At 40.4% G+C, this 132,739-nt stretch overlaps 1 protein-coding gene across 2 annotated transcripts; it reads left to right on the top strand.

Moving 5' to 3' along the window:
• The first annotated feature begins 44,587 nt into the window (after positions 1–44,587).
• SNX10 (sorting nexin 10) lies at positions 44,588–110,480 on the top strand. Of its 2 annotated transcripts, none has more exons than XM_081285423.1 (7): positions 44,588–44,765; positions 82,181–82,224; positions 96,348–96,434; positions 99,843–99,943; positions 100,302–100,400; positions 107,995–108,207; positions 108,663–110,480. In XM_081285423.1, exons 2-7 carry the CDS (start codon positions 82,201–82,203, stop codon positions 108,742–108,744), a joined length of 606 nt encoding a protein of 201 aa, XP_081141549.1. In that variant the 5' UTR covers positions 44,588–44,765; positions 82,181–82,200; the 3' UTR covers positions 108,745–110,480. The 2 variants fall into 2 exon arrangements, with proteins under 2 accessions (XP_081141549.1, XP_081141550.1); XM_081285424.1 differs by lacking the exon at positions 44,588–44,765 and adding an exon at positions 65,670–65,730.
• Positions 110,481–132,739: the final 22,259 nt, after the last annotated feature.

Raw genomic sequence — 132,739 nt, 5'->3', positions numbered from 1 at the left:
ATTGACTCCAAGATTAACTTGTGGTAAAAAGGTCACACAATTTTGACATTGTTTTATTATTTGTCTAGCTTGTTCCTTAGTTATTTTAAAACGCTGTTGTAAAGTATTAGCATTGACATGGAACCTTTTATGAAAATTTATAGCTTCTTCTAGTGTAGAGAAAATATGTATGTCATGTGTAGTTTTATCTGCTAAATCATTGCCCAAACTAAGGGCTCCAGGCAATCCTGTATGTGCCCTGATATGTCCTATAAAGAATGGATCTTTTCTGTCCCAGATTAGACTTTGTATAGTGGAAAACAAAGAGAAAACAGTAGAAGAAGGGGAAATCCTAACAGCATCTTCAAGGGAATTAATAGCATTAACTATATACTGACTATCAGAAAATAAATTAAATACAGAATCTTTAAACATCACAAAAGCTTGTAATACTGCATTAAGCTCTACCTTTTGAGCTGATTGTTTGGGTACTAAAAATGTAAAAGTTTGATCAGGTGTAACTATTGCTGCTGTACCATTATTTGACCATCAGTGAATATATTTGGAGCATTCATGATAGGTGTTTTTCTTGTCATTTTTGGAAAAATTAAAGGATGCAATGACCAAAAAGACAATAAAGGATTAGATGATAAGTGGTTATCAAATGAAACATTAGATTTGCACATGATTATTGCCCAAGAATTTAACTCATTAGCTAATTCATCAATTTGATTCATAGTATATGGAGTAATAATTTTATTGGGAGAAATTCCAAATACTCCCTTTGCTGTTTTTATTCCTTTGAGTATTAATTGTCCTACAGCCTCAGGATACCTAGTAAGAATAGTGTTAGGAGAATAAGATAAATGTATCCATAATAATGGACCTTCTTGCCAAAATACTCCTGTAGGAATATTTTTTGTTGGTAGTACAATAAATAATAAAGGCAAACTTATATCAATTCTATCCAAATGCATATTTTCCATATATGTTTCAATGATTTTTAATGCCTTTCTTGCTTCAGGCGTTAACATTCGGGGTGAATTTGGATCTGATGGACCTTTTAGGATATCAAATAAAGGTCCTAATTCTCCTGTTGGAATACCTAGATAAGGCCTTACCCAGTTTATGTCTCCTAATAACTTTTGAAAGTCATTAAGTGATTTGAGTTGATCTACTCGTATTTGAATTTTTGGTGGACGGACCATGGTTGAGGATAATAGAACTCCTAAATAATTAATTGGAAAATTTAATTGTACTTTATCTATTGCTATCTCTAGATTATAATTTTTTAATAAATTTGTAAGTGTGGCATAACATTCTAGCAATGTGTTTTTAGCTTTGTGTGCTAATAATACATCATCCATATAGTGAAATATTTGTAGTTCAGGATTTTGATTTCTAAGTGGCTGGATTACTTTGTTAACATAAATTTGACACATAGTTGGGCTGTTAGCCATCCCTTGAGGGAGTACTTTCCATTCATATCTCTGATCAGGACCTTCATGATTTAGTGCAGGGATAGTAAATGCAAAACGTGGACTATCCTCAGGATGAATTGGAATTGAAAAAAAACAATCTTTAATATCTATAACTAAAACATACCAAGTTTTTGGCAAAGCAGACAATTGAGGAATCCCCGACTGAGCAGGTCCCATAATGACCATTTCATTATTAATGGCTCTTAGGTCTTGCAATAATCTCCATTTACCAGATTTCTTTTTGATGACAAAAATGGGAGTATTATGGGGAGATACAGAAGGTTGTATATGTCCTTCCGCTAATTGTTGTTTGACCAGATCATGGGCTACTTGTATCTTTTCTTTAGTCAAGGGCCACTGAGGAACCCATACTGGTCTTTCTGATTTCCATGTAATTTTTATTGTCTCAGTGGCCCTTTGTGAAAATCCAACCCATGTCTGTCTGTTCCTTGATCTATTTGTATATCTATTGTATCTATTATATTTCTATCTTTTTCCTTTCCTAAAATCTTGTCTAGCCATAATAGTGGGTGCATTTTGATTGATGTTATTTGTTAATGTCAAACCTAATTGATCTAAGACATCTCGTCCCCATAAATTTACAGGAAGATGATCCAATACATATGGCTGTATAGTTCCTTCACATCCTTCAGGATCCTTCCAATCTAATACCATTGCACTTCTATGGGGATTAGTCGCCACTCCTAGGCCTCGAAGCGTTTGAGTGGCTTGTTGTAATGGTCAATGTTTTGGCCATTCTTGACGAGAGATGATGCTAAGGTCTGCACCTGTATCCAGTAGCCCATTAAATTCATGTCCTTGAATATTTAGTTTTAGCATGGGGCGAGAATCTAAATTTAAAGAAAGCATAGCCCAATCTACACCTGTGGAGACTAATCCCTTGGAACCTCTTTCTACAGCATGACTGGAAAATTTATCATGTAGGCTTGGTATTATTAGTAACTATGCTATTCTATCTCCTGGTGAAATTATTGATATTCCCTTTGGAGAACTGGCTATAATTTTTATTTCACCTTCATAATCGGGATCAATTACCCCAGGACTTATCAAAAGTCCTTTTAGAGTAGAAGAGCTGCGTCCCAATAATAAGCCTACTGTTCCTTTGGGAAGAGGTCCTTTTACCCCTGTGGGAATGATTTGAACTCCCATCTCTGGAGTTAGTACTGATCTGGCGGAGGTGCAGATGTCCAACCCTGCACTCCCTCTGGTTTGTCTGATGAGGGATCTGATGGACAATGTGTCCTGGTCACTACCCTGATTGGGTTGCTGGGTTCCTCCAGTGCTCCGTATATTTGTGGTTTGGGGCCCCGGAGCATTGGGGCCCCCTGTCCATTTTTTGGCAATGGAGCCCGATGCCTTTGTCCACGATATTGTAGATAAACACCTTCTCCTTGTTCGTTTTTTGATAATGGAGTACCCTCTATGGTGGTTTGAGAATGGCATTCATTAGCCCAATGTAATGGAGTACCCTCTATGGTGGTTTGAGAACGGCATTCATTAGCCCAATATCTCCCTCTACAGCATCGTGGGCAAATACCCGGTATTCTACTCCTTTGATACCTAGTTTTGTTAAACCCTCCTCCTATGGGGCAATTTCTTTTAAAATGTCCTGTTTGTTGACAATTGTAGCATGTTCTTGGCCTGGTATATAAAGCCTGTTTTACTGCAGCTGCCACAATTTGCCCTTGTTCATTAATGTCTCTACATAATTTAATACATGTGTTTAAATCTTCCTGTTTCCATGGTCTAATGATATCTCTGCACCAACGATTCGCTTGGTCATAAGCCAGTTGTTTTATTAGTGGCATTGCTTGTTCTGTATTCCCAAAAATTCTGGTAGCTGTTTGAATAAGCCTATCTACAAATTCAGCATAAGGTTCATTAGCTCCTTGTATTACCTTAGATAATTGAACTTGTAAACCTCCATGTCCTTGTAAAGTCTTCCATGCCCTAATCGCCTCTGCAGCAATTTGTAAGTATACTCCAGGATCATATGCAATTTGTTGCTGCCGATCCTCATAAGGTCCCTTTCCTAACAACATATCTAGATTTCTCTGAGAATAACCAGCTGCTGCATTTCGCCTAGCCGTCTCCTTGCAAAATTCCTCATTGGCAACCTTCCATAACAGGTATTGACCTCCATTTAGCACAGCTTTACACATTTTAGCCCAATCTGCTGGTGTCATGTTCAAGTTGTTAATGGATTCGACCAAGCTTACAGTGAAGGGTGCTTGAGGACCATAGGTTGTTACAGCCTCTTTTAGCTCCTTCACTGTTTTGAAATTTAAACCCTGGTAAATTCGCTGTCCTCCTACCTCAAATACAGGGCATATTAATACTTGAGATCCTGTCTCAGGATCCCAACTATCAACTGCGGGGGTTGGGAGCCTCCTAGCATATGGAGGTGGTGCTGTTGATTGGACACTTATGCCCTCTGGTGATAGAATGCTGTTAGTAGCAGTCTCCTGTAGAGGTGGTGCTGTTGGTTGGACACTTACTCTCTCTGATAGAAAGGTGTTATTAGCAGTCTCCTGTTGTAACTTTTCCCCTGATGGCTTTTTCTGCTCTAAACTTCCTTCCTCTGTCTCACTAGCTCGAAAGACCTTCTCTTTTACTTGAATCTTTTCCTCTTTCTGACTAATTTGAGAGACCTTCTCTTTTACTTGAATCAATATGTCTTCTCCTTCCTCTACCTTTGTCTGAATTGAAGGCTTGGACTAAGCAAACCAGATACAAACGTCCACAATGGCAATGTGCCAACTGGCAGAGTCCCTGGGTTGTTCTTTTCTATTCTTTTTAAATCCTCACCATGATGGTCCCACTGTGATATATTTAACAACTCCTCCTTAAAAAGCCCTGGGCTACATTTTTGTATTGTATCAACGTATGCCCTGACTGCTCTTGATTTTACTGGGATGCCTCCTTCCTCTAACAATTTACTTAACAGTCTTTCGGTTTGTTTTTTACTAATTTCTGATCCCGTATTTCTACTATAATACAACCCAACAAGATAACACCAAACAAAACCGAGACAGAATGAAATAAAATTGGAACAAAAATTCATTATAGCAGCCTTTCTATCCTCCTGAAATGTGCATCCGTCCTTTCTCCCTATCTGTTCCTCAGACGCAAATAGTTTTTCCTCAGATGTGAGCGGTTTTTCTTCCGTCTCACTCATCTCCAGGGACAGGCAACTTAAAACAAAAATGAAGCAAAACAAAAGAGGAAACAGAATGGCTACCCATCCTCTCACCCTGCCCTCAGGGGCGAGCAGTTTACTTACCCTCAGTCGCTCCCCGTGCGAGCCACCAAATGCCGCAGTCTGGCTGGGCACAATTCAGGAGCCACTTGTCAAAAGAAACTAACTTTATTTTTAGAACTACAAACGCCAAACAAAACATCTCCTCAGGAAAAAACCCTCAGAGCCCAACTGCCACCACCGGCTTCCCACAAGCCTCTCACCCCCACACAAACCTCACCACCTTGGCTGGGTCGCGTGGGCGGAGCCAAAGAAGTCCCCTAATGAGCAGCTCCGTCTGAAGGGCAGGGAAACAGCCCAATGAACATCACCACAGAGGAGCCAATCAGCTAGATGTTGCTGGGGCCGCTGTGAACCAATCATCAGCCGGCAGCTAGAAGCTTGCTGGCAGCTGGAAGTTTGTTGGGGCCCCTTCGGCTGTGGCTCTCAACACTCTACCAGCTGAGCTACACCTCCAGCCCTGACAGTTATCATTTTAAGGGAAAATGTTTCACTTTTCTGCCCACGGGCATTTCTGAGAAAGGCTCACCACTCTCTCAAACCAACCCAACCCTTAACCACCCAGCTCTGTTTCTTGAGCCTCCTCCATAAAAGTCCCAGAACTCAAGCCTGTTTTGCCTCTCTCTCCTATACAGAGATGTCCTTCATGTGTCAGCTCCGACAAATAAACTCTCATGTGTATCTCTGCCTGGTCTCCTTTCATTTCTTGCTTACCCATCTCTGGTCTCTCTCTCCTTGCTTTCCCTTCATCCACCATGTTTGGTTACAGGAAAAGATGACTGTCAAGAACCCAAGAAATGGGCTGGGACCAGCTGCTGAATCTGCTGACATCTTGACTTCCCAGCCTTTGCAATTGTAAGAAATAAATTTTTGTTTATAAACTATCCAGTTTATGGAATTTTATTATAACAGCCCACACCATCATGTCTTTCACAGAGAGAACACTTTTTGTTGTTGTTGTTGTTTTGTTTGTTTGTTTTTTGGTACCAGGGATTGAACTCAGTGTCCCTCAATCACTGAGCCACATCCCCAGCCCTATTTTTGTATTTTATTTAGAGACGGGGTCTCACTGAGTTGCTTAGTGCATCACCCTTGCTGAGGCTGGCTTTGAACTCAGGATTCTTCTGTCTCAAGCTTCCTGAGCTGCTGGGATTACAGGTGTGCACCACAGTGCCTAGCCTCACAGAGAGAACTCTTAAAAAATTGGATGAAATAAGTTTCGTTAATCTGACAACCATAAGCAAGGGTGTTAAAAACGAGAGAAAAATCAAGCGAGTGAATAATCTTTCAAAGAGAAATGATACCTTATTAGATGACTCCTATATTTCTCCCTTGATTAATGAAGTATTAACATCCATGTAAGTCTTCAAAAGATTCACATCATACCCTGAAACTATGTTTGATTTAGGATTTCTGCAGAGACAAAGAAGAAAGGAGACACTTAAGTACTTTCTCTCAGCTGTCTTCAGGGGGTGGGTGACTCAGTCAGTAATTGTCATTGAACTCTTATAAAACTATTATATGATGGTTGGGACAGGCCCAAAATGGCTATAGTTAGGCTTCCTCAAGGAGGCTTCCAGCAGGGCTATGTTATATTTTTAGTTTGTAATCAAGGCCATGAATTGGCTATGTCATGGACAGTGTGTAGCCAAGGTCAGAAAACACTCTGATTCAGCATATGTACTCAAGGTCGTAAACATTTTCTTGGGAGCATGCACCCACTTCTGTAACCTGTTGGCCTTGTGCCTTCTTTGTTTGGCCTGTGTATAAAGAGGCCTATGGAAAAGGCTCAGGGGCTGCGTGGAGCTGACTGGAGCCAAACAGAACTGACTAGGGCAAAATGGAACCGACTGGGAGCTAAAGCTAAAGCTGGCTGAGGGCTAAAGACTGGAGGCTGGACTGGGGATGTGGCTCAAGCGGTAGTGCGCTCACCTGCCATGCTTGCAGCCCAGGTTCGATCCTCAGCATCACATACAAACAAAGATATTGTGTCTGCCAAAAACTAAAAAACATAAATATTAAAATTTCTAAAAAAAATTTAAAAAAAAAAAGACTGGAGACTGTTGCCACCTCTGAATGATGCCGAAAGCTGGATCCTTGTCCCTAATGCCAATCCAATAACAATGACACGGGAAAAAGATTTATTGCTTTTCTAGCAAAGGAGAAACACAGGGGACTTCTCTTCCAAAGGCTGTGATTCTACTTCTGCCCATTAGCAGGAAGGGGGTGGGGCGCGTTAAAGAGGTGATTCGGAGAAAATGTAATTAGGAAGAAGGGATCTGGAAGGAGAAGACTAGAGAGGAGATCAGGGATAAGGATAGGGAAAAGAAGATCAGGGAGGAGAAAGTCAGGAAGAAGAAGTTTGGGAAAAAGAAAAAACTATGTAAGTTTCAATGCCACAAGGGACATAGTCAAAACATCAAGTGAACCCCTGTTACATGAATAAAGCACATCTACTATCCCAACTGTCTTTTGTATCTTCTTCCACCTGCTGGGACCCAAAATCTGTTTTCTGAGTCTGAGCCCCACACAATAATGATATATAAAAATGAAGTTCAAATGACACATGTCTAGCAAAATGCTCAATTTATAAGCACTGGACCTGGAATCGAAACTTAGACAATCCAGCTCCCCAGCCCATTTTTTAAATTTAATCACACTACCTGAAATTATTTTCATTGTTAAGAGGTAGAAATTTCTGGACATAAAGAGACAGGGGCCAAAGAGTTTTGTATTAGTCTTTATCATAGGCGATGCTGAAAAACCAGCCTCTACCTCAGAGCAAAGCCTGTCCAAGGAAGGGACATCACCTTTGTCCTTGGAAAGACCCACAGAGCACTCTTAGGCACATTCCCACCCTGCTAAGTTGGTTATCTACAAATAACAGGAGAGATCTGCTGCCCCAGGTGTCCCTGACTTAGTCAGGCTAGGTGGAGATCCATAGCAACCCCCTAGCAGCCACCAATCAGCATGAGACAGGGAAATACCTGGGATGCCAGATGACCCTCCCAGTAGTTTATGGTGGTTGATAACATATTGGGAAACAATGTAGTTCAGCATGAACACCCCTCTTGGCTTAAACCAATCAGTTCAAATGAATACCCCTTTTATACTGACCAATCACCCCTACCCAACTTGTTCCTGCCAGTGAATGTGCTAATCATGTTTTAGAGTTGTTATTTGATTTTCCCACGGTGTGTGATGATTTGCTAAGAGATGCTATGATGTATGTGGGGGTCCCTGCCTTTGCCAAAGAATGTATAAAACTGCTGCAAACCCTGGGCTCGGGGCCTCTCAGCGTCACCAGTTGCTGTGTGTGTGCGGAGGACCGTGCTATCTCGAAATAAACACCTCTTTGCTGTTTACATGGATCTTGGTCTCTGGTGGTCTTTTGGGGGTCCCGAATTCAAGCATAACAATGCTAAGCAGATTTTCTTTCTCTGATCCTTGAGCTGGTGTGGTTTCCTGAATGGTAGAGGTGGACCCAAGTGGTTTGTCCACAGCTTCCCACTACAACCATTTCTTACATGTCCTTCCTGGGCTATGTAGGAATGGCACTTTAGATCCTCTCTAATTCAAGGTGGTTGTGTTTTGTACCAGGGATTGAACCTAGTGGTACTTACGCACTGAGCCACTTACCCAGACTGTTTTCATATTTTATTTAGAGACAGGATCTCACTGAGTTGCTTTAGGACCTCACTAAGTGTCTAATGCCTGGATTAAATAACACCTTCCATCTGACACCACCCTACTCCCTACAGTCCCTACACTGACTGATTCCATCCTTTTGGATCACAAAAGGATTAATCCATTTGATGGACTATTAATTTGAGTGGATTATGGGTAGAAACTAGGCAGGTGGGTCATGGCTGGAGAAAGTGGGTGATAAGTTTCCTCCTCCAAGTTGTTCTGCTTAGGTATTTTGGTCATAGCGATGAAAAACTAGCACAGTCAATAACTGCCTATTAAGCAGGAAAGGAGTGAGACCTGGTAAAGGACAGGTGGTCAGCATAGCTGGTAAATGATGGGTGGGAGAGATGAGGGCTAATTGGCTAATTATCAAAGAAAAGGAAATAGGTTGCTAACATAGCCAGCCAACACCAGGAGTTGCTAATGATCACCCCCTGGGCTGCTTTTTCCTGCCTTCAGGTTTGTAGGCAGGTTTGGGGGAGAGGACACCTGGGATCTATAACAAGGCAAGACACACCCACTCACCCCTCCCCCATCCCTAGGGTCCCCTTCTCTCCCAAGAAGTCTATCTCTCTCTCTTAAATAAAACTTGTTTTCTATGCTTGCCTCAGTGTTTCTTGGGTGTTTAACCTTCAATACCTCAGGAACAAGGACCCAATCCTGATTTCCAAGGTATCAGGAGTACAAAGAATAGAGGACATGTCAGAATTAGACAGGCAGATGGGCAAGGGAATGGAAGAATTGAAATGTTAATTCCTTCTGAGCGCTTTCTCCACCCTTATCCAGATCACCTGCCCAACCTGTTGGAGCAGCTCCAACCTGTTGCTAAAGTAATCTGTTTCAGGGATTGTCCATCCCTACAGGGGGTTGTTAATTATGCCCCCTTCCACCCCAGATCACTCCAACTTGGCCCCTCTAGCCCATCTGCTTCTCACCTTTTGGCCATCCCAATGAACATCTCCTGGGCCTAGTTACTAGGCATGAAGGAGAGAAATAAGGGGAAGATAACAGAATAAAGGAAGCCTAAGACCTATAAAAAAAGGCAGAACACCTTTGCTTTTGGGGATACCAGAATACCCGCTATGGCCCCCTTCTCCTTTCTGAAGATATTACCCTGGTGTGCTTCTCTAATGTTATACTTCAAAATGTGAGGGAGTAGAACTCATCACCGATAACTGGAGGTATCACTTATCTCTTTCACTGGAAACTTATAGTCTCTCCATTGTAAATTAACAAGTAGACATGGTCACCGTCAACATAAGTCTGTCTGCTTAACTCTGAGCTACGGACAAAAGCAAATTTCTAGAGCCACAAATCTGGTCATGAAACTCCAGAACGCCGAGATCACTTCAGATGAGGACTTACACTGCTTGGTGACAGATTTTAAATCTATCTTTGACTGTGGGTATGTGAGGATCCAATATGTAGAAACTTGTAGATCATTGAAAGGACTTTGGCTTTTACTCTATACTGGGAAACTATGGAAGGATTTCCATCAGAAGAATGTCTTTAAGGGGAAAAAATGCAGTCAAAATATCCTTCTCTTGTTGGTCTCTCCGCAGACAGATTTTATGAAAATGTGGCTAGTTGTTGGAACATTTCTAAACCCCCTAGTTAGTTGTTTCTTTCAAATCATAAATAAATTCATCAAGATTTTATACTCAGGCTGGTGCATGCCTGTAATCCCAGTGATTTGGGAGGCTGAGTCAGGAGGATTGTGAGTTCAAAGCCAACCTCAGCAACTTAAAAAGACCTTAAGAAATTTAGTGAGGGGCTGGGGATGTGGCTCAAGCGGTAGTGCGCTCGCCTGGCATGCGTGCGGCCCGGGTTCGATCCTCAGCACCACATACCAACAAAGATGTTGTGTCCGCCGAGAACTAAAAAATAAATATTAAAAATTCTCTCTCTCTCTCTCTCTCTCTCTCTCTCTCTCTCTCTTTAAAAAAAAAAAAAAAAAAAAAGAAAAGAAATTTAGTGAGACCCTGTCTCAAAATAAAAAGGGCTGGAGATGTGGCTGAGTGGTTAAGAATCCCTGGGTCTAATCTCTGGTACCAACAACAATAACAAAAGGACAGATTTTATATTCAGGATCATGTTTCAGATTTGGGGCTTATATAGTATGGGGGCACAACTGTGGCTGGATCTGCTCCATATAGGTAAAAGGAGGAGACATGATCTTACAGGTAATGTTACTCCTCTATTATTAGAACTAGCAAGGATCTGGTCTTGAGTTACCAGTTGGACCACTTAGATTTGGGGGATGATGATTTCTTTAGGTATTATTCAACTCTGCCTTTTTCTACTTGATTCCCCTTGTCCTGCACTCCAGGCTGTGGAGTGTGAGTGTGATATCACTACTAACACCTTCCTGTGGAAGGTGAGACCTGCAAATATTATGTGACTATCATTGATGCATTGATTTAATCAAAGACATGATTACAACATGTCAGGCTGACTGTGTTGTCCTGATTGTTCCTATTTAAATTTAAACTTGGCACTAAATTTAAAGCTGGTATCTCCAAAAATCATCAGACTGTGAGCATGCCTTCTAGCTCATACACTGGATGTGAAACAAATCAATGTAGGTGTTCACGAAATGGATTCCACTGAGCTGCCCTATAGCCAGAAGAGATACAAAGAAATCATTGAGGGGGGTGGTTGTGGTTCAGTGGTAAAGCGCTTGCCTAGCATGTGTGAGGTTCTAGAGTTCGATCCTCAGCACCACATAAAAATAAAAAAATAAAATAAAGGTATTGTTCCATCTTCAACTAAAAAATTTTGAAAAAATAAAGAAAAAGAAAAAAGAAAGCATTGAGGAAGTCAGCAACTATATTTTAAAAATGGGCTACAACCCATCACAGTAGCATTTTACCCATTTCTGGTTGGAGTGGTGATAACATGCTGAGCCAAGTGCTGACATGCCTTGGGACAAGGGATGGCAAATTTCCCATAAAGACCGCAATGCCTTGGGGTTGGGATTGTGGCTCAGTGGTAGCAGCATGCTCGCCTAGTGCAGGCGGGACCCAGGTTTGATCCTCAGCACCACATAAAAATAAAGGCATTGTGTTGTGTCCATCTACACCTAAAAAAAAATTTAAAAATAATTTAAAAAATTTTAAAAAGACGGCAATGCCTGCTGGATACAGTGGTGCATGCCTGTAATCCCAGCAGCTAGAGACTGAGGCAGGAGGTTTGGAGGTTCAAGATCAGCCTCAGCAACCTAGTGAGGCCCTAAGCAACTTGCAACTCATGTCTCTAAATAAAATACAAAAAAAAAAAAAAAAAAAAAAAAAAAAAAAGGCTAGGGATATGGTTCAGTGGTTAAGCACTTTAGTTCAATTCCTACCCCCCCAAACCCCTGGTAATGCCAATGGAACCACACTCCTGGGAACTCTGAATTGCATTCTCTCACCAACTCTTACCTATGCCCCTCTAGGATGTTTACAAAAGTGGTGGTATTGGCACTGACTCTGTGGGGATAGACTGGTGTTCTCAAACCCGGCATGGTGGTCCATCTTTGCTACAGTCAACATCGTAACTGAAGTAAAGTCTGTTGAAATGTACCATGAAACTGAGTGAAACTCTTCCTGGGCACAATGTGAGCTTCAATGTCAAGGACGTGTCTGTCAAAGATATTAGTTGTGAAAACATTGTTGGTGACAGCAAGAATGACCCCCAGGCATGTGGTGCCAGCCTGTAATCCAAGTAGTTTGCAGGCTGAGACAGGAGAATTGCAAGTTCAAAGCCAGCTTCAGCAATTTAACTAGGCCCTAAGCAAAATTTAGTGAGACCCTATTTCAAAATAAAAGGTAAAAAAAAAAAAAGTGTGTGTGTGTGGGGGGGGTGCTGCAATGAAGTTCAGTGGGTAAGCACCTCTGGCTTCAATCCTCAGTACCAAAAAAATTAAAGTTTACATCACCAGTAATTGGATAAATTGTCATGTGATTCCTCATGTGTGGCATGAGGAGAATATGGGAATACTTTTTTTGCCAACAGTGCAGAGTTTGCTTCTAATTACAAGGAACCACCAGGCAAGCCCAAATTTAGACAATCTACAAAATACCTAGACTGTTCTCTCTCTTTTTTTTTTTAGTTGTAGTTGCACACAATATCTTTTTTTTTTTTTTAAAGAGAGAGTGAGAGAGGAGAGAGAGAGAGAGAGAGAGAGAGAGAATTTTTAATATTTATTTTTTAGTTCTCGGCGGACACAACATCTTTGTTGGTATGTGGTGCTGAGGATCGAACCCGGGCCGCACGCATGCCAGGCGAGCGCGCTACCGCTTGAGCCACATCCCCAGCCCCTTCTATAACTATTGAGAATATATGATCTCTAAACCAGGCGTGGTGGCTCATGCCACCAGTGACTCAGGAGGCTGAGGCAGAGTTCAAAACCAGCTTCAACAACTTAGCAAGGCACTTAGCAACTCAGTGAGACCCTGTCTCTAAACAAAATACAAATAGGGCTGGGAATATGATTCATAATTCAGTGGTTAAGTGCCCCCCTGGGTTCAACCCCTAGTGCTGAGAGAGAGAGAGAGAGTGTGTGTCGGGAACTAGAAGGAAAACCAAATAAATAGTATATACAAAAACCTGTATTAAACATCATTCTTATTAAAATATTAGAAACTCTTCCTCCCTCCTTTCCTTCCTCCCTCCCTCCTTCCCTCCCTCCCTCCCTCCCTCCCTTCCTTCCTTCCTTCCTTCCTTCCTTCCTTCCTTCTTTCTTTCTACCAGGGATTGAACCCTGGGGCACTTTACCACTGAACCACATCCCTAGCTCTTTTTTATGTTTTTATTTAGAAGCAGAGTCTCCCTGTTCCTTAGGGCCTTGCTTAATTGCTGCGGCTGGCTTTGAACTCTTGATCTTCCTGCCTCAGCCTGTGAGAGCGCTGGGATTTCAGCATCATAACACCTGGCTTAGAAACTTTTTCTTAAAACCAGGAACGATAAAAGGATGCTCAGTGTTTTCATTTCTGAATGAAAGTTACTTTCTGTTTGTTGGCAAGTTACTTATCTGTTTCTAAATTGCACTAGAGATTTAAGCAGTGTAGTAAGATAAAGGAGGGAGGGAGGAAGGGAGGAGAGGAGGGAAAGAGGGTAGAGAGGCAAGCAGGCATCAGGAGTGGAAATGAAAAATGAAACTGGCTTTACTCAGAGATGATGTCAATGTTTACATAGGAACTCCAAGTCCTTCAAACAAATTATTATAATGAATAAATTTAGGGAGATGACTGAATATAAAGTCAATATACAAAAATCAATTATATTCATGTACTCCAGACTTTAAGAAAATACAGTTTCCAAACTGATATAATTAACAATAGCAAAACAGAATCTAGTAATAAAACTAATAAAAGAGGTGCAAGGAATTAAAGAAGACCTAAATAAATGCAACGAAAGTCATGAGCAATGTTCCTGGATAGAAAGATATTATCCAAAAAATGTGGCTTAAGAACTTAAGTTCTGAAACCAGATAACCTGTGGCTATGCCATTTAGTAGCCATGTGATCCATGGCAAGTTACTTATCTGTTTCCATATCTGTAAAAGGGAGGTAATAATAGCACTTGCCTCATAGGGTTGTTAGGAATATTACATGATATGATGCATACAGAGCATTTAGAACAGCGCCTGCTACATAGGACAGTGATCTTGTGCTATGTGATGATTTTGGGATTGGAAGTTATGCATAATAGTTAGTCAGCTTTCCGTTACTATAACAAATATCTAAGATAAATCAACTTCAAAAGAGGAAAGTTATATTTTGGCTTATTGTTTTGGAGGGTTCAGTCTATGACCAATTAGCCTCCTGCTTATGAGCCACTGATGGGACATAATAGCCAGAGCACATGACAACACAAAGTCCTTCACTTCCTGGCCAAGAGGTAAGAGGGAGATACTGGGGTCCAGCTAGCCCCTTCCAGGGCATGTTCCCAATGACCTGAAGCCCTCTAGCTAGGCTCCGCCTCTTGAAGTTTCTCTTATCTCCCTTTAAACAGATGGGCCTTTACCAGACATTTAAGATTGAAACACTAGCACAGAGCAAGAAAATCAAAGCTTGGAGCCCCAACCAACACTGCATTAACCACTCCTCAATTTTTTTTTTTTCCGGTGGTGTGGGGATTGAACCCAGGGCCTATGTGCATTTGAGGCAAGCACTCTACCAACTGAGCTATATCCCCAGCTCCCCTCCTTAGTTTTCATGTGCATGAAATATACTTCTATCTAGTTTAAGTCACTCTTGTTTGGGTTTCTTCTGTCCCTTCTCATTAAATTTGATCCTAACCAACATACTAACTAACCCAATAACCACGAGTAACCCCCTGTTGCTTACCCATCCTCCACCAGAGCCAGCTTTCCCAGCCTCTCTAACAGCACAGGTGCCCCCAAGACCCAGATTGGTCAATAAATAAGAGGAGTCTGAACAAAAGTTTTTCTCCAATCAAAAGTAAAGGCAGGGACTGGAGTAATGGCTCAGTGGTAGAGCGCTTGCGTGGCATGTGTGAGGCCCTGGGTCCAATCATCAGCACCACAGATAAATAAATAAATAAAAGATCCATTTACAACTAAAAAAAAAAAAAAAAAACTAAAGGCAGGGCTGAGGATATAACTCTCTGTTTGTAGAGTGTTTGCCTTGCATGCACAAGGCCCTGGTGTAGAGGGTCACAGCTGAGTCGGGATGATGCATGGCATTTTGCAAGAAGGGAGTGGTTGAGAGGTGAAGCCAGCAAGCCATTGAGATGATAATGGTTAAGTTAAACTGTGTATTCAGTTGTATATAGACCTTTGCTGTCCGGCAATAGGGCGGCTCTTGCTGCCTGGGAGCCTGGTGTAGGGTTGAGAGAATTCCCTGGGAGTGTGTGTGGAGTGCTGGTGGAGTTCAGGCAATAAAGTTTCCTGTTTGAACATACAAGTGCTTTGTGGCGGCTCGGTTATTTGTGCCCAGCCAGACTGCGGCACCCTGGGTTCTAATCCCCAGCACCACACACACACACACACACACACACACACACACACACACGCACACACGTAAAGGCAGCAAGAAGGACAAGCCTGCTTTGTTGCTGGCTCCCCTAGGAGTGGACTCTGAAAGCAGGATTTGAAGCATCAATCATTTATTGGGGAGATATTCTTAGGAAACACTGGTAAAGGAGGGGAGAAGTGATGTAAGCCAAGGCAAAAATTCAGTGCAAGATGGAATTACCAAGCAAATTTCCAGTGTGGATAACTTTGGTATAATTCAACTAGGGAACAATTTAGAACATGGCTTTAAAATGAAGCAGGATTTATTTCCCCATTCTCATTAGTTATTGCCCAGCAGTCTGCTCCTGGGGGCATTTTTGGTGAGAGCTCTCAGGCAAGGAGTCAATAGGTGCTGCTGGCCAGAAGTTGGGCCAGTATCCATGAAAATGGTGCAGGCCACGGGTGTTACTGGTATGCTGGCTATGGCTGCTACACCAACCTGCTTCCCCAGTTGAGATGGCGGTGGGAGGATGTGTTGCCAGCAACCCTCTGGCAGTCAGGATAGGAAAGCAGAGAGGACTCAGAGACGGCAACCCACTCCAGTATCAAAGAGCCTAGGAAGCCTAAGGCAGAGAGAGTCCTACCTCCGGACTTCTTGCTGTGAAAAAAAAAGGAACTTCCTCTTAATTGAACCACTGTCTGCTTGGTCAAATGCTTTCTCCCCAGGAAGACTTCCTTTCTCTCTCTGTATCTTTTGGGTACATCTAGTTTAGTTTTTTATTTGTTTGTTTGTTTTGTTTTTTGGTGCTGGGGATCAAACCCAGAGCCTTGTGCATGCAACTGAGCTATAGCAACTAAGCTATATCCCCAGCCCTTCAATAAGTTTAGAGTTTGGGAACAAAAGATAGGATGGGCTGGGTTGAGCTCAGTGGTTGAGTGCTTGCCTTGCATGCGAGAGGCACCACATGAAAAAATAAATAAGTAAAACAAAGCTAGAAAGCTCAATAGATATTTTTGACTTTTGTTTGAAGGGGAGTTGTGCAGAGAGACACTGAGGGAGAGAAGAAGGGATATAAGATAATATCTTTAAAATATTACCCTGCCATAGTGGTTCATGACTGTTAGAGCTTAGAGTGGGAACCTGGACCTGCATTGTAAATTTTTTTTTTTTTTTTTTGTACAGAGGATTGAACTCAGAGGTGCTTAGCTACTGAGCCATATCCCAGGCCCTTTCTTAAATATTTTATATAAGACAGCTCTCCCTGAATTGCTTTAGGGCCTCCTTAAGTTACTGAGGCTGGCTTTGAACTCGCGATTCTCCTGCCTCACTCAGTTTCCTGAGCTGGGATTACGGTGCCCAGCCATATGCATAAATTAAACATGTCCCCAACTCTTGCTTTGCTGCATCCTCTTGCCCCTTGAGATCTCTCTACCTCTGATGTAGGGAATTGAGAACTGACTAGAACATCAAGAATTCAAAACAATTCTGAAAAAGTCAAAACTCTAAGGACACATTTTTTTTCTTCCTATACTATAAAGGATGGATTAAAACTGCTGAGTAGAAAAACCTGATATTGGAAGGAGGAAAGATACATGGGGAGAAATAACTGAGCCCTTCTCCGTTTCTTCTTTCACCTGCTTTAACCCCAGTGTTTCCTCATCAGGATGAACTCTGTGTTTACCCTGACTTGTGCTTATTGTATATACCTCCTCTTTCAGCAGTTGCTCCTTGACTGACTGAGAGAAATTAACCTTGGCCTTGACAGGAGCCAGCCACTTGGGTCTCGTGGTTCTGTCTGGAGCACTCCAGTCACGTGGAGAATGCATTTGGCTGAGAGCAGAACTCTGGAAGACTCATAACTTCCTTCTCCCCTCCCAAACACAGTCTCCATTGTTGTAGCTTGAACTTTGTTTCTTCTTCCTGTTTTTGAAGCGTATCACTTTTCTAGGATCTACAGGGAAGGGAAAAGGATGATGTGTCTGACTTTTAGCTAGATTTGCTCAGGTTATCCTCCCTCCCTGAAGACAGTGTCATTCTGCCCCTCTTAAGAGCATTCATGGAGACAGTCAAGGTGACCAGGAAGGGCTGAGAAGCTATGAGATAGAAGGGAAGGATCCCTGGATGGAAGTATGTGGGTCCCCTGAGAAGGGCCATCAAAACTTTGGGCTGGGGATGTGGCTCAAACGGTAGCGTGCTAGCCTGGCATGCGCGGGGCGCTGGGTTCGATCCTCAGCACCACATAAAAATAAAGATGTTGTGTCCACCGAAAACTAAAAAATAAATATTAAAAAATAAATATTAAAAATTCTATCCCTCTCCTCTCTCTCTCTCTCTCTCTTAAAAAACAACAACAACAACAACTACTACTACTTTGTTTTGCTTGCTTTGTAGAAAAAAATTACACTCTTTCAGCAACAGTGTACCAGCTTAAAAAATCTTTGCATGAGTATTTATATAAGCTCCAGCCCTTGGAGACCGCAAGGCTAGTTTGTCCTGGCTACAAACTGCCCTTCTTTCTCAGGACTGCCTGAAAGGGCTGCCTTGTACACTTTATTTTCTGGCAGGCCCTAGGATAGGGGAGGCTGATAGGCTTGGGGGTACTCTTAGGGACTGGACCTTTATAAATGGCCTCTGGGCTTTACCAAAGCTTCCTTTCCTCCCGTAAGGCAGGGCCCTGTAAGCTGAAACAATAGGTGGTATGATAACAGCTAGGACAGATTGTTGTGTGATAGGACTCTGGTGCTTTAGCTCCATATAAAAATCCCAGGATCTTTGTTTAACCATAGTGGAGGTAGCTCCAGGAATAAATGAGATTGAATTTCCCTCCTGCAAGTCAAAAGAAATGAAGAACAAGAGAAAGTTGGCTGATTTTTTTTAAAAGTTAAAACATTTTTACACACTTGAGTTTATAGAGTGACAGGAACATGAATTACTTAAATAAAGAAACCAAAGCACAGAGAGGTTAAACAGCAAATTCAACGCCACAAGATAATAAGCAGCAGAGCAGAAAATTGAATGAACTTTTGCTTCTACAACCCAGGCTTTTCCCATTTTAACTTGCTATCTCTCCACACTATGAGGATAATACTCTTCTTCTTCTTCTTCTTCTTTTTTTTTTTTTTTTTTTGGAAATTTCTGCCAAGTAAACTACTTATAGTCAATCAAGAATGCTGATTTTGCTTTCTAAATGTTTGTTAAAAAACATGCCATGTTCTTTACTTTCAAAGCCAATAATCTGAGTACAAAGTCCCTATAATCACTTTTATAGCTTCATCTCTTTGTAGGTTCATCTCTGGCCATCCTAATAAGGCTGGCTTTCAGTCACAAGGCCCCTGCACATGCTCTTCCAAACACCTGAACACTCTCCCAGATACCATGTCAAGTCCCATTTTGCCATTGTAACCTTTCTGGATTCCTCCAGACAGGGTCAGCTCTCTGGGTTTTTATAAAACTAAAGTTATGAATAACTCTTTTCCTTCATAACTTTTTTTTTAATTAGAAACTATTTTTTAAAAGATAGAGTGAGAGAGAGAGAGAGAGAGAGAGAGAGAGAGAGAATTTTTTTTTTTATTTTTAAGAGAGACTGAGAGAGGAGAGAGAGAGAGAGAGAGAATTTTTAATATTTATTTTCAGTTCTCGGCGGACACAACATCTTTGTTGGTATGTGGTGCTGAGGATCGAACCCGGGCCGCACGCATGCCAGGCGAGCGCGCTACCGCTTGAGCCACATCCCCAGCCCGAGAATTTTTTAATATTTATTTTTTAGTTATCGGCGGACACAACATCTTTGTTTGTATGTGGTGCTGAGGATCAAACCCGGGCCACACGCATGGCAGGCGAGCGCGCTACCGCTTGAGCCACATCCCCAGCCCTCCTTCATAACTTTTAACATAGATTATACTTTATTATTAATTTTGTTGTTATTAGATTAATGTGCACCTTTTCTGATAACTTGCTAGCTCCATGAGGAAAGGGACAATGTCTGGGGAAAAAAAGTAGCTTGTGAATTGACAAAGACTAGATGGGCAACAAGCATAAAAGCATAAACAAACTTCAAGATAAATATAAACCAAAGCCAGGGGGAAAGAGAGGTTATGATCACCTTTGATGGTCTTTCTTGCACAGAAGGAATGATGGAGGGATAAAAACAGATATCAATGGTGTTTTTAAAACAAGTAGATGATGTTTTGTACCAGAAAACTAATATAATGCTGAAGTACATTAATTTCTATATAGGAAGAAATTTTCCAGGACAGACTGTGGCTGGCTTCATTTGATCTTCACTAATTTCCAGGAAGAATGACTCACAAACTGTGACACTGAAGAAAGAACCAAAGGAACTACTGGAACAGGACAGACTGTGATTGCTTTGTCTCCTTGCTGCTTTGAACACTTAAATGTTACTTGTATGCATTACAAAAGAATGGAATGTTTTATAATATTTTATAGTTAATTGCATTTTCTCTCAACTGTAAACTTAAAACAGTCTCTCTGGATAGTGCAGTTGTAAAACATTGCAGAACCAAGATATAACCTCTTTGGGCTTGCCCACGGTGTACTAGAAAAGCAACCTTCTGTTTAGGTGACTTGTGGGAATGCTTGAGGCATTCTTGTTTGGTTTCATCTCATAAAATTTGTGATTTTCTTTGCAAGATTACCTTTGCTTTAGAGAATAGATATTACAGGGAAAATCCTTGTATCCTATCTCCCGGACCCCTGCCCTGCCGCAGCACACACTTTTGTTACTTAGTGTGGAATTTATTTGCATAGAGGTAAGGTTGCCTGTAGGATCAGCCAATTGCGATTACTTGGCAGGGGTCCCTCCATTGTCTCTTCCTCCCTCTCATCTTAAACCTAATGACTATTTATGTTATCTATCTATCTATCTATTTATTTATTTTATTTGTTCTAATTAGTCCTAATGACTTTTTCTTTTTGGTGGCACTAGGGAATCAGACGCAGGGCTTTGCTCAAGCTACCACTGAGCTATATCCCTAGCTCCTCAACTCTTTTTTGAGAGCCTGCAGCCTGTGGCTGTCCGGAAACAGCATCCTGAACAGCACAGTTCCTGCCCCTGGCAGCTCACAGTCTGTTGGGGAAGTGGGGCATCAGCCTTATGGTGTTGCTGGTGTTGCTGGAACTTCTGGGATCTGTTCAGACTTGCTTTTCAAAAAGTTTTTTTCTTTGCTTTTTGGTGTCATGATGCCTACTTCTAACATTTCCTGTCCCCTTTTGCTTTCTGGGCTGCAAGATAGTTGACAATTGCCGTAAAATAAAAGGAAAACTGATCTGTGAATTCCGAGGGTCTCCCTATCTGTGAAGTATTGGGCTTTAGTAGCGGGACTTGCAACTCCTTTGAATAATCATGGATAAGAACTTTGTTGCACATGATTGGGTTGCCACAATCCTCCAGGTGAACAAGGGTAGTATTTCATCTCATCTAGAAAATGTGTAACAATTTATTTCCCCAAAATGCCAAGCAAATGGGTAAGGTAACATACAACTGATACCGCTGTTTACCGGTGATGAGTCCTTGCTTCCCCAGTGCTGAAGTATAACCCCAGGGAAGCACGCTGAGGCAAGTTAGAGTGGAAAGTAGAAGTTTCATTAAGGACAGGAGAAAAGACTTCTCCAGGAGGAAGAAGGGGACCCAAGAGGTGGAATCCGTGGAATGGGGGAGGTCTTCCCTCTTTTATAGCTAAGGTCTTCTTTCAGCAGCTCTCCCGCATTTCTTTTATTTTCTTTTTTAAAGTTTTATTTATTTATTTATTTATTTTAGAGAGAGAGAATTTTTAATATTTATTTCTTGGTTTTCGGTGGACACAACATCTTTGTTGGTATGTGGTGCTGAGGACCAAACCCGGGCCCTACGCATGCCAGGCGAGCCCCCTACTGCTAGAGCCACATCCCTAGCCCAGCTTTCCCGCATTTCTGTAGATGTTCCTGTGCTTTGTTCTGTTATCTTTTTTTTTTTTTTAATATTTATTTATTTTTTTTTTAGTTCTCAGCGGACACAACATCTTTGTTGGTATGTGGTGCTGAGGATCGAACCCAGGCCGCACGCATGCCAGGCGAGCGCGCTACCGCTTGAGCCACATCCTCAGCCCCTGTTCTGTTATCTTGAAGTGATACAACGTAGGTGGGGAGACCCAAAAGGTGAGGGGCAGATGGGCTGGAGGAGTAATCTGGGCCGGAAGGGCCTGGGGCCGATTCTGTTTAGCACCTGCCTGTTTGCTGGGAGCTGCTTCATTAACATTTCTTTAGAATGGTCTCTGGGCGTTGAGAACATTAACATTTCAATTTCTCCAACTGCTGCTCTGCTTTCCTGGGCTCCATTCTCAACATGGACTTCATTTTACTCGATATTAGACCCGATTTACCTAACTACACCAACTACCTATCTTTAAATCTGGCTTCACAACAACATGCCTGATGCTTGACTTTTCCACCAATCCAGTAGAGAAAGTTTTAGAGTCGGATTTATTTTCACAAAGAAAATGAAAAGGGGCTGCAGGTGTACCTCAATGGTAGTGCACTTGCCTAGCTGCCAAAAACAAACAAACAAAACAAAAGAAGGAGGAGGAGGAGAGAAATGATCATATTTTTTTTCCAAAAAATAAGATTGTGGTTACACATGTATATGTACTCTAGATGACTCATTTGAGAAAACAAAAAAAGAAACCATAATTTACATACCTGTGTAACCTGCCTTTTTTCACCAGATGTTCTATCATGCACTTCCATGTCACACATTTTCTATTATTTTTGTCAACTTTATTCTGTTCTTTTTCTTTGATCATTGTTTGGATTAGTTAATGCTCCTTTGCATTCCCTGTTTCTCTTTATTCATATTTCCTGTGTTTTCTAATGAGCTCACCTGTGAGCACCCCAACTTTGTCCTGTGGAGGAGAGCTAAGAGAATGTTCCTTCAGGCCTCTCTGTTGCCATGGAGATGGGGCTGCTGCTGGGAGAAGGCTTATGGAGTAGTGCTAGTGCCACCCTGGGAACAGAGAAGAAAACATGGCTCCTGGATTATAAGTAGAGCAGAAATACCCTGAAGCTGTCAAGCTGTCTGAGTTCCTGAAATGCTCCCCAGAGCCACCCTGAACGGAGGAAAGGCTGTACCAGTTCTTTCCTGCATGGTGATAGGGCAGTGGCTGGATCCCATTGGGCCATCTGTGTCTTATACTGCAGAGCAATGTGGGAGAACCTGTGGCCAAGGTCAGGCCCAAAGCTCATATAAGAGGAAAGAGATGAAGTTCCCCTCTCAGTTTGCCTCTGCCAGATCAATGAATGTGGGCTTCCTTGACGGAAATTCATGGATAGCAGGCATCATCAAGTGACTGTTGGAGGAAGAAGAATATGGAGATTTCAGGTGGTAATTGAAGATGTCATGTTTATAGGTACTCAAGAGGACCTCTTTGGGCTTCCAAAGATACCTGGGGAGGGACCTAGGGGAGAGGGAAGCTGAGGTTCCTTTCTCAAGAAGGGACTATTCAAAGTATCATGATTGAAGCATTACTATGAATGTACCTTATATATAATATGATGATTTGTACATTATGAAATTTATATATAATTAATATGTATATTAATGAATTTATATAGGTGTGCTACAGATGTAACCCCAGATATATATATATGTATATGTATATATATGATGACTGTGGACCCCCAGTTCATTTTTGAACTGTTTGCTCTGTTTCAAGGACATTTCTGTTACCATCATGCTTCAAATTTTGTCTGTCCTTCCAAATGCTTATAAGTGGGTGAGCTTCGAAGATTTTCCACGGCTCTCTGAACTCTGGGTGTGGCCTCAGTCCCACTGGTTGGCACTTGAGAAATCATTGCCTTGGTCAGCTGGGCCTGGAATTTTAGATGTAGCAAAATCATGCTGCTCTTAAGTGATAAAATGGCTGAAGGCTGCTGTAATAAAATCTAAGACTCTGGGTCAGAATCCGGGTTCTACATCAAAGGCAATCAGAAAGGTAGGGGCCTCTAGAGAAAAGAGAATATTGGTGATGCAATAAATGTCATTCTGTTACCGCTGTTGGCCGGTGACGAGTCCTTGCTTCCGCGATGTTGAAGAATAACACCAGAAAAGCACACGCCGAGGCAAGGTCAGAGTAGAGATTAGAAGTTTATTAAAGGACAGCAGAAAAGACTTCTCCCGGAGGAAGAAGGGGACCCAAGAGGTGGAATCCGTGGAAGTGTGATTGTTTCCCCTTTATATAGTTCTTTCAGTGATGGAATGTAGGTGGGAAGGCCCGAAGGGTGGGATACTGGTGGGCCAAAGAAGTAGTCTGAGCAGGAGGGACTTCATTAACACTTCTTTGGGATGGACTTTGGCCTAGGGCCTTTTCAGGACTTCATTAACATTCCATGAGTTGTCCTGCATTTCCTGGAATCATTCTCAGCATGGCCTCCATTTTAGATTTCACTCGGTATTAGACCTGATTTATCTAACTACACTGACTACATAACTTTAAATTTGGCTTCAATTCTGCTAGGCACCCATTCGACAACTTAGTTCACTTTCCAAGGCTCTGCAAGAGTTCTAGAAGCACCTGGAAAAATTTGCATTCTGGAGAAGTGTTCTTTCCACCCACTGGTGCATGTACTGTGTAGTTTGCTTCAGCATAAGACCTCAGAATCCCCACATGGAGTGAGTGAGGTTGGGACTGAAGGTGAAGGAAGAGCTTATTTAAGCCATCCTCATTTTTGACACCTTTGTGGGATTGTGTTCCTTATAGGATTTACCACAGGCCACAGGCATTCCCTCAGGAGGCAGCTAGGTATTATTATTTCTACAGATAAGAAAACAGACTTAGAGAATAAAACATCCACTTCATACCCTTTATCACTGACGCCATGGTCTCTCTATTCTAGGTAGAGAAGCGATGATCCCACCCTTGTTCTCTGAGCCATTTTCATGAAAGGAACACCCTCTGCCCCTACCTTGTCCTTCCTTTAGTTTCTGCTCTCCTTCTATAGGCACCATTATGGGTTAAATCGTGTTTCCCAAAAAAGACATGTTTAAGTTCTAATCCCCAGTATCTTAGAATGTGATCTATTATTTGGTAATAGATTATCAAATCTTTTATTTGGCGGGCTGGGGATGTGGCTCAAGCGGTAGCGCACTCGCCTGGCATGTGTGTGGCCTGGATTCGATCCTCAGCACCACATACCAACAAAGATGTTGTGTCCGCCGAGAACTAAAAATAAATATTAAAAATTCTCTCTCTCTCTCTCTCTCTCTCTCTCTCCTCTCTCACTCTCTCTTTAAAAAAAAAAATCTTTTATTTGGTAATAGAGTCTTTTTTTTTTTTTTTTTTTTTTTTTTGGTGCTGGGGATTGAACCCAGGGCCTTGGGCATGCAAGGCATGCACTCTATCAGCTGAGCTATGTCCTGAGCCTTACTAATAGTAGTAATAGAGTCTTTAGAAAAGTAATCAAATGGAAATTAAATCATTAGAGAGGGCCATAATTCAATATAACCAGAATCCTTATAAAAAGGGGAATTATGAAACAGAGACAGGCACACACAGAGAGATGATGTGATGTCATAGGCATGTTATATACATGTCATACATATGCTATTCATATGTCATATGCATATTATTTGTATATTATAGGCATCATTTGCACGTTACTTGCAGATTATACACATGTAGTTATTTGTGCATCACACACATGTCACTTGCATGTTATATGCATGTTTCTGCATGCCATACGCATTTCATATATTGCATTCATGCAGCACATATGTCATTTGTATGCTACACACATGTGCACACCACATGCATGTCATAAAGATGCTATCCATGTGTCTTGTGTATGCCATTGTATGTTATGTGCATGATACTTGCATGTTACATGCTGTTTACATACATGTCATGTGAATATTAACATAAATTTAATATTAAAATATATGCAACACATTGATATAAATTAATTATGTAAAAATTTAAAACAAATGACATTTTTTTTTATTGTTGGTCGTTCAAAACATTACATAGTTCTTAATATATCATATTTCACAATTTGATTCAAGTGGGTTATGAACTCCCATTTTTACCCCGTATACAAATTGCTGTATCACATCAGTTACATTTCCATTGATTTACATATTGCCATTCTAGTGTCTGATGTATTCTGCTGTCTATCCTATTCTCTACTATCCCCCCTCCCCTTCCCTCCCCTCCCCTCCCCTCTTCTCTCTCTACCCCCTCTACTGTAAATCATTTCTTCCACTTGTATTATTCTTCTCTTACCCCTCATTTCCTCTTATATGTAATTTTGTATAACCCTGAGGATCACCTTCCATTTCCATGCAATTTCCCTTCTCTCTCCCTTTCCCTCCCACCTCTCATCCCTGTTTAATGTTAATCTTCTTCTCAAGCTCTTTGTCCCTACCCTGTCCTTGGTTACTCCCCTTATATCAAAGAAGTCATTTGGCATTTGTTTTTTAAGGATTGGCTAGCTTCACTTAGCATAATCTGCTCTAATGCCATCCATTTCCCTCCAAATTCTATGATTTTGTCATTTCTTAATGCAGAGTAATACTCCTTTGTGTATAAATGCCACATTTTTTTTTATCCATTCATCTATTGAAGGGCATCTAGGTTGGTTCCACAATCTTGCTATCGTGAATTGTGCTGCTATGAACATCGATGTAGCAGTGTCCCTGTAGCATGCTCTTATTAGGTCTTTAGGGAATAGACTGAGAAGGGGAATAGCTGGGTCAAATGGTGGTTCCATTCCCAGCTTTCCAAGAAATCTCCATACTGCTTTCCAAATTGGCTACACCAATTTGCAGTCCCACCAACAATGAACAAGTGTACCCTTTTCCCGCATCCTCTCCAGCACTTGTTGTTGTTGGACTTCATAATGGCTGCCAATCTTACTGGAGTGAGATGGTATCTTAGGGTGGTTTTGATTTGCATTTCTCTGACTGCTAGAGATGGTGAGCATTTTTTCATGTACTTATTGATTGATTGTATGACCTCCTCTGAGAAGTGTCTGTTCAGGTCCTTGGCCCATTTGTTGATTGGGTTATTTATTATCTTATTGTCTAATTTTTTGAGTTAGGGTTATAAATTATTGTCTAATTTTTTGAGTTAGGATATAAATTAATTACGTAAAAATTTAAAACAAATGACATTTGCTAAGGGTACATGTTAAGGGTACATGGAAGAAATAGAATGGGCACCCCTCCCAAATTTTGTTGGGATACTGAGACAATGATGCCAAATCCCACCTACCCCCTCCCCCAAAGGACATAAAAAGTTTTATTATACATAATAAGACATTCTGGGGAGAATAGCCAGTCTGAAAACAGCTTGAGAGAATAGGAAAAAAAGGCTGGCCTGGGTGTATTATGTATTTGGAGGGAGGGTCAGGTCAGGGTTCCATGTGTGTTGGAATCCTCTATCTGCCAAAGATGGTGAGAACTATTTTTTTTTTTAAATCAACTTCCCCAGATGTGAGACTGAAGGGGAAAAGAGAAGTGTGAGACTTAAAAGCTGTCAGCAATCAAACATAAAAAAAGCAAAAGGAGTTAGACTGCATGTGACCTGTTATTACAGTTTGCAATCCTGTTAACATAATTATTTTGATGCCAGCTAGTCACAGCTGATGCTGTTTTGACATAAAATGCTTTTGTGCAGACAAAATAGCGTGCCATTAACCTTGAGTTTTCTTTTTTTAAAAAAGGACTGAGTCATACATAGTAAAGATATTCTCCCTCTATTTACCTCATTCCCAAGTCTTGCTCTACCCAATGTGTTTTCCTTTTTTTAAAAAATTTATCTTTTAGTTGTAGTTGGACACAATACCTTTATTTTATTTATTTATTTTTATGTAGTGCTAAGGATCGAACCCAGGGCCTCGAACGTGCTAGGCAAGCGCTCCAGCTCTGAGCCACAATGAGCCCCATGTGTATTTCCTTTTGATTAGCTCCAAAAGAAAAAAGAAAAAAAAAAAAAATACTCCTGCCACTGCTCCTCATAATGATAATAATGACGCTGCATGACCTGCATTAGATTCTTAATTGTATTATGGATCAGGAGGCCAGGTGACTTAGCAGCAGTTCAGGAAACTATGTACAAGGTATGCTCAATGAGAAAGAATGCTTTGCTCTGCAGGAATCAGTGCATCTGGTTTGGAATGCAGAAAATCTGCTCACAAAGGCCTCATTCCTCTTTGCTAGATTTAGCCAAATAAAATCTGTTGTTGGCTCAAGAATGCTTCAGAGGGAAGTAAAGTCAGGACACATTGGTCTGGGGGAAAAGTCTGCCTGTGGTGATTGAAGACACCCATGGATGTCACATTGCTCAAGTTCCTGCAATCCATACTTACGTAACTGTTAACAAGAGAAATTCTTGAAGCTCCATGTACATTTTCCATTGATGCCTATCAGGAAACTTGAGAGGCAGTACAAGAAACTAGCAAAACTCTGAAGTGATGAAAGCATTATCTTAGAAAGGGGAGACCAGGACCACTTTGATTCCAGCAGAACCACAGATTTGACCTCAGTAGTTCACCCTATAGGGTTGTGCCTGTTTTGTATTTCATATACGCTTTTGTGTTAGGTTTCCTTCACTAAATATTGTCCTTAAGAGAGTCTTCAACATTATCATTTTTTTATGCTATTACAATTTGTACCATTTATTTATTTATTTTTATGTGTTGCTGGTTGAACCCAGTGCCTCACACATGCTAGGCAAGCGCTCTACCACTGAGCTACAACTGCAGCCTCATTCATATTATTGTGCATAACAAGAGGTGTAAGTTCACTCTGAGTGTTGAATAAATATATCACAATTGATTTCTCTCTCATTGATGGTCATTGGAGTTATTGATAGTTTGGGGATATTTTGAATAGCGTTGCTTTGGACATTTATATGCATGATATTTATAACCTTATGTGTGTTGGGCATATATCCATTTAATAGGTCATGGAGTATGGGTATGTTCGACTTTAACAGATGATACCAAATGACTTTTCAAAGTGGATTTCGAGAATTTCAGTTGCTTCACATCCTCAGCAAGATTTATATGTTTATACATTTATTGTTCGTTTGAATATCATCTTCTGGGAAATTTGAGATATAGCCCATTTTGCTCTTGGCTTTTTTTAAAAAAAAAATAATTGATTTTAAGGAGTTGTTTGTATAGTCTCTATATAAGTTTTTTTTTTTTTTTTTTTTTGTCAGTCTTATATATTGCAAATGTCTTCTCCCACTTTGGTTATTTTTTTTTCTTTATTTTTAAATTTTATTTATTTTTTTTATTTATTTTTTTTTTTTTAAAGAGAGAGAGTGAGGGAGAGAGAGAGAGAATTTTAATATTTATTTTTTAGTTCTCGGCGGATACAACATCTTTGTTGGTATGTGGTGCTGAGGATCGAACCCGGGCCACACGCATGCCAGGCGAGCGCGCTACCGCTTGAGCCACATCCCCAGCCCCTAAATTTTATTTATTAATTTATTTTTGTGATGCTGGGGATTGAACTCAGTGTCACTCCACCACTGAGACATAACCCCAGCCCTGTTTTGTTTAGGGATGAGGTCTCACTGAGTTGCTTAGTTCCTTGCTGTTGCTGAGGCTGGCTTTGAACTTGCAATCCTCCTGTCTCAGCCTCCCAAACCGCTGGGATTACAGGTTTGTGCCACCATGCCCAGCTCTTTTTTTTTTTTTTTTTTTTTAATAAATCCAGTAATTGAAAAGCACGATTTAAAAAAAAAAAAAAAAATATATATATATATATATATATATATATATATATATATATATATATATATATATATATATATATATCTTTGGTTGTTGCTGGATCTTTATTTTATTCATTTATTTATATGGGGCACTGAGGATTGAACCCAGTGCCTCACACATATGAGGTGCTCTACCACTGAGTCACAACCCCAGACTCCCCCCCCCCCCACCTTAATGGTTCTTTCCTTTTTTTTAAAGAGGATTTGGGAGGTGGTGGTAGGAACCGAGGCAGCAAGAGTTGAGGGATAATTTAGCAAAGACTTAGGGATGGGATGTGCTCAGGAAGGTAGGAGCGGGAAAAGAAGTATACAGTGAGCTAGGAAGTTAGGGGCTGAGTCTGTGAGGACAAGAAAGTACACCTCAGACTTTGAATAAGGCTGATGTAATCACAGTCGCCAAGAAGAAAGGATGACACGAACTTTGGTAGTAGGTCTTCAATGAGAGGAGATAAGAGGGAGGCTGTTTGGGATGAGCAGACCTTGGGGAACTGAGTAGGGGTTTGAGGGGTATGAGGATGAGAAAGCCGAGCCACAAAAGGATAAACCTGAAGGGTGGGTATGGGAGAGTTTTGCTCAAGTGCTAGCCTTGATTGCCAGAGCGGTGAGGATGAGTTAAGGAATGTGGCCCAGATCGGATCTCCAACTGTGTTAAAGGGGTCCCCAGTGAGGCTGCATTTACGCAAGTCTGGTGATAAGGCGATGAGGATAAGAGCTAGGTCGGGTCACTGGTGGGATCCTGGCCCGCAGTGGCAGCGCAGGCGGAAGGATAGGGTGGGCGCTGGGCGTGGGCTGGGACGGACTGTGGGCTGCGAAGCCGGAGGACTGCCTCGAGGTGGCGATCGCGAAGGGGACTGGAGGTTTACAGGTCTTTCGCGTCGCCGCCCTGGGCCCCTGAGCTTCGCTCCTCCCACCTGACCCCTAATCCCAAGGGAGCCCTAAGTCTGTGGTTGTGAGCTCCCCGCCACCGCAACCACTCGGTCGCGGAGCCGACGCCTCTTAATTGTGTCCTGATGAACAGAAGTTCTTAATTTTAATGTCTGCAATTCCTCACATTTTTCTTGACGATTAATGCTTTTTATACTTAAAAAAAAACAAAAAAAAAAAACAAAAAAAAAACCTCTATGCATCTCAAAGTCCTGCAAGTTTTCATCCAGAAGCTACTAGTTTTATCTGTCACATTTAGGTCTATGGTATATCTTGAAATATTTATGTGTGGTATTCTGTACACCCCTCCCCCACATATCCATAATTGTGCCCCTAACATTTGCAGGTCCCGGGCCAAGTGTAAAATAGAGACACTCATCAAATGTCTAAATGTTTACAAGTTATAAATCAAGCTGACTAACTGTTAAATGAATTATAATCTATTCTATCACCTTGACAGATCCACCTTCATAGTGTCAAAATTGAAAAATATGTTCATACTCATGTTTTTTAAGTGATTGACATGTGGTAAAATATCAAAGATGACTCAATTTAATATTATTGGGCATGTCTGGGTGTTCTGCTGATGGACTGGTGATGCTTATATGAATGACATATAAAACATGCTTTCATAATCCATAAATTACTACATGTTTATTTCATAAGTTTTAATTTTAGCTACATTATTGATTTTATTGTTATCATCATTAAGATTGTCATGTAATTTGTTTTCTATTGATAGTAAAGGTCTAAAAATAAGATGTAGTTATAAGTCAAAATGAACAAAATTTGACTATTTTTAATCAAAATTCAATGTTTCCCAAATTATTCTTCTAAAACATCCAATATCAATGATTATAATTGAAGATCAAAAATTATATAAATGCATATCAACTGTTAGAATTAAAAAGCAAAATAACATATGTATATACAATATATATACATTTTTTTAATGGTGCTGGGAATTGAATGAATCCAGGTCATCATGCATAGTAGGCAAGCACTCTACCACTGAGTTACATTCCTAGTTTGTTTTAATTTTCTCTTTTGAGTCAGGTTCTCACTAAGTTGCCCAAGGCTGGCCTTGAATTTGTGATCTTCCTGCCTCAGCCTCCTGAGTAGCTGGGATTAGACAGGTATGTTATTATGGTGGGTTGAAACTTCATTATATTTAACAAACATAGAATTTAAAAAAATTATTTGCCTACACTGGTCATTTTGATGTGATTAAAAATAATATTTCAAACAAAGAAAATTCTTCACAATTTTAATATGTAAAAAATCAGAATCATTCAGGTATGGTGGTGCATGCCTATAATCCCAGCAGCTTGGGAGGCCGAGGCAGGAGGATAGTGAGTTCAAAATTAGCTTCAGCAAAAGTGAGGCACTAAGCAACTCAGTGAGACCCTTTCTAAATAAAATGCAAAATAGGGCTGGGGATGTGGTTCAGTGTTTGAATGCCCCTGAGTTCAATCCTTGATACCCCCCCAAAAAAATCAGTATCACATTTTACTCATGTTATGTCCAAACCCACATATATAGAAACCTAACAGTAATTTGAATTGTTTAATATTGCAAAGATATGCTAGGCTGTGATGAGCAATCACTATTGCAAATAAAAAGAGCAAGAAAATTAATCCCTCCCTGGCACTACCTGTATTGAGTAAAAAAAAAAAAAAAAAATTATGCAAGAATTAACTGCATTCCTGCTATCTGAAAGGAAGGATGTGAAAGGCAACCAATTTGTCTAGTATCCAAGGGTCACTACTGCTAAAATCCTCCCTGAACTTGGAAGCAGTGTCTCTGATGTTGACAATGACATAACTCACAAACCCCAATTTATTGGAACTTAGCCACTTTTGTACACTGAAGTGTGTTACATACAAAATTATAACACATTGAAAACTTACTGGTTTTTATCCATGTGGCCAAGTTAACTTATTTTGTGCAGACTCAGAATTAAACCAGATTTGTGGCATTGTGAAAAAACTCAATCATTAGAGGAAATGTCCTTGATGGTGACAGGATAACTGTGCAGGTGGTGCCATGAACAATCCTAGGGGGCACTAGTCACAAGGTAGTAAATTTTGATGTTTTTAAATGACAGTGTTGCAGCAGACAGCAGTAAATTGTCTGGAAGAAAGAGAGCCTTGAGGGCTGGGGTTGTGGCTCAGTGGAGCACTTGCCTAGCATGTGTGAGGCACTGGGTTCGAGTATCAGTACTGCATTTTATTCATTTTATAAGTGAATAAAATAAAGATCCATCAACAACTGAACATATATAAAAATAATTTTAAAAAGAAGCATTAAGTTGTGGCTGGAGTTGTGGCTCAGTGGCAGAGCGCTTGCCTAGCATGCTCAAGGCCCTGGGTTCAATCCCCATCACCACATAAAAAATAAGTAAAATAAAGGCATTGTGTCCAACTACAACTAAAAAATAAATATTAAAAAAAAAAAAAAAAAAGAAGCATTAAGTTAAAAAAAAAAAAAAGAGATGGAGCTGGGGTTGTGCCTCAGCGGTTGAGTGCTCATCTCACACGCGTGGGATCCTGGGTTTGATCCTCAGCACCATGTAAAAAATAATTGAGTGAAATAAAGATATTGTGTCCAAATATAAAAAAAAATAAAATAAAAAGAGAGAGAGAGAGAGTCTTGAAAAACTTGGGCTAATAGCACGGCTGGGTCATCCTTCCCAGAGAACCTCTGGATAATCTGAAGTTGTCCTTCTAGACCATATACTCACATGCTGGAATATATGTATTTATGTTAAAAGGACAAGTTTTATAATTTATTTTATATAAATAGTGCACACTATATTACTTGCAATCTTGCCTTTCTCACTTAATATGTCTCAAGATTTCTCAATGTCAAATGCATATAGACAAATTTGTGTGTGTGTGTGTGTGTGTGTGTGTGTGTGTGAGTGAGTGTGTGTGATGTATAGTATGCTACACTATGGATGTACTACAGATTAAACATTTCTGCATTGGTGAACATTGAACGTGCTTCCAGTTTTTTTGCTTATACAAGCAATGCTACAATGTCCGTCCTTGTATGTACCTTCGCAGGCTCATGTGTGAGGGTTTCTGTAGGAGGGATACTGAGAAATGGTATTGCTGGGCCACAGGCTATGCATGATTTTAGTTTTGGTAGAACACTGCCAAGCTGCTCTCCAAAATTATTTCTTCAATTTACATTCTTATGAGCAGAACAAGAAAATACCCCCTATACACACATAATACTCTGAGCTTTTTTTGACTAAGTTGACTGTCGAAACATATAATACTGGTACTTCTTTTTTTTTTTTTTTTTTTTTTTTTTTTAAGAGAGAGTGAGGGGGAGAGAGAGAGAGAGAGAGAGAGAGAGAGAGAATTTTAATATTTATTTTTTAGTTCTCGGCGGACACAACATCTTTGTTGGTATGTGGTGCTGAGGATCGAACCCGGGCCGCACGCATGCCAGGCGAGCGCGCTACCGCTTGAGCCACATCCCCAGCCCCACTGGTACTTCTTTTGTAAGTTGTCTGTTCAGATTGAGGGAGTTAAGAATATGTGACGGGGCTGGGGATGTGGCTCAAGCGGTAGTGCGCTCCCCTGGCATGCGTGCGGCGCTGGGTTCGAGCCTCAGCACCACATACAAATAAAGATGTTGTGTCTGCCGAAAACTAAAAAATAAATATTAAAAAAAAAAGAATATGTGACCACTGGTATTGGCACCAAAACAGACTGGTAGACCAATGGTACAGAATAGAGGACACAGAGACTAGCCCACAAAATAGACAAAGGTGCCCAAAACATACTTTGGAGAAAAGATAGCCTCTTCAACAAATGGTGCTGGGAAAACTGGAAATCCAAATGCAACAAAATGAAATTAAACCCCTATCTCTCACCGTGCACAAAACTTAACTCAAAGTGGATCAAGGACCTAGAAATTAAACCAGAGACCCTGCGTCTAATAGAAGAAAAAGTAGGCCCTAGTATTCATCATGTGGGATTAGGCCCCATCTTCCTTAATAAGACTCTTATAGCGCAAGAATTAGAATCAAGAATCAGTAAATGGGATGGGTTCAAACTAAAAAGTTTCTTCTTAGTAAAAGAAACAATCAGTGAGGTGAATAGAGAGCCTACATCTTGGGAGCAAATTTTTATCCCTCACACATCAGATAGAGCACTAATCTCTAGGTTATATAAAGAACTCAAAAAGCTAAACACGGGCTGGAATTGTGGCTCAGCGGTAGCGCGCTTGTCTAGCACTGGCAGGACCCGGGTTGGATCCTCAGCACCACATAAAAATAAAGGCATTGTGTTGTGTCCATCTACACCTAAAAAGTAAATATTAAAAAAAAAATAACCCAATCAATAAATGGACCAAGGACCTGAACAGACACTTCTCAGAAGAAGATATACAATCACTCAACAAATATATGAAAAAATGTTCATCATCTCTAGCAATTAGAGAAATGAAAATCAAAACTACTCTAAGATTTCATCTCACTCCTATAAGAATGGCAGCTATTATTTTTTTTTTCTTTTTTTAAGAGAGAGTGAGAGAGGGGAGAGAGAGAGAGAGAGAGAGAGAGAATTTTTAATATTTATTTTTTAGTTCTCGGCGGACACAACATCTTTGTTGGTATGTGGTGCTGAGGATCGAACCCGGGCCGCACGCATGCGAGGCGAGCGCGCTACCGCTTGAGCCACATCCCCAGCCCAAGAATGGCAGCTATTATGAAGACAAATAACAATAAGTGTTGGCGAGGATGTGGGGAAAAAGGTATGCTCATACATTATGGTGGGACTGCAACTTGGTACAGCTAACAGGGAAAGCAGTATGGAGATTCCTTGGAAAACTGGGAACATAACCACCATTTGACCCAGCTATCCCTCTTCTCGGTCTATACCCAAAGGACTTAAAAACAGCATACCACAAGGACACAGCCACATCAATGTTTATAGCAGCACAATTCACAATAGCTGAACTGTGGAGCCAACCTAGATGTCCTTCAATGGATGAATGGATTTTTTTTTAAAAGTGGCATATATACACAATAGAATATTACTCAGCAATAAAAGAGAAGTGGTAGCTCGCTCACCTGCCATGCGTGCAACCCGAGTTCGATCCTCAGCACCACATACAAACAAAGATGTTGTGTCCGCCAAAAACTAAAAAATAAATATTAAAATTCTCTCTTTCTCTCTCTCTCTCTCTCTCTCTCTAAAAAAAAAAAAAAAAGAGAGAGAGAGAGAGAGAATAAAGTCATGGCATTTGCAGGTAAATGGATATAGTTGGAGAAGATAATGCTAAGTGAAGTTAGCCAATCCTCAAAAAACAAATGCCGGATGTTTTCCCTGAAATAAGGAGTCTGATTTATAGTGGGGTAGGGAGAGGGAGCATGGGAGGAATAGAGGAACTCTAGATAGGGCAGAGGGGAAGGGAGGGGGCGGGGTGGGGTGTTTAAAAATGGTGGTGGAATGTGATGAACATCATTATCCAAAGTACATATATGAAGACACGAATTGGTGTGAATACTTTATTACAATCATAGATATGAAAAAAAGTGTTCTATATATGTAATATGAATTGTAATGCATTCTGCTGTCATATAAAATCAATAAAAAATTGATATGACTCCTATGGAAAGGAATTTACCAATTAAAAAAAAAAAACACGTAAACACTTTTGATTAAAAAAAAAAGAATATGCAACCACCGAATAAGTTGCTCTGGCATACTGATGATTTTTTTTTTAATATTTATTTCGCAGTTTTCGGCGGACACAACATCTTTGTTTGTATGTGGTGCTGAGGATCCAACCCAGGCCTCACACATGCCAGGCGAGCATGCTACCACTTGAGCCACATCCCCAGCCCCATACTGATGATTTTGAATGAAAGCACAAAACAAAACAAAACAAAAACAAAAAACAGCAACTACAAGATTACTCTGAATATCCTTTAGTTTTTTTAAAGTAGAAGATGAAAATCACACATGAAAGATGCAGCATTATTATCATCAAAGATGAGAAGTCAAGACCAAGAAAGTTTGATATGGATCTTTTTAAAATAATTCTTATTTTTTAGGCCTCCTCAGAGCTTACTATACTTTGTCTAATTCAGTACATAAGTGATTGACCATATTGCTTTGGGTCTTCATTTCCTTATGGGGACTCTCATGTCATGTAAAACTTGTATTAAATAAATTTGTATGCCTTTTTCCTGTTAATAAGTTTTTCCACCCTTGCAGCATCTTTGGTACTTGTCTCTCTGTTTATCTATTTTCAAATGCACTTTATAACACCTGCATAGTTCAAAAGGACATAAAAGTTATCTTCCTCCCACTCTTGCCTCCATCTACTTCTCATCAAAGTTTATCCTTTCAGAGTCATTTCAGACATAAACAGGGGCGAGTTATTTTTTAAAGAAGGCCTGTGTGGGCTGGGGCTCTAACTCAGTTGGTAGAGTGGTTGCCTTGCACAAGGCCCTGGTTCAATTCCGAGCACCAAACAGCGAAGCCTGTGTGTCTCCATTAAGAGAAAATCGTTTAAATGCATAAAGTATATCCTCTTCTGCACAAGTTTCTATGATATGAACTTTGGATATTATGTAACCATTTATTCAGAAAAGATGTGCATTAAAAATTATAACATCTAGGTAATATTTATTAAGCCCTTTCTTACTCTGGACTAAACATTTGTATACATTATTCACTAATAGCAATCAATTGGGTATGTACTATTTCACAGTTAAGAAAACTTAGGCTGGACAGGTAAAATGACTTGTCCAAGATTATCTGGCTGTATCCACATGTTTAGCATCCTCAGATTCAATCAAGGATTGGAACATTTTGAAAAAAAAATGAATTTTACTGAACACCTACAGACTTTTTTAAAGTTATTATTCTCAAAACAATGAAATGTAACAATTATTTACACAGTATTTATATTTTATTAAGTAATGTAGACAATCTAGAGATTATTGAAAGTATATGGGAGGAGTTGTATAGATTATATGTAAATACTACACTGTTTTTATATAAGGAACCTGAGCGTTCTTGAATTGCGCATCCTCCACAAGGGTCCTGGAATGAATCCTCATAGATTTGGAAGGAAGGACTATAGAAGCTTTGGGATTGTAGAAGGAAGTTTTTAGGTGCTGGAGTCTGAGCCTTCACCACTGCACTCTACTGCCTCCAAATGGTCATTGACTGTAATGCACCCATGATGCAGAACTACCTTTGTCTATCTGCTCTGTCCTGGGGTTGGCTTCTTCACTGGTCTGTTGTTGGTTGACTGTTAGTGCTAGTTATCCTACACTGCAATTTACATCAAAGACTTAGAAATCAGATGACTTGGGACTGAATTTATGTTCAAGATATGCTCAGTAATACCAAACTTTGTTTTTTGTCAGTTTTAACTAACCAGTTTGTTCTTTTGGGTTCATAATAATAACATAAAGTTCATCATTTAAACCAATGTTTTTAAAAATGCAGTTTTTGATAATGCAAAGCTTTTTTGTTCCCCTCCTCCTTCTCTTCTTTGTCTCCCTTTTCCTTATTAAGGCTTTAAAAAAATTATTTATTTATTTTTAAGGCTTTTTTGATAGGCCAGAATGGACAGGACATCACTCTAGTATCATGACATGGTGCATCCTGTGGGATTCTAGGCAAGGTACTCACCTCTTTCTTTGGATGTGTGCTCTTATTGTCTATTCAAAGACAAGTGAACATATAACATCCTGAATGATGATAATTCCCATTATAGGCATGATGGCACTTATTGTAAGGATTGGTCTTTTTACCTGAATTTTCTACTTGTAATAGGGATGAGGTGTGGTGGTGTATACCTGTAACCCCAGTGACTTAGGAGGCTGAGGCAGGAGAATTGTAAGTTTCAGAACAGCCTCAGCAACTTAGCAAGATTATCTCAAAATAAAAAAAAATTAAAAGGATTGGTGATGTAATTCAGTGGTAAAGTGCCTCTGGGTTCAATCTCCAGTGCAATAAATAAATAAACACAAGTAAATAAAAAGAAAGAACATTAGGATGTATTATATATTTTCAGTGCTTCATCTTTGAAACACAAATTTCAATATTTTCTGAATACAGTCATCCCTTCATATTCACAGTTTCCACATCTGTGAGTTCAACCAATCATAAATCAAAACTATTTAAGAAAATTGCTTCTGTATGGAACATGTACAGACTTTCCCCCCTTGCCATTATTCCCTAAATGATACAGTATGACAACTATTTATATAGAATTTACATTGTATTTGATATTATAATAATCTAGAGATGATATAGTGTTTATGGGAAGATATATGAAGGCTATATGCAAATACTACGCCATTTTATATAAGGTGCTTAAGCATTGCAGAATTTTGGTATTCTTGGAGGTCCTGGATACAATTGCCAACAGAGACTGAGGGAGGATTGTTGTTTGGATTGGAGGACATCTTAAACTGTTTACAAACTGTTATCTTTTGCAAGTACTTCTCTGAATAGATAAGCATGTTCTCAATAGTGAATGAAGAGAAAAACAAAAAACAAAAAACCTTGCGGGCTGGAGATGTGGCTCAAGTGGTAGCGCACTCTCCTGGCATGCATGCAGCCCAGGTTCGATCCTCAGCACCACATACAAACAAAGATGTTGTGTCCACCGAAAATTAAAAAATAAATATTAAAAAAAACATTGCATGTTGACACTGATAGAAGTTTGAAATCAAACCCTTGATTCAAATGTTGGTGTTTCATAAGATACCTTCTCATGTCTTTTGATGTCTTTATATGAGCAAATGTTACAAAATTGAATTCATCAAACAAATGTATAATAATGAAATACAGTCTTTCCTGTTTTATAAGTAGGGCTCTTTTGAAGAAAGGTTCTGTTGCTAATGATGTTTAAAAATGGCTAACATTGGTCACTATGGAGAAGTTATGGTAGGATTCTGGGAGTGTGGAACATGTTGGGAGGAGAATAGAAAGCAGAGGGTGAGTCTCATCATAATCCAGCCAAGATCAAGGTATGGATCTTGGAGCTTGGAGTTTTGTGCATAGAAAATATTATTTTGTTGCTATTTTTACAATATTAGATTTTTTGAGGTTATAAGTTTAATAGCATCAGGTTCATCTTCATCCTTATTTAATGTTAGTTTGTTATTGCTGTGACCAAAATACTTGACAAGGATAGCTTAGAGGAGGAAAGGTTTATTTTGTGTTCACGGTTCCAGAGGTTTAGTCTTTGTTCAGCTGACTCCATTGATGTGAGACTGAGGTAAGGGGATGCATCATGGCTGGGAAGTAGAGAGGGGAATAATAGAGAAGGGGGTGGGGGAAGGGAAGGGATCGCAGGGCAGATGCACCCTTTTGGGGAAAGACTCAGTGACCCACCTTCTCCAGCCACACCCCACCTGCCTACAGTTATCACTCCTCAGTCCATTCAAACAAGGATGACCTAGGTTACAGCTCTCATAATCCAGTCATTTCATCTCTGAACATTTCTGCATTAATACAGGAGCTTTTTGGGAACACCTCATGTCCAAACCATAACAGAGTGCCAGGGTAAGAGAGTAATGCAAAGCCAGTGCCAAAGTTAGCAGATTTTGGATGTTAACTAGGAGAATAGTAGCCCACTAACAAACATAAGGAAGAGGAGAACTGGGCAGATGGATGGGCAGTCTAGGCCCCTTTATCTTACAAATAGGTAAGCTGTCTCAAAATTTTTTTTCTAGTCTCATTTTTTGGGGAAGAATACATAGAAGAAATGTTTTGAAAAAAACATTAATGTCCAACAGTGGCTATTTTTATTTACATTAATCTGGAATGTCTTTATGTTTTTGAAAACAGATGAATCTGTTGCAAGATCAGAAATCAAAATCCAAATTGTCATTTGTTTACATTTTCCTTCACATTCCTTTATTAGTTGTTTGATGAATAATAAAAATCATCTTTTGTACATTATAAATAGCTCCTATGACAGTATTTTTTTAAGAAGGCAAGACCATTATGCACATTAAAAGCTCCAGTGTTTTTAAAAGCTGGGTGTGGTGGCACATGCCTATGATCCCAGATGCTTGGTGGCTGGGACAGAATGATCATAAGTTTGAGACCACCCTGGGTAACATAGCAAGACCCTGTCTCCAAAAAAAAAAAAAAAATAGCACGGTTTTTAATATGTCTTAATATTTGTGTAGTATCAGCTAATTATAATTTCTGAACACTGAGTCCAGGCAAATTCCATTTTGTCTGCCTTGTGGATTTTGCAATTTTTTCAAGAGATGGAAGAAGGATCCGGTGAGAGGCGGGAGTGAAGACAGCTTTTTTTCATGTGTCTCAATGCACTTAGGTCAGAGACAGGAGAGATTGGATCAAGTTATGATAACAGCTAAAATTTACAGAGTGCTTACTTTGTGCCCAGCACAGTTCTAAGAGCATTTCCTGTGGTGTTTCATTTAACCTTCAAAAGCACAATATGAAGCCGGTGCTGGTGTTATCATCCCCCCTTTTTCAGAAAGGAAATGAGGCCCAGAAAGTTTAAGTTATTTTTCCATGATCCCCAAGCAGGCAGTAGTGTTACCGCTGTTGACCGGTGACGAGTCCTTGCTTCCCAGATGTTGAAGAATAACACCAAAGAAGCACGCCGAGGCAAGGTCAGAGTAGAAATTAGAAGTTTATTAAAGGACAGCAGAAAAGACTTCTCCGGGAGGAAGAAGGGGACCCAAGAGGTGGAATCCGTGGAAGTGCGGTTGTTTCCCCTTCTTATAGTTTTGGGGATGGAATGTAGGTTGGAAGGCCTGAGGGGTGGGACACTTCTTTGTGATGGGCTATCTTTAAGTTTGCTGGGGGCTGTTCATTAACACTTCTTTGAGGTGGACTTTGGCCTAGGGCCTTTTCAGGACTTCATTAACATTTCATGAGTTGTCCTGTGTTTTCCCTGAGTCATTCCCAGCATGGCCTCCATTTTAGATTTCACTTGGTATTAGACCCGATTTACCTAACTACACTGACTACCTAACTTTAAATCTGGCTTCAGTAGTAAAGCCATGATTTGAATCCAGATATCCTAACACTAGAAGTCACTCAAGGCAGGATTTAGGTGGGAACAGAGCTTCATGAAGGCTTATCAGTGTTGTAGCTACCACAAATACAACAGGGAAGTGAGGGCTTTCTCTAGAGCTCCCACTACAGTCAGTCCTAGGTACAAAGATACTACCTTTCCCCCAGTATAAGGCACTCACATCGAAAAAGACGGAAATGGTAGCAATTGTTAATGTAAAAACTTTTTGGTGCATCCAAAAATAGTTCTTGTGGACAGAAAATATTATATGATTCTATTTTTACAATGTTATATTTATTGAAATTGCAAGTTTCATAGCATAATTCCTCCTTAGGTTTTTTTTTTTATTTTTAATTTTTTTTAGTTGTAGATGGACACAATACTTATTTATTTATTTATTTATTTTTATATGGTGCTGTGGATCAAACCCAGTGCCTCACACTTTCTAGGGAAGTGCTCTAACACTGAGCCACAACTCAGCCCCTCTTCCTTAGTTTTCTAAGGCTGGATAATTAATCTTATTCTACTTAGAACTCCAACAAAAATTTTTTTGGGGGTGTACCAGGAATTGAACTCAGAGGCACTCGACCACTGAGCCACATCCTCTTTTATTTATTTATATCTAAATAAAACACATACCCTATTTTGTGTTTTATTTAGAGACAGGGTTTCACTGAATTGCTTAGAGCCTCGCTTTTGCTGAGGCTGGCTTTGAACCCATGATCCTCCTGCCTCAGCTCCCAAGCCACTGGGATTACAGGCATGTGCCACTGCACCAGGCAATTCCACCAAATTTTAACAATTTATGTTAGTCAGCTTTTCATTGCTGTGACCAAAATGCCTGCTAAGGACAACTTAGAGGAGGAAAAGTTTATTTTGGCTCAGGTTCAGTCCATGGTTCATTGATCTAGGCTCAAGATGAGACAGAACTTCATGGCAGAAGGGGCACAATCTGGTGCGGGAATTGCTCCTTCATGACAAACAGGAAAGACAGAGAAAGGAGAAGGGGCTGTAGAGAAAATGAACCCCTTCAGGGCACAACTCTAGTGACCCACCTTCTCAGCCAGGCCACACCTGCTTACAGTTATTACCCAGTCAGTCCTTTCAAACAAGAATGAATTGATTAGATTGCAGTTCTCATAATCTAATTGTTTAACCACTGAACATTCCTGCATTAACATAGGAGCTTTGCAGGGACATCTCACGACCAAACCAAAACACAAGTTAAGAAGGGGTTTGATTCCATTAACAAACTTAATCACCTCTAAACATTTTTACCTTCATTTAAAAACTTTCATTTATGAATTTAATGTATTGGTTTTCCTTGTTGGGCTCTTTAGTTGATTTATAAGTAACTCAATTGATAAATTACATTTATAAATGTTGCAAATTTTAATTTATGTTGAGTGCTTTCATACTGTTTGCTAATAGTAATATTTTACCTTAGAATCAAGTTACACATCTTAAACAAACTACAAGACAAATGGTTATTCCAATAGGGTAAATTCTCTTAAACATTATATGTACATAGAATTTAAATGTGCCTAGATTTCTTAGAAGAAAATATTAATATCATAGACTTGAATCTCATAAATATTATATACTCAATTCTTTTCAGGGTTAAAATGTTCACATGGTGAGAATTTTGATATTTTTTCTTAAAAGCAATTTTCTCCCAGTGCTAGAGATCAAACCCCAGATCTCACGCATGGTAGGCAAATACTTTACCACTGAACCACATCTATCCCCAGACCTTAAAAGGAATTTTATGGTGATCTTATCAACAGGCAGGGTTTCTTAACTACAGCAGAGTCCAGATTTACCCAATCCCACTGATGGTATCACAAAATTTTACAACCTAAAAAAGGTGGCTGTCACTTACATCAGACCCCTGGATTCTGGTTGTAAATGACAATTTTTAAAGCAGATTGGCTAGAAAAATCCATTGTAGCTTCTTTCTTTTTTTCTTTTTTTTTTTTTTTTTTTTTTTGGACCCTGAGCCATATCTCCAGATTTTTTATTATTATTATTATTATTATTATTTATTTTTATTTTTTATTTTTTACTTAGAGACAGGGTCTCACTAGACTGCTTACAGCCTTGTGAAGTTGCTGAGGCTGGCTTTGTACTTGAGATCCTCCTGCCTCAGCTTCCTGAGCCTTAAGGATTACAAGATCAGGCCAGCCACTATAGCTTCTTTCTATTCTGAATTCTTTTCATAATTCCTTTCTGTTAGGGTCATAATTATAAGAGATATTTAAATGGCCTCCTGTAGACTCTCCAACGGTGGTTTGTTCACAGTTGTAAAGTCATGTTCTTGACAATAAGTTAGAAAATAAGATCTTGGAATCTTTTAGAATCTTACAAGCATGCTGCATTTTGTTCCCCCAGTTAATACTTTTCTTTATGGAGAAAGATACAAGAATTTGAAAAACACACTTTAATTTGGTCTTCAAAAGTGATGATGGTTACATCCATTACATGCACACATTATGACTCAAGTGCAATTTTATGAAATTATATACTAGTGATTTAGGATTCAGAGATACAAGTTCAGGATCTAAGATAAGATAAAACTTATTTTTAGAAGTTGTGCTATGAAACAACATAGGAGGTGTAGTTGTGGAATACAGACATGTACATTTTTCAGGTAGACCTCGAATGGCCCTCGATGTTAATCAGCAGCAAATACAGAATGATAATCTGCAGCTGTGTTTAATGGTAAAATTCAAGCTTGAAAATGAAATATTAGGTTACCTTTATTGTTCTGTGTCATTTAGTCACCCCTTAACAGTTTAAGTGATTATTGTGATTTTCCATGCAAACAGGTGACAGCCCAAGGTGCCATTTGGGAAATGCCTTAACGATTCAGATCCTTTAGTGGATCTCATAGTTTTATCCCCAAACGTTTTATTATGAAAATGAAGAGAAGTTGAAAAAAAGAGGAAAACCCATACACCGGATCTATTAACATCCTGCTATTCTTGTTTATCACATTATGTATCCAATCCCCTCCCCACTCATCAGTTCTCCCTGCACCCAGGGAGCTGTACAGGGTTAGCTAGCCCGAGGTGGCTTTCAAGTGGTGATTTCAAAAGTGCCGATAGCACATTTTCAGCTTAAGCTTCCGAAAAAAATATGGGGGTATTTCTTTCTTTCCCCGATTTCTGGGATAGGGGAGGCGGGCTCCCGGAGCAAGTACCGAATGATAATCTGCTGCTGTGTCTAAGAATTCAAGCTTGAAAATGAAATATTAGGCGACCTTTAGTCATTCAGTCACTTAAACTGCTAAGGGGTGACTAAATGACACAGAACTCTAGGCGCCGCAGCACCCTGCGCGCCAGCCGCGCGGGCAGTCAGCTCTAGTGTCCACCAGGCCGGAGGGCGGGGCACCAAGGGCGGCACCTGGGCTGGCGGCGCCGAGCGGCGGAAGCCGGAGGCCCTGCGGCCACACGCGGGCGACAGGCGCTGAGCGCGGGAGCGGGGCCGCTACGTGCGCGGGGAGCGCGGGGCTGCGCTCGTGTGCGCTCGCCGCCGCCGCCGCGCGCCTTTGAGTCAGCAAACTCTGCCGCTGGCCCGCCGGCTGGTGCGATCTGCCCAGCCCTGCCGGGAGGAGCCGCCCGTAAGTGACAGGAGACCTGCCGCAGAGGCCTCCCCAGCTCCGGGAGTGGGCACCTCGGCCTGGGGACTAGCCGACCGCCCCTTCTTTCCCACAGGAAGACGTGGGGCCCTTCCAGCTGCGCGCAGGTGCAGACTCCTCGCGGGCTGGGAGGAGGTTTGAGTCCCCTGGGGTTGGAGCCCGGGAGCTGCCTCCTTTCCATGTGAGATGTGCTGGGGTGGAAGAAATGGTTGATTTGTAACTAGGGGAGGTAGATGGGATGAGTTGAACTAAAGATTGGTGTCCCAAAAGAACCCCGGGGAGAGGGCGGGGCAGAGGAGGAATCTCGGATTCCAGATTAGTGCTGTGGCATCCTCCACCTGGCCGGGTTTGGGTTGGTATTTTTGTTTTCTTTTTTAATGCAGGAAAAGGTAGCGTTGAGTTTAGAAATCCGGAGGGGTAGGCAAGATCTTTTTTTTTTTTTTTTTTCCGTGGGATTGTGGGATTGATGGAAAAGGCCGGAGAGAAAATCCACATTGTCAGGTTTGGTGACACAGGAAAGCAACAGCCTGTTTTTCAGTTCTGGATGCATCATACTTTTAAAAATTACACGGATTATTGAGGGGGATGGTCGCAGAATGTAGAGCAACATGTCCTGTTTGAAAGGAAGGGCTTTTATTTCTGCAAAGCACATTTATATGTAAGAATAATGGAATCAGAAATTGAGAGCAGGAGGGAGGTTTCACGTGATCTCCATCAAACCTATCATTGTACTGAAGGAGAAACTAAGGTCTGGGAGGAAAGTGCAGGATCAGCCAAGTGGGAGCAGAAGGAGGCCCAGAACCTGGTGGGCTTCCGACTTCCACTCCAGAGTTCTGCCTGCCCCACCCTGTTTTGGGAGCAGTGGGCCCAGGGTTTGGAATGCAGACACTCTGTGCTTTTTTTCCTGGGATGTGGCTAGTTCCTGTGAGATGTGGGGTCCCAGTGACATGGGACTCTTCCAACCATTGGTCCACCTCTGATAGGGCTTCTGAATGGGAGAATGGAGGTGAGATTGAGGTGTCTGCCATCACTTCCAGTGACGCTTATTCCTAAGGCAGGTGTATAGCTGGACCTTGATTGATTGTGGTGCTGGGGATGGATCCTAGGCCTTTGAGCATGCTAAGCAAGTGCTCTATTGCTCCACCCTCCAGACCCCCTTTATTTAAAGGAGGGGTTGACTTGAGATTGACTGATAGGGCAGCCTTGAATAAAGATTGAAAAGTAAAATATACTTAGAAATATATAAATATATGGAAATGTGAAATTATGATTAGCAACCACGTCAGTTTAACTGATCATCTTGTTTCTTCTGCCAGTCCATTTTGTTTTCACTTTGCAGTTAAAGAAATCCGTTTAGCTCAGGCTGACCCTGCGTTTCAAGGAGGTGGCTCTTGGTGGTGGTGATGAGTCTCTTGCCTGTGACATGTTGCTTCTCTCACCACTGCTTTGGGTTGTGCTGCCCACTTCCTCTTATTTTACTATTGAGGAGTCCTTCTGAGTTTGGCATCCAAAAAATAGAAATAAACAACTTCATTGTTTGCCAAATGAAAGTGTTAATTCAAGAGAAACATTTGTGTTCTACTACAAAAACTTCCACTTGATTTTAGAGCACTCTTGATCTTTCCACAGACCCAGCATTACATTACTTTCATTTTAAGGATTTATTTTGCTAGTTAAGTCATGGTTTCTTTTTTTCTTTTTTTTTTTTTTTTTTTAGTGTCGGGCTGTGGTTTAACAGCTACTTGTGAAAGCAAAGAACTGGTTCAGATCAGGGTTCAGCCTACAAGGTCTTTCATGTTTAAGAGTGGCAAAGAGGGGGCTTTGACTCCATGGGAAATTCTTCAAATTTTGGACTGCTTTTGCCAAATGTCTTATCTTCTAGAGTTCTAGTAGGTATGAATGAACACATATGTTCTCCAAATCCTGTTCCAACACCTGGTTGTATAGGGTAGTGGTTATAACTTCTGGTTTTAGACTCAGCTGACTTGAAATCTTGGTACAATTGCTTGCTAGCTGAGGTGTTATTAGTTCTGCAGAGGAGATGCTCTTAGTTCTATAAATGATTCCGTTCTAAATGGCCATAACATTTTTCTTCTGAAATGAACAAACAAACAAAAGGTAATGATAATCCTTCCCCCTTCCAGAGTTAATGACAATACTTGCTATTTATTGAGTAATTATTACAAGCCAGGCATTGCAAGAAGAGTTTTTATGGGCCAGGAACGTAGCTCAGTCAGTGGTAGAGCACTTGCTTACCATGTCCCATTCTTAGTACCCCCCCCCCCAAAGAGTTTTTATAGGCAGTTTAATTAAGCCTCACAAAAAACTTAGGAGGCAGATTCTGTTATTGCCTTTGGTTTACATCTGAGGAAGCTAACGAATCAAGGTATTTATGACTCCCCAAACTCCTAGCTCACAATTTTAACCCCACCCAGCCAATATGCCCCAGATTTAATAAAACATAATAATTATTTAGGGATCAGTGTGTAACAGGCTCTGTATCAAGTGGTCTTGAGATAGGTATTAATTTTATCCTTCCCCTCTTTATTTTTACAGTTGAAGAAACTGAGGCACAAAGCCCCAGATCAAATAACTAGTAGATCCTCCTTTTGAACTAGACAGTCCCTCACTGGAGTTGGTATTCTTAGCCACTCCCCTTTGAATGACTGTAAAGGGCTTCCTTATTGGTACTTCCATTTATTTTCCCTAAGTAACCACTCCCCACTCCCAGTTTCTTCAGAGGAGATGCTCTTAGTTCTGTAGATGATTCCGTTCTAATTAAGACTTTGTGATTACATACTTTGTTGTTGTTGTTGTTGTTGTTGCTGTTGTATTTTGTTTTTAAAAGCCAATGGTAGGGGGGCTGGGGATGTGGCTCAAGCGGTAGCGCGCTGGCCTGGCATGCGTGTGGCCCACCACATACAAACAAAGATGTTGTGTCCGCCAAGAACTAAAATAAAAAATAAATAAATAAATTCTCTCTTTCTCTCTCTCCCCCCCCCCCTTTAAAAAAAAAAAAAAAGCCAATGGTAGGCCTTGGGTATCTTGACTCTGGGGATACAGAGATAGGTTTTATGGAGTCTGTGACCACCACCCTGCAAATGTGTGATTCCTTTTAAAAATTTTTTATATGGCTAGGTGTGTTGGCGAGTGCCTGTAATCCCAGCAGCTGGGGAGGCTGAGACAGCAGGATTTCGAATTCAAAGTCAGTCTCAGCAAAGATGAGGCAGCTAAGCAACTCAGTGAGACCTGGTCTCTAAATAAAATACAAAATAGGGCTGGGGATGTGGCTCAGTGGTCAAGTGCCCTGAGTTCAATCCCTGGTACAAAAAAAAAATTTTTTTATATGATCTGATGTTTACATACAAAAGTGTATTATTCTAGGGGAGAGGATCCATAACTTCAGATCCTAAAAGGGTCACTTGTTATGGAAAGACAGGTTAGTAATGACTTGTGTTCCACTTATCTCAGTTTATAAGTGAGGCAACTGAGGTCTAGTGGATCGACAGAATAACTTAATCTGAATTATGCAGCTAATTAGAGGTGGACATGGGACTCACACTCAGTTCTCCAGGCTTCTAATCTCATATTCTCCCTATAGCACCCCCATCAAGGTGAGGGATGGTCTCTACTTGAGTGAGGGACCCATCCTCAGAATTTCTAGGTGAATATTCATTCCCAGCTATCTTTTCTACTAATTTCAAAGATTTGTTCCATCCCCCACTCCTGAAGGCAGGAATTGTATGTGTTAAGAAAATTGCTTAAGGGCTGGGGATGTGGCTCAAGCAGTAGCACGCTCGCCTGGCATGCTTTCGGCCCGGGTTCGATCCTCAGCACCACATACAAACTAAAAAATAAATATTAAAAAAAAATTCTCTCTGTCTCTCTCTAAAAAAAAAAAAAAAAAAGAAAAAAAGAAATTACTTAAAGCAGAAGGTCATTTACCCTAGATTATGTGGCCTTCAAGCACTTAAAAACAATTAGCATTTGTTACTCAGTTAAAATTTATTTCCTAGGTATAAGGCAAAACTAATTTTGCCCCCTCCATGAATGTCTAGCATTAACAGTCCATGTCTCCTGCTCTTGTATAGCTTAGAGATGTCTATATTCTCTTGCATTCTTGAAATCTGGCAGGTTAACAGTGGAATTTATATTGAACTACATATGTAGATGGTCTTGATTCTTTATCCCCCACTCCCCCCCAGGGAGTCTGGATCTTAGGAAAATAAGAAGGGAGCCAGGTACAGTGGGCACATGCCTGTAATCTTACCGATTTGGGAAGCTGAGGCCAGAAGATTGCAAGTTTGAGGCCAGTCTGGGCAAATGAGTGAAAACCTGTCTCAAAACAAGCAAACATAAAAAGGTCTGGGGATAACATTCAGTGGTAGAGTGCTCCTGGGTAAATCCCCAGTACTGGGGGGAAAAATAAGAAAGGAAAGTCTTGAGCACTTTTCTGATTCAGGCTGGAATATTCCTACTATATCCCTAATGGCTACCAAGGTACCCGCTATTAGGAAGCTCTGGTTTTCTGGGGATGGCAGAACAGAAAAGAGGGTGAGGGAAATAAAAGAGGGCACCAAAGGCCAGAGACAAGGAGCAGCATAGAGCTTTCTGACTTGCTTCCAGGAACATTTTGTTTGTTTGTCATGATGCCATGTTTTAGGAAAGAGATGGGGACACCTATTCAGTACTCACCATGTACCACACACTGCCCTGGACATTGATTTATATTATCTCATTTAGTCCTGTGAAATAGGAATTGTAGTCATTTTCTATGGTTCAGAGAGATTTTATAACTTGAACAGGTAGAGGAGATAGAAATTGAACCCATAGTTATTTACATACCCATTTTTTTCCAGCCCCCAATTTTAAAAATTTCCACCATTATGTTTGCTTTTGGAGCCAAGATGGCTCTCTCTCTGATATCACTATTAAGGGGTTTTTTTTTTTTTTTTTTGGTACTGGGGATTGTACCCAGGGGTACTCTACCACTGAGCTAAATTCCCAGCTCTTTATATATTTTATTTTGAGACAGGGTCTTAATATGTTGCTCTCAAATTTGGGATTCTTCTGCTTCAGCCTCCTGTCACTAGAATTACAGGTGTGTACCACTGTATTCACCTTAGGGGATTTTTTCTTTTTTGTACTAGGAATTGAACCAAGGGGTACTTTATTGCTGAGCTACATCCCCAGCCCTTTTGATTTTTGAAACAGGGTCCTGTTAAGTTGCTTAGGGCCTTGCTAAATTGCTGAGGCTGACCTCAAACTTGTGATCTTCCTTCCTCAGACTTCCAAGTTGCTGGGATTACAGGTGTGTGTCACCATATCCAATTTAAGAGAAAAATTTAAAAACCATACTGGGTACATTATTCAGTCCGGGAACTCAAATTCCATGGAGGTCTTCTGTAATTTGGGGGCTGGGTTTTAATTTTTTCACTGACATTGTGGACAAGCAGACCTTTGTCTTGGTTTATTTACAAAAACCATGAGGTAAATGTAAAACTTCAGAGCATTTTAACTTTGAGATCACTGGTGCCAGGTTATTTCCATCCCTCTTTTTCTAACCTCCTTTCCCATTTTTTTTTTTTTTTCCATCTCAAATGTGCCTTTTCCTTTTTTGTGCCTCTTTGTGCCTGATTTTGCTCAGAACCCTATGGCATTTGGCCGGATTCCCTGAGTATCAGAAAATGTGGACAGACACAACTCAAGCCTCAAGTGTCCAGACCCTTAGACAGCGGTCTTTAGACAGTGATCATCGGTATGGGGTGCTTGCCCTGACATGGCCTTGAGAGCCCCTCCTTTACACTCAGGAGACAGACTCCACCCAGCCTGACCCCAGCAGGGACAGCAGGAGCCTCTGTACAGCCCTAAGAGGAACTGTGCCTTAGTACCGTGTTTTCCATGTGGCTTACCTGTGGCTGGCCTCCTCTTTCACATCCTTGCACTTGGTCTCAAGCATCGTACAATCCAGCCTGACCCAGCCATGCTAAGTACAGCCCGAGACCTTTGTGTGGTCTTACTGACCTTGGTGTTGGTTACCCTTAGCCTTTATTTTTTTCACCAGCACCACTTCATTCCCAGGGTGCACCATGTTTTCTGCCCCTCCCTGCTTCTAGTTCCTGTGACCCTTTTTGCTGCACATATAGAAAGGCTGTGCTTAGTCCCCTGAGCCCAATTTTGACATCTCTAGGACGAAGTTATTTCTGATGATCTTGGAAACAAGAGAGAAGGAGTTGGTAGTGGCGTGGGGGTGAGTGAGAGAGGGAAGAGAGGTGAAGATAACACTGATTTGGATTCTCAGCTAAGATCAACTGCTGTGAGTGAAACGCATTGGCTCTTGTGGTGGCAGATCCTATAAGAATTTGCAGTAATAATAAGATTTACGGTACTTGTCAATTTCATCCCTTTGTGCTGTAGCTATTGCTGCTTATATGGTTATGAGGAAGAGGGACCCCCTAAAGTTAGTGCCAGCAAGTTGGTGGCTTATTATAAGGCCACCACAGGTAGCTCAAAGGCAACTATTTGGACCTGAAAAGTCAGACACTACAGTTACCTTTAATCATGCTTCCCAAGGGCTGCAGGGCCTTTTTTTTTTTTTTTAAAAGAGAGAGTGAGAGAGAGAGAATTTTTAATATTTATTTTTTTAGTTCTCGGCGGACACAACATCTTTGTTGGTATGTGGTGCTGAGGATCGAACCCGGGCAGCACGCATGCCAGGCGAGCGCGCTACCGCTTGAGCCACATCCCCAGCCCGGACTGCAGGGCCCTTAACTGCCGCTCCCTGTGCCTGTCCCTGGGATTTCTCTACTTGTAAGTGCCTCGGTGTGGCCAACCTGGGATTTTCCACTCAAGTGCTTGCCTTCCTCTCATGCGCTCTTTTATTGGTAATATTTTAATTGTAGATGAACACAATGCATTTTATTTATTTAAAATAGTTTTTGGTCGTCAATGGATCTTTATTTTATTTATTTATACGTGGTACTGAGGATTGAACCCAGTGCCTCACACATGCTAGGTAAGTGCTCCACCGCTGAGCCACAACCCCAGCCCTTCTTTCTTTCTTTCTTTCTTTCTTTCTTTTTTTTAAAGTGTTTGCCTACGTGACTCTGAGCTCCTTCCTCAGCTCTCTACTATTTCTCTGTTCATTTCTGCTCCATTTCTTCACCTGTTCTTCTGCTTGCTCCAGATCCCTCCAGTTGGCAGCTCCTTAAGGCCCCTTTTGGGTTCTCTTCCTTTTCTTTACTTTCTTTGTGGTCTTCTTTCTTCCTTTTCTTGGCACTTGGGGTCAAACCCAGGAGCATTCTACCTCTGAGGTATCCCCAGTCCTTACTTTATTTTTTTTTTTTAAAGAGAGAGTGAGAGAGGAGAGAGAGTGAGAGAGAATTTTTAATATTTATCTTTTAGTTCTCGGCGGACACAACATCTTTGTTGGTATGTGGTGCTGAGGATCGAACCCGGGCCGCACGCATGCCAGGCGAGCGCGCTACCACTTGAGCCACATCCCCAGCCCCCTTACTTTATTTTGAGACAGGGTCTCACTGAGTTGCTGAGGCTGGCCTCAAACTTGGAATCCCCCTGCCTCAGCCTTCCAAGTCACTGGGATTATAGTCCTGTGCCACCATGCCCAGCATATCTGTGATTTTTGAATATAAGAATGATCTGAGACACTTGTTAAAGCCAGTTTCTGGGACTCTAATCCAGTAGGTCCAGGATGAGACCTGGGAATCTTTATCTCATTCTGGGTGATCTAAGGGTGTGACAAATACTGGATAAACTGGTTTTATTCATTTCCATGACTTTAAATCATTGATAGATCATCAACTCTCTAAAGAGCAGATGTCTGGCTTTCTCTTGAGACCTCCATGTTTAGACATTTAACAATGAATTTGACTGTGGCTCTCTGAATATATCTCAAGTCATCTCAGATGAACTTGCCCAACATGGTGATCTTCCCCTCTTCAGTTTTGTGAAGCCTAAAACTTGACAGCTTGGAGTCCTCTGTAAGAAAAAGAACACAGAGTGAAGAATATAAAATGAGCTGTGTGAACATGGAGGGGGATGGTGCAGATGTGGACTCATGACTTTGAGCTCCTTCAGCATCTTGGTCCTCTTGACTCTGTTCCTACTAGCCCCCAGCAGTCTCCTGTGCCATCCCCGTCTGAACAATCCCTGTGCCATCCACTACCTCTCATCTTCTCCCCACACCTGAGCCTTCTCAGGGTCTTGATTGCTCTCTCTGATCCTATTTCTGCTTTCTTCCCCTTTGTCTCAGGTAGTAGCCCTCATGTACATTGGCATCAACTTCTGGTAAATCTCGTTTCCTTCTAATCCAAAAACAGCCCAGTAATCTTTTTTTTTTTTTTTTTTTTTGTACCGGAGATAGAACCCAGGGGCACTTAACCACTGAACCACATCCAAGCTCTTTTTTGTATTTCATTTAGAGCCAGGGTCTCAGTAAGCTGCTTAGGGCCTTGCTAAGTTGCTGAGGCTGCCTTTGAACTCACCATCCTCCTGTCTCAGCCTCCAGAGCCGCTGGGATTACAGGCATGTTGCCACCGCACCTGGCCCTGAATAATCTTTTTTTTTTTTTTTTAATATTTTTTTAGTTATACATGGGCACAGTATCTTTACTTTGTTTATTTATTTTTATGAGTGCTGAGGATTGAACCCAGTGCCTCACATGTGCGAGGAAAGCACTCTGCCACTGAGCCACATCCCCAGCCCCGGAGTAATCTTTTGAAGAACATCAATTGGAACAAGTTGCTCCCCCTAGTTGCTCCCAGCTCTGTAGCCTGGTGGCAGGGCCAGGAGTGTGTGAGCAAATGGGGGTGTGTTGGGATGGGATCATACTGCACAAGCTCCACAATCTGGGGACTGATCTCAAAAGAAGTGGAGGTGTGTCAAGGGAGACATACCAATGAATTATCACTATGCCAGTTTCAATCCCAGTTTATCACCTCTTCCTGGAAGAATTTAGATATTTTGTAAGAGGTCTGAGATGAACCCAAATGAGGGTGGCTACACCTTATCTCTTTGCTTTTCAATGCATTCCTGTGGTGTTTGGATGTTAAATAGTAAAAGCAGATTGTTTAATTGCTTTAGAAAAAGAAAGACCCAATTAGCTGGACTCCTGTTCTTTAGAGAGTTAGGCCCCAGGCTCAGGAAAATCCAAGGCTTTGTTCAGGTGTTCTTCGAATTCCCTGGAATGTGGGTGGGGAGGGCTCTTGGGCTTTTTCTCTTTTACCTGTCTATGCACAAACAGCTCCTTCCCTCATGGATGGAGAAATCCACTCTCATTGTGGGTTTTGTTAGGTCAGTAGACTTCACTGGTTCATGGAGAAACTGCTATGTCTCCCTCTCTCCTGAGCTCTAGGGTCTTTTTCTCTAAAACTATAAATACTGCCCAGTTCCTCTTATGAATGGAAATCCAGTGGGTCAAAGTACAGGACAGAACAGAGGGCTTTGTATGTAGGGAACCAATACTCCTTGAAGTTACAAATAGGACACACTCAAAAGAGTTTTCTGTTGCATTATAATTATCTTCTGATTTCTTCTTGAATGAGCAGCTCTTAGGCAGAAGATTTGGAAGAGGTTGGCGGGAGTGGGCAGGCTGTACCTGCTATAACTGAAGGTGAGAGGTCACTGTCTGGATTGGGGACTTTGTCACCATAGCTCTTGGGTCTCAGCAAACCACTTGGAGTCTTTTCATCTGCTTGCCTCCTTGTAATCAGACCCAGAGAAACTGAGGTCATTGTGTCCAAACACACAAAGTCCCTGTGTTGGGAATTCAGGGTCATGATTTCCAGTGAGGTGCCCACCAGATGCTGACTTTCTAGTCAGCCTATTTCCCTGTTTGAGAAACCTTGCAAAACTGTGACCTCTGTTTTGAGAACTTGGCTAGGCTGTCTAGACACATGTCAAGTGCCCTTGGATTACAGTACCTATGGCAAATAGAGCTAATAATAACGTTGGCATTTCACCCTCTTTTAGAAGGACTTACTTCTCTGTGTCTTAGGCTTCTTCAATTTGGCTAGATGTTGAATGTTCATGAGTAAATGATTTGACTTGCAGGGAATGGCCACGGTGTGTGGTTCACGTGTGTGATCGTGTTTCTTTTTTTTTTTTTAATATTTATTTTTTAGTTCTCGGCGGACACAACATCTTTGTTGGTATGTGGTGCTGAGGATCGAACCCAGGCCGCACGCGTGCCAGGGGAGCACGCTACCGCTTGAGCCACATCCCCAGCCCCGTGATCGTGTTTCAAAGCAAGTAGATTTAAAACATTCTGCACCCTGAGTATTAGATTCCCATCTGACAAAGAAGATAGTTGAATAGAATTGTTGTTTCTAAGGAAGAAACATTCTGTGGTGAAGAGGAAGGCACCTCAGCAGTTTTTCACCTCAGGGGGGCTTGGAAAAATCGAAGATAAAAAATGAACCCTGATAGTAGCAAGCCTAAGATAGAAAATGTGGCTTAGGAGGCTGAGGCAGGAGGATCTATCTCAAGGTCAAAACCAGCCTCAGTAAAAGCGAGGTGCTAAGCAACCTGTCTCTAAATAAAATACAAAATAGGGCTGGGGATGTGGCTCAGTGGTCAAGTGCTCCTGAGTTTAATCCCCAGTACCCCTCAAAATGAAAATGAACCCTGATGATAGCTGGCATGGTGTCAGGCACATGCCTCCATGTTTGTTCATTTGGTCTTCACAGCAGATCTACGAAGTTGGCGGTCATCTTCTTTTTGTAGATGAGGAAACTGAAACACAGAGAGATGGAAGTTTCCCTTGGCAGAGGGCAGGATGTGAATGCACAGCCAGGAGGTTTGGTATTGAGGAACTATACTGCCTCCCATCATATCCCCCTGCTTAATTTGGGGGCACACTCCTTGTTCCCAAGTGAAATCTTCTTGCTTGCCTCTCAAATTACTTGCCAGTTCTCCAGATTTGGATTGTGATCCTTTATGTAGATTCAGACTTGACGGGTAGATCACACATGGTTGTTCCCATTTGTACAAGTAACTGAAACCCCTCTCTAGCAGCAGGGCTTCACCACAGAGGGGACATATTGGGTAAAGATGGTGATTTCCTGGATGTTGTTAAGTTTCTTCTTTTTATTTTTTTTTTTTAAAGACTTTTCTCAGTTTAAAAGCAGAACATTTGGGCTGGGGTTGTGGCTCAGTGGTTGTGTTCTTGCCTTGCATGTGTGAGGCACTGGGTTCAATCCTCAGCACCACATAAAAATAAATAAATAAATAAAAGTATTGTGTCCATGTATAGCTAAAAAAAAATAGTAGAACATTGAATGTTGAATTTACCCCTAATCTCTGTACCTTATACCCTTTTCTTGTTTTTGCCCCAAATAGGACTGCACGAATGTCCTGTATTCATCTACCATGTTCCCAGTCAGATTAATCTTTCTTACTTCTGAAAACAGGACTCCTTTCCAACTTCCTCATCCTCCTGGTGACTCCATCTTCTTCCAATCACCTGGTCTCTGAGTCACCCCTGACTCTTTTTTCTCTATCATACCCTTTGTCCAAGCTTTTCTTATCATCCGTTTATCTTAATTGTTTATTTTTTTTAGAGCAGTTTTAGGTTCATGGCAAAATTGAGCAGAAAGTACAGAGACTGGTACACCTCGTGTCCTCCTATTATGTGTAGCCTCCCCACAAAGAGGTGCATTTGTTATGATCAGTGAACCTACATTAACCTGTCCTTATCACCCATAGATCAGAGTTTATGGTTGGGTTCATTCTTGGTATGATGTTCTGTGGATTTTGACAAACGTATAAAATGTGTCATTGTAGACACGTAGCCATCAGAATAGGATCATGCAAAGTAGTTTTGCTGTCCTGCAAAAATCCCCTGTGCTTTGCTTCCTTGTTGTTTTCAGGTACTTCTCCGTGGCTCTTCCCCTGGCTGGTGTGTTCCAGCAGCCCCCAGTTGAAGCACGTGGCCTGTAATTTCTTTCCTTATAAATTCTTCCTCCACCTGTCCCCAGATGAATCACTGCCATTGTGTCGGACTTTCCTTTGTAGTTGGCCCTCCCTATCTGACGTTCCACATCCATGTATTCAACTAATCATGACTGGGAAAAAAATAATTCCAGAAAATTCCAAGAAGGAAAAACTTGAATTTGCCATACATTGAATACTACACTGAATCCATGTGAATGAATTGATGTGTAAACATTGTTTTAGGTATTATAAGTGATCTAGAGATGATTTAAAGTATATGGGGTGTGTGTGCATGGGTTACATGCAAATACTATGCCTTTTATGTCGGGGACTTGAATATCCTTGGATTTGGCATCCTCGAGGGACAGTCATGGAACCAAGTTTATAAGAGGCATGATTGTACTCTGTCCCTGCCTTCTAACAGGATAGAAGTCCATATTCCCCTCTCCTCATGCCAAAATGCCCACTATAGCCCTTCTACACCTATATTGCAATATCCTGCTGATACAGGCCCTCTACTCCTGGGGGCTGAGCTCCTATTTTTTCCACAAAGCATTAGTGTTTTTTTTTGGGGAGGGGCACTGGAGATTGAATTTAGGGTCACTCAACCACTGAGCCACATCCCCAGCCCTATTTTGTATTTTATTTAGAGACAGGGTCTCACTGAGTTTCTTAGCACCTCGCTTTTGCTGAGGCTGGCTTTGAACTCCCAATTCTCCTCCCTCAGCCTCCCAAGCCACTGGGATTACAGGTGTACACCACCATGCCCAGCCCCATTAGTACTGCTTCTTCTTTTTTTTTTTTTTTTAATTTTATTCTTTTTTAGATATACATAACAGTAGAGTCTATTTTGATATAGAAATTAGTACACAAGGTCATTAGTGCTTCCTAACCACCCCGCACTGGTCCTATTTTCTGTGCTTGTTCTAATGTCAGTAGCAAAGTCGAGTCCTGCTTCTCCTCTATTCTCCAGCATTCTGGAGCCCAGTCAGCAGTGATGTTTCTTTCAGCACATACAGTGAGCTTTGCAGTACAAGTGACCTGATTCATATCTGTGTCTTGGCATCTTTATGTCTTAGAATTCAGGGAGGGTTATTTAGTCATTAAAAAAAAAAAAATCCCTCACTAGAACCAAACCTAGAATTATCACATAATAGACTCTTAGCATATTGGATTGAGTTATCATTGTCTTTGGTTATCTTTAGGGGGCCCTGTATAGCTAATGACCCTAAACAGGTCTGTCTTGTGTTATCTCCTTTCCAAAGAAGAGAATGTCATTTTCAGATGTCTGGCTGTTAGCTTCTCCCAGAACTCTGGTCCTGCCCCCACATCCCTAAAACATTTGACCCTTTAATAACTTAGTTTTTAAAGTAGATATTCTCTACTCATGGCTATCTTTTGAGTATTTATTACTAAGGAGGAAGTGGGTACCCTGTTAGTTGTGGGGATTCCCATGCAGTGGGAGTGAGGGATCTTCTGAGTCCATCCACTGGGGCTTGAATCCTGGCTTCTTCACTTAGAGCTGCAGGACTGGTTACCATTTTCTTGGTTATAAAATTGGGGTAATTGTGATACCTGGTTCGTGGGGCTGTCACGATAGAAAGGATAATTCATGTCACAGATTTCATACAGTGGAACATAGTAAACAACCAGTTATTTTTTGTTTAATTGCTACATTTATTGTATTATTACTTAGTTATTTCTGTTGCTGGGGATGGAACCCAGAGTCTTATGCATGCTTAGCGGGCGCTCCACTGCTGAGCTACACCCCCAGCCCTTTTCATTTTGAGACAAGGCCTTGCTAAGTTGCCAAGGCTGATCTTGAACTTGCAATCTTCCTGCTGCAGCCAGAGTTGCTGTGCCAGGCTAGTTTTGATTTTTTAAAACTTTGTTCTTTTTACATATACATGACACAGTGTATTTTGAGATATCATACATACATGAAGTATAACTTCCCATTCTTGTGGATGTACATGCTGTGGAGTTACACTGGTCATGAATTCATGTATGAACATAGGAAAGTTATGTCTGATTCATTCTGTCTTTCCTATTTCCTGGTTTTGATTTCTAATAGCAAAATTTTAACATTATTCCCCAACTCATCCTCCACAGTTCAGTGGAGTGAGGTCAAGAGAAAAGATACAGGAAATAGCTGAGGAAAATGTGTTTTTTTTTTTTTTTTTTTTTTTTTTTTTTTTTTGGCATTCCACTCTGGGCTGTTGCTAAGCACTTTCTTTTCTCCTAAGAGGAAGGCTTAATCATGAGTGAGGGGAGGTGGGCGAGGAGGAGAGGCCAGGTGAGTGATCCTCATATCCACCTGCCCATCCCAGGCTGCTGGGCTGCTCAGAACCTTGATGGTGATGCTGAGATGGGGAAAGAGCTGGAACTCATTCAATCCAATTTAATTTATTCAATACCTATTGAACACTGACTGTGTGCCAGGCACTATGCTAAGTGCTAGGGTTATACCATGAGTGATTTGGACAAGGTCCCTGCCCTCAGGGGACTTTTTAAAGATGACAGATAATAAACAAGAAAACAGATTAGTAGATAAAATAATACCAACTGTGATGAAATCAAAGGTAAAAATAAGAGGCCAGAGCATTACTGGGAGAGTCTACTTTAATGAGTGGTCAGGGACGTCCTGAACGAGGAGGTGTGGATGCGGAGCCTACAGATGGGAAATGGTGGATTGGGTGGAGGGACAAAGGGCCGGAGGCAAGGAAACCCGGACTGATCTAGTTGTGAATGGACGCCAAGGAGTACAGAAGAGTTAAGGGGTTGGTTGGAGGATGGAAGGGGTGTGGCATCAGGGGTTGCTCAGATGCAGACCTGTGCTCTGGAATGGTGGTTTTCAATGTTTACACACTGGAGGGGTCTGTGGTGCACTTCTGGTGGGGACTGTGCAGGAGGGGGTGTTGGGGTACACTCGATCTGAAAAGAGCCTCCTGTGATTCGGATGTCCCTCGCCTCCTTTCCTCCCCACACCGAGAAGCTCTGCTCCTAACTATTCACTCTTGAGTCCTTGGGGATCCGGGAACATTTAAATTCCTTACTTGGCAGAGTGATATAGGCACATGGACTTCTGTCCATTGATGGGGACATTGGCTCAGACGTTTGAGGATGAGTCACTTTATTTGGATCACCGTGTGGCCCACTTAAATAAATGCTGGTTTTGATTAGAAAAGTTATGATTCACCTTCTTTTGAAATTATTTGGAAATGGCTTCAGAGATGACCTCAAGGTTTGAATGCATATGGATGTTTTTGTTAAGAAAGGCGGAGTGTGTGGGGCTGGGGATGTGGCTCAAGCGGTAGCGCACTCGTCTGGCATGCGTGGGCCCGGGTTCGATCCTCAGCACCACATACCAACAAAGATGTTGTGTCCGCCGAGAACTAAAAAATAAATATTAAAAAAAAATTCTCTCTCTGTCTCTCTGTCTCTCCTTAAAAAAATATTAAAAAAAAAAGAAAGAAAGAAAGGCGGAGTGTGTTGCGGGGGAGGTAGAGAGAACAGCTTCTGACATTCACAAGTCTTGAGTTTGAGTATTCATGACACTGTGTGGCTTTGGGCAGGACTTTAACCTCTCTGGTAAAACAGGACAAATAAGTCTTTGCTGCCCTGTCTCACCAGCTGTCATGAGATGATGATTTATAACTGCAGAGTTTCACAAAATAAAAGCTACTAAGAAAATTAAATTTAGTTTCCATATATTATGGCCAATAGCACATTATGGCCAGAGTGTAATTCATGACCATGAACAGAACTTTTTTTTTTTTTTTAAATACCATTCTTTTTTTTTTTTTTTTTTTTTTTAAAGAGAGAGAGAGAGAGGAGAGAGAGAGAGAGAGAGAGAGAGAGAATTTTTTTTTAATATTCACCTTTCAGTTCTCGGCGGACACAACATCTTTGTTGGTATGTGGTGCTGAGGATCGAACCCGGGCCGCACGCATGCCAGGCGAGCGCGCTACCGCCTGAGCCACATCCCCAGCCCTGAACAGAACTTTTCACTGTATATGGATGAGTAGTCTCTCTAGAAGAGTCAACGGAGAATAATCTTCGTAATTTCGGAGTCGGAGTGATGTTTCTACATACGGTGCAAAACCTAGATGCCATAAGGAAAAGAAGGATAAAATTCATTACCTAAAACAAACCAGAAAAATATATTTGCAACTGTTTTATGGACTCAGTATTAATCTCCCTAGCACAAAAGAACTCCTACAAATCAAATAAAAACTATAAGAAAATGGTCAAGGATATGAACAAATAATTCATATAAAATAAATCAGTGGCTCCCTTAACATAAAAGTGCTTGATCTCATGCATAATTGAAAAAAAATACCAGTTAAATTTCACTCGACCATATTTCATCTGTCTGGGATGGGCAAGGGTAAAAAAGTTTTTTTTTTTTTCTTTTCTTTTTGTAATTGTAGATGGACAGCATTCCTTTTTTTAAAAAATTTATTTTTGTATGTGATGCTAAGGATCAAAGCCAGTGCCTCACACATGCTAGGCAAGTACTCTGCCACTGAGCCCCAGCCCCAGCCCCTAAAAAAAGTTTTTGAAAACTGATCATGTTAGGGAAGATATGGGAAAACAATTAATTCAACTATTTTCTGCAGGGGGTACCTTGCCAATTTCTGTCATAGTTAATAATTCACATGATCTTACTGAACCCAGAAATTCCACTTACTGAAAAAAATATCCCTCAGATGTACTCACAAGTATTCATGGAGCACAGTCGATTTAGCATAAGAGTGATGGGTGGGGGCTGGTGAAATCAGTTATGATACATCTGCACAGTGGAATAGTATGCAGGTGCAAAAAATAAGATGTAGAGCAGTCTACATTGTTAAGTAAAAAGAGAGGGGAACAGGAAGGGATGTATGTAGTGCTACCATTTACTTGCAAATGCATAAAATACCTCTAGAAGGATACAAAAATGCTTAAGAGGCAAGGAGAGAGGGAGAATTTTTATTTAATATTGTGATATTTTTTATATTTTGAAACAAGTTGTTATGTTTTAAAAAGCAAAAAGGAAAACAGTTTTTGAAGTGGGGTCAAACTCCTGATTTGTTAGCATTGTGTTCTATCCCCAGACTGTCAAAAATCTGTGTGTCCATCATGTGCTCTCATTATTGGGGGGTGTTAAAAGGGGTGTTTAAAGAGCTCTTTGTCATTTGGGGGCCACAAGTCTAATGCTCAGCACATAAAGGGGTCATGAAAGGATCATAACTCCGGGATCCAGGAGCTTCAGCTGGAGTGTGACGGAGATCAATCCCGTATTTGTCAGGGGGAGGCTCCCTTGGTTTATATGCAAAGTTGTTGGTGGTAGAATAATGGCTCCAAGATGTCCACATTTTAGTACCTGGAACCTGTGAATAGATTTCATTACATGGCAAAAGGGACTTTGCAAGGAGTGACCATATTAAGGACCTTGAGATGGGGTGATGATCCTGGGTTATCCAGGTGAGTCCAATCTAAATCCGTGAGTCCTTAAAAGAGAACCTTCCTGGTTGTGGTCAGATGGAGACATGGAAGGGTCACAGAGATGATCAGTTGCTGGCTTTGAAGATGGAGGAAGGGGCCATGAGTCAAGGAAAGTGAGCACCCCTAGAGGCAGGGAAACAGATTGTCGCCAGAAGGAAAACACCCTTGCTGATGCCTTGGTTGTAGCCTGCAGAGACCTATGTTGAACTTCTGACCTTAAGAAATGCATGTTGTAGCCACGTAGGGTGGTGCATGCCTGTAATCCCAGCATCTTGGGAGGCTGAGGCAGGAGGATCATGAGTTCAAAGTCAGCCTCACCAAAAATGAGGAGCTAAGAAACTCAGTGAGACCCTGTCTCTAAATAAAACACAAAATACGGCTGGGGATGTGGCTCAGTGGTTGAGTGTCCCTGAGTTCAATCCCTGGCACCCCCTCAACCACCTCCAAAAAAAGAAAAATGCATGTTGTAAACTGGGCACAGTGGTGCATGCCTGTAATCCCAGCAACTCAGAAGGCTGAGGCAGGAAGATTTTGAGTTCAAAGCCAGCCTCAGCAACTTACTGAGACCCTGTCTCAAACATAAAAATGCCTGCAATGTGGCTCAATGGTTAAAGTGCCTTGGGTTCAATCCTTGGTACCCGCCCCCCCCCCCATGTCTGTTTTTACAAGTCATCAAATTAGTGGCAATTTATCACAGCGGAAATAGAAAATGAATACAGATGATATGGAAATGAAGCCTTGCTCTTATGGGCCTTCTAATCTAGGTGGGGAGAGAAGCTGAGGATTGTCCTCATGTGAGGTGAATGTGGAGTGTGGCCTAGAGACTTGCAAGAGGCTGGCCTCAAGGGGCTCAGGATGGCCAAGGGGATGAGGTGGTCTGAACTGTGCTGTGAGGGGCAGTGCAGCCTGTGGGTGGGGAGCAGAGACTCTGTTGCTGACAATGGATTTAAACCTTGGCTTTACCTCGTATTAGCAGTGGGACCTTGAGAAAGTCACATCGTCTCTCTGTGCCTCATTGTTCAGGTGGGGACACCGACAGTGTCCCTTCGAAGGTGGTCGTGTGGAGTAAATGAGTTCACATGAGAAGTGTTTGCAGGGATCCTGGCCATCCCAAGGGCTCTGTTTGCTGTTGATATTTTGCCTCAGCCACATGAGGCAGGGGTTGCCAGCGAGAGAGAGTGGAGTGTCCACTGACCAGGAGAGGAAGAGGGGTCTCACTGGTGTGGTCGGAGCCCAGAGCCCTCAGGAGAAAAGCAGAAAGTAAGCCCGTCGAGGAGCATGCAGCAGATGATGGTGGCCTTGGGAGGTGGCCTTGGAGTGTCCACTCAGTGCCCTAGGAGACTGAGCAGGAGGCTGGTACAGTAGGGAGGTGCTCAGCTTTCCAGAAGAGGGGAGGAGGGTTGAACTTCTGAACTGTGATTCTCGCATCTTCTTTCCACTCCCCTTATGTTCGCCCACCACCCTGAGCAGCCAACCTTAACAAAGATCGGCAGTCACTCCCTTTCCTTGTCTCTGGGCTCCCTGACCCACGACCCAGGTGTGCATGGATTCAGAGGCTGCCGTCTGGTGCATTATGAGTACCAGACCCCCACAATGCATTGTGGGTGCTCCCCACCCACAGGCTACACTGCCCCCCCACAGCATAGTTAGACCACCTCACCCCCTTGGCCATCCTTGAGCCCCTTGAGGCCAGCCTCTTGCAAGTCTCTAGGCCACACTCCACAGTTTGCCTAGAGGGAGAACACCCAGTGGGGCTCTTGAGTTGGTCACTCTTTGTTACTTGTCCCTGCAGGGAGAGGAGCAGAAACCTCAGCCTGTGCTGTTGGCAGGTCCCTGGTGGCTGGGCGCCCCCTGGGGTGAGCCTGGGTCTGTGTGGTGGCCATTTGGGGTCTCTGGGCTCTTGCTTGGCTTGTAGAGCTGGTTTGGGGCATATGCGTTACTAGGATTTTCAGGTTCTTGGAGAGTATGATCTTGAGGAATTTGCCCATGATTGTATACCATGCTGTGTCTCCTAGGCAAGGACAGAGTGGGATGTTAAAAAACAAACAAAAACCACATGAAGCACACAGAGGAATTAGGATGTAGAAGTTAGCTGGCAAAGGAGGAAGCAGCTGTATGTGTGTGTATATGTGTGTGTGTATGTGTGTGTGTGTGTGTGTGTGTAGGGGGGGCATGGGTGGTGTCTGTGTTGCCGCATTTTAGGGTACTGGCATTTCTCACTCCCAGCTGTCCCTGAGGGCACACTAGAAAACCACTCAGCAGATAACTAATCCTTTCTTTCTTTTTTTTAAAATTTATTTTATTGTAGTGAGAACATGAGATCTACCCTCTTAACAGACTATTCAGTGTCTTAAACTATTCAGTGTATAACACAGGTTGTTAGCTACAGATATAGCATTTACTTGATCTTGTTAGAACCAGTAAACTGGTCTTTTGTCCCCAAGACTGTCATCTCACTTTGCCTGAAACACCTTTTTTTGGCAGAGCATTTTCTTACCTGGGCTTTTTATGTTTGTTTTGCCCTCACAGGAGAACCTACAATATCTGGAGTGCTCTCGATATAAAAGAATAGTCATAGACATTATGTACCTATAAAGACTGTAAAGGGGTAGATCATTTAGGAATTACATAAATTTGAAACCAGTGTGGCTGTTTGCCTAAACATTCATATAACAAAACCCTGCCTCCTGCTTGTCTTCTCCTTCCCCTTCCTCTTAAGGCTCACTGTTCCTATGTGGCATAAAAAATAAAAAATAAAAATTATGAAACCAAGCCTGGTCATTGGACTGATAAGCAGATCCTGAGCCCTCAAGAACTTGAAGGGCAGGTAGTAAATATCATTTTCTTTTTAAAAAAATCATTTCTTTTTTGTTGTGCTAGACTGCAACATCTTGTTTATGGGGCTGTGTTTTCAGAGGCTTGTCCATTCTTAGAAAGGACTTAGTGCTTCTACTGGGTCAATATTTTATATTATGATACTATGTGATGGTTCTGTATGACTTGCTTAAAACATATTGCTTACAGGTGGCACATGCCTCTAATCCCAGCGGCTCAGGAGGCTGAGACAGGAGGATCATAAATTCAAAGCCAGCCTCAGCAACTCAGTGAGACCCTGTCTCTAAATAAAATGCAAGGCAAGAATGTGCCAAGGGATGTGGCTTAGTGGTTGAGTGCTCCTGAGTTTAATCCCTGGTGTCCCTCCCCATCAAAAACCCCATATTGCTATAAAACCCTGGGGCTTTCCCTGTGATGCAGACTTGTTGTGAAATGCTGAGATTTAACAACTATTTTTGTTTCCTTTATTTCCAGTTGCTTTCACTTTCAGAGTTGAGTACAAAAAACATAGCCTGTGAACTGCCTGTGATTTTGCCTCAAGTATTTTAAGAAAAAAAGATTTGAGAGGAACAGAATTATAGATTTAAAGAGCAGGAAGAACAAAACAGAAAGAAGCAAGCAGAATGGATTAGAAAAGCAAACAAAATTGTACGAACTGGGTTGATGAACAGTAAATAATTTGTACGTTTCAGTGCACAGAAGGACCTGTAGATACGATCACGAGAACATTTGTAAGGAGGAGTCAAATCTTGAAACAAAAGCATTCTTTTTTTTTTAAATAGATTGACTCTTATTTTTTTTTTAAGAGAGAGTGAGAGAGGAGAGAGAGAGAGAGAGAGAGAGAGAGAGAGAGAGAGAGAGAGAGAGAGAGAGAGAGAGATTTTTTTAATATTTATTTTTTAGTTCTCGGTGGACACAACATCTTTGTTGGTATGTGGTGCTGAGGATCGAACCCGGGCCGCACGCATGCCAGGCGAGCGCGCTACCGCTTGAGCCACATCCCCAGCCCCTTTGTAACTTTTTTTTAATCACAAAATATTTGATAGTATTTTTAGTTGCAAGATAGCTAATAAAATACCAGATCAAAGGAGTTTATTTTTCTATTAGGAAAGCAATTGTAAAAAGAGATGCTTCCTTTTTTACAGATAGAGTTGAAGCTGTCAAATTTGAGATTTTGATGTTTGTATCAAATTATATTTAGACTGTGTCTTTTTACTTGTGTAATATTTTACTTGGAGTAAAAAAATGAAATTTCGTTCCTTCACAGCAGATTTTTGGGTTCTTGGTCTAGCTTAAGAAGTAAATTGACATAGAATCACATGATTTCAAACCTGAAAGTTACCCGAGATTGTCGAGAAACCCAGGGCCATTGCTGGGAATGATGAATCATTGGTGTAATTACATTATCCTTTAACTATAATGGTTTGCTTTGTATTAAGTGACCAAAGGGAAAGAAAGCCCTCCTCCTTATTTCTTACAGCCTTTTGGTCCAGTGGGGAAAACAAATGACAAACAGGAATTCTTTTTCTTTTTTTTTTTTTTAACATAGTAACAATCATTAGCAATGGTAATTATTATGTGCTTATTAAGAGCAAGCCTTTTGGGCTGGGGCTGTAGTTCAGTGGCAGAGCACTTGCCTAGCATGTGTGATGCACTGGGTTGGCTCAGCACCATGTAAAAATAAACAAATAAAATAAAGGCATGCTTTCTATTTATAACTACCAAAAATTAGGAAAAAAAATAAAGAGCAAGCTTTTAGTCTAAGGTATTTTTTTATTTATTTGTTCCTTAGTAATTACATAGCGGTAGGTTCTGTTGTTAATCAGATTTATAGATGAAGATATTACGTATGTGGAGGTTAAGCAGGTGGCCTTGGGCACTTGGTAGGATTTGGCTCAGGTGGCATGACCCCAGAGACCATCCCTCACACTGCTCTCCTTCAAATGTGAATGTGCTGCCCTGTGTCACCACTGTGAGTTTTGTACTTCGAGATCCCCTGGGCATTCTCTTGCCCCTCTGCTCAGCTGGCATTGTGCCTACACATGGGTGAACCCTGGGGGCTGTGCTTCTTTAGCGTAGTGCCCTAAGCTGTCGGTGATTTCTGAGCATACATTAAACCAGTGAACAGGGCACCTACTATGTACCAGGTACTATTACAGAGGCCAGAGATCTAAATAAATAAGGGTAATGAGGAAAAGTTGTACATTTTGGAGATTGCAGTTTGGTGGAGAGGTAGACCCAATATTCAATATTTACTAGAATGGGGGTAAAAATAGCACTGTGCTCAGAGCTACAGAGGAAGGTGGTGCAGGGGAAGTGCACCTCAGGATTTGTCCTCCTTGGAGGGAATTAGGGCATTCTCTTCTGTGATAGTGAGCTTATAACTGAGTCTGTCTGGCAGGTGACTAAAGGTAACTAATGACAGATGGGTTTGAATTCCACCATTGCCCTTGAACAAATTGGTGACCTTGTGGAGGTGACCTTGAGCAAGTTACTCCACTTTTCTAAGTCTTAATTTTCTTTTCTGTAAATAGGGAAGTTGTTAAAAGAGGCACATACTCAGCATGGGGCTGACCAGTAAGTGGCAGATACTTTTATTACTGTTTGTGTTTTCCATTCATGTTACTTGAAAATTCACAAAGACACTGACTTATATCTTCTCTTGTTCTGCAGCTAGAGCTATTAAATAGCTGGGAATAATTAACTTGAAAAATGGAAGCCAGGTGCTTGAGCCAGGTGCGGTGGCACATGCCTGTAATCCTAGCAACTCTGGAGGCTGAAGCAGGAGGATCACAAATTACAGCCTCAGCAATTTATTTATTTATTTATTTATTTAATTTTTTTTTTAAAGAGAGTGAGGAGAGAGAGAGAGAGAGAATTTTTAATATTTATTTTTTAGTTCTCGGCGGACACAACATCTTTGTTGGTATGTGGTGCTGAGGATCGAACCTGGGCCACATGCATGCCAGGCGAGCGCGCTACCGCTTGAGCCACATCCCCAGCCCCCAAGCCTCAGCAATTTAGCAAGGCCCTAAGCAACTTAGTAGATTAGACATGGTCTCAAAATAAAAAATAAAAGCTGGGCATGGCTTTTTTTTTTTTGGTAGTGGGGATTGAACCAGGGTCCGGAGGCTGTCAGGTGGATTAAAGCCAGCAAGGCCCTAAGCAACTTAGAGAGACCCTGTGTCTAAATAAATAAATAAATAAATAAATAAATAGGGTTGGGGATGTGGCTCAGTGTTAGAGTGTCCCTGGGTTCAATCCCCAGTACCATTAAAAAAGAAAAGAAAAGAAAAAAGAAAGGAGAAAAGAAGGCTTGAAGGGAGATTTCATGATGGTCTTCAAACAGGCCAAGTGTCCTTAGCATCTTAGACATGAGAAAGGTTCTTTCTTTAAATTTTTTTTTGTAGTTGTAGATGGACAGAATGCCTTTATTTTATTTGTTTATTTTTATGTGGTATTGAGGAATAAACCTAGTGCCTCACACATGCCAGGCAAGCGCTCTGCCACTGAGCTGTAGCCTCAGCCCTGAGAAAGGTTCTTATGGAGTCGTTGGTGTGAGGTCACATTCAGAGTGGGGCTATCTTGGAAGCAGTTGTAATACATCTGGAATATACTAGAATTTTAAGACATGGTGGAATTACATCATATTTCCTACATTCTCCATGGCAGTGCATCATGAATAGTAGGCTAATGCATACTTTCTGTACCAGTACTGTGCGCTTTTTGCCAAGTGATTTTTTTCCCCACATGTATGGTTTTTTCTTATGGCTAAATGTACAGAGATCCCTGTGCATCTGTTAAAAAAGACACTTCTTACTTTTTTTGTTTTGTTTTTATTTTTGTTTTTGGTACCTGGGATTGGACCCAGGGGCCTTACCCATGGAGCCACGTCCCCAACCCTTTTTATTTTTTATTTTGAGACAGGGCCTGGCTAAGTTGCTTAGGGCCTTGCTAAGTTGCTGAGGCTGACTTCAAACCTGAAGTCCTCCTGCCTCAGCCTCCTGAACCACTGGGATTACAGGAGTTGCATTACCACCCCTGGTTTATTTCTTTTTAATGTGGAAAAAAAAACAAAACATAGAATTAGCCAGCTGGACTATTTAGATGAGCAAAATTTTGTTGGCAGTGTCCAAAGCATCACAATCAATAGGCAATCTACATATGCTTTTTCTCTCTGTCAGGTCTATGGGGTGTTGACCTTGGCCACATCAATTCACAGGGCTTCTTCACAGCCTGTTTGATCTTTCACATCTTCAGTGAACAGAAGTGTGTTGTTGTCCTCTTCCTTCCTGGCTGGTTCCGGTCAGGGGAGCTTGTCTATGGCATCCTAGGCAAGCCTGTTTCTCCTGTGGACTCCTCTGTGGGCATCTGGACTGCCTATGGAGCCACAGTGTTTTGGGCCCCTGGAAGGTGGGTGACATGAGGATCTTTTTGCAGCTATGGATGCCTTTCAACACTGCCTTCCTGCCCTTCAAAGCATTTGCTTTGGTTTAGGCATTGGCAGGGGCAGGAACTTCCATTGTTGCTTTCAGTTCCATCTTGGTGGGAAAAAAAAAAAAAGAATTCTTCTTGCTATTTCTGCACCTTGCTTCCTGTGCTAGTAATTTAAGTTTTTCAGGTCAACTATTATTCATTGCCCTAAACCCATTTGGGAACTACTTCAAGCCCATCTGGAAGCAAGGAGAAGATAAATGATAAGTAAATAATAGACTTAAAGAGAGTGAAGGCAAGACGGGTGGAGTTGGAAGCTGTGGCTGTTGGTATCTGGTATCACCAGACTTCCATTGGGCTGGGCTTCTCTCACTTCTGCTCCATCTGGGTTTGCTCTACAGATTTTCGAATGCCAGTCCTGCTTCAAAAATTAAGTGTTGCTTTTGATCTGAACTGGGGGGAAAAATACATCCTGATGTGCCAGCGAAGGCGGGGAAAAATGTCAAAAGCTGCTAGAGGGAGGCAGGCAGGGTTCACTTCCCCAGCCTGTTGCCTTTTCTAGTAAATGGTTTTTCCTGATTCAGCAAAAGAGGAGTAAAGATGACTCTGTTTCTTTTTATGTATGTAGATGTTATTTGTATTTTTTAATTTATATTTTAAATAAAAAAGGTAGTATATATATATTTTTTAAAGAGAGAGTGAGAGAGGAGAGAGAGAGAGAGAGAGAGAGAGAATTTTTTTTTTTTAATATTTATTTTTTAGTTGTCGGCGGACACAACATCTTTGTTGGTATGTGGTGCTGAGGATCGAACCCGGGCCGCACGCACACCAGGCGAGCGCGCTACCTCTTGAGCCACATCCCCAGCCCGGTAGGATATATTTTTAAAAAGCTGCTAATCATCCAGGGATTCATAAAGTAGCAACAATGAAAGTCCCTCCCTCTCTGTTGGCTTTGTCATGTATCCTCCTGGGATCTTTTTCTGTGCATATGTGGGCAGGTAAGTGGGTCACGTGTCACGTGTATGTACAGACTTTCTCAGTGGAATGGCCCTACCTGTTGTTCAGCAGTTATTGTTTCTACTCTGTGCATGTGGCCCCCTTCCCATCTCAGCACTAAGATTTACCCCTATCTTGTGAACTACAGGGTGTTCCATGCCTGGGTCCTACTTGATTTAATCATTTTTTTATAATAGGCACTTGGTTTGCCTAAATGTTGTGTAAAGCCTTACACACAGGTGACTTTGCTCCCAGGGCAAAGAATATGCAAGCTCTAGACTCTGGGGTCAGTTACCCTGTGTCCAGATGTGGTGGCCTGTTTCAGATGGGGTCTTCAGTGCCCGTTTCCTGTTCTGGGAGGCAGGTGGAACAGCATGTAGCTCAGAGCCCTGAGCCTCAGCAGAGCTATCCATGGGGATGATGATTCTCAAAAGATTTCATCGTTTCCAAACTCATGAAGATAGCAGCTTGCTAACCTTGAATCTGCTTCAGTCCAGATGTGTTTCACGGAGATCTCTTCTTTGCCAACTCTGCTCCTAGAATGAAGCCAGTCTTGGTTTTTATTCCTACTCTTTAGTGCCTTTGTTTTCCTGCAGTATTTTGTTAATCTTTGGACTTTGCACTGCTGATGAGATCACAAGATTAGCTTTTTTTGAAAAAGACTGCCTTTGGCTGTGTTTCCTTTGGTCAGCTGTGTGGCTACTTCCTGCTGAGCCCTTTCCTGGTCAGCCTGACTGGGCTGAGCATTCTTTCCAGGTGTCAGGCAGACCCTGGAAAGAACAGTTTCAGCATGGACAGAATGCCTGGGGTTTCCTTGAGGCATGAAATGAATCACAGACCAGGAGGTAGTGAGTGAACCCTGCTGACCACTCAGTACCCTTGTGACCTCGTAGTACTTTCCTTTCTGTGTTTCGTGATGACTTATTAGTTAAGGGGCTGAGCAAGTCATTAAGTTTTTTTCAGTTATATTTTACCAAGTGGTTTCAATATTGGGCTCTGGCATGTCTTAAGCCAGGCTGCCCTTTGTCAGATGCATTGCCCATGGCACTCTTCCTCTGTTCCATCTCCCATGTCCTTCCCACCCTCCTCAATGCCACGTCAGACATCGATAATTGGCTGAGCATGCCCTGCCTCAATGAGCAGGCACGTGCTCGGGATCTTCCTAACACTCCAGACAGCCAATACTACCAGACTGGAGTTGGTACAACGAAGGACCCAGGAAAACCCTGTCAGAATCCACATTCTGGGAGAGGATTCAGGGAGTACGGAGATGAGGGGCACTCAGATTTGTGGGCTTTTTGAATTGCTACTAATTAAAAAAGAAGATTGGGGGTCTTGTACAAGATAACTATTTTTTTGATTTTTACATAAATGATAAAACACCTGCCTATCTTTATCAGATATGTGCTCTGTTATTTTATAAAATAATATTTTGGTACCCCTCCCCAACAGGAAAAATATAATCTCAGAATAAAGTTGAGTCCTTTAAATTGAGAGATTTAAGCTTTATAAGAAGTTTACCACATTGTTTTTCTTTTCCCCATTTGGCTGTGGGCCCTTAAAGCCTTGGTCATGGGTCTAGGAACACTTGTGGTAAGATTCAGATTGCTGGAGGTTTTTCCTTTATATTATGGGGTCCTACAAGGCATGGGAGAATGTGGCCTTGGAGAATGGCTATAATCAAGCAGGGAACTCTGGAAACTGTGACCATTTTTCTCCTTAGATTTTCATGAATAAAGAAATTAGGGAAGCACTCCCAGGCCCATGGTGACCATCTCCTGTGACTGGTAAGATTAGGATCCTTCAGGTTCTACATGACCCAAGGCCTTGTTTAGCTGGCTTTGCAAGCTTGTTCTGTTTTGTCTTTCCCAAAGTAATATGAACTGTTAAAGCTTTGTTTTCAGGATCTGTTTTTTACTATGAAACAAAATTAGAGAAATTTTTGAAAAATGTTGTAAGTAGTTTTTTTTTTTTTTTTTTTTAACTGAAATTGTATTATTAAAAATAAATGCCAAGCGGTCAGGGTGCAGATATTTATCTCCAAGACCTGTGGGAGAGGTTGTACCATTTAGTTAATGGAACAAATCAGAGTCCAGAAGAGCAATGTATAGTGTTTGAATAGCCAGCAGCATAGGAGGCTCAAAGAATGGAACAGAGTTAGGTGGCATTAGGAGAGAGGATGGTCAGATGTTGGTGACCAATCAGATTTGGAAAGGATGGAAAAGAAAAGAGTTGATGACAGCTTTCAGGATTCTTTCTTGAATTACTGTGTAAACCATTTTAAAACGGTGATTTTTAGGGCAAGGTGTGGTAGCACATGCCTGTAGTCCCAGTGGCTTAGGAGACTGATGCTGAGAGCCACAGCCGAGTCGGAATGGCCCCTGGCATTTTGCCAATAGTATTGGTTGAGAGGCAAGCCATTAAGATGATGCTGGATTGATTCGGTTGTATATTAGACCTTTACTGTCCGCCTCGGCCTGCTACTTTGGAGTTCTCCTGGGGATTCCTGGAGAGTTCCCATTGGTTGGGGAAGTGCAGGAGGAGGGATTTCCGGAAGAGGAATTTCCGGTTGTTGGTTCCTGGAAGAGCCCCATGGCGTTTGGGAGAGTTGCCGGGGAGCGTGTGTGGAGTGTGCTGGTGGAGTTCAGAAATAAAGTTTGTTCCTGCTTCAGTGGCTTGTGATTTGTGCCCAGCCAGACTGTGGCAGACTGAGGCAAGAGGATTATGAGTTCAAAGCTAGCCTCAGCTATTTAGTGAGACCATAAGCAACTCAGTGAGACCCTGTCTCTAAATGAAATATAAAAAAGGGCTGGGGATCTAGCTCAGTGGTTAAGACCCTTGGCTTGAATCCCTGGTACCAAAAAAAAAAAAAAAAGTGATTTTAGGTTGTGGTAACATGCATCTGTATTTCCTTTTGGTGTGGGTTCTGTTTACAGTGTTTCATATAATTAGAAAAAAGGTCTTTATGTGCCATTCGACTCTTTCCTACAGCTCAGGGACATCCCAGGAGAGGTGGGCACGTGAGACTATAAGAGCCATCCGGGTGTAAATTGTGGGGTCCCTTGGTTCCCCTATCTTTCTGTGTCCTGACTGAAAACCAGAATGCCTTGAACTGCTGTGTGACCTGGCCAGCTTCAGGTGTCTGGAGCCCAGGATCTCGCACTGATAAAGAAATTGAGGTTGTTACCCAAGGCACTGAAACTGGCTCTGGGCTAAATTCCTTACATCCTCCTATTAAACTCTACACCCTGACCCTGTTGCTGAGGACATTTTCTCTCACTGTAGAACAGCCCTCTGACCATTGCAGTGACACTTCAGCCTTTCTGTAAGTAACTTCACCTAAAAAATGCTTTACCCTGATTACCTTGGCAAGAGGCACTGCTCTCTGTAATCCCATCGGACCTTATCTCAGGGAGGTTTGGGCGCTCCCTTGAGGGAACTCCCCTGTAGCCACTTTCGGGGCCACTTTTGCTAGCTATGGGTTTGTCAGGACAAAACACGGGCACAAGAGAAGGAAAGGGTGGAGAAGCCAGGGCCTAGCCGAGACAAAGCTGCCGAGAGGAGAGTGAATGTGGGCACTTGCCAGCCCCCGGCTCTCAGATGAGAATTCCTGAGGCACAGCAGAGGGAAGGGTTGGAAGAGGAAGGATTCAGGTGGTGATGGGAGAACCCGAGGGTTGGGTCATCTCTGGAGAAACTTCAGCTTGGCCAGACACTGTGACTCTAAGGAAGGGGGTGTTCTGTACACTAGGCCCAGACATAAAAGGGACAGGCTCAGGGTTTCAGGTAGCACTTTTTGAAAAAACAGCTTAATTGAGCTGTCATCCATATACCAATACAATCCACTCAGTCATTCAGGGTACAGTTCCGTGGTTTTGGGTATATTCAGAGATATGTGCAACTATCACCAGTCCATTTTAGAATATTTTCAGTATCTCAAAAAGAAACAACTCTGTACTTCTTAGGTATCACTTCCCTGTCCCCCTAGGTTCCTGTCTCCTCCCCAGCCCTAGGTAACCCGTGTTCCACATTCTTTTTCTATATACCTCTATTCTGGACTTCATGTGAATGGAGACTGACGTATGGATTTCTGAGACTGGCTTCTGTCACTTAGTGTAATGTTTTCAAGATCCATCCAAGTGGTAGCATGTATCAGAATGACATTCTTTTTATTACTCAGTAATCCATTGTATGCATAGACTGCATTTTGTTTATTTGTCAGTTGATGTAGTTTGGGTTGTTCCTACTTTTTGACTGTAATAAATTATGCTGGCATGAACGTTCACAAAAATAAGTTTTTTTTGTGGGAGCTTGTTTTTATTTCTCTTGGATATATACCTATGTGTAGAATCACTGAAGTCAAGTGGTAATCCTGGGTGTACCAGGGTTGAGAAATGGCCGGACTCATTTCCAAAGAGGCTATACCATTTTTTATTTCCACTGAGGGTTCCAATTTCTCTATGTCCTTGCTAACATTTGTTATTAGCTGACTTTTTTTTTTTAAGAGAGAGAGAGAGAGAGAGAGAGAGAGAGAGAGAGAAAGAATTTTTAAAAATATTTATTTATTTATCTTTTTAGTTTTCAGCGGACACAACATCTTTGTTTGTATGTGGTGCTGAGGATCGAACCCGGGCCACACGCATGCCAGGCGAGCGCGCTACCGCTTGAGCCACATCCCCAGCATAATTAGGTGACTTTTTGCTTCTAATTAGCCTAGTGGGAATGAAGTGGCATCTTATTGGGTTTTTATTTGCATATCTCTTATGATTAATAGGGTCAAGCACTTTTTTTTCTGTGTAAGTAAGTTCGCCTAAAGTAAGTAAGTATGCCCCCTGGGGATTGAACCCAGGGGGCACCACTGAACCACATCCTCAGCCCTTTTTATATTTTATTTAGAGACAGAGTCTCACTGAGTCTCTTAGGGCCTCACTAAGTTGCTAAGGCTGGCATTGAACTCATGATCCTCCTGCCTCAGCCTCCCGAGGCGCTGGGATTACAGGTGTGCACCACCACGCCTGGCCAATCATTTTTATTTTATGTTTTTATTTTGAGACAGGGGCGCAAAACCTCAAAAGCTCATCTGTGGACTGGCTTCCCTGGAGTCCAGCACTCACTTACCCTGATGCCATCATCAGTGTCTAGGGAGGGTCACACAAGGAGGGCTCCTGTATAGCTGTGCCTGGAACTGGATCCTGGCCTTGGGAGCTTCCCCAGAGGAGATCTGGGAGGACCCAACCTTATTGCAGACCTGCACAATGCAGTGCAAAGGGCATAGGTGGTGTCCAGAGCTGAGGTGGGAAAAACTGGCCTGAAATGAACTTTGAATTTAAAGTAACCTCACCCATGGAAAATCCTTATGACACAAATGTGGGAAATCTGTGAATTTTCGAAATTTAAATAGAAAAATAGCTGAACATTGTAGTAGGAGGTGAAGTACAGAAAGAATGAAATTAACCAAGCTACTCTTCTTTTCTTTTGGGAGCTGTGGGGTGAGGGGTGCAGGGAGGTTATAAAAGTAATCGAGCACAGTAGGTTTCACTTTCTTTTTAAAAATGTTTTCCTGACTTTAGAAGTAACAAATGCATTATCTTTTGAAAAATGTAGAAAATAAAAAAAAGGTCTTAATTCCACCATTCAGAAATGATCACTATTAACTTTGTCATGTATAAGCTCCCATTCTTAAATAAGTAAATAAATGAATACAGATTTGAAAAAGTCACTTAATAATACTCTTGAATTATATTAATAATTTACTATTATTCTATAACATAACTTACAGTAGCTATAAGGTAGTCTGTTATATAGCTGTACCATAATTCATTTTTTAAAATTCATTTATGGACATTTTCATTTCCATTTACTTTCTTTATTTTTTTAATTAATTAATTATATTTTAGTTGTAGGTGGACACAGTATCTTTATTTATTTATTTTTATGTGGTGTTGAGGATCAAACCCAGTGCCTCACACATTCGAGGCTGGCGCTCTACCACTGAGCTTCAGCCCCAGCCCTCCATTTACTTTCTTTCTTTTTTTTTTTTTTTTTTTTTAAGAGAGAGTGAGGGGGGTGGGGAGAATTTTTAATATTTATTTCTTAGTTCTCGGCGGACACAACATCTTTGTTAGTATGTGGTGCTGAGGATCGAGCCCGGGCAGCATGCATGCCAGACGAGCGCGCTACCGCCTGAGCCACATCCCCAGCCCCTCCATTTACTTTCATTTAAAAAAATACACTACATTGTGTAGCCAGGCATGATGGTGCACACTTGTAATCTCATCGGCTCAGGAGGTGATCCTGAGTTCAAAGTCAGCCTTAGCAACTTAGCAAGGCTCTGAGCAACTCAGCGAGACCCTTTCTCAAAATAAAATATAAAAAAAGGGTTGGTGATGTGGCTCAGTGGTTAAGCACCCCTGGGTTCAATCTCCAGTATAAACAAAACAAAATAAAACCACATTTTTTTTTTTAGAATTTTTAAAATATTTATTTATTTATTTATTTATTTTTTAAAGAGAGAGTGAGAGAGGGAGAGAGAGAAAGAGAGAATTTTAATATTTATTTTTTAGTTCTCTGCGGACACAACATCTTTGTTGGTATGTGGTGCTGAGGATCGAACCCGGGCCGCACGCATGCCAGGCGAGCGCGCTACCGCTTGAGCCACATCCCCAGCCCATAAAACCACATTTTGAACATTCTTTTATGTAGATATTTTGTACATGTTGCCCTGATTTTTTTTTTCTTAGTTTTCAGAGGTCAAAATATTGAGTTAAAGAATAAAAATAATTTTGAAATGCTTTTGAAATATATGGCTGAATTATCTTTCAGAAGTGTTGAAACAGCTCACATTCCTATCAAGAGCATTTAGTTCCCATTTCTCACAGTCCTTGCCAACAGTGGATATTATGATTAAAGAAATCTCTAATTTTAAAGACAAAATGATGGTATCTTGTGTTTATCTGAACTTCTATTAATAGGAAGGTCAAATGTTTAAACAGATTATTAACCCTTTTTTCAAAAACTTTAATTGTGGTAAGAAATGTATAACCAAATTTACCTTTTTACACATTTTTTAAAATTAAAAAAATTTTTTTATTTTTATTAAAAAATTTTTTATTAGTTGCTCAAAACATTACAATGATCTTGACATATCATACATTTGATTCAAATGGGGTATGAATTCTTATTTTTCCACGTATACAGATTGCAGTATCACATTGATTTTACAGCCATGTTTATACATACTGCCATACTAGTGTCTATTTTATTCTGCTACCCTTCCTATCATTTTACACGTTTTTAAGTATAGGGTTCAGCAGTGTCAAGCATTCACATTGCTGTGCAACAGATCTCTAGATCTTTCTCTGGATAAAATAAAACTGAGCCAGTAAACAGGAGTTTCCATTTCTCCCTCATCTCCAATCCCTATTTGCTCTCTATTTATATGAATTTGACTATGCTAAAATCCTCTTAAGTGGAATCATAAAGGATAAGTCTTTTGGTGATTGGATTCTTTCATTTAGCATAATATCTGTAAGGTATATCTGTGTCATAGCACATGTCAGAATTTCTTTTTAGGGCTGAATTTTCCATTGTGTGTAAATGCCACATGGACGCTTGGGTTACTTCCACCTCTTGGCCATTATTCTGCTATAAACATGAGTGTACACATCTCTTTGAGATCTTGCTTTCAGTTTTGTTAGGTATGGATTTAGGAGTGGGATAGCCAGAATGTGTTGTAATTCTACTTTCAATATTTTTAGTAACTGCAGTACTATTTTCCACAGCAGCTGTACCATTTCACATTCCTACCAGCACAGGGGTTCTGATGTCTCCATATCCTCATCAACACTCATTAATTTCTTTCTTTCTTTTTTTTTTTAAGAGAGAGTAGAGAGAGAGAGAGAGAATTTTTAATATTTATTTTTTAGTTCTCGGCGGACACAACAACATCTTTGTTGGTATGTGGTGCTGAGGATCGAACCCGGGCCGCACGCATGCCAGGCGAGCGCGCTACCGCTTGAGCCACATCCCCAGCCCTCTCTTTTTAAAAACAGTAGCTATCCTAATGGATGTGAGGTGAACTTTCATTTAGTTTTCTCTCTCTCTTTTTTTTTTTTTTTTGGTACCCGAGATTGAACTCAAGGGTACTTACACTGAGCTACATCACTAGCCCTCTTAATATTTTATTTTGAGAGAGGGTTTTGCAAAGTTGCTTAGGGCCTCAATAAATTGCTGAGGCTGACCTCCATGTTCCTCCTGCCTCAGCCTCCCCAGTCAAAGGGATTACAGGTGTGCACCACTATGCCCAGCTCATTTAGTTCTGATTTACATTCCCCTCATGTCTGGTGATGTTGAGTATGTTGGCATGTGCTTATTGGCCATTTGTGTATCATCTTTGTAGAAATAGCTATTCCTTAAGTGAGTTTTTGTGCTTTCTTTTTGAGTTTCACCTTGTTAAAATGACAAAATTATAACAGATTTAGTTTAACAATCATGAATGGGGAGCATCTCATGTAAAGATTTAGAAAAAGCCCTCTGATGAGCCTCGAAGAGGAGGCTGGCTTTACAAGCAGCAGAGAGCTGAAGAAAACAGAAACAAGGAACAAAGTGGATTGATTGTTTCAAAGTTACTTTCCCAATAGGGTTAAAACTGAGTGGACTGCTGCATCATGCCAGCTCAGGTAGACAGCCCCTTCTGATTGATGGCTGTGAATCTCCTGTTTTTGAACACTATCCTGTTTCAGAGTTCATTTGGACCCTGTGGCACTTAGCAGGGTGACTCCATTCTGGTTTGATTGGTTTGTTGGGCTCAGTGCAGGAGCTCAGTCCAAATCAACAGCCTCTTATATAACTTGTGTTTAGCCATCTTTTGTTGTTTCTTCTTTTTTGTGGGTTGATAACCTTTGCTCACTTCTTTTTTTTGTTGTTGTTGTTGGGGTGGGGAGGGTACCAGGGATTGAACTCAGGGGCACTCAACCAGTGAGTCACATCCCCAGCCCTGTTTTGTATTTTATTTAGAGACAGGGTCTCACTGAGTTGCTTAGCACCTCACTGTTGCTGAGGCTGGCTTTGAACTCACAATCCTTTTGCCTCAGCCTTACAAACTGCTGGGATTACAGGCGTGTGCCACTCACTACACCTGGCCTTTGCCTACTTTTTACAAAAATATTTTGGTATGGATTTGTATATGACAAAGATTAATAATTAAAAAATATTAATCTTTGTTATATACTGCATTATTTTTATTATTTGTTTCTATTTTGAAACATGCACCAATTTAAATTTTTATGTGCTTATATCTTTCACTATTTCCTCAAAAAGTTTCATATTGATTTTCTGTTTATGTCAGGGTGGGGAGTTGTTTACTAAACATAGTACTAGGACCTGATTCCTCTGTGTGTCCCAGGGGCCTCTGTGGGGCCCTTAGTGCCTTGGGCCATCTCCCAACGGAGGAAGATGGGCACGATACCAACTTCCCAGCATGGCCAGACTTTCCCCTCCTGGGCAGTGAACTAGCAAGGCCCAGGTATGGACAGAGCACATACCAATGTACTCTGGAGGAACCTCTGAACAGGAACTGGGGACAGGGGTGAAGAGGTTTGCTTTTTGAAGGGTAGGTGATAAGCTTCTGAGGACTCCAAATTAACACAGCTTTTGGAAGCCCCTGGAAGTAGCCACCTTTCTCACCCCATTTTCTTAGGTCCTTCTGAAAGTAGCCTATACTCTTCAGCCAACTCCTCACTCAGGTCCTCTCCTCAGTGCTCCCTGAGGTTCCTATCTCACCCCATCTCTCTCCTGAATACCATGACTCCATCTGTTATTTTCTTGTAAAATAGCTGTTAGTCAGCTGTCATTGTGACAAAATACCTGAGATAGATAAGTAACATGAAAGAAAGTTTTTTTTTTTGTTGTTGTTGTTTTGCTCACTTTTCCAGAGGTTTTAGTAATGGTCAGTTTGTAATATGGCTTTTGGGCCTGTGGCAAGGAGCACATCGTGGGGGAAATGTGTCGGAGAGGAAAACACTCATTTTATGGTGGCTTAGGAAGAGAAAGAAAAAGAGGAGGGGCCATGATCCCCGTGTCCCCTCCAAGGGCATCTTCCCAGTGACCCAACTTCCTTGCATTAAGCCTCACCTTCTATAGGGTCCACCATCTCCTAATTCCACCACCGGCTGGAGACCAAACCTTCAACACGTGGATCTTTGGGGGACATTTAAGATCCAAACTATAGTAATAGCTTTCTGTGGAGGCAGAATTGTCATGGGAAAGGAACAGGGTAGGTGACTGATGCTTGGGCAGAGTTGTCCCATGGTGGAGTCTCTTCAACATTAAAAAGGTAATGTGCTGTCACGATGGCTATAAGACCAGGGTGAAAGTGCATTGGAGGAGGCAAGGTCAAAGCAAGATGGCGAGACATGGAAAGAAAGACAAGAAAGATGCCATGTTTGTTCTCTCTCTGTTCTGAGGCTCAGGCCCCAGTTCTTGGAACCTGGCCTATATCCAGAAGGTATACAGGGTCAAGGGCTTTGTTTAAGGATTGACTATTCCTAACCGCAAAGAAAAGAAAGACGCAAAAATTGTTTCCTTAATAAATATACTTGTCTTCCCTATCTTACAAAGGCCCTCTCCACCATGAGGCAGGGTATGGATCCACCTCTACCTTCTGTGTTGGGTGAGGAAAGCTCATGCCCTATGGGGAGAATGAAGTTCCTAACTCTGAACCATTCGTTCATATCACACCTTCACAAGGGCAGCCTCAGGCACTGGAGGGACCAGAGTTGGGATGCAGATGGGCTTAAGTAGAAACTAGACTTGAACTTGCTCACTCACTTGGAGACCTTAGGCAGCTGAATCTCTCTGACCATCCATTTTCTTATCTGTGGAGTGAGGATACTCACCCTCACCCCCTAACAGGATGGTGGTGAAGTTCAGTTACATAAAAAGCATAGATCTTCTCTGTTGGGGAAATTCAGTCAAATGGGGAGACAGAATATACAGATCTCATGATGTTGTAAGAACAAGTACATATGTGTGGATAGAGGGAGGGAATTAAATTTTTAAAATCAGGGATTGATTAGGGGTTAACTCCAATGAGCTTATGTAATAAACGGGGTTTAAATATCAATAGAACAACCCCAGGGACATACGGGGTCCAGAATCAAATTACAGGCTGGCTGTGTTGACTGGTAGGTCCTAGTCAAGGTCCTCTCACCCCTCTTTGGGCCCCACAACATCTCATCTGACATTTGGGGTAGTTTAAGTGTCACAAAAATGACCTGGTCTTGGATGGTTTGAGTTTCCTATAAAAATACTGGGGCTTTTCCACAGGGTGGATCTCTCTGGGTATCATTTCCTATTCCTTCCTGTCTGTCTCATTGCTGCCTACTGGCACCCCTTCCCCAAATCTCATGACCCCCCACTCCCCAATATCTCTAGCCTCCCTCAGTTCTCTAAGGCTCTGACTCCAGCCTGATTGGCCTTGCAGTTTGAGGATCTGTCATTATCTGACTGCCTTGGTCTGGCCACGGTCCACACTCCCATGCCCAGTGTGGACTGACGTTCATCAGATCAGCAGCAGGTGAGAGCGAGGGAGGAGCAGAGATTCCCCTGTGAGGGTCCGAGGGAGGCCACAAGAGGCATGTCTACTCCTGTGTGGAGGTTCTGTATCACTAGTGTTGACATTTTATTTTTCAGATTGATTGTGTCCTGTGAAGATGTTTCCAGAACAACAGAAAGAGGTATGTTATCATAAATCTGAATATAAATCACCTATGTGATTTGACGCACTGTAGGTTAGTGCTTCATTCATTAACAATAAACCTGTGGCTTCTCAGAAGAGGGCCGATGGAAGAATTGATGACCCACCCTCCTGTACGCTCCCCACCATAGGAGCATCTGTGACCTTCATATTTTGGTTCCAGTGACAAAGCTGCAGAGGATTTCTGCTGCCCACTGCTTGTTTTGTGACTCAGAACTGTCTCCCTCTGGTCTGCCTTCTTGGTTTTCTACTCTGTTGACTCATCCCTGAATGGCGCCCACCTTTGGGAAACAACTGGGGGACTCTGCCATTAGTTTCAGTTTTGCTCTGCCTGTTACCTCTTGGACCTTGGTCCTCCCCCTTCCCCTCCCAGAGCTCAGGCAAGGCTGTCCTTTCCAGAATGTAACTCCTGAGCTTTCATCTAGGTGTCAAGCTAGCACTTGACCTCTAGGACCCATCATGAATATCAACAACTGAGGATTCTCAGGTCCCTTGTATAAAATGGCATTGTTATAGTTAAAGCTTTGTCCCGGGGTTTCATAAACTGACTTCCAGACCATTCACATATAATCGAATCAAGCCTTTATTGAAGCACACTAGTGGTGACTGACTAGAACATAAAACTGTTCCCCTGATCAGCCCCGAACAATTGCAAGGGGGCTCCTTATAAGCCTGAAAACCGCAAAAGGGATATTTGGGGGTCTAGCCAATGCAAGCAAGTCAGGTTACAGAAGTGGGAGAGTGCGGTCAAGCGGTGGGAAGCCTAACCAATCACAGTTAGCCCAATCACAGAAACAATGCCCCATTAGGTAGTTCCGTGTTCTTAAAGGTTTCTATAGCAAAAGGAAAAGAACTTCTTGCCCCAGTCAAGACCCTTCTCCTTGGCATAGTTGTTTTACAGAATGGAGTCACAAAACAAAGTGGAGTCACATTTGCTTTTACTGTCACAGCTTAGTATTTGCATATAACCCATATACATCCTCCCATGTTTTAAACATCTCTACTTATAATGCCAAATGCAATGTAAGTGCTATGTAAGTAGTTGTTACACTGTATGGCTTAGAGACAGATGATCAGAGAAAAAAGTCTGGACGTGTTTAATAGAGATGTAGAATTTTCTTATTCCAATATTTCTGATCCATACTTGATCCCACAGATATGGAGAGTGACTGAGTCCCATTGAGAGCCAACTGTACCTTTAATCTCCATTTCTTCTGGAGGTCAGAACAGATATAGCATGGCCCAAAGTACGTGTGGTAATCATGTTGTTAGACTGTCCAGTGGCCAAATCCTGAGGCAAACAAAGTCACTTGGGCAGGACTCCCCAGGTCTAGAGACTACCGTCTCCCAGTTGCCAGGGAGTCCAGACCTCCTTAGATAGGGTGAGTTCTTTGTAACACATCTGCACAGGCCTCCCAATACCAGGCTGGCTGTCCAGAGGAGTGGGCTTGGGGCTGGGGATATAGCTGAGTTGGTAGAGTACCTACCTTGCATGCACATGGCCCTGGATTCAATACCCAGGACTACAAAGAAAAAAAGAAGAAAGAACCAGGGGAGTGGGCTTGTGCCCACCACCAACCCTGTTCCAAAGGTACATTTAAAAGTTTTCTTCCTGGGAGGTGGGGTGAGGATGGCTACCCTTGAAAGCAGCAAAAGGTTTTTTTTTTTTTTTTTTTTTTTTCTGATTATAAGCAACTTTGGTGGGGTGGGAGAGGGCTTGGTTTAATCACATGATTTCTATTATTGAGTCACTCAATGAGCTGGGCATGGTGATCCATGCCTAGAATCCCAGCAGTTTGGGAGGCTGAGGCAAGAGGATTGCAAATTTGAGGCTAGCTTCAGCAACTTATTGAGGTCCTAAGCAACTTAGTGAGACCCTGTCTCAAAAGTAAATATAAAAAGTGCTGGGGATATAGCTCAATGGTAAAGTACTCCTGGGTTCAATCCCCAGTACCAGAAAAAAAAAAAAAAAAAAAAAAACCCAAATCACTCAATGACTAAAAACCAGACATCAGTTTTAGTCGCCTACATAAAGAAAGTATGTTTTTGCCCTTGAAAATGGCCATTCTTATAAATATACATTAATATTATCCCACATATTAATATTACAGCATAAAGGAATTTTAAGATGGAAAGTTTTTTTTTTTAAAGTTATAGAGGGACATAGTATCTTTATTTTGTTTATTTATTTTTTTATGTGGTGCTGAGGATCGAACCCAGTGCCTCACATGTGGCAAGGTAAGCACTTTGCCACCAAGCCACAACCCCAGCCCCAAGATGGAAAGTTTTTAAATGGAAAAGGAAAAAAATACTGCAAGCAGAAAGAGGTATAATGTTCAAAAATTTACTTTAGCTTCTCAGCAAGAAATGAAATGCACCAAGGCTAGATCCTGGATGTACTATAATTCACCACCCATCCTTCCATTTCTACATATAGCTGGAATGATCTAACCTCTAATCCATGTTCTTAGAGCAGAGCCAGAACTTGGACACGTGGCTTATAAGCCCTGCAGGGCTCAAGTCAGATTCTTTCTCCAGACTTACCTCCTCCTGCTCCCTATTCCACACCAGGGCCCTTCTTACTCCTTATTTTAGAGTTTATTTTGGAGCCTGAATGCTCTATGTACTCTTGTCGCCGGGATTTTCTCAGATGTTTTCCCCACTCCTGGAACTATCTTTTCCTTCAGTTTCCATAATGTGGTGACCTGTGAACGCCTCCTTCTCCTTCAGGCCTCAGCTTAGAATCAAGGAAAGGCTTTCTATGGTCTCCCTTACCTCCCTGCCTACCCTAACAGCATCCGATAGTCAATGCCTGTTAGAATAGGGGAGGTTTTGGTTGAGCCTTTCAGTATCCTAGTGGCTGATTGTTGTTTAGTGGAAAATAAGTCAGGTTCCGCCTTATCACCCATGTAAGGATCAAATGCAATATTACTGATTGTTGTAGAATCTATCCCAAGGATACAGTATTTGCATAGTTACTCTCCACTTAATACCCATGACAGATATTACTTATGAATCATGAGGTTGGCCTGTGGATTAAGACCTATTTGCCATCATTGTTCAAGATTCAGATAGTCTGACATTCAGATGGTTCTACATAACTGGTAGTGCCAACCTAGAAGTTTGGTGGTTTTTTTTTTTTTTTTTTTTTTTTTTTAAAGATTTGGGAAATGCAGTCTTTCTTGTTAGAACAGCTTTATTACTGTAATAAATCTAGGGAGAAGAGAAAAGGGAGTGAGAGTCTCCCTTGTTAGTTAAACACGTTCCATTTGCACATTGGTTTGAATTCCCAGGAGAGCAGTATCTGAGCTGATGGATCTTCCCCATAAAAAGGCCTTGGCATTGGGCCATTGTAAAATTAAAATGAATTCAGATTCATTCATGCATGCAACTTTAATTTACAATTAAAATATTATGGTTACATATTTTAATAAGAATAATTAGATGGACTCAACTGAATCAACTCTTGTGTTTAATGAGACAGAACCCAGAATCCAAATGGAAAGGCAGGTGGCTGTGACAGGAAATACGTTTCCGACAGCATCTTTTGTGGAGTCAGGCATTTTTGCTCTTTTTATTTTTTAATGTCCAGAATGAGCAGTTTGATTTCTTTGCACTACTAAGAGCCCTGGTCCCCAGCCTGGTGGAAGCTCGTCTTCTGCAATGTGTGAATGAACAGCTTCCTCCCTCAGGTCACGGTCTGTTTCATGAAGACCAACATTCTGGCCTTGAACCTGGTAGGCCGCAGCTCCTTCACGAAGGAACTAGGCTTGCTCCTCTCTGGGCTGAGACCTGAAGGGTGGCTGAAACCCCATCCTCTGTGTCTGAGTTCATGGCAGGGGACAGATCATCTTTGTTCTTCTAGATCATGATGGCTGCATTCTCCTTTAGTTTTTGCTTTTTTTTTTTATTGGTTGTTCAAAACATTACAAAGCTCATGATATATCATCTTTCATACATTTGACTCAATTGGGTCATGAACTCCCATTTTTACCCCAAATACAAATTGCAGTATCATATCAGTTACACACTCACGTTTTTACATAATGGCATATTAGTGACTGTTGTATTCTGCTACCTTTCCTATCTAGTTTTTGCTTTAATCTTTTTTTTTTTTTCCTCTCCTTTTAGGATGAGGATTTTTTTCCTCTTTCAAAATGCACAGAGTCCATACTGGGAATAACAGCAGTTACTAGTTATTGGCACCAACAGTTCCTTGGCAGGAAATACCCTGAGTAGAGCAGGCCTGAATGGGCCTAGGGGAGTTCCATGCACCGCTGGGACCCCACCACTGAGGCAGGAGATAGGGTGATATGAGGGAGACAGGAGAGATGTGTTGCCATCTCATTTTGGAGGAATGACCTCTAGGGATAATGTTAATGTATTTAAGATATGCTTATGTTGACCTACGGTGACAATTTGGACTTGCTGTAAGAAAGCTGTCTTCACCCTCTACCTGGTGCTGTAGACTTAATCCAGGGCCTCAGACATGCTAGGTGGATGCTCCATCACTGAGCTACAGCCTCAGCCTCAAAGCATGGTTTTGATATTGGGATACTAATTGTAAACAGACTAGGCTAAAACCAATAAATATCATTAAAGAATAAAAATTATCTCCTCGTGTCTTGTGATACTGAGGATTTTGAAGGGAATCAGCAACAACAACAAAAAAGACAAACATCCTTTCAGAGGGCTGGGAGTGTAGCTCAGTGGTAGAGCCCATCCTAGCATGCACGAGGCCCTGGGTTCAATCCTCAGTATTAAAAACAAAACCAACCAAACAAAAAGCCAGTCTCTCACTCCCTCAAACCTAAATTTGTTCTTTCCTTCCCATATATTTTCTTCTCTGCCCCTCCCTCCCCCTTTCTTCCTTTATCTGTTTCTTCTGGTTCTCAGTCCTGCTGTTATACCCAGTTATTAAGTTTTCCCATTAAAAAAAAAAAAGTATGGTTTCCATAGCAGGGAATTCACAGTCTTCTATAAGAAAAGAAAGCAGCTAGACATATTATTCCTTCTGAGTACACAGCAGGTTTCAGAGAACACTGCAGACATTCTGAGCATGAGGTTTGTTAGAGTCACTCAAGGGCTCCGCTGCTTTCTGAGCCAGTCCCAAAGAAAGATCTTTCTTTCTTTCTTTTTTTTTTTTTGTTTTTCCTTCTTCCAAATTTTTAAAAGATTTGATCACTACAGAACATTTTTGGAACAGTATTAAGGAAAAAACAGAAGTTTGGGTTATTTCTCTCTACTCTTTTGATAATATGTATATGTCATTTTTAGAAAACTGCGAGCATAGAGAATTTATAGTTTAATACCTCACCCTTCCAGCTGAGCATTCACATAGATTTCAAGGAATACTTGGCCAGTGATGATTAAATTAGAAGTATCTTTAAAAAAAAGAAAAATTAGGGCTGGGATTGTGGCTCAGTGGTAGAGTGCTTGCCCAGTCTGCATGAGGCACTGGCTTTGACCTTCCCAGCATCATATAAAAAAACTAAATAAACAACATCAACAAAAAGGTATTATGTCCATCTGCAACTAAAAATATTAAAAAAAAGAAAAAATAGTGAATATAAATTCATCTTCACATTTGTTAAACTATGAAAAAAAGAAACTTTATATTTAGAGAAATCGGATAAACACTGCCTTAGCCAGGTGATCAAGGTCCACGTCAGCCGTGGAGTCATGGTGACGACGGCATGCCCCCTCCGTACGACCTGATGAAAACAGTACTTTTACTCTGTGGTCTTTCAGACATCCAGAACCCCCCAGTTCAATCCTCAGACAAATGCCAAACAAATCCTAATTCAGGAACAATCTTCTAAACATCCTGGCCAGTTCTCCTCGTAATTGTCAAGGTCATCAAACACAAGGAAAATCTGAAAAAGTGTCCCCGCCAAGAGGAACCCGGGCAAACATGATGACTAAGTGTACTGAGGTCTCCTGGGTGGGAGGGGCGGAGTTTCAAAAAGCATTTTGCTTAAACTGGCATTTTATCTAATAGCACAGTAGATAATCCTTCCCCCCAAACAATGCAATTATAGTGAATTTGGACATTGCCTCGTATTTACCGTTGCTTAAAGAACCACGTTTGTGCGTATGGGCTTTGAACAAGGCACACTTGTGTTCGACACCTAGCTCAGCCTTAACTGGTCATTTGATTTTGGGCCAGTGCTTGAGCTTTAGAAGCCTCTTTTTTTTTTTTTTTAAATCTGTGAAATTAGGGCGATAATATTGCTGAGCATTTAGGATTGTTGTAAAGATTAAAGGAAAATGTTTAAGCAGAGTGCCCAGTGCATGTCAGTACTCTGTACAATACAGTTTTTCTTTATTATTAGTTTCATCTCACATCGAGGCTATGAGAAAAGGCAAATTAGAAATAAAGGTTGAACCTGGGTTGGGGCCACCAACACAGAGTGGTTACTGCCAAAGGACACAGGAATGAGGTTTTCGAAGGGCCTACTTTCTTCAGAAGCCTGTTTTCACAGGGGGAACAGGAAGGATCAGTTAGTTTAAATTTTTAATTCTACTCTTCCTGGCATTTTCTTTCATACCCAATATAGTCATTAGGCCCAAGAAGTCATTAAAGTGTTTAATAAGGTTATTAAATTGACTAACTGCTGCTGCAGAAGCCATTTCCATAGGAAATCCATATGATGGTAGGTATGGAACTCTGGGGCTGTCCTCTGTGGCTGACAGGCTGTCAACATTCCCTTGAAGGATGGTGGGCAGGTCGTGAGGGATGCGTCTAATTAAGAGATTATAGGTGAACCCCGGCTGCCTGGCTGGGCTGTTCTTAGCTGGAAGTGTAGTGAAACTTCACTAATTCCTACTAATTGCAGAGTGGGGGAGGAGAGGCCCATCTGAATTATAGAATATTTTAAAATAAATGTACTTTTATTACATTCAAAGTACATATTTTAACTCCAACTAGGCTAATGAATTGTTGCCTGGTACACGTCTTAGGGGACCAAGTTACTGAAGATATCAGAATGATTTTCGATTATTTCTATGTAAATAGGCATTTCTAGAGTTCTTTAGGGTGTTCGAAACCAGTTTGTTCTCATAGATCTTAAGCATTGCTCTGGTAGCCTTCTGCTGTTAATTGGCACACTCTTAGAGGAAGAGGTTTGTTAAATTAAGATAAACTTTAAACCAGCTGTGAAATAACTTATCATTAATACATGGAGTCCAAGAACCCATGTGGGTGAGGTTTTTATTTCAGCAGAAGTTTAATTTCTTTTTTTCCCCCTCGAAGGCGATTTATTTGTTCCTGCAGGTTTTCATTTATTCATTAACTGAAATTAATGGAGGACACTGGATACATTAGATACTCAAGTTTCACAAGACAGCATGAGCTGCTCTGTAGGAACATAGCTTCTGATAGAGGAGACCTACAGGTGATCAGAGTACAGGACAGCAAGGTGTGGTGAGTAGGAACTGAGCCCAAGATAGGACGTTAGGGGCTCAGAGGAGAATCAATGAATTAGACCAGGACAGTCTGACAAGGGTTTCCAGGAGTGGTGACTGAGTTGCATTGGAAAATGAATTGGAGTTAGCCAAAAATAGTAGAAGAGAAGGTTAAAAAAAAGGGGGTGATGGTGGGGAAGGCTTGTTCAGAGGCATGGAGGTGTGAAGTGGCATGTTGTGTGTGATGTCGAAAGCTTAGCCCTTGGGGCTGGGGTTGTGGCTCAGTGGCAGAGCACTTGCCTAGCATGTTTGAGGCACTAGGTTTGATCCTCAGCACCATATATACATAAATAAAAAATAAAGGTACATAACAACAAAAAAATATTTGGAAAAAAAAAAGGAGAGAAAGCTTAGCCTTTGAGATAAGTAGTGGGGAAGTCCTGAAAGGTGGTGTTTGTCTAGCTAAGGTGTTTGAACTAGATCTTGAAGATTATGGGAGAGTCTTTGGTGGATTTTACACAGGGAAATGACATCATCAGATGTGTTTTGGAGGGTACATAGGATATGGGCCCAGAGATCAATTAATGTTGGGCAAGAGGTCCTTGAACAAAGGCAGAGGTAGAGGAAATGGAATTGTGGGTAGTTCCATGGAGGGGAATCTTAAGGCCTTGGTCAGTGTGGATTTGAGGGGGTGAGTCAAAGAGAGAAGTCTGACTGGGATTGTTGAGGTTGTTCTTCGATGAGGTGAGGAACAGAATGATGTTTATGGTGTTTATGACACTGAGTGTTTATGGGACAGACGGGTGGTGCTATGAGAGCTACAAGCTCATGCAGGGTGGTTGAATGTGTTTGGATGAAGTCACTCTAAAATTGCAACAGGTATAAAGAATAGCAGGCTGGGACGGTGCATTGGGTATAGTAATGTTTCAGGGAATAGAAAGGGAAGAAAAGTCCACCATCCACAAAAGAATAGTGATATTTAGCATTCAAACCTGGGGCCTGGGGATGTGGCTCAAGTGGTAGCGCGCTCGCCTGGCATGTGCGGGGCGTTGGGTTCGATCCTCAGCATCACATACAAATAAAATAAATAAAGATGTTGTGTCCACCGAAAACTGAAAAATAAATATTAAAAAAATTCTCTCTCCCTGTGTTCTTAGAAGACCTTTTTCCCCTGTATGGATTTAAAATATTCATTCAATGTACATTTCCTTATGAAGTTTGTCTCCAACCAATTCGAATATAAAGATTAAAGTGATAATAAACGTCTGAGAACACACTGAGAAGAGGAAGACATTCTTTACTGTAATTTGTTACTGTTTTGTCCATTCCTCTTTCAAATATTATAAAGTGTCTGGGTGGAATAAGTACTGTGAAATCTTTAGTTAACTCTTAGATATAACTGTCTTTTTTTCTGAAAAATCATGCTGCTAGAGTATTTGCTATTGGGTTTCTTTTTTTTTCTGTTTTAAATATTTTTATTGAAATGACAATGAAATAAAAAAGAACAGTAACCATTTTAATCAAACTCTTGCTTTACAGATATAAAAATATAACCAAAACTTCAAACCATTTCTTTTATACATTTCCTATAAACAATATCAGAAAAATTCTCAAAGCCAAACTGTAAATGGTACTTGGAGTATACCATGATGTGAATACAGTAATCAAAAGTTCTTCTTTTGTGGTGCTGGGGATTGAACTCTGGGCCTCTCATGTATGCTAGGCAAGTGCCCTACCACTGAGCTCCACCCCCATTCAAAGGTTTCATTTTTTTAAACATTGATTTTTCCTTCAATAAAACAGCATAACCAACATATTTGGGGGGGGGGGTACTGGGGATTGAACCCAAGGATGCTTTGCCACTGAGCTACATTCCCCAGCATTTTTTATTTAATTTCAAAACAGGGTCTCACTAAGTGGCTTAGGGCCTCACTAAATTGCTGAAGTTGGCCTCAAAGCTGCAATCTTCCTGCCTCAGCCTCCCAAGTCACTGAGGTTAGACGCGTTTGTCTGCACTTGGCTGTTAATCAACATACCTTCCCAACTTTATTCTTAACAATTCCTGGGATTAAAAAATACACCTAACTTGGCTTAATTTAGATTTATAGGTCTTAGTATTTTTTCCCACAAAACAGGTTTGATACTTATGAGCTAATATTAAAATGCATTTTATGGGGCTGGGGATGTGGCTCAAGCGGTAGCGCACTCGCCTGGTATGCGTGCGACCCGGGTTCGATCCTCAGCACCACATACCAACAAAGATGTTGTGTCCGCCAAGAACTAAAAAATAAATATTAAAAAAAAAAATTCTCTCTCTCTCTCCCCTCTCTCACTCTCTCTTTAAAAAAAAAAAATGCATTTTATGGGGATGGTAACATAGCTCAGTGGTAGACTAATTGGTCCTGGGTTCAATCCCCAACATGGCAAAACAAAAGAACAATAAAAATTTAAGGCTGGGATGTAGCTCAGTGACACAGCACTTGCTAAGCATGGGCAAGGCCCTGAGTTAGATCGCCAGCCCAGAAAAGCGGGGGGCGGGGTGAAGCATGGCTCAAGTCAAATAACAGTATTATTTATTATTTCTCATTATACATTTATTTTCTTGGGGTGGAGCAGGTACTGGGGATTGAATCCAGGGGTGTTTTACCACTGAGCTATATCTCCAGCCTTTTAAATTTTATATTTTGCAACAGGGTTTTTCTAAGTTGCTGAGGTTGGTCTTGAACTTGCAGTCCTCCTGCTTCAGCCTCCAGATTCATTGGGAATCCTAGGCTCTCATTACACATTTAAATACAAAAGCAAATCCCTTGAAATGAGTTTAACCCATACAATAAGTGATGTAAAAACAAGTGGAATAAGTATGGGAACATCAAGTCTTATATTACAGAAGCTGACTTGTATTACAGAGAAAACCCACTAAGCCTTCTTTAGCAAGGCAACATGTAAAGCTGCAAATTCTCTGCAACAGCCTTAGCGATCAGCACACATTGTTCCAAACATACTAGTAAAAACATTAAGTTTGAGGAACTAAAATATGGAAAAGCTACTCCAAGCATTTCATCTCAGGTGACTGAGCAAGTAGTTTAAATAGCTGAGGGCCTAGGTGTCAGATTATTTAAGAAAGGAAACTATAAACTGACAGTTGCTGACCTGATGAATGTGAAGATTGTCCTCCACCTCTTTTGTAAGAAAACAGACCTGCTATTCGATTATTACATTTTATCCAAATACAATTTTTTTTAAAGAGAGAGTGAGAGAGGAGAGAGAGAGAGAGAGAGAGAGAGAGAATTTTTAATATTTATTTTTTAGTTCTCGGCGGACACAACATCTTTGTTGGTGTGTGGTGCTGAGGATCGAACCCGGGCCGCACGCATGCCAGGCGAGCGCGCTACCGCTTGAGCCACATCCCCAGACCCTTATCCAAATACAATTAATGCTAATTTAATGGGACCTTTTTGCTATTGGGTTTCATTGCTTGGTTTTTGGTGTTGAAGATTGAACCCAAGGGCGCTTAACCACTGAACCACATTCTCCAGCCCCTTTTTATTTTTTTGAGACATGGTCTCTCTGAGTTGCTTAGAGCCTCGCTAAATGCTGAGGCAGGCTTTGAACTTATGATCCTCCTGCCTCAGCCTCCTGGGCCACTGGGATTACCCTCGTCTGACAATGGGTTCTTAAATTAATAATTTTTACTTCAAAAAAAGATATGCAATTGATTTCTTAATTTCTTAATTCTAATGTCTGTAGGAAAGACCTCAATGCTAGTAGCCTTTTCCTCTCTATGTAATTACACTTTACATTCCTGTAGTACTTAAAGAAAAATATCCTTCACTAATATTTTACAATTCGATCCACCTCACAAACAGGGTTGGACAGACATTTATTCCCATTTTTCCAGATGTAGAAACAGAAGCTCAGTGAATAACTTTTATAATTTAAAAAGTGGGCTCATGACAAGAAATTCAGTACTGTTTCCATTAAAAGAGACAAGCTGTTCAAAGTTTATATGTTGACATTGGGGTGAGAGTGAATAAAAAGTAGGGGGCAGCCCTTACTTTTCAGAGAACTGTTTGCCATTGCTACCAATTAATTATGTTGGGTAGCCAGGGGTATGTGGCATTGCAGTAACTGGATTTTATTGGTTTTAGTTTGAAACTTTTTAAAAAAATATATATATATATATATTTAGTTGTAGATGGACACAATATCTTTATTTATTTATTTCTATGTGGTGCTGAGGATTGAACCCAGTGCCTCATGTGTGTAAGGCAAGTGCTCTACCACTGAGCTACAACCCCAGCCCCTATTTTTTTTTTAAATACAGATTTGTGGCAAATTGACAAATATGTTTCTGTCTTTTTGTTCAATCTGGATGAAGACCCACTATTTCAGTAACAGATGCCTGTCTTCCTTCTACTGAGGGGAACACTGAGCTGTTGGAAATAGTTAATTTTCCTTTTTGTCTTATCTAAGAATGTCTTCCTCTTCAAGGGAAAAATGACCCTGCCAACATCCTCCAAGGGAGCGTGGCTTCCATGTGACCTGTGACTGGGATCCATCCCTCAGTTCTGCATCAGGCGCGGTGCCAGGGCCCACACACTATTTTTAGAGAACATGCAAATGTTTTAATTGCTTTTAAAATCGGAAGAATGAACCTTTAGATCAAAAAAGGCTATAGTATGTAATGCTAATGTATTTGTATGTATTCTAGTGTAGTTGTAAAGTGTGTGTGTTTTTTTTTTTTTTTTTTAATTTTGTGTCTGTGTGGAGGAAAGGATCTGTGAAGGCAAAAGTGCCCAAGATCTGTGAAAGCCAGAATTCAGCGCTGAGTAATGTGCAGGGTGGGGAGGCAGCAGGGGAGATGTGGACTTATGGTCTTCTCCTTTTCCTAACCTATTGATCTTTCTGTTCATTGATTCATTGATTCCTTCTAAGAACTGTGTATATGTGAAAAGGACTGCAAGAAAATGAGTTTAAAACATACATACAGGGGCTGGGGATGTGGCTCAAGCGGTAGCGCGCTCGCCTGGCATGCGTGCGGCCCGGGTTCGATCCTCAGCACCACATACCAACAAAGATGTTGTGTCCACCGAAAACTGAAAAATGAATATTAAAAAATTCTCTCTCTCTAAAAAAAAAAAGAAAAAAGAAATTACAGCCAAAATGTTTAAAGTATTGATCTACTATTACCTTATTTTTTTTCTCTGCTTCTAAATTGATTTAAAAAATACACAGTGAAGAGATTTTAAGATATACCTTTTTGGAGCCAGGCACAGTGGCGCATACCTGTAATCCCAGCAGCTTGGGAGGCTGAAACAGGAGCTAAGCAACTCTGTTAGACTCTAAATAAAATACAAAATAGGGCTGGGGATGTGGCTCAGTGGTCGATGCCCGTGAGTTCAATCCCTGGTACCAAACAAAACAAAACAAAAACAAAAACAAAATCCTCCCCCCCAAAAACAAACAAATAGAGATATACCTTTTTGGGACATTATCTCATAATACTTATATACTGAGGGCAAACAGTAGGACACAAGTCTCAAATACAAGAATCAACCATATAATGCTTTAGAAGGTGATACTTGATAGGTGGCAGAAAGGTATTTTCAGGGAATATGGACTACTTTGCTGCTTTTAAAATATACTCTGGACTGAAAGCTCCCATTTTATTATCTGCATAAGAAAGTACTACAGGAAAATCAATTTAAATACACACCCACAGCGACAGGTGACTGGTGCAAAGTGTACACTAAGAGGAAAGAACCTGGGCTCAGCCTCTCAGTCTGCCTCTTGGGTGTGCTAAAACCAGACAGAGAGGACTGTGTGTCAGCTGACAGACCCAATCTTAACAAAAAGTTAAAATATTTAAAATTCAATTAGCAAATTCGTGATTGCTGAGTGAATGAGTTATATATGAACATTTATGATGCCAAACAATACTCTTTTGCTGCATATGTTTTTATATTTCAAACTTAGTAAAGAGCACTTTTTAAAAAGTATTGGTTTCAATGCCATCTCCTATTGCCTGTTCTTATCTTTAAAAAGGGGCACAAAAATTAAGCATAGTGATGCTTTTTTTTTTAAACATCTCTTTTACTTGGAACACAAATATATGAGAATGAATTGCTTTAATATGTCGGAAATATATTTTAAAAATAGGAAAGTCTTGTGTAAGAGAGGGTGTTCATCTTTCCAGTAAGTCACCAATGTAGATTCTCGAGGCCGGGCTGCTCACACATAGTCAGTTTCAACTCATTGCTTACTTTGCACCTGACCTTGGCTGCCTTTCCTTATTTGTGTTCCAGAAAGAAATCTGCCAGACATGGCCTGTAGTTTTAATTTAGAGATAATGAAAGTAAGAAATGACTGCATTTAAAATTTGTGAAAACTATGAACTTTTTTTTTATGATTACAAGTTAAAAATAAGTTTTAGAGCATATCTTTCTGTTTGTTTTCAGTTACCTATAACATTACCTGTAAGCAGGCCCGGTCAGTTTTGCATTGTTTTAAAAATTCCACTTGTGGCTAAGTGTTTCTGAACTTGCTTGTGGTGCCTGATTCATGAACTTTACTTCTTCTTTTTTTTAAGTATGACACGTACGTTGGCTAATGTTGTTCTCATACAGTCATTTCTCTCAGATCTTTCCAGTCTTTACTTGCCATTCTGAAACACATTTCTTTGCGATGCCCTTACAGGAATTTGTCAGCGTCTGGGTCCGAGATCCTAGGATTCAGAAGGAGGACTTTTGGCATTCATATATTGACTATGAGATATGTATCCATGTAAGTATGCAATCTGTGGTCAATGGAAATCAGAAATTTTAAGGCAGCATCTGTTTTATGGGTTGCACTGAGATAATTAAAATTAAAATTTATAGGGGCTGGGGGTGTGGCTCAGGCGGTAGCGCGCTCGCCTGGCATGCGTGCGGCCCGGGTTCGATCCTCAGCACCACATACCAACAAAGATGTTGTGTCCGCCGAGAACTAAAAAATAAATATTAAAAATTCAAAAAAAAAATTAAAATTTATAAAAGCTTTCCTAATTCAAAGAGCTAAATTTGAATGGTTACAACTAATGCTTATGTCTTAAATGAAGTAATAAGATGATTTCTACAGCTGAAAAATTCTTAGTTACATCCTTTTTGTACCTTTTAAAAATATTAATATTTTAATGTTTATTGCCTTCATTTATAAAGATGTGAATACATCTAAAATTCATGGCTTAAGAGTATTTATACCTCATTAATGATATTTCTTTATGATCTTTTATAATGTGTTTCTGGAGAATATATTGGATGATAAACCTGAAGTTTTGAGAGGATACAGAGTTCCTGGGAAAAGGAAGGGTAATATTTTATACACAGAATCAGAAAGTAGGAAATGAATATATGCAATTATTTTGCCTTAATCTAGACTCTGAGTAATTAGCATCAGGAGTAGGCAATTAGAAATGATATACCTTATCTGGAAATAACCGTGTATCGTAATCTCTTGAATGGTTTTTGTGGTGTGTGGCCTTCTGTGATCATCTTGAACAAAGCTCAGCAAAGTTTTCCCGTGGAGGGCCAGGCACTGAATACCGTTGCCTCTGTTCTGTTCAGCCACCGTTTCTGCTGTTGGAGGTTAGAAGCAGCCTTAGACCGTACATGAGTGAACCAATCAATTGTGTTTTGTAAAACTATTTGCAATGACAGTGGCAGGCCAGACTGGGTCCATGGGCTGTGGTTTGTTGGCCCTGGATCTTGAAGATAGTCTCTTTTCCCAATTTATTTAGTCCAGACTTCTCTTAGGAGTATAGGAACTGGCTCAGAATTTATCTGTGACAACGAAACACAAGTGAAATAAAATTTAGCCATCATTTAATCTTATCATTGTGAACAGCTAAGTTGGTATATTAGACACCCCAACACTAGCCATAAAATTATCTTTTTTCTTTTCAAAATTCTCCAACTTAGGAAATAAACCAAATTAAAACTCAGAACTGCCTGTAGTTAGTGGTTGTTTTGCAGACGTTTGTGAGGGTATGCTATATATTTTTATTTTCTTTTGGTTTTATTCATAAGCTCACACCAGAGGTATGTTCTGTGTGGAAAATTATGAGCATATAAGAATAAGCATTTGAAATGCAATGATATTCTTTAGTTGCCCTTAACTGCCTCTGAAAAATTGTGAGTCCTTATCACCCACCTTATGGGAGGCATGAAATTTAATTATTCTCCGAAGATAGTGAAAAGCTAGTGAATACCATGCCTCGAATTCAGAAACCTGTATCTGGAGCCCCAAATTATGGGGCTCCACAAATTATTTGGTGGTATTCTGGCACTTCTCTGAAATGCTAATAAATTGACAATGAACAAATCTTAGCCAACAGATTCCAAGGAACTTCATCAGTTAGTGATCTCAGTATGGTCTGATGCTGAAGAGGCGCCTGCCCACTGTACAATTCAAAGTGGATGATGGGGCTGGAGAGTTCTAGATGGCTTTGGTTAGATGCTGTACTGATAGAGCTTTGCTTGGAGAAGTTGGTGATTGACTTGCTTAAATTAACCTCAAGGGAAGTAATATCAGGAGACTCTGAAATTTTGACATTTACTTGGAATTTTAAAGTAGTAGGTGACAGAGCTGGGTAGTACATTTTTTTTTTTTTCATATTCTAGTGAACCTGTCCTGTGAATGAAGGGGCTCATAGATAGACCTTATTCTGGTATAGGTATGAGGTGGATCTTTGTTTACTAACATCCAGTGACTGTGAGGCGGGAAATTAAAGGGAATTTTAAGTTGACCCAGCCTGTTCTGGAGATGTCAGGAGGCACGGCAGTGGCCTGGTATTCTCTGGGGGGAAGATACTGGGAGGGGATCTGCCCAAACTCATTAGGGGTCTAATTCTGGTGTAACACAGCCTGCTTGCTTAGTCCCTGAGGAGCACCTCAAAGTGAGACCTTGGTGTGCTTGGAAATCCATCCACAGAACATTATTGTGCCCTGGACTCCTTCTAGCACATTTGCTGCCATGTCAGCAAAGATGGTATTTAGACCAGTGGCTCCTGTGAAGGTGAATCTCTTAACTTCTCTGCGACCTGAGGTTTTCTGAACTTTATAAAGTTCACACATATCAGGTACTATGTCAGACATTTCATGGGAACAGTTGCCCTTAATCACTTAGATCTCCCAAGGAAAACAGCTGCTGATCTTATTACTTGGCAGAGTAATAATTTTTGAAATAATACAAATCTTATTGGAAAAATAAGTTTCTCATTTGGAATTGTAAAGATTATGAAATAGAGTTTCATACAAATATAGAGAGTAAATAGAGAATAGGAGTATTATTATTATTTTTTTGAAACCAGTAGACACAAATATTTGTCAGTTTCTTGTTTTTCCCAAAGAATAGTATTTACCCATCTTGTGTTTACCCTAAGGAGAAGCATTAGTTAGGGCTTAGCTTAGATTGGGTGGCTTTTTCCAAGTCTGTCTCAGGATAGCTTCAAGGAAACCAACTGTTAATAACTAATAATAACATTGGTAGATAACATTTGTCAAGTGCTTCTTGTTAATCCTTACAACCACCCTGTAAAATAAGTATGTACTAGTCCGTCCCTGTTTCATCACTCAAGAAACTGAAGTTCAAGTGACTTGCCCTTTAGCAGAACCAAGCCTGGAATTTGGATCTGCCTATTCTGCCTGTATGCTCATGCCCATCCCCACGCGCCCTGCACCTCCCTCTTGACTTGGGTTGCATTCCCCCTCGTGTTCAGTAGAGAAGAGAAATGCTGTTCTCCAGTGGAGCAGTGATTTCAGGATACCTGGTGACTTGTGTGATCCCTAGGAACAGCCATGTCAAGGAGTTCTTAATGGTCATTGGCATTTTAGAATTTGTTTATTTTTTTTTTTTTGTAATTCATCCTTGATGGCAATGCTCATAGTTAGGTGAGCAGGAGACTCCTTCAGGGCTCAGGGTGTGGTTGGGCCATGCACAGTCTGGGACCACATTTCTTACGAATGCCATCTTGGTTGACCTCAGGGCTGAGATTTTGGTGAGTTACATGCAAGATTTCAGAGTATTGGCATAAATGTAAATATATTTTTGGTGGTTTACATCCTATCTAGCATGAATATTTGGAACTTATTATGAGTTATAAGGAAAGCATTTTTTCCTCAGGTGAAGATCCTATTTTTCTATTTTTTTACACAGACTAATAGCATGTGTTTTACAATGAAGACATCCTGTGTACGAAGAAGATATAGAGAATTCGTGTGGCTGAGGCAGAGACTCCAAAATAATGCATTGCTGGTGTAAGTGATTTAAAGAACATATTGAGGAGACTTTATTATTATGACAGACATTGTTAGATTGATATGCATTAAGTATATAAAATACAAATGATTTATTGGCTTCTCGATTGCCTATATGACTTAGTTAGTTTTGAGGCTACTGCATCTGAATTTGAAATTTACCATGTTTTCACAAATATTGACCATGAAAGACCCAGAAAATATTTAAAGATTTTTAAAAAAAGTTAGTTGATTTCTGCATATACAATAGCTGTGTGCTAATTATTATTATGCATAATTTCCCTTCACTTTAAGGGATTTCTGTAACTAAGTCACCTTGATTTGGTCATTAAGAATTTTTTTTTTTCTTTCTCATAAGACAACTGCCAGAACTTCCATCTAAAAACCTGTTTTTCAACATGAACAATCGCCAACACGTTGATCAGCGTCGCCAGGGTCTGGAAGATTTCCTCAGAAAGTAAGTATATAGAAATTCTGTAGTCAGACAGCAAATTGCTCAGTAGGGGTCCGTTGGTCCTGTCTGGGAGGATGTTACTGTCTCTGAAATGCCCTCTCTGCTCTCCAGCCAGGCGCACACGTTCATTGCCTGCATTAGAGCGCCATCTTGTGGCTCACATCACATGGTACACATTTGGGACTGAGTCTTGTAAAAAGGAACAATGAATAATTGAATCAGAGGATAAATATTTGGGCACTTGAGATGTAAAGCAAATACCAATTTACTTGGGAGTTCAGCCGACCGAAGTAAAATTTGCCAAGAAACAAATGTGCCTTAAAAAGGCACTTTTTCAAAACTGTCTTTCTTACAGCATTTAAGATTGGCAGGCCAAAATCATTTTTACAATGGTCTGCTCACACCTTTCAGGGCTCTTCTAAGGGAGTGGCTTGATTTTTTTCCTTTAGAGGGAATGTTTGTAAAGGAGTATTGGTGGTGTTTGAATAATCCTAGTGGGTTAACTCTATAGAGTTCTCTGTGAGAGCCGTACTTCCATAGAGCCACTTGAATTCACGCTACTAGGATTTCCATTGTCTCGCTCATTGAAATGACAGAATGGCCGTCCAACAGGAGGCTTCTGCCACTCTGGTTTGTAAACAGGCCAGGCTGCCTGTGTTCAAATCCTGGTTCTGCAATTGTGTTTTCCCATCTGTAAAATGGGGTAACCTACCCTTCAGGTCATTGAGGGGATTGGTTGGGTTAATGCACGTTAAGCACCCACAGTAGTATCCGGTATACGATGTGTCTGGCATATAATGTCTAAGTATTGATAATTATTGTTTTAATGCATTTAGACATGAAGTAGCATTGAGCTTATTTTCTAAGTCCCCTTTTTATAGATAAGGAAATGGGGTAGACCATGTGACTACTAGTTAGTGGCAGGTTTGGTCTCCTGAACACTCATGCTTTTTTTTTTTTTTTAGTGGCTTCAGGATCTGAAATCATCTCCTTTTGAGTTCACTAAATAGGTCCCTAGAGCTAGCCTGAAATAATATACTGCCTTCTCCCCATATGGCTCACTCATAAAGGCTCTGGGTATTAAGTGTGCACATGAATATTAATATTTATTTCTATTAGATTGACATAGTGCCTTTCCTCTGAAGGGGTCATAGAGACATGCAGAGAGATTCAAGCTTATAAATTGAAGGAGGGCAGGGAAAGGAAGAGAAGTCAGAGGAATAAATATGAAGAGAAGAGACCAGGAGAACGGTTCATTGGAGCCGAGGCCTTTGAAAACATTACTGTGGTATTCTTTTGGGTGTTACAAGCATGACAGAACAAAGAGCTGGTCAAGTTTTTTCTGCCTTTTCCCTTTGGGGACAGCTCTCATTTTAATTGTTTCCATGGGGCCCAGGTGGCTGATGGCCTTAAGATAAGGTCCCTACAGCCCAAGTTTGCAGAGTAGCCTTCACTCCAGATGCTGCCCCTGGGTAGCTGTGGCCTGGCCATCACCAGGGAGAATTGGGAGGGGGTGTCTGAATCCCCAAATCCTGGCCAGCACTGAAGAGTGGCTTATCTTCTGTAGTATAGTCTTATTTGAGATTAAAGGACAGCACCTGTCCCTGTATTTGTCATTAGTTAAGCATAGGGCATGTGTTTTTGACTAGAAGTCATTTAATTGTTTTAAACACAACCTTTTCATCTACCATTGCTTTACTCGAACTAACGACCCCAGTGAGTATCCTTTGGTCACCATGGAATTGTGCTTGTGCAGGGCATTTTTGTGCACAGTATTGTTTGGCTATTTGCAGACGTCATATGGAAAGTATACTGGTTTAGGAGCTCGAGGACCTGGGTTCTAGGTCTCTCATAAATCTTGGCTCTTGATTTTTTTCCTTAGTTACAGAATTTTGAAAGTCACTTAGTTCTTTTTTTGTAATATATATATATTTTTTTTAGTTGTTGATTCACCTTTATTTTTTTATTTGTTTGTTTATACGTGGTGCTGGGAATTGAACACAGTGCCTCACATGTATGAGGTGAGCGCTCTACCGCTGAGCTACAGCTCCAGCCCCTCACTTAGTTCTTTTGAGTCCCTTAATTCCTTCGGTTTTCTGTGGACCAGAGTAATACATTCTATGCATTGCCAACCTCACGATGGTTGTCTGTTCAGATGATGGCTCAGAAAGGACTCTGGAAACCCTATGGTGATCTTTCATTCAACAGATATTTGTTAAAGAACTGCGTTGGGCCAGGCTGTGTGCCAGGGATAGAGACCTGCACAGAATGGACCCAAATTCTTCTGTCCTCGAAGCTTCCATTCTAATGGGGAAGCACTATGGACATATCAGGGCTGTGGCTTAATTCATTAATATTGGATCTGGATCATCTAGAAGTGAAATCATGCAACAGACATGCAGCTCACTTGTATGTTATTTTTTAAAATATTTTTATTAGTTATAGGTGGACACAATGCCTTTTATTTATTTTTTATGTGGTGCTGAGAATTGAACCCAGTGCCTCTTCACTTGTATGTTATTTGTTTTGCAACGGTAGGTGAATATTTGTTTCATATTAGAAAGCTGATGCTTCTCCGTGCTTTGAACTTGCAGGAGGCAAGGAGTCAGATACCACTCAGTTAACCTAAACTGTGGCCTCTCCTTTCTGTGACGCCCAGATTTCCATGCACAACTCTCCTGTTCTTTGGTTTGTGCACAAATAGCCATCTTCTGTGTCTTTGTCCCCAGAGCTCCTTCTCTTCATCTACCCAAGCCCATGTAGGGAAACTGCATGTGCTGTGTAATTCAGGACCGTGCCTGACCCAGCCAGGCATCCTTTAAGGTGTTGTTGTTTACCCATTAAGTAAGTTTATCCATAAATACCTCCTATCTTATTTGTAGAGGACCTTTGGGAATCACAACATTAAAATGTGACATAAGCTTGTGTTGTAGACTTTTAGCACATATTTTTATTTTTAAAATGTATTTATTTATTTTACAGTAGAATGCATTTTGACATATAGTACGCAAATGGAGCACAACTTTTCATTTCTCTGGCTGTACATGGTTCAGAGTTACTCTAGTGGTGTAATCACTCAGGTATAAAGGGTAATAATGTCTGGATTAGCATGTATTTTAAAAATGAGGTTTTATGTAAGTTTTGAAGTTGTGAACCAGAAGCACTATATGTGTTCAAACTCAGTGAAACCAAAATGTCTCTTTGTGTGTGTGTGTGTGTGTGTGTGTGTGTGTAATATAAAATGTACTTTTTTCATTTTATGGTCATTTGTGAAATGATGCATATTTAACAACAAAGTACAAATTCAGGCTGTCTTCATAGAGGAATTAGAAAACTGTTGCTTTGATTATGTGCCAAATAAGAATATATCATTTATTGAACACTTGCTATGTGTTGGCATTTTACGTGTTTTATCTCAGTACTTACAACAGACTTAGGAATTGGGTTTTATCTCAGTTTTTCAGATAAGGAAATTGTAGGAAAAGTGGAGGTACTTTATTAATTCTAGGAACTGGCGAGTTTATAATTAGCAAAACTCTCAACTGCTAGCTAAAATTGGCCAGTATAATTGTGGAATTTTTCAATTCTATTTGTTTTTCCTCAATCTTGGACTATAATCTTCCTTTTATATTCTTTCCCCTAATTATAAATTGAAAGTCACTTGTGATAGTTTCAGGAAAAAGAAAGTTATGGACTAAAATTATTATACTCTGTTGGTAAGTCTCCAACTATGAACAGTGGAATTCAGACTATTTTTTTTTTAAGAGAGAGAGAGAGAGAGAATATGAATTTTTTAATATTTATTTTTCAGTTTTTGGTGGACACAACATCTTTATTTTATTTTTATGTGGTGCTGAGGATCGAACCCAGCGCCCCGCTCATGCCAGGCGAGTGCATTCCGCTTAAGCCACATCCCCAGCCCCAGACTAATTTTTTACATTTATTGGATATCATGGGTGGGAGCTGGCTTTCCCTCTTTACTGAATGCTCCTATTAATATAACTACATTCACCCTACGATTATTGTGGTTTGGTATTTCTTAAAGTTTAAATATATATATATATATATATATATATATATATATATAGTAGATTTTATATATATATATATATATTTATATACACACACACACATACATATGTGTGTGTGTGTATATGTGCGTGTGTGTTGTAGATGGACACAAAACTTTTTTTTTTTTTTAAAGAGAGAGAGAGAGAGAGAGAGAGAGAGAATTTTTAATATTTATTTTTTTTAGTTCTCCGCGGACACAACATCTTTGTTGGTATGTGGTGCTGAGGATCGAACCCCGGCCGCACGCATGCCAGGCGAGCGCGCTACCGCCTGAGCCACATCCCCAGCCCCACAAAACTTTTATTTATTTATTTTTGTGTGGTCGTGAGGATCGAACCCAGTGCCTCACATGTGCTAGTTTTCTTTTTTTTTTAATAAAAGACTACCACTGAAACATTACAGTTAGTTGTAAACACACACACACACACACACACACACACACACACACATTTTATAAGTCTTTGTGTTCAATAGAGGGCACCACAGCACAGATCATGAATATCTTCAGTGAAGATTTATAGGGTTTCTAAAATTTAAAAAAATTTTTCTCCTGGTAAGAGGTAAAGAGGCTGAATTAATTTTTTTTTCTACACCAAACTGCTAACGTTCCACACACTGTACAGATGTGTATAGACATCATTATATTGGGTTCAGTAGACTCAGGACATCTTTAGTTAGGATTAAATGATTTTGTGTAGCTGTATATTGTTCCCAACTGAATCACTATATAACACACCTTATAAAATCATGTTGAGGAAAACCAGATTTTCAACTGTGTCCAATTCAAGGAAAAAGCAGATTTTGCTTTGTTTTAAAGTTGTTATGGAGAAAAGAATAAATTTTGACTCTCATTGTAAATATATTTTCAGAAATTCCTTTAAAACTCTAGAGGCTGTTTTTTTGTTCCTTTTATAAAGGCTTGAAAATCATATATATTTATTTTTATGGGGCCTTCTAACAATGACATTTTATTGACTGTTTTACAAAGTATTCTTTATATTGAGTTTGAAGTTGATTTTCTGCTATTAGATTTGTTTGTGGAAAAGTGGCACAAATATGACTAAGGAAAAAATAGGACTTAGTATTATGATTGTGGCAGTCACAACCCTCTTTGATAGATGGTAAACTGACTATTACTCTAAAGGAACCAATCATGCTCACTGAACTAAATGGGGGAAACACTTTGCAAAATTTTCATTTTAAATTTTGCAATGAAATATCCGACTGTAAAATAAAAAGCGTAAACATATTTAAAATAGATTTGCTTGTTTAAGATTCATGCTCATGCAGTATGGTGGCATACCTTTAGCCATAGAGAAAAGAGGTCCCCCAAACAAAAACCATGCCTTGAAGACACACTGGTTTTGAAACTTTGTGGGAACGTTCCTCCCCAACCTCATCTTCTTCCATGTACTGTGAGCTGGGCCGCCAGCCCCTTCTCTTTTTAACCGTGTGTCCTCTAGGTGGCAGTATTATGCAGAAAACACTGGGAAATAATGAGTCTAATGTACAGTAAAATTGGAAATTGAATTATAGCTCAAGAAAAAAGGACAGTAGCCTTGAGGTCCTGATCAACCTGGACTCTGATCACTTTTGTTTGCTGTACCCATGTGTTAGGTTACTAGCAAGTTAATAACAGTGTGTGAGCAGTTCAAGGCTCAGTAGAATTGCTTTAGACGTGAAATAAAGCTAAAATGAATTTGTGTCCAATATCATTGACATTAGTGCTCATTACTTTTGTGGTGCAATGCCTCAAACCATCTAAAATCAATTTTAAAGATTACCCATTATTTTATAAAGAAAATAAAACACATTTCCAACAGACACAAAGCAGCGAGCACAATCCTATGAACAGTTACTTGTCCTACGGCTGGCAGGAAACTACCGACAGGAGGCCACAGGAAATGCTCTGCTCAAACTTCACAGGGAGTCCAAGTTCATATAAGTGGGTTGTTGCGATATAACTCTTCTCTTAATTTGAAGTATTTAAAACAAAATGGTAAACATTTACAAATGTAGAAAATAAATCTTGAGTAGTAAAAGGGATTTTACTACTTGGCTACTTGTACATGGTAAATTAATCTTTATCCTGTGACATGGTCATCTTCTGGGAGAACCCAGGGCAGAGGGCACAGAGAGGGGACGTATTTAGCTGCTCTGCTTGAAATTTTCTCTTAAAAAGCACAAAGGTCTTAGTTTTTGTTTTAGCAGACTAGTAATGAATGAATACTTTCTCAAACTACATTTATAAACTTATTGAAGCAAAGGAGGTGGTGGCTAGATTTTAGTTTTGATATGTGCATTTGCTTTCTTGAAGAAATAATTGCTTTGTTTTGAAAAAAAAAAGGATTTGGTGTTCTAATGACCTTGGAGTTCAACTAAATTGATATTAATGGCCAGAGAGATTTATTTTTCTAATTACTTGTTTAAACATGCAAAATATAAGGTAAGGTTCATTTGGTCTGAAATATATGATCTATTTTTCATAGATCTCTATGTGAAAAATCCCATGTTAGGCAAAATTATATTTAGGTTTAGTGTTCTAGTGTTATCTCCTATATCTGATCTTTGTGTCTCCTATTATACCATAATTGAACTATTAAAAAAGACTAGATGGTCATACATCAAAACCTTTGCTATGAAGATAAAACCAGTTTTTGTTAAAGTCTATACTTGATTTCCTATTCTCAGTCATGTATTTCAGATAAAAACACATTCACTGATAATATGAATTTAAGCATGTACAGATTTTGCTACAGTGTAGTTTTTAGTCCTCCATGAACTTCTGATACACTAGCTAAAATCTGTATTACTTTTGTAAATGTTAATTTGTCATGAGGAAATTGTATGAATCGAGCACAAATTTATTATATTTTAGTTCAATATGGTAAAATTGGCTGGAATCAATTTTATTTGGTTACTTGTTTTGAGGATATGGAGATGCAGTGCTACTGAAGATTTTGGAGAAATTTCTAATCAGACCTGGGTATTAAAAAAAGTGAGCCCCAATAAGCATATACTTATGAACATATGTATACGTGTGAAGTTTTAAAATGTAAAACATGCTGAGAAATATATTGAATTTCTCGTATAATTTTTAATAGTAGTTAAAAGTTTTGATGTTTCGTGACAGCCTATCCAATAAAGATGCCTGAATTAACATGCTGTTGGCAGTAAATTTTTTTAAGTAGAATAAATTCCTATGACTATATAAGCAAAATATTTACATAATTAATCCACATGGTCATAACAGATGGTTAAATTGAACAAATGTCCTTGAAGTTATTCTTTTAACAGATGTTCTTAACTATTAGCTTCATGTTTTTACTCACCTAAATTTCCAAATAATTGAATAAAAGTTAACATATGCTTTCATCCCTTTAATGGGAAGAACCTATAATTGATGCAAAGTTTCCTGCCGTACAGAAATTACTCTGTGGTGTGTTTCTAAGGTTTTTCTTTTTCCTTCCCGGGATCTGTCCGTCCCAGTTTACCGATTTTTTTTTCTTTTCTTTCTTTTACATAGAGTCCTGCAGAATGCACTTTTGCTTTCAGATAGCAGCCTTCACCTCTTCTTGCAGAGCCATCTGAACTCAGACGACATTGAGGCCTGTGTTTCTGGGCAGACCAAGTATTCGGTGGAAGAAGCAATTCACAAATTTGCCTTGATGAACAGACGTTTCCCTGAAGAAGATGAAGAAGGGAGAAAAGAAAATGATGTAGATTACGATTCAGAAAGGTATTTCCTTGCGTTTTGATTTAATATATACGTATTTGTACAACACATAGTGCACACAGGCATGTGTATAGATATATACACATACTTCACTTTTTTGTTGATGTAATACTAAGATAATGAAAAAATTAATTGACTGAGATTTTATTGAGCTGTGACAGCTCATCATAGTAGTCTTCACACACACCTCCACACTGAATTAATGAATGCAGTAGAAATTCAATTATCTGCATTCTGATTATGTGACTTTCATTTAGTCAGACTTGAATTATTCGCGTTTAAATTATCTAGCTAAAAAAATATCCAACTGCACTCCAAATGGCTAATTAAAAGTCCAAATTTCCTGTCTCTCTTTGTGACTGGAGATAATTAAAGTTCTCCTCTGTTACTCAGGCTTTGAGTGTGTTGTGAAAACCAATTTCCTCTTTTTATTATTTTCCCCCTCTCTTCTTTTCCAGTTCATCCTCTGGGCTTGGACACAGTAGTGATGACAGCAGTTCACATGGATGTAAAATAAGTACAGCTCCACAGGAATCCTGAAAAATAATTCTAATGTCACTATCTTAGGAATAGCAAATTGTGTCCAGGCATAGAGAAGAAAGCTTGCTAATGATATATTCTTACCTAAAGCTTACTCTCATGATATTAGATATTTAAATTCTTAAAGATGGTGGATTGTTTATTAGTGGTATGCATTTTTATGTTGTCTAACTTTTAGCCAAGCTTCTGTATAAAGCTAAAAGCCTGTGAATGCCATACTATCCTTTATTGCCAAATATTATTGGTAAACAAGATACTGCCCTCAAGTGAAACGAGTTATGTTTAAAAGAAAACCTAGTTGGTTTTATTGAATTTTAAAAGATAGGGAGCATATAAAATCCAGATAGGGCATTCCTTCCACGTCAATGGAGCAGTTCCCGTAAACACAGCGCATGTGATGTTAGCCACTGTGAACAGTAACCCCGTAGATCAGACTGCCTCTCTCAGACATGTGGCTGATATTCTGTGGATACCTCCCCTGCACTGGCAAAATACTTTGCTTTGGGTGTTTGATTGAAATATGTAAGAATATTTAAGCTTCCCACTATTTTATCTATTTCGTACTTAGAAGGAAAATGTTATCTTATGAATAGAAACATTAATGTTTACAGCTTAGGGGAAAAAACAAATAGTGCTAGTAATTTTACTTGTATTTGCAGTCTGTAGATTCAGAAATATGTTTTCATTGTCCAACCATCAGCTTAAGCAAATGATTTCTGGAAACTGTTTTCATTATTGTGTAATTAGCATTACAGGTTAATAATTTATTTTTTGACCAAATATGTAATTCTTATCATTAGATAACTTTTATTATCAGTGGTGGCTACTTATAACTTATTTTTAAGTCAGAAGAATGATCTTGTAAAAATTTACAAATTTAATTTTTTGAATAACTATTCCCGTAATTTTAGAAAGGATGTCAACTTGCTAACTTCAAAATTTATTATTTGTTTCTTAAGAACCCTTTTTTTTAGACATCTGCCTGACGATTGGTATAATTTTAACGAAATGTATTGTCTTAATGGCCCAAAGATAAGATGTCTCAGATAAACTACTTTGAACTTCAAATTTCAGACAAGGCAGCATATTCTTGAGACAATTATCCAACTTTCCTCCTCATTTAATAGTACAAAATATATCTGTGGAACTAACAGGAAGATATTTCAAATAACCGGGATAACTTGTTGCTTTGATTAAATGTTACCCAGTCTATATGGAAGACAGCAAAGGCTACAAAAAAACAGACTTTTCCTTTTTTTTTTTTTTAATTTTAATTAAAGTTACTGTGTCACAAAGTCTTTGCTTTGTTTTAAAGAACCAATGATGGGAGGTGGGGGGGGACTAAGAACCAACAGGAAAAAAAAATTAAATTTAGAATAAGATGAATTTCTTTACTTTCTCCTTCTTTTTTTTTTTTTTTGGTTTGGTCTAAAACATTATTAAACTTGTATAAGTATTTTAATTTAGTGTATCTTAGATCCTGTTATTTGTCATCTATGTCACTATTTTAATACAAGGAAAAAAGAATTTAGCAACTTCTGATTATTTTGCTAACATGTAAAGTTTGCCATTGGGGCCTTGCAGAGCAATCCCCAGCTCCTCAGTAATGTGTATTTGAATTCCCAATATTTCTGTTTTATAGCACTTTTGAAAATCATACTGTGCCACCAATTATCACATTATTTTTTGATGTAACAGCCATCAACATTAATACTACATAATGCCTAGTATTTGGTATGTAAATGTCATGAGATCATCCTTTTCACATTAAACATGAAAAAATAATCAACTTTGTTGTATCACTTATTTTACATAGAAAATGTATTTCTTCTTATTTATAACTAAATTCAGTGTGTTTTTGAGTTATCAGTTTTTTTTTTTTTTTTTGAAGAATTGGTAAAACTTGATTTACTATTGCTTTAGTTGTACATATTTGCCTCCTTGGTTCAGCTGTTTTGATATCTAAGCACTGGCTTCTTAAAATTGATTTCTTGCAGCCCGATATTTAGTTGAACTTCAACTCCCAATGGTTTTGTTTATCTCTTATCCTTTCTCTGGCATATTTTTAAAAGCTTTGTTTAATTATGTAATTAAATAGAATAGTATTTAATATTCTTTTTTAAATGTAACTTAAATTTAAAACATTGTAATCCTGATGCTTTGATTTACACACAGCAAAACTATTTCCCTGGATAATTCTGAAAGGGTAAACTATCCACTTACAATTCCAGCTTACATGTTTTGTTTTAGAGCTGGCTTTATATATAACCAATAAAAATCAACAACCTGTTACTTAAGACTTCTCTTAGGGGCTGGGGATGTGGCTCAAGCGGTAGCACGCTCGCCTGGCATGCGTGTGGCCCGGGTTCGATCCTCAGCACCACATACCAACAAAGATGTTGTGTCCACCGAGAACTAAAAAATAAATATTAAAAATTCTCTCTCTCTCTCTCTCTCTCTCCTCTCTCTCTCTCTCTCTTTAAAAAAAAAAAGACTTCTCTTATAATCTTACTTGGAAGAAAGTGATTTGATTCTAGTTGAAATTTCAAGTCTAAAAAATTACTAGGGAAACACACAAATGCTTATCTTTATGCAGTTGTACCTTAAGATATTAGATATCTTGCCAGTGCTTTTCAAGCCTAGATCAGATTTTATTGAATAATTCAATAGAAACAAGAGGTATGAAGCATATAAAAGTAAAATAAAATTTCTTTATATATGACAATTAAGAATTTAAATAAATTCATTTAGCTTAGACACAATTACCATTATATCCAGCAGTAAACTGGATGTTGTTTTGAACTTAGTTTATGATTTTGGGGGCTTTAAGGATTCATCATTATTGAGCAATTCTGCTACAAAAAAAGGTTTCTAATATCTTAACTGTAAAGAACCATTTTTTTAGACATAAGGAAGACCCCTTTTCCTGAAAGGCCTCTAAAATATCAAAAGCTTATTCTGTTTCTAAAATAGTCTCTCTCTTAATATTGAAATGTAATGCAGCATCTTTTCAACAGAGGAAATGATTTATTTCAGTACAAATTTGTGGTTTTGTTTTGGAATATAGACCCTTTCTTACTTTCTTATATATAAACACAGTTTCAAATACAAATACTGTCTGAAGTTAGTTATTGCAATTTGACATTAAAAGCATACATACAATTTTCTTTGCAAATAAAGGTCATAAGAAACATACGTTTTTAGAAATGGAGTTCAGAAAATTTAGGATGTAAATAAGAAACAATTTCTTTACAATTTGATATATTTACAAAGGATTTTGGCTCTATTCTTGGCTGTATGCATCTTACAAACGAGTCACCATTGTCCCTTTAAGTCAGACACAATTGCTCTTCACTCTTGCTGGAAACTTTTCTAGATCCTTGTTATGAACAGTGCATTATTGGACACTAATTTATTTTAGCTGTACAAACTCTAGTAGTTAATGACCCTTTCTCTTTCTCTGAAATTCCAAAGACTTCTTTTCAAACAATACAGAGAAAAAGAGGAAAAAAAATAAGCCACAATTTTCTGCTGAATTTAAACGCTGGTCTAAAGACACTATGCAAATGGTTTATGCTAAAGAGGAAAATACCCTTTCTCCCCCGACGAGAAGTGTAGATGCATCCAAAACCCCACACCGCTTGTCTTTGCTGCTAGAGGCACAGCACGGGCATAACTTGTGGTTGTGTTTTTGCTAGTTTCTTACCTCTGGGCCTTCTTTATAGCCTTGCCCCCCACCCCACCGGCGGTGGCGCTCCAGCGGCTGCACCCTCGGCCGCCTGTTGGCTGCGGCGCCTCCGCGGCTCGCGCACACTCCCCCGCGCCGCGTCCCGCACACGCGCGCTCCCGCCTCCTCCCCTCCCTGGCCGCTCTGCCGCCGCCGCCGGCGACTGGGTAGCAGGTAGCGAGCCAACCGGCCCCGGACCGGTAACCCATGGCAACCGCCCTGGTAACCCATAGCAACTGCGCTGCGGAAAGGGGAGGGAAAAAAAACGGGTGGAGGGGGGCGGCGGGTGGTGAGTGGGAACAACCACCACAAAAAGACAGCGATTTACAGCACAGACCTCAGCTCCCTGCCCCACCTGCTTCAAGCGTGGGCACCACGAGGCCCCCTTCCAGCGTTAAAATGACAACTCTGGTTGCTTGGGAAAGAGAAGCAATAATAAAATAATAGTATTATAAAAGGCCCTCGGATGGAGGGTTTGGGTTTGAAGGCATCTCTGAATACCCTTGACCCTCCGGGTCTCCGGGTTTCCACGCTGCCGGGGCTTCTGCCGGTCTCGTGAGCGCAGCGCGAGAGGGGGCCCCGCCACCCGTTGGCTGGGTCCGGGCGGGCAGCGCTGGGCGGAGGCAGGCGGCGTCCCCCAGCTTGGGGCCGAACCCGTGTCTTTGTTCTGCAGATGCTCGCGCTGCACAGCTCTCTCTTGGGCCCAAGAGACCGACGGTGCTCAGCCTGGATACGGCTATGGCCTGGGGGTTCCCCTGAGCGCCCTGGACGCGGCTGGGCTGGGGCAAACCCCCGCATCCTCAATGTTCTCATCTGCACTTGCACTGCACATGTTAACCCCGGTCTCTTCCAGTCCCCCCGGGAGCCTAAAACCTTCCTGGCCGGTGTGTGGTCGTGTTAACCTGCGTCTTTTCATTTGGAGAGGGAGGGGACAGTCGAGCCTGGTGCGACTGGCCCTGGGTGAGGTTGATGTGAGTGTGTGTGTGTGTACACGTACGTACACGGGCGAAGAGCTACAAAACCTCTATCCCATTGGGTTGGGGACAGAAGAGAGAAGGTTTTTTTCTTTTTTTCTTTTTTGCCCACGAATAAAGAAGCGCTCGGCCGTTGACTACTAGGTGCAAGGCCTCTGGCGGACAGAGGGCGGCGCTGCAGGGCCAGTGCGGCGGCCGCAGCGGACCGTCAGCCCGAGAACCTGCAGCCTTGGGTCTGGCTAGTTGTCTGCGTCTGAAATGTTCCGGTCCGAAGTGTTTCCCCAGTGGAAAGCACTTGCAGCCCTTATAGGTTTCAGTTTGTGCTCAGAGAATCATCTATTCGCTCGTAAAATGATTCAGGAAACAACCCTAACGGGTTGCATTCGGTACAGAACACCCATCTGCAAAAACCCCACAAAGAAATGCAGTGGCTTGAAGGGAGACTATGCTAGGAATCCTGAGGTTATAGTTCCAGGTCGAGTTCCCACTGGCTTGATTCTAAGCACATCTTGACGTTTTAAGAAGGGAAAGCTTTGACCTGGATGATTTTTTGAGTTATTCTAGGCCCTCAATTCTTCTACCCTCTGTTAACATTACATTTACAAATCCAAATAGCAAAGCCAGGAGGAACATCTTTTTAAAGGCAAGGCCTAACACAAATATAATACACATGCTTGTATAATATATTTTTTCTTTTCAAGTGATTAGGTTCACAGGTAGTGTGTATGTGTATGTGTGTGTGTGTGTATACACACAGACAAGGGAAGTCATGTAGATAAGCCCATTTTAATCCTTTAATAAAGCAAAACATCTTCCAAATGTGTATTTTTATTGCCACAGATCTCAGGAAACTTAGTTATTTTCACAAATATATGCGTTTTTGGGTTCCACTACCTATAGAGAATTGGTTACAGAGGGCTCTGTGTGAACTGTTGGAGATAAAACAGGTACTTGCCTTTCCTAGGATTCATTCAGTACAATTCCAGCCGTCTGCACAGTGGTACACTGGGAGCCCTGTGCTTTCATTTAATTTTTTTTTTAACAAAAGCAATTACAGAAAAGTGCAAATTTAACGTATGACATTTAACATTTTGCCATGGCAGTCAGCCTCCACTTAAATGGGGCCTTTCTGCGGAACAACAGGAGCCAAAAGGCCTTGTGTCATGGAGTAATGTAAGACACAATCTGGGCTGCAAATGCACAATGAATCGGGAAGGATTTATGTAATTAATTGACCAGTCTTAACCTGTTATCGTGATGTAAGGAATTTGGAACTCATTAATTTGGGCTCTGACAGATTTCATATTAGAGCTGGCAAATATGGATTGAGCCTCTTATTCTTGTAGCAGCTGGAATTTCCATGACAGTGAGGATTAGTGAAGAAGACCTATTGCTGGAGTCAAACTGCCTCTTTGTAATCAGTAGCCCTGCTCTGCATTAAAGGGATAATGAAAAAAAAAAAGGAAAAAGCATATTACCTGGCATAAGAAACAGAAGAGGCGTATGTTCACCCAGCTAATATGTGTGTTGAGTACAAGCATTTGCAGTTGAATGAAAATACTAATTTCAATCATAAAGTTTAGATGCTTTCTCAAGCACCTCAAGAGAAAAGGGCTCAGGTCAGGTTACATATTGTTGTCAAAGTTAAAAAGAAATTAAAAGATGGAGCCTTTGAATTTCCTCCATGTCTACACAGATAGTGTATGAAGAGGAAAATAGAAGTCTTACCAGGGGCAGATAGGATTTCCTGTAGTGTCACATCCATAAACGAGCGATTCAAGCTCTGAAGGAGAGATTGACTTTCTCAGGAGGAGCCACTTCCTGTCTCCTTGTCAAGGCTCTTAGTGGACCCTGTGAAACCCAGAACTCACATAATGAGCATTTAGTCGATAATCTAATCTGTGTCCTCTTCACATTGTATGGTGTTTAATGAATTACCCATTTGCAAATGTCTAGTTTCTCTTTGAGATTTTAAGAAAACCTAGTAAAAGCCTAACTTTAATTTTTCTCCTCTTGACAATCAGAAAACTGCTAGGTTAATAAAAGGTCCCAGGGGTTGGGGCTGGGGCTCAGCAGTAGTGTGCTTGCCTGGCATGTGTGAAGCACTGGGTTCAATTCTCAGCAATACACACATACACACACACACACACACACACACACACACACACTACACAAAGGTCTATCAGCAACTAAAAAAAAAATGGTCCCAGAGATTAAATGAAATGTTTTCCCCCCTCTTTTCACAATAGGTCTCCCTTTTGCTGTGCTGTGTGATAAGGTTAATATAGCAACTGCCATAAGGAACATTAATACAGGTAGATAAGCAAAGTTGCACGTTTAAAACATTTGCAGGGTATCATTTGCCTTCTTCTGCTGATAAAGAAGACTTTGGTAACAAATGCAGAGCACAAGCACTGAATATTTAACTTACTAGAAAGAAAATCCAATTGACCTTTCATAATATGCTGCTATTCATAAATACTTCTCAAAATTTTGTACTAAGTATCCTTGAAATATGTTTTTAATTTGCTTATTACCTTTAAATTTTTTCAGTCCCGACCCTCTATCTGTTTTTGGTTGTCTTGAATTCCAACCAAATTCCAAAACAAATAATTTTTTTTAGTTAGTGATAATGGGATTTAATATATCAATGAAATACTTGGTTTGATTTTGATTATCTTGTTAACGAGTGATTTCTTCAGTTTTTGTTCCATTTAAATGGATGTATAAAGATAAACACTAGAAATGTGCATCAATATATTAATGTTATCCTTCACATTGAGAGCAAAAAGAGAGCTAGAAGTTGTTATTGGTATTATTATTTCAGTGGATGGCAATGAAGATAAACAACTGATATCAGCCAGGCTGGGAGAACTAGTATAAACCATGACAAGGGCGATTAATAGTGTTTATAAACATACTCAAAGTTTGTGTACAAGATCTCAGCTCTCACCTAGGGATTTCTTTGTATTTTTTTAAATGGGTGATTTGTAAGTTGACAATTGCAAGGTTGTCAACTCCTGTGCTGCTTGTGCTGTTTATGCATCAGAGGTATGGAATAGACATGTTGAAGTGCAATTTATCAGAGGGTGTGGGTCTGGAAAGAGATTTACCAGAGAAGAGTATTGATCTGGAAGCAGGTCTGGTGAATTGATTCTGGCTTTTCTTGTACTTAAAGGCAGGTCCCAAATTCTTTGGACCTCAGTGTCCTCATCAGTACAATAAGACTAAATCAGAATGTTCTAAAGGTGTTCCCTAGAATACTAGTTCTGAGGGATGCAACTGTTAAAAAGAAAGGGGGTAGGAAAACAGGATGAGGTTTTCATAGTCAATTGCATTTCAGACATTGGGGTAAGCAAAGTTTAACATTGATTTTCTGCACGACATCTCGGGGTCTTTGATATGTTACCATTCCCTGCGACTGTGTGTGTGTGACTGTATGCAGTTTCTCTAAACTGATTTGAAGAGGAGAATCTAAACTTCTGTGATCTTTTTTAAACTATACTACTTTGGATTTCTTCTCAGAATGATTAAGAGACACTTGCATTCACCATGGGTGTTTTTGAGGCCAGGGTGTGAGATATAAGTGGATATCACTAAGTGAGAAAGATTACTCTTTAGAGACCAGGTTGTCTAGAGAGGCAGATGCTACGTATGGTGCTATGTTTAAATGTCAGTTTCACTGCTTACAAAATGAGTGACCTGGGGCAAGTCACTTTTCAGATTTTGCTTCTTTATAATCTGAGATAATACTGCAGCATGGCAGTAGGTATGAGGTGCAAGTGAAATCACTGCATATTCTGTCTGCTTGGGAAGGTTTCTTTCTGCCCCTCCCAAAGCCCTCTTGCTTGGCCAGTTCCTACTAGTTATCCAGGACTCTGATTAAATATTCCCTGTGCTCTGACACTTGCTCTTCCCATACCCACCCAGGTTCCCTCTGTATTTTGGTGGCCTGATATGTTTCCTAAACTCTACATGCTTCTCTGACAGCATCCAGAGCCCATCACCTGTCTGTGCCTTTCTTCAGCAATAGTCCCTGGAGGGTGAGGACTGCATGTCATCTTGGACCCCCTCTTCCTTCCCCAGCACCAGCCCACCATTGACTACAAGAGCACATTCTAGAGTTTATGATGAGTTACTGTCAAATGGTACATAAGAGGCCCTCAGACCCTTCTTAAAGCCCCTTTCCTGTGGCAGAAGAGCTTAGAGCAGAGTAGTAGGTGATTAAGAGATGTCTGTGTTCTTGAATTTGGGAAACATTAGATTTCCCAAGGGTAAACAAAAACCCTCTGTGTACTTCTTTCCAAGTAATAGTGTCTTGGTTCTCATTTCTCCTTGGCAGGTCACTGAAATGGTGATGTCACTACCCATTCATGAGGTCTATATGACGTTCAAAAAAAAGCTTTCCTTGGGACTGTTTTTCTCCTTGACCAAAAGATCATTCAGTGAAATATTTTGGCTAAATATTTCTTTTGGTCGATTTGTTTCTCATTAGACACTGCACCTAGCGTAGTGTGTGTATGGTGGAGTGGGCACTCAATAAATGGCCAGTGAGCAAATTGAAGTATCTGAGAGGCTGTCACCCTAGCTATATGGATAGATTAGTGCTTTCTCCAAATGTCTGCTGTTGTGTTATAGAACCCCATATAAGGCTAGAGCCAGTCTGACTTTTAAAAAGTCATTGAAGGGGCTGGGGTTGTGGCTTAGTGGTAGAGCACTCGCCTAGCATGTGTGAGGCACTGGGTTCAATCCTCAGCACCACATAAAAATAAATAAATAAAATAAAGGTATTGTGTTCATCTATAACTAAAACATATTTTTAAAAGACGTCATTGAAAATTAATTTAAAGCTTTGCTAAGATCTCCTAAAAAACACTAAGAAGTTGATTTTTAACCCTGTTAAACTTCTTTAAAAAAAGCCTCTGCCAGGCAGGCGTGATGGCTCATGCCTGTAATCCCAATGGCTCTGGGGGCTGAGGCAGGAGGATGGTGAGTTCAAAACCAGCTTCAGCTACTTAGTGAGGCAATAAGCAACTTAGTGAGACTATGTCTCTAAATTAAGAAAAAAAATATAAAAAAGGACTGGGAATGTGACTCAGTGGTTAAGCCCTGTTTGATATCAAAACAAAAAAACACAAAGCCTCTGTCTCCCCTCTCTCTCTCTCTTTTCCTTCTTTCTTCATGTCCCTTTCCTTCTTCAGCTTCTTTTCAAACTCTTGACAACTTTCCAGACTTCCAGACCCAGCCCAGCCCACACTGGCTCTGCTCTCCCCCCTTTCAGCACCCCTCCAGGTCTGCTTCCCCCTCTTCTCCCAGCAGCTCTCGGGGTACATGTGACATGGTAGTATCCCATCTGCTGGGTTTCTCCTCACCCTAATGCCACAGCACAGTCTAGGAACTGGTCTGGAAGAGAGAGAAGTTCTCCTGGAGTGGAGGCTGGGACAGATGGTAGAGCCTGCTGGGCTGGAGGGTGCGAGCAGCCATTACCAGTTGTCTGTCGTGGTAGTGAACAGAGTGAAGGCCATGTAGATAGCTTCCTGAAACTCCTAATTCTGTTTAGGTTCAATAAGTAATGGGCACTGTCTTGAATCCAATTTTTGTTTTCCTTTTTGTAGGTCTACCTATCAGGTTCATCTCCTGTCCTAAAGGAAGTCCTCCCCTAAAAGCCACAGTGTGAGAAACAATCTTATTTCTAAGGAACAACAGACAAATATTAGCCACTTCTTTGAGAAAATAATTTTTATGTCCACATGCCCTATGTTCTATGTTCAGCCCAGCCTATAGGCAAGTCCCTTAGTCCTTAGGGTAAATGTGTAAGGGGGCTTGGAGTGAGGCTACCAGGGCAGGAGGACACCTGAAAACACTGTTGAACCGTTCCAGTGTTGGAGAGAGAAAGACAAAAACAGGTCTACAGGTCAGAGTCAACCTACAAGGTAGTTTATAAATTGTAAGGAGCATTTGCTATAGACATGCTGGGACATTCTGGGACATGCTGGGACATGCTGGGACTCTCTTAAGTTGCTGGCCATAAGGAACAGCAGCCATTGAACTGCTTAGTCATGTCTGCTTGTAATTGATAAAGAGCTGTAAGGGGCACTAGCCATAGGCATCCTTAGCAATGACTGGTTACAATTGATGGGGAGCACAGCTCTATGGGCATGCACAAAGAACATGCCCAGCTGCAGTTACATCACCTCACTGGACATAACTAATAGACATTGATTTTCACTGGGTGTAACCAATCACCAACGTACAACGTACACCACCAACTTGGAACTGTATTTAAATTACTGGTCCTTGGGCTGGGGATGTGGCTCAAGCGGTAGTGCGCTCGCCTGGCATGCGTGTGGCCCGGGTTCGATCCTCAGCACCACATACCAACAAAGATGTTGTGTCCGCGGAGAACTAAAAAATAAATATTAAAAATTCTCTCTCTCTCTCTTCTCTCTCACTCTCTCTCTAAAAAAAAAAAAAAAAAAAAAAATTACTGGTCCTGCCACACTGAAGAGTTTTGTTACAAAAACATTGACGAGACTAGCCTCCTTGCTGTCCATCTCTGGACTGACCTCACCATTCCCTGATGTCCAGCCATCAGCTGGAGAGAACCACCAGACCAGGACAATGTCTGTTCTTTGGCTAAGAGAAATCATGTGGCATTGGAGGTATTTGGGAGCTCGTTTGCCCTAGGATTGTGTGATTTGCTTATAGTGTTTAGTTAGTGTGCATCCAGTGATAGTTGGGGTGTTCCTACACACCCAACATTTTTACATTGATTGTATTTGATGATTGGTGTGATCGAATATACGCTTGCAGTTAAAGACAGTCCGCCAGCACCACTCACCACACAATATTACTTACAATATTACAATTTACAATATTACTGTACTTTATAATATTACTGTATTTTATGTTTTTTGAAAAAAAATTAAAATTTCTTTAACCTTTCATTCTCTATTTGAAATGTGCTCAACATTATTATTTCATCCTCAGTTTTGCTTCTATAATTTTTGGTACTTTTCTGAGTCAAAAGCTTGTTTATAACTATATTAAATAATTGACTTCCAAACTCAAATGTGAATTCGTGGAAAGGCTTTGTCAGTGATCTGTATTGTGAGCAATTTAATTTAAGGTTATTTTTAGTGTATGTAGGTATTTGTGGAGCTTGTGGTTGAGCTTGACCTCCAGAGCAAGAACAATAACCCAAAAATGTAACCATAGTAAAACTTATTGACTTCAAGCATTGTGTTGACCTGTAACAGAGCCAGAAAAAAGGAAAGTGTTGGTTAAGGCAGGAGAGATTGTACTATCTGTTAAAGGAGATTGTTTTGAAATAGAATGGAAATAAAAAAGAGTTAGTGTTATCTGGAGAACACAGAAACTGTAACAAAGAACCCCCAGGTTGTAATGGCTCAAATGGGAGAAAAAAAATATCTATTTCTCTCAGATAATTCTCCAAAGCAGGTGGGCAACCTTGGTTCCAGGAAGACATTCAGGGACCCAGGTTGGTGGAAAGACTGTGCCACCCACAAGGTGTGCTTTCTGAGATTGGTCCAATCAGTCCCCTCTACAGCCAGAAAGAAGGAAAAGGGAGAGCATGGCTGGGGGAGGCCCCTTTTAATTTGTTTTCCAATAGGAATTTTTGAAACACACACACAAAATATCATACATCTCCATATTGGTATGCACCCTTCGTTCAGCTTCAATAGTTATCTTCATATGGTCGAAAGGTGTCATCTGTTTCCCCCAAAGATGCCCTCCCCCTTTGCTGTGTTATTTAATGTCAAACCCAGACATCTTTAAGATTATCTGAAAGTTGTCCACATCACTACATGACTTAGTCACACACCATATTTAGCCACAAACAAAGCTGGGCAGTTGTGCCTCTCTTGAGAGTTCAGAACTGGAGATGGGAAGGAGACTTGAAAAAGATTATAGAGATTGAAATTAAATTATTCAAGGAAAGACCAAAGACATTTCTACACTGTAGTAAAATCCAAATGATGATGATCACATACTGAGACCTCCTGAGAAGCTACTGTGAGTCTTATGCTCTTGTATTTTCAGCAAATGCAACATTTACTGAATAGAAACAGAATGGCAAAATGAAGTGGCTTAGAAAAAGGCCACAGAATCTTGCTCTTTTTCTCAGCTGTGTATAACTAGTTGAGATAAGGATTTTAGAGACCAGAAAGTCAGTATGTGTGTAAATGACGAAGATGGTTTATTTGTTTCTGCTGTTGGACTCTTGGGTCTTTTCAGGTGTTACAAAGTATGTGTGTTTGTGATTTTATGTATTTTTATGTAATAAAAAGAGAACAAGACACCACAGAATTTAAATTAACTAGAGAACCAGTTTAGACTAGTTTAATGAATTGATTCATGTTAACAAACATTTATTAAAGCATGTATATTCAGAAAATTGATCTGGGTCCTCCAGGGGCTATGATGATAAGCATACAGGCCTTGTTTTCAGGGGATCTCAATCTGAGGGTAGATATACAGGAAAATATCTAACCATGATTCAAAACAGAATGTACTAGGTGCCCTAGTTGAGGGCAGTGGGTATCCTTTGTCTTGCTCACCCCCTGCTCTCTTCCTGCACATCTCTAGGTGTTTCTCAGGGGCCATCCCTTCAGCCTTTGTGCCTGTGGTTTGAATGAAGCTGATTCCAACCTCCATCATCAAAGGGGGCTGCAATCCAAGCCTGGCCAACCAGAGCAATGGTATTTTCCTAGCTTTACATGATTGGTTCAAAAATGGGCATGTGACCCCATCAAAACCAATGATTTTCTTTTTATCACTGTTAAGAAAAGAAACTGCCTTTTATCCTCTGGGTTGGTGGGATAAGATGCTAACTTGGAACTGTGGGAAGCCATCTTTTTTTTTTGGGGGGGGGATTTTTTTTTTTTTAAAGAGAGAGTGAGAGAGGAGAGAGAGAAAGAGAGTGAGAGAGAATTTTTAATATTTATTTTTTAGTTCTCGGCGGACACAACATCTTTGTTTGTATGTGCTGCTGAGGATCGAACCCCGGGCCGCACGCATGCCAGGCGAGTGCGCTACCGCTTGAGCCACATCCCCAGCCCCTGGGAAGCCATCTTGCTACTGTCTTGAGCACTGGTGAGAGTGGGCCAGGATGACACTGTTTAAACCTGCTGGGTACTTCTCTTGTCAAGAACTGCAGTAAGCACATTATTCACTGTTTATTGATTCACCCACTTGCTCAATTTGTCTGTGTTGTTGCATTTAATCTCTATAACATTAATCTGAGGTGGGTAGCATTATCCCCATTATATTAGACAGACCTATTGCTCATGAATGGAAGACTTGGGATATAATTCAGCTGTTTGTCAATCCTTGATCACCCCTTCTGTGGTTTCCCTAGATACAGCTTCTTAAAGAGAAAACAGCTCTTACAAGACCCGTGTGTTCTCTTAGCACCTAGAATAGTGCCTTCACTTGGAAGGTACTCCTTAAACCTTTATCGACTGTGTGCATGTTTGTGGGGCAATGCATCATGGTACTGTTAAGCAGAGTGGGGAGCACAGGAAGAAGTGTAGCAGGAACAAGAGCATGAATTCAGGTGTGGCAGTGATGATTTTGAAATGTGGCAGTGATGATTTTGAAATGCGGCTCCGGGAAGAAATGACATGCCCAGAGATGAAAATGGAGGGGAGAAGAAATTGGCCATCTTTATAGAAATATTATCTCAGTGAAGCCTTCCTTGACCCTACATTGAAGTCTCCTTCTCAACTCCTCTGCCCTTACCCTCTTCATCCCTTCCCCTGCTTTATATTCTCTTTAACAATTATCACATACACCTAAGTGAATATCTATTTGTTTCTATCTCCTCTGCACTCCCATCATAATGGAAGTCGCAGTTGTCTAGGTGGATAGGCTGTTGTTCATTGTATCATCCCATGTACTTGGAATAGTGCCTGGTACCTGGGAGGTACTCAAAAATATTTACTGAATCAATAATGGAAGTGGGTGAGATTGCTCACTGATGGTAGACCTAGAAGAGGGTGGACAGACAGAAAATCCAAGAGTTAGAAAGCAAACCAATGAAGAACAACTCTGAAGAATACAGAAGGCAGAAGGTTTCAAGGAGGCAGCCATGGGCAATAGGGTCCAATGTTGTAGAGAGGTCACATTGGCCCAGACCACCCGATATAGAATGAATTCCCTTTGGTAGCATCGTACAGTATGTGGTATGTGTTCTAGTCTGTTTCTGCTACTGTAATAGAATACCATTGACTAGGTAAATTATAAACAAAGGCTTATTTTATTCACATTACTGGAGGTTGGAAAGTCCAAGATTAAGGGGCTACTTCTGGTGAGGGCCTTCTTGCCAAGTCAAAACATGGCAGAAGGGCAAATGAGCACATGTGATACAGAAAAATTGGACAAAATTCATCTTTTTATTAGGAATCTGTTTCTAACTAACCTGCTCCCACAGATTAGCTAACTTATTCCCATGATAGCAGCCTTAATCCATTGATGAAGCTAGAGCTCTTATCACCTAATTACCTCTTAGAGGTCCACCTCTTAGTACCTTTGAATGGCAATTAAGTTCCAAGATCAATTTTGGAGGAGACATTCAAAATATAGCAGTGTGGCAGTGCTTGAGATTCAGTCAGTCCAGTCCTGTTACTTATTAGTTATATGAATTTGAATAGATCACTGAACTTCTGAGTCTCAGTTCCTTATCTGTAAAATGGGTATAACTGACCATATCTTCAAACATAACTTTGAGGATGAACTGAATTACTATATGGGAAAGACATGTCTGTGTGCGAATTATTACCATTATTATTGATTTTCAATGGCTAGAATAAATGTATAGACTAAAGGAAGTCATGCAGATTTCTATAACCTTATTATTTGTGAATAATTGATTTTATTATTTGTGAATAATTGATTTTTTTATTATTTGTGAATAATTGATTTTAAGACAAAATATATATAATATATTCTAAGACAAAATATATATAATATATTCTAAGACAAAATATATATAATATATATTCTTACTGTCATTTTCAGTCACCATGCAAATTTATTTGAAAGTGAGCACTTGTATTTATGAATTTGAGTTTGGGGCATTTTCTTTATCATGCCGGTTTCTGGTTTTTCATATGCTTTCTTGCTTAGGCTGTTTATGCAAATGCAAAACCTCAAAGACAAGAAGCAACATTTCAGTTCGCTGTTAGTTGGGCTGGAGAGCTACCAGCAACCATTCCCTTCCCCCGCCCCTTGCAGGGCATCTCGTTTTTCATCCTCCGCAGCCAGGAGGTTGCATTGTAGCCTCTCTTTCTAGAAAATCCCTGATTTTATTTATGCATTAGCCTTTGATGTTGTAGATTTTGAGTTTGATTTAGTCCTGGTGGCTGCAAGTTTAACATTTTCTGAATATTTTCCTCCAAGCCCACAACCATATTTGGCAGCAAAGAAGCTGGAGGGATGAATAGACTTCCATGTTGCTTGGTTATACATAGGAAGAGGCTGGCAGAAATTTGCAAGCATTTGCATATATACAATTGTCTGTCTGATGTTTGCTTCCATGCTTGCTCTCCTCCTCTGCCCCCTGTTCTCTTTGTGCAGTGAATTACTAATACAAATACAGATAATGAAATTTCTGATCTCAGCCTGCAAAGCAGACATGCATTTTGGAAGGTATCTGGGGAAAATGGATAGGCTCTCCTGATCTTGTTGCTTTATCCAGACAGGGCAATGAAGAGGAGAAAGTAATTACAAAGACTTGTCTTTGAAGGTAGAATGAGTGGCACTGACAGGGTTTCTTTTCAGGGAATCTTGTAAAGATGGTATTTTCTTGTTAATACCAGTAGGTATTATTCCTGGAAATGGAGTTTATGTATTAAATGTGTGTTCAGCAGATGGGACACTGTCCACAGGAAGCAGAACAAGTCTGTCTTTTTGAGTTCAAGGCAGAGTAAGTATAAGGTAGTGGAATTTGCCCCCAGCCTGAGGCAGACCCCAGAGCAGCCATGATAGTTCAAATCCCAGAGAGAAGAATTTGCCATGAAAGCATTTTTTTTAAGCAAATCACTGCTCCTACTTATTTAGGAATGACCAGTTTCTTAAGCAGAAGCATGACTTAGTTGGACAACTGGAGGTGGTGACTCTGTGGCCCTAATTAGGTGGCAGTGATATCAGGGATGCTTAGCTTGCTTGACTACAGAGTGCATTCCTATTAACTATTAGAAAGTTCCCTGGAGAGAAGATCTCAAAGAGGACTTTAATTGGAAACTTTTTAGGGTAACAAACATTTTCTTTTACCTATATCCTTGTGATGGACTTAAAATTAATACTCTGGCAAATAAGCAGCTAAAATTAAGCCCATGCTTTGTTAAGCAAATAAACAAAGAAATTTTAGTTGTTGATGCACCTTTTAATTTATGGCACAACATGATCACCTCTGGTTTCTTAAAAGACACATTAACTTTTTCCTTTTAAAATAATCTTTGGTGTTACTTATTATCGACCTTTTATCATATATCACGTAGTAAACACCAATTCTGTTTGTCTGGATAGGTTTCTACACAACCCAAGTTTGTGCTGACAGCTTGTAGGAAAAGAACAAATATTTGATTTTTATTTCATGTAAATATTGCATGCTGTCAAACAAGATTGGCTTAAAGAGGCTAAGATTTTGTCTTTCATAGCTCACCAAGGGACAGCTAATCTATAGCAGAAATAATTTTAAATGTAGAACTGCTGTGTGGAAAACAGAGACCTCCCACTGGTTGAAATGACATTAGTGGAAAAAAATTTTAGCTGAAAAAGGTTATGAAATGTTTATTTTGATATACAGCTTAAGATATGTTGGGAATAGAATAAAAACAGAGAGAAATGGCTTAAAAGACTGTGCTAACAGCTATTACTCTATTGGAAATTAGATTAGTGGTATTATAACACTTTAAATAGACATACATGAAATGATATAACTATACAAGGACAGGGTTAAATAAAAAAAAAATAACAATAGCATTATTCTGAATAAGGTTGAAATTCAGTTCTCAAAGTGACTGACATGAAGGAACTCATGGAGCCATTGTTGGGTTCTTTGCTTTCCTTCGATTCTTCTGTTACCTGTCCTTTACAGCCCATAATGAGGCAGGTTGATGTACACTGTTGTACTTTTGTGGCAGACAGTGAATGGAAGGAAATTTCTCTTAAAAGTGAAGACCATGTTGATACCAAGGATGCTATTGCACTGACTCTACACTATGGAGGTTTAAGCTAGTTCACGAAACTCATTTGCAGATGCAATGGATACCAAACTGAAATATGAAATATTCATTACATAGCCTACCACTTCTGTTTGGATTCATGCTGTCTGCCATTTTAGGTGGGCTTGGGGACGGACGCTCCCCCTGGGTTCTCTTCCCGTTTCACGATGCCTACTGTGCAGCGCTACTGGATATGTCAGCCGCTTGGCCACCTCACTGGCGTGACTGTTGTTCCCATTTTCCTTTATACAATGAAGAATTAACTGTTCGGGTACTGTCATCTGCCTCATACAATGCACTTTATAACACAGAAGAAGAATTTTAATAAGACCTCCAAGGGGTCTGCTGCCATTTTTAGAGGAAAGATTTCCTACAAAGGAAGTGCATGGAAACTCCCAAGAGAAAGCTGCTGAAAACACCCCCACTGAGAGGAACCAGTGTCATCCCATGTTATTGTCTACCTGTCACCACAGCCCTCGCATGATTCTGACAGGCTGCTCTTTCCTCCTGTAGCCAGTGCTGCTTAATGTCATTTTCTTGGTTGAACATCTTTATTTCTGACTTGTTACAAACCATTAACTAGTTTCCAGGTTTCAATGTCCTGGCTACTTTTGACTAGTAAGTCATTTGGCATAACAAGGTTTCCCTTTATCATCCTGCTAGAGAAAATCTCTACAAGAAATGATCAATGTTCCAATTTCTCTGAGTCCTGGCAGATAGGAAGTGCCTGTCATCAGATGCAAGGCATCTTTTCTAAAAGCATATTCTAGTTCATATAATAGAACTTGACAGATACTCTAGGTAACCATTGCACTGTTGGTGGAAGGCGTCAAACAAATTTAGGGGGAAAAGCAGAGAATTTTACAAATACACTTGCTTGTGATGATTTCAAATAAACCCAACAACACTGTTTTTAATTAGATGTCCTAGATGAACTGTTTCCAAACATACAATTCTTTGAATATATTTTGAAAAGCATTCAATGGTTGAACAGTTGTCAATCTCTATCAACACACGTTTTAAAGCATTGGTTATATGTAGCATTGCTGAAATGAAGACTGGCTGCTTTGGACAATGATGTTTAAAATAATATATAGAGACATGTAGCTTGATGACATGTTGCTACAGCATTAAAAATGTAGGATTTAGTTTGCTTTTGTGTAAAGCTACTCACACATGAAATTCATGTAACTAAAATTTTCATCTTTTCCCAAATGACTCCATATTATTAAAGTTTTAAAAGTATACTCCCTCAAAAGTGTACTTAAAATGTTATGAGCTTATCTATTAATGAAACATAATGCTATTTAAATCCTAAAAGGAGTATTTATATATTCTTGCCTAATTAATAGGCTATGGAGATTTTCAGTTATTGAAAATCTCCATAGCAATTCTACTTCTGGGAATCTATCTCAGCCAAGAAAGTGGGCCAGTAAGTTTGTAAGCATGGATGTCCAGTGAAGGTAGCAACATTTTTTTTTTTTTCAATCGTGAGAGACCCTAGCAATGCATTAGTAGAGGCACTGGAAATGAGCCTCCACATATCCATAAAATGGAACACTCTTTTGTTATTCAAAAAATGAGCTCCAGATGGATGTGGGAGGTACTGTGGAGTGGAAGAAGCAAGTCTGTCAAGTGCAATGCTACTCCTGAGGGTAGAGGGGACGATCTCCCTTGTATTGGCAGGAGCATGGAAAACAGTCTGGAAGGAGACATACCAGACAGGCTCTGGCTGTGAAGCGTGGGGGAAATAGGAGAAAGCGCTGGTTTTTGCTTTTCATACCTCATGTTATTTGAACTTAGATCCTCTAGTGTTTATAGACCCTATAAGTTAACACCCTGATTATATAATTTTAAAAGGAAATCTCATGTCATGGAAAGGATCAGATGAAAAGAGATAAATGTACTTGAAATTTCTAACAAAGTAGCAGGGCTTCCTTCCAATCAGTTAACTCTGGCACTTGGAGAATTTTGTCTTGATGCATTTTAACAAACAGAATCTCAAAATATGCGTGCACATGTTGTCAACCCCGAATGGATGTCACTCTAGACAGCAGCAGTGGTCCTAAGTCTGTTGGTTTCCCAGTGCTGTATTTCAAATCAGCTCATAAATTATTAATAGTACATGTGTAGGTCAGAGACACACTAACCCTGACAATCATTCTATAATATTTTCTCTTTAGCTTTAGAAGAGAAGAGAAGGGAGTAATCAATATGCAGCATCAGAGGTACATCTCACATAGATATGGTATGTGCACTTAGAAAAAAAAGAGTCAGATCTTTACAAAAACCTGTCAGCCTGGCATTAATCTTGTATTATGAATAATGTGGCTATCTATGAATCTTTAATATTTTTTAAATGATGAAATTGTATGGTATGCTCTACCAAAGCAAATTTGATAAAATGTGAGAATAGTTTGATCAATGAAGATGTTGATATACATGAATAAAAAAATTAAAATGGAAGAAGCAACAGCTATACTTTGACCCCAGAGTAAATTTTCAGCTCAGATAAATTGAGTTCTACCATTATCCATATTGTCTGGAAAGTATGCTTTAAACAAGTTATAAAATAATTGTTTGGTTAAAACCATCATCCCACCAGACAAGACACCTTTGGTAATAATACTACTAACAACCACTATAGTGCTAGTTTCTAGCTCATAATAAAAATTGTATTTGGAAATTCCTAACAAACACACAGGTTAATGTTTCATATATAGGATACTTTACAGTGCTCATGAAAGATTGCAATACCAATGGTTTGTTAGAAATGCTGTTATATTCATTTTTTTCCCCATGAAGGAATCCTGGAATAATTTGTTCCAGGTTTAATTTTCAATGAAAGTAAAAGTAGATCAAGAACTTTGTTTATGAAATTTTCCTAATGAAGAAATTTTAATCAGTGCTTGTTGAACTGAAGATAAAAATATAGTTTGTTTCTACAGATTTGAGGAGAATTAACATGCATCTGATTGTTAATATTTGATTCTTGTTTAATTATTTATGATATCAAGGAATGAATCTGTCAAGTAAATAATGAAATGCGTACATGCGGCATATGTAATTAGGTTAGGTGCATAAATCCAAAGTGTTCACTTTATAGTTGTCAGTGCAAAATTTATTAATAATGAGAAATGTTAAGTGAAGAAAATTCTTAACACAGTCTACTTCGTTAGTGTGGATTATAGCAATTGTTGGGTAAAAAAGAAGATAGGAAATAACAAGGAGGGGGAAAGGAAGAAGAGGAAGAAAAGTAGCAGCCAGGCTTAATTTTTAGTTGTGTTTTCATGGTTTAAAAATGTTAATGAATGGGAGCACATTTTATGTTTTCCTATTTAGAAATGTATGATTTGAACAAATGTGTTGTGGGTTTGAATGAATGTTGCAAATGGAACAAATCCATAATGAAAGAGAAGAGACTCCAGGGCTTCGAAATCCAAACAATTATTCCAGGGTGAAAATTCAACAACTTTTGAGAAGCAAAAACCTACTCTATGACTGAACTGTAAGATTCCCATCTTGAGATTTGGCTTTAAACTCACAGTGAGGGTGACCAGATGGCCAGCAGTGTGTCCTCAGCTGTGTTCTTTCTTCAAAGGCTGGCTGAATGAAGCAGGGACAGAAGCACCTTGTCAAGTATGTCCTTGAGCTCCAGCTTTGTATGGGATACTGGGGCACATAATAAAACAAGATCCGGGGAGACCTCAGATCCCTGTGAGTGGTGGGGGAGGGGAGTAGTAGGTGGGACTTCTGGGGAGGATGGGCTGCAGGTTAGAGGACACCTGTCGTCCTTGAGGAGTCAGTGCAAATTCTGACCCTATGGGGGGACCTAGCTGAGTGGGTGTCACCAAGTTCTGTTAAAGAATCTGACTTGCTAACCTGGTTAGAGTTAGTTCTGTCTTTAAAGTTAATCATTAATAGCACTGTGTGGCATAAAGGGTGATCAACCAGGAAACAAGATAGTGAGATCCGGGCTGGGGATGTGGCTCAAGCGGTAGCACGCTCGCCTGGCATGCGTGCGGCCCGGGTTCGATCCTCAGCACCACATACCAACAAAGATGTTGTGTCTGCCGAGAACTAAAAAATAAATATTAAAAATTCTCTCTCTCTCTCTCTCTCTCTCTCTCTCTCCTCTCTCACTCTCTCTTAAAAAAAAAAGATAGTGAGATCCCACTCTATCATCACTAGCATGACAACTTCTGGAAAGTTCTCTAGACTCTAGGGTCTCAATGTCTTCATATGTCAATTGAAGAGACTGTAATTCTGGCTTTAGCGCTCTATGATTCACAGAAATGCAGTTGGAATACATTAGATTGTGTGCAAGCAATTCCATGAGTGTCTTGATAAAAGTGGGGAGGGAGGTAGTATATGTGACAGCACTCATCATCTGACAGCTGTTGTTACAGGGGCACTGATACATTTATTAGAAGATGGAAGGTACCCTGGGCACAGTGGCTCAAGCCTGCAACCTCAGCGGCTCTGGAGGCTGAGGCAGGAGGATCACTTCAAAGACAGCCTCAGCAATTTAGCGAGGCCCTAAGAAACTTAGATCCTGTCTCTAATTAAATATAAAAAAAGGGCTAGGGATGTGACTCAGTGGTTAAGTACCCTTGGGTTCAATCTTGAGTGCCAGCAAATGGATTAATCCACTGATGAGGTCAGAGCCCTAATCACTGCCAGACAAACAAACAAAAAGTGGAAGATACCATTGCAAAAGGGAGTCCATGGGTATAGCCACCACTTAAAAATGTTCTTGCCATATATATATATATATATATATATATATATATATATATATATATATATATATATATAATTAAAAGAGAACTAGAAGTCCTATTCAGTGTAAGAAAGTGACATTGCAAAGAATGTATGTCATCATTTTCCTATCTGCTTTGATGAAAAGAGGGGAATGGCTATTTAATAACTTCATCTTCAAATGCTTCTGTAATTTATAGGCTTTTGAAAAAGTGAATAGTCTGTTATCAAATTATTTGCTAAGTCAAATGAATTGTTTGCTATTTTTCTGACTTAATTTTCAGATGTCTACAAATGAAAGAACTAAGCCACTAAACTTTTGGATGATTTATATGCAGAAATAGAGGACTAAGAGACTGGCTAAAATTCAGCTTTTATTTTGGCCTTGCCTGTCCTTATTTCCTTCTCTGTCATCCTGTTCTCCTCTCCTCAATACAATCCAGGAATAAACCCTGATTGGTTTCCAATTAGATAATCCCATCTCTCTTGCCAGTAAAGTGTTTTGAAAGTACAATTCTGGCCAATTTGAGACACAAAAGAGGCTAAGGAGTTTCTGGCATAATTTTCTTCTTATGAAATTTAAGATAAGAACAGTTCAATTTTGTTGTTTTTGTTTTTGGAGTAGGGGCACTGGACTTTGCCATGCTTTAAAGCAATGCCTGGAACTATGGCAGCTATTTTGAGACTTGAGGACAAGGTCAACAACCTGAGGATGGCAGAACAGAAAGAGAAGAATGTGGGTTCTTGACAACATTAAATATTTTTGAGCTGCTTGATTAACCAACCTTGTTATCTTCCACCTTAGGACTTCCTATATGAGATACTATATATTTCTTGCTGTTGATGCTAGTGGATACAAGTTTTTAATTACTTGAATCAAAGTTAATCTAATTAAAGTAAGAGATTTAAGAAGCTTTATCACATCTAAGAGAACAGCTCATTCTTAAATTGGAAGTGAGGTTAATACAATTCTACAGAAAATTATATTCTGTAGAATTGTCCATCTTACTTGCTTGCATTATTGTCCATTTTACTTGCTTGTTTGGAAATGTGCCTTACTTAAATAATACTGGATATCAATAAATAAAACATATGGTAAATACTGCTAAGGACAAATACTAAATAACTCAATATTTAGTACAACTATATGTGAGAAATGGGAAAGGCTTCTTGGAAGAGGTGTTTTTTAATCTGAACTTGAAAGGATCCATAGGTATTTGAATAGTTGGAGGTGGAGTTCGAAGGCATTCCAGAGAATGTGGGCATGCAACACACTGTAGTGT

This window comes from Spermophilus citellus (assembly GCF_964194105.1).
Source record: "Spermophilus citellus genome assembly, chromosome: 3".
Classification (NCBI taxonomy): Eukaryota; Metazoa; Chordata; class Mammalia; order Rodentia; family Sciuridae; genus Spermophilus; species Spermophilus citellus.
This window is presented reverse-complemented; position numbering and strand designations above follow the sequence as displayed.

Coding starts and splice junctions, on each gene's coding strand:
- SNX10 (XM_081285423.1), top strand. CDS start 82,201: ATGTTTCCAGAACAACAGAAAGAG. Junction 96,435..99,842: donor ACTATGAGATATGTATCCAT/GTAAGTATGCAA, acceptor TTTTTTACACAG/ACTAATAGCATGTGTTTTAC. Junction 99,944..100,301: donor CAAAATAATGCATTGCTGGT/GTAAGTGATTTA, acceptor CTTTCTCATAAG/ACAACTGCCAGAACTTCCAT.